Source organism: Entelurus aequoreus, linkage group LG02 (assembly GCF_033978785.1).
Source record: "Entelurus aequoreus isolate RoL-2023_Sb linkage group LG02, RoL_Eaeq_v1.1, whole genome shotgun sequence".
Classification (NCBI taxonomy): domain Eukaryota; kingdom Metazoa; phylum Chordata; class Actinopteri; order Syngnathiformes; family Syngnathidae; genus Entelurus; species Entelurus aequoreus.
In genome coordinates this window covers 57,074,849-57,212,986 of record NC_084732.1, presented here as the reverse complement: position 1 = coordinate 57,212,986, position 138,138 = coordinate 57,074,849, and the positions used below count along the sequence as shown (strand labels likewise).

The following is a 138,138-nucleotide window of genomic DNA, read 5'->3' as shown; positions in this document are numbered from 1 at the left end:
GAGGAAAACATCACGATCTTGCCAGCTGATAAGGGGAGATGCACAGTAATTCTCAACACAACTGACTACCAAAACCAGTTGCTTACACTCCTCAAAGACTTCAAAACATGAATACTCAAAATGGACCCAACAGGTGGGTACAAGAGAAGAATAATTGAATACTTACAAACTCTACAAAAGTCAGAAGCCATCAACCGGGGGTTGTATTACTGATAATACCCACAAGAAACCATCCCTGGCATTTATGGCCTTCCAAAAATACACAAAGATGGGGCTTCCCTTCTTTTTCGCTCTGTGACATAATATTGCTAAGTACAGTAAGTGGCCAACATCTTAGCACCTTTGGTTGGCAAAACTCCACATCATGTCTAAAACTCAATTGACTTTGTAGCAAAGATCAGAGATCTAAACTGGACAAAAATGAAACTATGGTTTCATTTGACGTCACCTCCCTGTTTACCTGTATTCCAACCCAGGATACAGTTTACACAGTGAGGCAACATCTACTATGTTATCGTACCTTACAAGATAGATCCACACTAAACCCAGAACAGATTTGCCTTTTGCTGTAACTTTGCCTTAACACTACATAATTTCAATTAATGGGAACATTTTACCGACAAAAACATGGTTGTGCCATGGGATCACCTGTATCCCCAATAGTAGCAAACATTTACATGGAGAACATGGAAAAGAGAGCTCTGAGCTCTGAAGGGAACAGCACCAAGTCATTGGTACAGATATGTGGATGACACCTTGGTGAAAATCAGAAACCAAGAAGTGCAAACCTTCACCGAGCACATTAAACTCAGTGGACAAAAACATCAAGTTCACATGTGAGGATGTCAAAGTCAGTAAGTTGCCTTTTTGGACTGTGATGTCCACATTGGAGAGAACAGGGGCCTCCATGTTTGGATTTACCGAAAAACCAAACACACCGATCAATACCTACTTTTTGACTTACACCACCCACTGTAACACATACCGGGCATTATCAGAACCCTACAACACAGAGCTGATAATGTTCCTACCGGCCCACAGGCCAAAGAGAAAGAGCATAGGCCAGGGGTGTCCAAACTTTTTCCACTGAGGGCCGCACATTGAAAAATCAAAGCTAGCAGGGGCCATTTTGATATTTTTTATTTTAAAAACCAATACAATATATGTATAAAAAATATACATTTAGACTTCCACTCAGGCTTGATCCCGGGGAACCCAAAGGGTTTTGGTCCAAAAAATATAAAAAATGTGTCATTATTCAGTATTATTATTTGTGTTATTATTCAAGTTTTTAAATCTCTAGATCAACATTAGGTCTATCTGTCAATATAACAATTTTTAAATATTTAAATTGTATGCTCTTTTTGTCAAAGAAAACCCTTTTTTTATGAAAAAAAACACAAAATATGCAATATTTTCACCCAATAAGATTTTTAAGTGGGATATTTGAGATTATATAATAATTGGAGCCTTAAAAAGGTGAATAACTCATAACACCATTGATTTTAATTCATTATTATTTTTTGAGCAATGACACTTAAAAACTAATCACACTAAAATTGTAGGGGATCCAAAAGGGTCCTACTCATTAAAGTGTTAAAAAATATTTTTTTTTTTTTTTTTTTTACTGTTTCAACACAATAATCTCGAGATCAACTTCAGATCTAACTGTCAATTATAAGTTTTATTGTTGTTTATGTTTTTTGTTTGTTTGTTTTAGGCCCTTTTTTAAAAAAAAACAGCTCGTTTTTTTACATGGCAAACACAAAATATGCAACATTTTCCCCAAAAAATATCTCAAAATATTTAATATGACGTAATTGGAGCCTTGAATAGGTCAATAATTCATAATGACATTGATTTTGATTCATTATTATTTTTTAAAGAAAGAAACAGCCTACATGGAAGCTTTGTGTGATTAGAGTAAACATTGCTACATTTTCTTGTTACATTTCACCTGTTTGCTCTTTAAATACCACTTTTAATGTTTTTTATTTTTTTCAATCGTATTTTTAAAATGTGCAGTGGGGCCGTTAAAAAATGACCTGCGGGCCTCAAATGGCCCCCGGGCCGCACTTTGGACACCCCTGGCATAGACATTTTAGGGAAGACCTCAAAACCTGTGGTCACCCCAGCTGGTCGTTCGTGAAACGTGCATCCAGTTCCAGAAATAACAAGAACAGAGTGGAGGAGGAGGAAAAAGGTGGCAGACGCAAACATATTGTCATTCCATATGTATCTGGTCTATCTGAGAAACTCAAAATCATTTTTAACCAACATAACATCCCAGTACACTTCAAACCAGGCAACACCCTGAGACAGAGACTGGTGCATCCTAAAGACCGGACACCCCACACCCACAAAACAATCTGGTGTATGCTATCTAGTGTAATGATGAATACACTGATTCATATATTGGGGAAACAAAACAACCACGAAGCCGGCGCACGCCACAGCATAGATGGGCAAACTCTGCTGTCTACCTGCACCTCAGGGAGAAACGGCACTCCTTTGAGAACACAAATGAACAAGATTCTGGACAGGGAGAAAAAGTGAGGGAAGACATCCCTGTACAGAGGAGGTGGTCTGCGACATCACCTGTCTCCCACACGCAACATTGTCCTTTCATCCATTCCTCAAATACTTTCTGGTCACATTCTGTGACCAGAATACCATTTGTTTAAGTAAAGTGAAGTATATTTATATAGCGCTTTTTCTCTAGTGACTCAAAGCGCTTTACATAGTGAAACCCAATATCTAAGTTACATTTAAACCAGTGTGGGTAGCACTGGGAGCAGGTGGGTAAAGTGTCTTGCCCAAGGACACAACGGCAGTGACTAGGATGGCGGAAGCGGGGATCTAACCTGGAACCCTCAAGTTGCTGGCACGGCCACTCTACCAACCGAGCTATACCGCCCCAACTGAATGGAATGCTTACGTGGGGGATTCTGACTATTTTGGACTGGTAGTAGTCGATCCACAGCGATCATTCTGCCACACAATACCTCAATGCTAAGAAGGGGAAATTACACATCAACGACTGCCCTTGGCTTTGAAAGTAGGATTGCTCGGTTGCATCAAAACTGTTGTTTTTCTCACTGCGATAGGGCAAAACTATCCTTGCCCAGGCACACCCTCCTGGTTTTGAAGTATAAATATTTGGGGTTTAGGCACCAGCCGCTGGACTAGATCTGACCAATCTAAGTCTATGAGCACTAACTGATGAAGCCTACATGGATGAGTGGCGACACGTCTTCTAAGACTACCTTGTGCTTTTATTGAAAGTGCAACACAGTTTTATGTGACTTACTTTACCAGCTCTGAGTGTGGGGGGCGAGTGAGAGAGAGAGCATGTTCAGGCTGAGAGGACAACATTACCAAGCAGACGGTCTGTTGAGAACGTTGCCAGGAATGTTGCTTGATTATAACATCTTGCCGTTTGTTTATACTCTTATTTAGAAACCATATAATTTGAGTAGGGATGTCCGATAATGGCTTTTTGCCGATATTCGATATGCCGATATTGTCCAACTCTTAATTACAGATACCGATATCAACCGATACCGATATCAACCGATATATACAGTCGTGGAATTAACACATTATTATGCCTAATTTGGACAACCAGGTATGATGAAGATAAGGTACTTTTTAAAAAATGAATCAAATAAAATAAGATAAATAAATTAAAAACCTTTTCTTGAATAAAAAAGAAAGTAAAACAATATAAAAACAGTTACATAGAAACTAGTAATTAATGAAAATTTGTAAAATTAACTGTTAAAGGTTAGTATTATTAGTGGACCAGCAGCACGCACAATCATGTGTGCTTACGGACTGTATCCCTTGCAGACTGTATTGATATATATTGATATATAATGTAGGAACCAGAATATAATAACAGAAAGAAACAACCCTTTTGTGTGAATGAGTGTAAATGGGGGAGTGAGGTTTTTTGGGTTGGTGCACTAATTGTAAGTGTATCTTGTGTTTTTTATGTGGATTTAATAAAAAAAAACAACAAAAAAAAACAAAAACGATTCTGATAATAAAAAAACCGATACAGATAATTTCCGATATTACATTTTAACGCATTTATCGGCCGATAATATCGGCAGACCGATATTATCGGACATCTCTAAATTTGAGTTAAGTCATCTTAATTGTGGCATGGTCATTGTCCATTATTTAATTGCTAACTTTGTCAGTGTTTCCAAAAAAATAGCAACATTAGCTAAAATGTCTTGTCATTTCCTTTCAGATAGCAAATGGCCACCGCTAAAAAAAAAGGACAAAAGATTGAAACAGCAGCAGGATTTACGGCTACACTACAACACAATCACAACACTGGATTAGACTTGACCATTCATCAACATGTATACAATTATATCATAATAATAATATATGGCTGCAACTGTTTCTCTCTGCTGAAAGGTCTAATGAAATCCACTGAAATCATCTAAATGCACTGACATCCAACAAGAGTCAAGATTGCTCGAAGAACAATGACTACCAACGCAAAGTTAGCAGCTGAAATGGCGGGAATTAAAGATTCCCTAAACTTTATGTCAAGGGAAATCAGTGAAGTGGTGGAACAACAGAGCAAACTGACAGGCCTCATGGAGGAGATCAGGCAGCTAAAGGCTATCAACCAACACAAGAATGAACGGATTGAGCTCCCAGAACAAAGGGTGGATGACTTGGAACAGTATTCCAGAGCTGATGACCTTGTGGTCACCGGCCTGGAGACCAGGCATCGGAGTTATGCCCGGGTTGCTGGCCCACCTGATGACCAGCATGGTGAGGATGCACCATCTGAGGAGCTTGACACCTTGGAGCAACAAGTGGTACGCTTCATGAAGAGTAAACATATTCCTCTGGAGAGTCAGCACATATCAGCATGTCACATTCTTCCAAATAAGGACAAAAAAAACAACAAGCCTAAAGTCATCATCAAGTTTGCAAATAGAAAGCACAAGGTGGAAATTCTGAAGGCAGCTAAAAAACTTAAAGGCACTGGAGTTTATCTAAATGAGCACCTGACAAAGAAAAATGCTGAAATTGCTTGGACAGGCCGGATCCTCAAAAAGCAAAATAAAATCCAATCGACCTGGACCAGGAATGGAAAAGTTTTCATCCGGACAAACGGACCAAAAGAACAAGCCAAAGTGATTGTGATGAGAACATTGAAAGACCTGGATCAGTACAAATGAAAATAGTGAGTGCATTTTTCCTTTTCTTCTTTTTTGCTTGATTATTGGATCTTCTGTAAGGAACTCATGACTCTTTCTTTCAAGACTGAAGCCCTTTCAAGTGTTGATTATACAGAAAGTGGCACATTTGATTTTGAGAATGAAGTGGATCCAGAGACTCATCTAGACTCATCCAGAGACTCCAGAGGCACAGCTGATTTTGATAATGAAGTGGATCCAGAGACGCATATATTTAAGCATATCAAGGATTCTTGCCAGTATTATACTGAGGAGCAACTTGATGACGTAGGCATCGAAAATAAATTTTCTTTGATTCATTTTAATTGTAGAAGTTTACCAAAACACTTTCTAAAATCAAAAATGTTTTGGAGTCACTTAAAGGTAGATTTAAGGTCATTGCTTTATCTGAAACATGGATAAAGAAAGGCAAGGAGGTTGATCTGAAATTAAAGGACTATGATCTGTATGTCACTAGCAGAGACAATAGGACTGGAGGAGGGGTGGCCCTCTATATATATAATGAACTAAAATGCAGACCAGTTAACTGTATGACAATGGCCATACATTATTTAATGGAGTGTGTAGCTGTTAAGATAGAATTAGAACAAAACAGAAACATTGTTGTTGCATGTGTATATAGAAAACCAGGATCAAAAGTGGAAACCTTCATGGATAAATTAGAGGAAATGATTAATGGTCTAAATAAAAATAGGACTATCGTAATTTGTGGAGATTATAATATTGATCTTCTAAAGGTAGATTCACATAAACAAACATCAGATTTTTTAGAGATATTATATGAAAAAGGGTTGTACCCATTAATTACAAAGCCTAGCACAGGGGTTGGCAACCCACTGCTCCAGAGCTGCATGCGGCTCTTTGACCACTCTGATGCGGCTCAGCTACATACTTGCCGACCCCCCAGATTTTCCCAGGAGACTTATGGATCTCAGTGTCTCTCATAGATAACTCCCAGGGAAGATATAATCCTATTTACTAAATAAAGGGAGTGCCCTAATTGCACTACAGTAATTGTCCTCTATAGCATTTACAAACAGCGTGCCAGCCCGGCCACATGTTGTATGTTGCTTTTACTTGCACCCATAGGAGACAGCAAAGCATACTTACTCATCAGCCACACAGCTTACACTGACGGTAGCCGTATCAAACAACTTTAACATTGTTACGTTACAAATATGCGCCACACTGTGAACCCACACCAAAAAAGAATGAAAAACACATTTCTGGAGAACATCCCACCGTAACACAACATAAACACAACACAACCAATACCCAGAATCCCATGCAGCCCTAACTCTTCCGGTCTACATTATACACCCCCGCTACCACCAAATCCCCCCACACATCAACACCCCCCCCCCCCCCCCTCCCCCTCTCCGTGCGTTGGTTGAGCGGAAGAGTTAGGGCTGCATGGGATTCTGGGTATTGGTACCGTCAGTGTAAGATGTGTGGCTGCTGAGGTAGTACGCCTTGCTGTCACTTACGTGAGCAAGCTGACACTGCATTCTGCATATGGTCGCGCAGGTACACTGTTTGGGCAGGCTGTAGAGGGCGCCAAAAGCATTGTCATCACGCCCTGTTAATCGTGAGTCTCCCGGGAAAAATGAGAGGGTTGGCAAGTATGACGCTATCAAGCGCCATTCATTCAAAACTCGCGGGCTGCACTAACATCAAATTTCCACATTAAAGTGCCGGTGCGTGTGTCGGAGACCCCTGGTTAACATAGCACAAAGCATTTAAGCTTTGTATGCGGTGTTTTTCATTTTAAATTTAAAATTTTTTTTTGTGGCTCCCATTATTTTCTTTAATTTGTGAAACTTGCCAAAATGGCTCTTTGAGTGGTAAAGGTTGCCGACCCCTGGCCTAGCAGAATAACCACAACTAGTGCAACCTTAATAGACAATATCTTTACAAATGTTTTAGGGATTCACATCACTACTGGGTTAGTGATAAATGACATAAGTGATCATCTGCCTATATTTGCAATATTTGACTATCAATTCCCTAAAAGAACATATCATCAAATACCTAAGAGGAAAAGAAGTGTCAATCATATTAACAACTTCAGGAATGACCTATTAAAACAAGAGTGGAAAGAGGTGTACACAGACGATATAAACACTGCCTATGATTCTTTTCTTAAACATTATATTACTCTGTATAACAAGCATTGTCCTGAGGTTCCATGCACATCCAAACAAAGGCAAAATAATGCACCTTGGATGATAAACAGTTTGAAAAATGCATGTAAAAAGAAAAATATACTTTATAAGGAGTTTATCAAATCAAGAACAGAGAATGCTGAAAAACGCTATAAGAACTACAAAAACAAGTTGACCAATATATTGAGACAAGCAAAAAGGGAATATTACAAAAGAATGTTGCATGAAAATAAAAATAATATAAAGGCTACATGGAATATTTTGAATAAAGCAATAGGGATTAGGACAAGGCGAACAGAACTACCTAGATATTTAAAAAAAGATAATATGTTAATTGAAAACAAAGATGAAATTGTCAATGAATTAAATCAATTCTTTGTAAATGTAGGACCTAGCTTAGCAAACAAAATACCAAGAGCTAATGATCAATCGGGGGGTGTCTGGAAAAGGGAAAATAGGGTTTTGCAGTCAATGTTTCTTAGTGAAGTGACTGAAAATGAAATATTATCTGTGGTTTATAAACTAAAAAACAAGACCTCAACAGACAATGAGGGTATTGACATGGAAATAATAAAAAACACAATTGATTGCATCATTAAACCATTACATTAAATAATTAATTGTTCTTTTAAAGTAGGAGTTTTCCCAGCAGTATGAAAACAGCTAAGGTCATACCTTTATTTAAAACTGGAGATAAACATACATTTGGTAATTATAGACCAGTATCTCTCCTATCTCAATTTTCAAAAGTGCTTGAAAAACTGTTTGTTAATAAATTAGACTGCTTTATTGAAAAACATAAATTATTAAATGAAAGTCAGTATGGATTTCGATCAAATAGGTCTACGAGCTTGGCCATCATGAACATTATTGAAGATATTAAAACTGCAATTGATCAAAATAAATACACAATAGGAGTGTTCATTGATTTAAAGAAGGCATTTGACACTATAGATCATCAAATTCTCATTTTTAAATTATATACTTATGGAGTTAGAGGAGTTGCACTGGACTGGTTAACCAGCTATTTACAACAACGACAGCAATATGTTGAGATCGATGATTATAGATCAGAATGTATGAATATTGAATGTGGAATTCCACAAGGTTCGATTTTAGGACCCAAACTTTTTATTTTATACATAAATGATAATTGTGAGGTTTCGAAAATTTTACAGTACGTATTATTCGCAGACGATACAAATTTATACTGTTCAGGAGATGACTTGAAAATCTTAGCCGATAATATTGAAGAGGAAATGGTTAAACTAAAATTGTGGTTTGATGTAAATAAATTATCTTTAAACTTGGTATTCAGTAATAAAAGAAAGATAGAAGTTAGTTTATCCATAAACAATGTGAAAATTGAGAAGGTGTCTGAAATCAGATTTCTTGGGGTCATCTTAGATGAAAAGTTGCCATGGAAAGCTCATATATTGCATGTGAAAAATAAGCTATCTAAAAGTTTATTTATTTTGAACAAGGTTAAATATAGTTTCCCCGTATAATACAATGAGAATGTTATATTGCTCAATTATTCTACCTTATTTCAATTATTGTGTAGAAATATGGGGAAATACATATCACAGCAACATAATGCCTTTATTTCTTTCATAGAAAAGAGCAATTCGTATAATTTTTACAGTAGGATATAGAGACCACACAAATCCACTCTTCATTAGGTCAGGATTATTAAAACTAAAAGACATTGTAGAATTGCATACTCTATTAGTGATGTTCAAAGCTAGAAATAAAGTTCTTCCAAAGGATTTACAAAAGTTATTTGTGTTCACGTCGGAAGATGAGAACCACAGAAGGCCGTATGACTTTAAACATCCAAGAGTGCGAACAAATTTGAAGCAAATGTGCTTGTCTGTTGCTGGTGTGAAAACATGGAATTCTCTAGACAAAGACTTAAAAAGTTGCAAGAATATCTTTGAATTTAAAAAGAGTTACAAAAAGAGACAACTGGAATTATATCAAACTGATTTTTGATTGGAACGTGTCATTTTGAAAATGCTTAAACGAAAATTAAAAGTATGTTGGAATTCGGGTGTTGGTGGAGGGAACAGTGATAAAGTAATCTAAATAATTTGTGTTAAAAAGGGGGCAGATAAATATAAGAATAGTATTCTTCCATCTGCTCCTTTCTGATCATGGAAATGTATAAGAAACAAAAAAACAATGAAAGTGTCAACTGTATATGGCTTGTATATATGCATTTTCATGAAAGGAATAAAAATAAATGATGATGATGATGATATCAGATAAGATGTGCAATGGTACTGTATCTTACAGTAGAATGATATTACATAGAGTAGTGAGGCAGTCAGGGTAATGAAAGGTGGAGAGACTGAGGAAGGTCAGGTGAAGACATGAACCAGTGAAATATATTAGCCTTTTATTACTTTTTAAACAAACAATTTTATTTTAGCATGAGAATAACTAATAAAGTCAGGAGAGAGAAGGGAGTGTCAGGTGGAGTTTCAGGGTGTAAGGAAACATTTCAAAATCATATTATCAATCAATCAATCAATGTTTATTTATATAGCCCTAAATATTATTGATTATAATAGGAAAGGACAACTGATGTGAGGTAGAAGTTTTTTAGGATATATTTATTTTATTATAATAATTATTTAATCATTTCATCCATCCATTTTCTACTGCTTGTCCCTACAGGGTCGCGTTTCTACAGTACAATAGGGTTTGGGTTATGTTTTAAGTCGTATGCTGATACAGTACATTACTCTAGGTAATGTTGTCAAATACATGAATACCATGCAGGAACATCGAGGGCTTGAAGCAGGGAGTCAAAGTCATCTTTAAAGTGCAAACATTAATGGTTGGTTTGACAGCATGCGAGCATAGTGATCACTAACTGCTGTGCTATTGGATCCAGCAGGGGGCGGTAGAGACAGGAAGTTTGTTTTTGCTACCATCAGCATGCTGACACCCTCCAGGTTGCTGCCATGGTAACAATAAAATGTGGTTTAATGATCGTTTCCAGATGTTTCCCACATGAAAATGCTTCCAAAGTGGACTGTTTGAGGTACAGGTGTGAACCTGATGTGATTGGACGTGTTTGCCACTTGTGCTGACCCTCGCCACTAAAAGAGGAGGCTCCTCACGGCTATATTCCGCAGTCATGTGAGACGGAAACATCTGGAAAAGATCAATCAATGAGCTCAGCTGCTGCAGGAGTTCAAAAAAACAACTTGTGCAGCAGTTAGTCCTCACCAGTGGCTGCTTCACCTTTGAAAAATCATTTGTTCTCATTAACTATAATTATTTATAGTTGACCAACTGTGGAACCTGCTCAACCTTTGAGAGAACACAAGAAGCATTCATCAGCGCGTTCTTTCATTCCACAACAATATTTTAATTGGACTGTACAGGGTGATGCTTAGTGTTTGAAAGCAAACTATATAAAGTACATTATACAATTATACAAACATAATTACATTTACAATGTTTAATGTAATATATGTAAGACAAATAAATAATGTAAAGTGTAAATGTGACTCTTAATTTATATTGTCAATATATTTACTAATTTAATGTTAATACATTTGTATCAACTGCATTATTATGGTTTCTCTCAACTAAATGTGGTACATTTTACAATTTTATCATATTTAAAAGGTAATTCTTTGTTTTTCATTTTGTTTGTATTATATATATATATATACACTACCGTTCAAAAGTTTGGGGTCACATTGAAATGTCCTTATTTTTGAAGGAAAAGCACTGTACTTTTCAATGAAGATAACTTTAAACTAGTCTTAACTTTAAAGAAATACACTCTATACATTGCTAATGTGGTAAATGACTATTCTAGCTGCAAATGTCTGTTTTTTTTGTGCAATATCTACATAGGTGTATAGAGGCCCATTCCCAGCAACTATCACTCCAGTGTTCCAATGGTACAATGTGTTTGCTCATTGGCTCAGAAGGCTAATTGATGATTAGAAAATCCTTGTGCAATCATGTTCACACATCTGAAAACAGTTTAGCTCGTTACAGAAGCTACAAAACTGACCTTCCTTTGAGCAGATTGAGTTTCTGTAGCATCACATTTGTGGGGTCAATTAAACGCTCAAAATGGCCAGAAAAAGAGAACTTTCATCTGAAACTCGACAGTCTATTCTTGTTCTTAGAAATGAAGGCTATTCCACAAAATTGTTTGGGTGACCCCAAACTTTTGAACGGTAGTGTATATATACACATTAATTAATTATACATATACATTACACTTTATACATATAATTGGATTAAATAGGTTTGTAATACCAGGATATATGTGTCCAATAAATATATTTTTTTAAACATACACAATACTTTTTGTATTCATTGTATGGTCGGGTGCAATGTGAGCTGGGCGGCAGCCGAAGGCAGGGCACTTGGCGGTCCAATCCTCGGCTACAGAAGCTAGCTCTTGGGACGTGGAACGTCACCTCGCTGGGGGGGGAAGGAGCCTGAGCTAGTGCGCGAGGTGGAGAAGTTCCGGCTAGACATAGTCGGACTCACTTCGACGCACAGCAAGGGCTCTGGAACCAGTTCTCTCGAGAGGGGATGGACTCTCTTCCACTCTGGCGTTGCCGGCAGTGAGAGGCGACGGGCTGGGGTGGCAATTCTTGTTGCCCCCCGGCTCAGAACCTGCATGTTGGAGTTCAACCCGGTGGACGAGAGGGTAGCTTCCCTCCGCCTTCGGGTGGGGGGACGGGTCCTGACTGTTGTTTGCGCTTACGCGCCAAGCAGCAGCTCAGAGTACCCACCCTTTTTGGATTCACTCGAGGGAGTACTTGAGGGTGCTCCCCCGGGTGATTCCCTCGTTCTACTGGGGGACTTCAACGCTCATATTGGCAACGACAGTGAAACCTGGAGAGGCGTGATTGGTAAGAATGGCCGCCCGGATCTGAACCCGAGTGGTGTGTTGTTATTGGACTTTTGTGCCCGTCACGGATTGTCCATAACGAACACCATGTTCAAGCATAAGGGTGTCCATATGTGCACTTGGCACCAGGACACCCTGGGCCGCAGTTCCATGATCGACTTTGTAGTTGTGTCATCGGATTTGCGGCCTCATGTTTTGGACACTCGGGTGAAGAGAGGGGCGGAGCTTTCTACCGATCACCACCTGGTGGTGAGTTGGCTGCGATGGTGGGGGAGGATGCCGGACAGACCTGGCAGGCCCAAACGCATTGTGAGGGTTTGCTGGGAACGTCTGGCAGAGTCTCCTGTCAGAGAGAGTTTCAATTCCCACCTCCGGAAGAACTTTGAACATGTCGCGAGGGAGGTGCTGGACATTGAGTCCGAGTGGACCATGTTCCGCACCTCTATTGTCGAGGCGGCTGATTGGAGCTGTGGCCGCAAAGTAGTTGGTGCCTGTCGTGGCGGTAATCCTAGAACCCGTTGGTGGACACCGGCGGTGAGGGATGCCGTCAAGCTGAAGAAGGAGTCCTATCGGGTTCTTTTGGCTCATAGGACTCCTGAGGCAGCGGACAGGTACCGACAGGCCAAGCGGTGTGCGGCTTCAGCGGTCGCGGAGGCAAAAACTCGGACATGGGAGGAGTTCGGGGAAGCCATGGAAAACGACTTCCGGACGGCTTCGAAGCGATTCTGGACCACCATCCGCCGCCTCAGGAAGGGGAAGCAGTGCACTATCAACACCGTGTATAGTGAGGATGGTGTTCTGCTGACCTCGACTGCGGATGTTGTGGATCGGTGGAGGGAATACTTCGAAGACCTCCTCAATCCCACCAACACGTCTTCCTATGAGGAAGAAGTGCCTGGGGAATCTGTGGTGGGCTCTCCTATTTCTGGGGCTGAGGTTGCTGAGGTAGTTAAAAAGCTCCTCGGTGGCAGGGCCCCGGGGGTGGATGAGATCCGCCCGGAGTTCCTTAAGGCTCTGGATGCTGTGGGGCTGTCTTGGTTGACAAGACTCTGCAGCATCGCATGGACATTGGGGGCGGTACCTCTGGATTGGCAGACCGGGGTGGTGGTTCCTCTCTTTAAAAAGGGGAACCGGAGGGTGTGTTCTATCTATCGGGGGATCACACTCCTCAGCCTTCCCGGTAAGGTCTATTCAGGTGTACTGGAGAGGAGGCTACGCCGGATAGTCGAACCTCGGATTCAGGAGGAACAGTGTGGTTTTCGTCCTGGTCGTGGAACTGTGGACCAGCTTTATACTCTCGGCAGGGTCCTTGAGGGTGCATGGGAGTTTGCCCAACCAGTCTACATGTGCTTTGTGGACTTGGAAAAGGCATTCGACCGTGTCCCTCGGGAAGTCCTTTGGGGAGTGCTCAGAGAGTATGGGGTATCGGACTGTCTGATTGTGGCGGTCCGCTCCCTGTATGATCAGTGTCAGAGCTTGGTCCGCATTGCCGGCAGTAAGTCGGACACGTTTCCAGTGAGGGTTGGACTCCGCCAAGGCTGCCCTTTGTCACCGATTCTGTTCATAACTTTTATGGACAGAATTTCTAGGCGCAGTGAAGGCGTTGAGGGGATCCGGTTTGGTGGCTGCGGGATTAGGTCTCTGCTTTTTGCAGATGATGTGGTCCTGATGGCTTCATCTGGCCAGGATCTTCAGCTCTCACTGGATCGGTTCGCAGCTGAGTGTGAAGCGACTGGGATGAGAATCAGCACCTCCAAGTCCGAGTCCATGGTTCTCGCCCGGAAAAGGGTGGAGTGCCATCTCCGGGTTGGGGAGGAGATCTTGCCCCAAGTGGAGGAGTTCAAGTACCTCGCAGTCTTGTTCACGAGTGAGGGAAGAGTGGTTCGTGAGATCGACAGGCGGATCGGTGCGGCGTCTTCAGTAATGCGGGCGCTGTATCGGTCCGTTGTGGTGAAGAAGGAGCTGAGCCGCAAGGCAAAGCTCTCAATTTACCGGTCGATCTACGTTCCCATCCTCACCTATGGTCATGAGCTTTGGGTTATGACCGAAAGGACAAGATCACGGGTACAAGCGGCCGAAATGAGTTTCCTCCGCCGGGTGGCGGGTCTCTCCCTTAGAGATAGGGTGAGAAGCTCTGTCATCCGGGAGGAGCTCAAAGTAAAGCCACTGCTCCTCCACATCGAGAGGAGCCAGATGAGGTGGTTCGGGCATCTGGTCAGGATGCCACCCGAACGCCTCCCTAGGGAGGTGTTTAGGGCACGTCCGACCGGTAGGAGGCCACGGGGAAGACCCAGGACACGTTGGGAAGACTATGTCTCCCGGCTGGCCTGGGAACGCCTCGGGATCCCCCGGGAAGAGCTAGACGAAGTGGCTGGGGAGAGGGAAGTCTGGGCTTCCCTGCTTAAGCTGCTGCCCCCGCGACCCGACCTCGGATAAGCGGAAGAAGATGGATGGATGGGATGGATGTATGGTTAGTTTGTACAATATAAATACATATTTCCCTTATTTATTTATTTTTATTAAAAAAAATATGAAATATATATTTGTACTTATTACAAGTTGTTAATTAGGTTTGCATTATTTTATTACAATTATTGAGTAAATCATTATTCAATGTATTATTTATGAATTACATATACATTATATTTATTATTTATATTATAATTCACATACTGTATATATATATATATATATGTATATATACATTAATTAATTATACATATACATTACACTTTATACATATAATTGGATTAAATAGGTTTGTAATACCAGGATATATGTGTCCAATAAATATATTTTTTTAAACATACACAATACTTTTTGTATTCCTTGTATGGTTAGTTTGTACAATATAAATACATATTTCCCTTATTTATTTATTTATTTTTATTTAAAAAAATATGAAATATATATTTGTACTTATTACAAGTTGTTAATTAGGTTTGCATTATTTTATTACAATTATTGAGTAAATAATTATTTAATGTATTATTTATGAATTACAAATACATTATATATATTATATATTATATTTTAATTCACATATATACACACACACACACACACACACACACACACACACATATATTCGGGCTGTGAAACGATTAAAATATTTAATTGCGATTAATCACATTTTATTTGTAGTTAACTTAAAATTAATTGTGAGTAATTACAGATATATTTAATATTTCTTCTATAATAAGTGTACCATGCAGATCATTTTCAAGTTTTAACACCATGAATGGACAATTGATTTGCCTTAATGAAATGTGGTTTAAACATGATGCTTTTTTAAACAGCTCAACACAAAAAGAAAAAATATGATTTAATGACAATTTTAAAAAAAAAGAAGCCTTTTGTGTGTTGGTGTCTTGCCAGATTTTGTATTTTGTAGAAATACAGAATTTGTATCCCTGCTTTAGGAGCACTTGCATTCAGAGGAGGAGCAACACAATCAACATTTTGTGTTATTTAGGCATGAAACTGTCATGCCTAAATAACACAAAATGTTGATTGTTAGGATCATGTTTTGATTGTCAAAGATGTTTGGTAAGATCCATCCATTCAAATTCTACCGCTTGTTCCTTTTGGGGTTGCGAGGGGGGGCTGGAGCCTATCCCAGCTGTTATCTGTGATATTTCTACCTCCTGAATAGTTGCTACTGACATTCTGTACATTACATGTTGTACAAGTTAATGGTCTTCACATTGTTGCATGGCAATCTTTGAACCTTCCTTAATAATTAATAAAATGTAATATTCAGCCTGCTAATGATTTTGTAATTGAGGACTCGACCAGAATATGTTATAAAATAATGTACACAATATTTCAGCCAGCCATAAAAATCCCCTTCCCCATATTCATCAACAGATGTACTAGTATTTACAGTTAAAGAAAATAATTACAAAACATCTCTGACAAATAGGAATGGGTACCTGGGAATCGATACTGATACTCAAAGGTACCAATTTTCAGTAATTTTGTGTGTGTTCATGTGGTAAAAAATGTTTATTTGTGTAATATTGAAATGTTAACATGTTTAAATGTAACATTTATTTCTCTTCATTGATCATTCATCAAATATATCAAAACAACATCCTATTATTTGTATAGTAACATGTTTGCAATTATTTTGTAAATTTCTTCAACATAAAAACACTAAACTACAACAATGCAGTGTTATTTTGTTAGTATTGCACAAAATAAAACTCGGTTTCATGTACTCCTTTCTTTTTCCATCTGGAAAATATGTGCTGGGGGTCGATGGAAGCAATTAAGGCAACTAAGTTAAAAACAAATGAGCAAAAGAGGATGGTGTAAAATTAAAGACCATTTTTTCCAAACGTATTAAAGTACAAATGAAAGTGAAGGAAAAACTAATAAAGCTAATGTATTTTATACAGTAGTCTTTTACCTGGAGCATGCGTAGAGTGTCGCTGTTATCGTCACCAAATGTTAACGGCATTTCTTCCCCGTGTTGTTGGCTGCATTTGGCACCTTTAGCGATAAAGGTGCCAAATGCAGAAGTTGCAGCCGTACATCTAACTTGGCTGCACTCTTCAGCCATGAAAAAAAACCTATGTTTAAGCAGGTGCTTTCTCAGATTGGAAGTATTCCCGCCACTTGCCTTGATATTTGCATCACAAATATTGCAGCAGGCGTAACATGGGGAGTTGGCTCGGTTGTTGTAGGGGCCCCAATAGTCCTGTTTCTCCCTGGGCCCTCCTTCTGCGCGCCGCTTGCGCCAGCCACGGTCAGGTGAACGCCCTCTCTGTTCATAGCCACGGTCAGGTGAACGCCCCCCCCCTCAGCGAGATGCTGGTGCCTGTGAGTGTGTCTCCACCTGGGCCCGTTGATCAGCTTCCTAACTTTGTGGGTTACTTATCACCCAACCTTAAAGGCAAAAGTGAGTGTGTCATAGCTCACACGGTGACAACTGTAAAGGACGGGTTACCACAGCCCGTGTGTTAAACCCTACAGATCAGGACATTATACTGAGAGAAGATGTGCACCTTAGGGGAGTTTTTCTCTGTGGATGCGGCCGAGATTGTGACACTTCCTCAGTATCCAACCGAGACTGTCTCTGCCATTTCATCCAGTGAGGTGCCTGTTGTGTCACTGGAGGAGTCTTCTGCTAGTCAGCAACAGAAAGCACAACTGGCTGCACTGCTGGCCGAGCATCAGGGAATACTCAACCCGTCAAAAGGGGGGAATGGCAGATGCACCCTCACCAGAAAAGAAAGAGGAAATAGACAGGCAGATGACCGCCCTGTTGGCGGACGGGGTGATTGAGGAAAGCTGCAGCCCATGGGCCTCGCCTGTGGTCCTTGTAAAGAAGAAGAATGGTGAGTGGAGATTCTGCATTGACTATCGTCGTCTGAACAGTATAACCGTGAAAGATTCTCATCCGCTCCCCAGGGTGGATGAGACCCTGGATACGCTGGCGGGCTCCCTGTGGTTCAGCACGTTGGAATTCACTAACGGATATTGGCAGGTCCAGGTCGCTGAGGGAGACAGGGAGAAAACTGCCTTCACCACGGGTTGGGGCCTCTACCAGTGGCGGTCTATGCCGATGGGCCTTACTAACTCACCTGCAACATTTCAGTGCTCAGAGGGCTCCCATGGCAGCCCCACCTTTGAGGCCCATCTCACCAGTCTGCGTGAAGTTTTCTCCAGGATCCATGCAGCTGGCCTCCGGCTGAATCATAAGAAATGTCATTTGGCTCGAGATCATGTAGTGTTCCTGGGACATGTTGTTTCTCGCCACGGCTTACAGCCCGACCCTCGAAACACGGACAAAGTCAGAACCTGGACCACCCCACAGAACCCAACCGAAGTGAGAGCCTTTGTGGGCCTTTGCTCTTACTAAAGACGCTTTGTTAAAAACTTTGCCCAGTGTGCAGCCCCTCTGCACCGCCTCACCTGCAAAGACACACCTTTTAAATGGACAAGTGAGTGTGACACAGCCTTTAAAGGCCTACTGAAATGAAATTTTTTTAGTTAAACGGGGATAGCAGATCTATTCTATGTGTCATACTTGATCATTTCGCGATATTGCCATATTTTTGCTGAAAGGATTTAGAATAGAAAAACGACGATAAAGATCGCAACTTTTGGTATCTGACAAAAAAAAGCCTTGCCCCTACCGGAAGTAGCGTGACGTAGACAATTGAACATATCCGCAAAGCTCCCTATTGTTTGCAATGATGGCCGCCAGATCTGAGAGCGATTCTGACCGAGATAGCGACGATTTCTCCATTAATTTGAGCGAGGATGAAAGATTTGTGGATGAGGAAAGTGCAAGTGAAGGACTAGTGGGGAGTGGAAGCGATTCAGATAGGGAAGAAGCTGTGAGAGGGATAGAGCCATACCGCTTTGAACCCGACGCTGATGAAGACGGTCAGGAGGACGCTGCTGCTATTGATGCTGGAGGAGCACACGACATAGATCGCCTTGAGAATACAGAATGGTAATATGTTATTTATTTATAGACTAGTTTTAGTTTGTGGCCTAGTCTTGCACTGTTACTGTTAGTGTTACAACTTACACCCCAGGCCTATCTATACACTAAGTATCTATCATTGACACAATGTCAAACCTAATTAATTACCCATTATTTCTATGGGCCACAGCTCCATATACCGGCAATACTAAAAATATGCATGCAGATTAATAAGATCCACAACAAGACAATGATAATATTAATTATTCCACATGTTTGCAGATTGCAGGTGTCAATAATATGAATTGATTTACAAATATTATGAACATTTCTATTTCCAGGTGTACATGTCAAAACTGTGTGAACATGGAGACAGTGGCTGAGTGTGTCTGCTGTAGTGAAATAGAGGCAGTGACCAGAACGATGGAGGAGGAGGGGGTGAAGACGTGCATCATAGACCACCATGGCTTTCCATCTGTGTGTCTGGATGAATGGGTGCTGCAGACAGCGTATAACGCCTACAAACAGCAATATGGCGTGCTGCAGCAACAGCAAAATGAGTGAGGCACTAATAAGTTTAAATAATTCTTTATTCTATCAACCTTTGGAAGATAAGTCAGAATGAGCACTTTCTTATCTTATTCTTATTCTGTGAAATGTACTGTGCTACAATGCACATGACATTATATATCATAGAAGTATTACATAGATGGACCGTAGATGTCAACAATATTTACAATTTACTGCAACAGTAAATGACAAATGAGTAGAATGCATGACAATGTCTTCTGAATCTCAGAGAACAGTGAGTCACTGTGTATCCATGTCCGGATAATAACAGCTGCCATCATTTGCTACTTGCAGGCGGAGACGACACACAGCCTATCGACAGTTTGTCCGCTTCTGCTGGGGATATCTGGGAAAGGACATAAGGGTGGTACTACCAGCTTGTGTAGTACATAAGATTAGGACAACATTCCCATCGATGGACTACACTGGGTTCCAAGACGTGCAGTGACTGCAACAGAATCTACATGGCCACTGTACTTAATCAATAAAATCAATCAATCAATCAATCAGTCAATCAATCAATGTTTATTTATATAGCACTAAATCACAAGTGTCTCAAAGGGCCGCACAAGCCACAACGACATCCTCGGTACAGAGCCCACACACGGGCAAGGAAAACTCACCCCAGTAGGACGTCGATGTGAATGACTATGAGAAACCTTGGAGAGGACCGCATATGTGGGTAACCCCCCCCCCCCCCCCTCTAGGGGAGACCGAAAGCAATGGATGTCGAGTGGGTCTAACATATTAGTGAGGGTCCAGTGGAGCCAGCAGGAGGCCACCCCGAGCGGAGACGGGTCAGCAGCGCAGATGTCCCCAACCGATGCACAGGCGAGCGGTATACCCCGGGTCCCAACTCTGGACAGCCAGCACTTCATCCATGGTCACCGGAATAACCCCTCCACGTGGGGGGGGGGGGGGGGGGGGGGGCAGAGGAGAAAAGAAAAGAAACGGCAGATCAACTGGTCTAAAAAGGGGGTCTATTTAAAGGCTAGAGTATACAAATGAGTTTTAAGATGGGACTTAAATGCTTCTACTGAGGTAGCATCTCTAACTGTTACTGGGAGGGCATTTCACACTTACCGAAGCGACTCCTGTGCTTAGCGATGGCTTCCTCCTTGTCTGGCTTCTCCAGTTCATCGCAGAGGAAGGGAGGCACATCCACAGTGACGCTGAGTGGTGTTCTCTCGTCAGGGGTCCGTCTGCAGCCAGCAACAACCTCCCTGATCAAGTCATCTACGTAGCCTGCAAAATACAATTGTACATGTTCCTGCTCACAACATAATATACTCATGGAGAGTGAAACTTGACAGTATTATTATCATGATACAAAGTGTCAAGTGTTTACATGTTTTGTGTCCTCTACACTTACGGTATGTTGGCTCTGTCGCGATTTTCTTGACCACATGGCCCCCTGCTTTATACTTCGGGTAGCGTACTGCATAGCGCTCAGCACCCGCTTGTGTAGTGGCTATAGGGCGGCTCGAATTTTCGTTCCAGTGCAGCCCAGCAAGCAGGTTCCTAGGTGTGGTAACAGAATAATGTAATAATTAGTACTAAAGTATGGCACACACTAGTGACACTTAGATTAGTGTGGAAACATACCTGCACAGCATTCCGATGTATGAGAAGACATACATTTTCGGTGCGAACTGTATAAGATAAAAGACACTTTATTCAGTCATGCGTCCATACAATGTGTGTGTAAATTTATAAATTGTTTGTAAATTTGAATACAAATGTTTGTGTATCAAACTGTTAATAGTCAGCTATTAAAGCTTGATCTCCTGCAGTAATGAAGCTGTTTTGTTTTCAATGTTAACACCACGCCAGAATTGTTTGCAATCTTTCTCACCAAGATGCCTAGCCACTATGTTGGACCTCCAACATTCTCTTGCTTACACTGACTGTATCAAGGCTTCATTTAGTATGCTCTAGTATTTTGCTCCCTGGCCACCAAAGTCCTAGTGGCAGGTGGTAACCACCGACACCACCTACAGGCGATCAGTCTAATTCTCACCTGTATGATAAGGCTATGGAACGCCTCCACCTTGGAAGTCTGGTGTTCACCCGACAGCATGGCGATATCTTTTAGCAGGGACTTGTTGTTGACCACCTCCTCCAGTTTCACTGCTGAGCGTGAACCTAAACATAAATTTAAAATAGAACAACGTTTCTACAAAAATGTTCCAGTCAACTTAAACTGGTTATTTACTTACAAGTTTATCTGAATTTTTTGACTTTCAAAAGATGTGCAGGAAAATACTGCTAGTCCCTCACTGCTTTCGGGCAACTTATTTGCCTACTCACTTTGTTTGAGCCATTTCTTTTGCCGTTGCAGTTGTCCATGAGTACAAATTGGGAAGAGGTCGCCATGGTCCTTGTGGATGTTCTGAATGTGTCGCTCCACAGACTTCCACTTGGCAACCAGAAGTTCCCCCTCTCCAGGCGGTGTAGACACTGCTGCCCAGTAGAGGTGGTTGATTATACTTTGCACCCAGGGCTTCAGGTCTTCACAGTCCTTATGCTTGGCGATGGCCTTCAGTTTCTTTCCGATGGCTACAAACAGAAAAAAACAGAAATTTGTGGATTAAATACAATATCGCATTCATCTGATCACTGATATGTACACACTACTTCACAACTTGTCATGCATACAAATAATCCAACTAACATTTTGCAACATGCCAGATGTCATAGCAGTGCCTTGTATTGGGCATGTTTTCACGAATCCATTTAGCGATCTGTCTGTGTCTGTCTGTCACCAGCACCCCGACATCCAGGTCCCAGCTGATCAGCAGTTCCACCATCCTCTTCAGTCCTTCCATCTCCATATGGTAGCTGCCAAGACATTCGTTGCTCTGAAATATATATAACAGAAAAGGAATGAGCAAAGAAAAAAATGAAAAAGGGGTTTAGTATACATTGAAATGGTTAATGTTATTAGACAAATTTACTAGGATAATTCTGGAAAATCCCTTATCTGCTTATTGTGTTACTAGTGTTTTAGTGAGATTATATGGTCGTACCTGTACAACCTGAAGGTCGAGAACCACATTGGCCACAAGCTCCATTGTGGTGTAGGTACCGAACTTGGCGCTGTGTCCCGGACTGTCTGCTCGCCCATCACCACCAAGGACGAGGGGTCGGCCTTCCACCTGCAGCATGGTGAGGTGCGTCCGTTGCTGTTCCTCCCACACCTTTTTGATGGCTGGCTGCAGGATGAGCTCCTGGTGGTTGAAAAATGTCCTCTTCACATACGTGACCACTCTGATGCTGTTCAGCACTTGCAACACCTTGCCAGAAGATGCCCCAGCGAAGAGGATGCCAGCAGACAGCAGGATGTTGCCCGCGGCATAAGGGCCAATGTTTGGCTGCTCCAACTACTCCTCTGGTCACATGATGCACATTGAAGAGTCATGGTCAGCTGTGTACCGTTCGAATCCCAAGAAGGGCTTATGTCCTGGCTGCCACAGACTGGACAGTGACACCACTTGACGAGACTCTGGAGGCACGACTCAAAGATGATGTACTTCGGTTCCTTGTGGCAGCCCTCTTCACGCATCTGGTGAGTACATGGGCGATCTGGCGACCCGTCAGATTGACACGGATCCGATGTCGTTGACTCACTCGGCACATAGCTGTCATCGGAAGAACCACTAACAAAAGGCGCAGTGGGACTTGATGCTGGTCCTTCATCAAACAATGCAGGAGGTGGTCGTAGCTTGGCTTGCATTCCAGACGCACCTGGAGCTGCTATGTTAGTCTGCATCTCGGGGCTGTCAGATGGAGCTGCTACACTTGACAATGGGACTTCACTAACCCTGGCCGGCCGAGCTCTAACCCTCTCGAGGATATCTGGGGTCACCTGGTGTCCTAGCAATAAAATCAAGCACAAGTTGTTTTATATAATCTGTTAAAATTAAACTAAAATCACATAATAATTATTGTCTTTGAATCACCTAATTTATCTGTCTACTCTACTCTGCACAGGCAGCGTGCAATGTGTACTGTGATGTGCAGAATCATGTTCGTCACCGAAATAGACATACCCCTTGATCTATGATGTATTTTCCCTGTTTGGGTGCTCTTGCTACTGGTCATTGCTGTTGGTGCTGTCCCAATCGGTACCCAGTCCGTCTGGCATCCTTGTTCTCTTGTATTTCCCTGGAAATGGAGAAACAGCTACATGTAATATGGATACCTCATTTACATTAATTATGAATACTTTTGGATTGGGCTTGAACTGTAATCCATTTGAACATTGATTAGGAAAACAAATCGAACCTGATCTTGATCGCCCTCCTCATCAGGCAAATCTAGTGCCATTGCCATTGGTTCATCCACCGCATCCGCCACTGATGCCGTAGTCGTACTGTCCATGATCTGATCTATTGTCTGTAAATGTACACATGTACAATACTTTATATTATTGTCTATTGTAATCTATTGACAGTATTGACACTATTGACAGTAATGTCAGTAAATGTACGATACTTTATACTGCAGAAGAACTTGACTAGAACTTGAAGCAATAATTATATGTAGACTATTTTATTGTTAATTTATTTCATTGTTCATGGAGTAGTCCAGTGGTTCTCAAATGGGGGTACGCATACCCTTGGGGATACTTGAAGGTATGCCAAGGGGTACGAGAGATTTTTTTTTAAGTATTATAAAAATAGCAACAATTCAAAAATCCTTTATAAATATATTTATTGAATAATACTTCAACAAAATAAATGTTTAGAATTAAGTTCATGAATCCAGATGGATCTCTATTACAATCCCCAAAGAGGGCACTTTAAGTTGATGATTACTTCTATGTGTAGAAAACTTTATTTATAATTGAATCACTTGTTTATTTTTCAACAAGTTTTTAGTTATTTTTATATCTTTTTTTCCAAATAGTTCAAGAAAGACCACTACAAATGAGCAATATCTTGCACTGTTATACAATTTAATAAATCAGAAACTGATGACATAGTGCTGTATTTTTTTTCTTTTTTTCAACCAAAAATGCTTTGCTCTGATTAGGGGGTACTTGAATTAAAAAAATGTTCACAGGGGAAAATCACTGAAAAAAGGTTGAGAACCACTGGAGTAGTCTATGACTGTGTGTGTTAGTTTTGGTTGATTGATTGAGACTTTTATTAGTAGGTTGCACAGTGAAGTACATATTCCGTACAATTGACCACTAAATGGTAACACCCCAATAAGTTTTTCAACTTGTTTAAGTCGGGGTCCACTTAAATTGATTCATGATACAGATATATACTATCATATATATACTATCATCATAATACAGTCATCACACAAGATAATCACATTGAATTATTTACATTATTTACAATCCGGGGTGTGGAGGTGGGGGGGGTTTCAACAATTGAGAACAAAGAAATGGATATTGGAACAGTGTAGTCTGACTATGAAAACTGGATATCAAGATTCTTACCCTCTTCCTTTCCCTTTTGGCAAATGCAGACCTCATGTGCACAGTCTGTCCGCTTGTGGAGGGGGTCGGGTGCTCCGGACTTGTCCGTGGTCTATCGAAAATAGTTGGCTTCGCACCTTTCTTCAGCACGAGTCGACGAGTGCTGATTCCCATTTCTGCCATTCGCAAGGGACCCTCTTCGAAACATGATCTTTCGAAATGTTCGCTGCATACTACACTGTACTTCGTATGTGTCGTCCAATCCAACCGTGTTCGCTTGACTTCTTTGTTCCATAGTAAAGCTTGGCCGCCATCTTTTGGGAAAAGAAACAATGAAATACCGGTTGTGTTTTGGTTTGTGTTGCTACATCCAGCAGCAACACACCGCTTCCCTACAACTCTCTTTTTTGCAGTCTCCATTGTTAATTGAACAAATTTCCAAAAGATTCACCAACACAGATGTCCTGAATACTGTGGAAATTAGCGATTAAAACAGAGCTGTTTAAATTGGGAGGGACCTATTCCAAGATGACGCGTTCAACTGCCTTCGTCACGCGCATACGTCATCATACCGCGACGTTTCAGCCGGATATTTCCCGGGAAATTTTAAATGTCACTTTATAACTTAACCCGGCCGTATTGGCATGTGTTGCAATGTTAAGATTTCATCATTGATATATAAACTATCAGACTGCGTGGTCGGTAGTAGTGGGTTTCAGTAGGCCTTTAAGTACCTGAAGGGGGTGCTTTCATCTGCTCCAGTTGTCACCATGCCTGACTTTAACATCCATTTCAAGGTGTACACAGATGCCTCCTTGGAAGCAGTGGGGGCGGTGTTGGCTCAGTACAAGGACGGACTGGAGCGAGTGGTGTCATATGCTAGCCAAGCACTCAGTTCTCCAGAAAAGCGCTGGTCTACATTCGACAGAGAGCTGTGGGCCGTAGTGTGGGCTACACAGCAATTCAGACATAACATAGGATCAGCTGCCTTTACCATCATAACTGATCACAAGCCGCTGCTGGGCCTGTGTGGCATGTCCATTGACAAGGATCCCACGGGACGCAGAACAAGCTGGATACTGGAACTGGACCCTTATAACTGGAGTATGCAGCACAAGGACGGCAAACGGCATACTAATGCTGATGCACTCTCACGCCGTCCTCAAGACCCTGAGCCTAGTGTGGTAAACACAGGTGAGACAACCACACAAGTGAATGTCATAGGCTCAGATATAGAGCCCAGCGTTCCCCAACCAGTCACTCAACTGCTACAAACACCCACGGGAAACCCCCCGACCTTTGACCTCCATACTGGGGAGCAGCGTGTGGAGAAGAACAGTGGGGCGCAGGACTTCTCGTTCAAACATGCACTTTCACATGATGGAACGGGAATGAGGGGGCTACAACGGGCCGACCCAGATATTAATTAGGTGTTGGACTGGATGGAGAGAAGTGGCTCTCGGCCATCTAAGGGGCAGATGAGAGGTAGCTCCCGGTGGCTTCGAAAATTATGGACTGAATATCCCCGCCTCTCTGTTGTTAATGGACTACTCTGCAGGATGGTGAGCTCTCCCCATCACCGGAGATGCTCTATGTCAGGTTGTCATGCCCTCCTCGCTTATCTCTGATGTGCTGCAGCATCTACATGGGGGCTCTGCATCGGCACATTTCTCCGTGGAACGAGTGTGGGAACGTGCAAGGGAAACTTGCTACTGGCCGTTCATGTTCAAAGATATTCAGCGGTGGTGTGAACAGTGCATCCCATGTCAAACCCGCAAGGCCCCGGTGCCTAAGCATCGGGCACCGATGGGGAGCATCCATGCAACTCGGCCACTCCAGAGAGTGGCAACGGAATCTGTATTCTCTCTCTAACCAACCAGCACAGTCAGTAGCACAGTGTTTGTTCGATGACTATGTGACGGTGCATGGTGTTCCTGAAGTGATTCATAGTGATCAGGGGCGGCAGTTTGAAGCTGAGATTGTTCAGAGACTGTGTCAGCTCCTGGGAATTAAGAAGACACGCACTGCACCTTATAATCCCAAATCGGACGGAATGGTTGAACGCTTTAACCGCACTCTGGTTGACCAGCTGGCCAAATCGTTCCTCGCCTGCGGTGGTGAGTGGGATGATTATCTGAAACAGGTGGCTTTCGCCTATAACACATCTGTGCATGCTTGCACCAACTACAGTCCGTACTATCTACTTCACGGACGGGAGTCTCGTGTTCCAGTGGATGTGTTGGTGCCGTCTCACCTTGCCTCTTTCTCATGCTGACTTTGTGGCCTCTTTAGCAGAGAGGCTGGAGACTGCTTTCGTTGGTGCCAGACACGGTGGCGCCAACGCTCACGAGAAGCAAAAGCTGTACTATGATGGAGCCGTGCGTCACCGGCTGTATGCAGTAGGGGATCTGGTATGGCTCCGTAATCCGACAGAGGACAGGATGACACTTACTCCCCACTGGAAAGGGCCCTACCGGGTCCTGTCTGTGTTGGACTCTCAGGGGGAACCTGTACTCACCTATCATATTGACAACCCTTTGGAGTTTGATGGACGGGGGCAAGTTGTCCATTATGATAGACTGAAACCATACACACTACCGATGGCTGCTGGTTTTTCAAATGGCCTGCCTGCTTCTCCTAGTCAGGCTCCCTCGTTGCTGGACGAGGGGTCGCCAGAGGGTGGTGCTGGGGCTGACGAGCCGCTGATCTCTGGTGACACAGGGACTGTTCAGATTACAGGCACCAGAGAGCCACTACAGACTGTTTCTCGTTCTGGGAGGAATGTGAGACAACCCGTTCGTTTCAAGGACTTTGTCACTTTTGGTTAGCTGTTTAGAAATAGAAGGGAAATTAAACAGCACGAACAGGGGAATGCTACAGTTGGACTTTCAGTTGGAGGTTGTCAAGGTCACTTAACATGTTTCTTACTGTGATGACACAAGTTTCATATGTGTATAGTATGTCTGGATGCTATGGTTTATCAGAACTTTCTGGTGTACGCGGGAATAGTGTGGCATGCGTGATTAGGACTGTGCAGTGGTGTGAGGGGAACAAACATATTTATTTATTTTTGTTGTGGTCTTTGTGTCTGTGAGGCTCTGTATATTTGGGGGGACAGGTTGATATATATTTTTTGGTTTTAACTGCCTGTGTTGTGTTTGCAATTATCCTGTTATTGTGTTGAAACGAGGACGTTTCTTTTTGTAGGAGGGGAAGTATGTGACCTATTTTTGTGGGCTTGCCTCTTTGTGATGTCGGGTTCCTGTTATAAGCTGTTATACAGTATATGCCTTGAGCTCTTATTTTGAAGGCGCTAAAAGCGGAAGTGGTGACGCGTGGTAGTGGAGCGGAGGTTTTGAAAGAAAGGAAATAAAGTGGTCCTCGTGTAAAACTGGAGCCTCCGTGTTTGTTATTTTGTAGTTTTATACAGTATAGGCGACATATATAAACCCTCGGTTACATCTGCATCAGCATCGCATTTGGAAAAGACGAGCCACACTTTAGAGCGTTTTCTATTTGGCATGGTTGGGTTTTTGTCATGAAACATTGATGGGTAGCAAGATTACTAAGAGCATGTCCGCTTCGAAATCGCTTGTCTTCCTCTCGAGTGCTAACCAGTACTCGCCATTCGCAAGTGCTTATTCAAACAGATGTGACGTCACGTGCAACCCAGGTACTGAAACATGGCACTGCTGGATCTTACGTGAATCTGTGCCCGGCAGTACCGGCTGGTTTTAGACGGTACCAAAAAAAGTACCGGATCCGCTGCCCACCCCTATTGACAAGGCATGATCGTAATGTAAGACATTTTCATTTTGTAAATGCAGTTAAACCGAATGTATGGCGTATCACTTTTATTTTGAAGCCGGAAAAGTGTGTGATTGGTTTGAGAAAGTGTCTTGACATGTTTTGGTGTTTAATCGACGGTTTGGAATAACAAACAACTCTCCTTAAGACCGTCTCTCATTTCTGTTGAGCTTTTATGCCATCTTACTTACTAAATCCGTCACAGTAACAATCTAAATGTTATGTTATTACTGCACCTTAACCGTAATCTGAATACACAAGTGAAGCACCACCCACCTTTAGAACGACACGCGCAGCAGGCATTTTCTTCAGGGATGTCGCCTCTTCTCACGGTGAAAAATAGTATTTTCTTGTCGGGAGAACAACTTGTTATGGCTTTGAACCTGATATTTCCATAAGGTAGACTTTCCTTTGTACATTTCTGCTTGCGTGTGGCTCATCAGTAGCAAGTGAACTGCAGCCAAGTTCCCCAGCTACGGCACAGCCCGAGGTTAAAAAAAGACGTGTGTGTTAATCGTCTGTAAAAAAAATTTGTGCCGTTATTGAAATTTATAGTTAACGCGTTATTATCGCGTTGACTTTGACAGCCTAATACAGTATATTTATATATACATATATATATGATGTATGTCTGTATATAGTCACAGTAAATCCAAGCGCTACATCTGCTTCTTCATATTCTACTATATCAAAAAAAGCATCTTCCCCAAGGTGACACACGCCCCCCCAATGGTAACATAATCTAGCCTGTCGTTGTCTCATGTTTTTTGGTGTAGAAATGTAACTTTAAGAAAGTTATAAACAGCCCCATTAATTTTGAAAAACATAGGAGAAACATTGCAAATTTAATAATCAAACACAACGAAATCTATGCATTAAATATTTCATTTTTATTACCTTACATTCATCTTTTGGATAAAACAACACCTAAAAATGAGGACATTTACATTTTTGTAAGACAATATTTCTAATGTGCTCTTCCTACTTTCAGAAATTTTATCAACCAGATATAGACAATATTATTTTATAGAATAATTGTCAATGAAAACAACATGAAGTGGCTTATAGAAACAAACATTGTGCAATTTATGATGAAACATTCAAAAGTGGAACTAGTTGTGTACTGAATGATTCAGAATACACATATGTTTTAAAGGCACATCACAGTGTCAAAGTTAGACCTTGAGATGAGTCCACAAAAGGGTGTCAAATTTAATCGCACAAAATTCAAAGCACATTTCAGACTGTGGACTGAAAAGGACTAATTGACCCCACATTAACACATGTACTTTTTTATCAGAGGGTTTTCCACAGAATCTGGAAGAGTCTGAGCATGCGTCTGAGGAGCAGCGTTTCCCATCATGCTTTGTTGTCGTCACAATTGTCACTTTTGACAACGTTGTCATACATCTCTAATGTGTTATTTTGTACTGCCATGTTTTAATAGTCAAAGTGGTGTCGTTTTTAGTCGTGTACAGTTTTATTATTGCTAGATTTTGTGGTAATCTGTCACCCTTAGTAAGAATGGCTAGTGAAGTACCTCCAATTAATACCACTGTGGCCTCCACCCTCACAGATAAATCATTACCTGTACATGTGAGTTCCAATAGATGAAGTTGATTAAAGTTCTACTTTGCCCACTGCACTTGATTTTTGACACCTGTGTTCTAGATGTTTCGCACAATGCACCACACTTGACATGAAGTCCTTTTTCTACGGTTCACCCTGTTCAGTGTTGCAGAGCTGGAGCCTATACCAGCTTGGCAGACTAATAACCCTGGACTGGTCACCAGTCAATCACAGCACACATGGAGTCAATCACTCACACAGTCACCGAGGAGGAACCCACACAAGTCTGACGTGTCAAGCCCGAGATGTTCAGTTCATGCTGTGTCAAGGTTTCACAATGGTGACTGCATGAACAATGTTTCAGTGTTTGCCTCACAGTTCCAATTGATGTAGCGTTCATATCTTTGTAATGGTCAACTCACAACATCAGAAGGGGATTTACAATCACAAAAACGGCTTTAACGAGTTCCCCTGAACACCTCGGGTGATCCGTTCCGTTATAAAAAAAAAAAATCTGCCCACTTCAGAATAAAGAAGTGATATCAAGGGTTTGGTGCTGCCACATGTGGGCTTGTCTTGATTGATTGTTCCTTGTCAAGTAGTGTCTCGTGTGTTTGGCCAGGAAGTCGTCACATAGCTTCATAGAGCAGCATCCCATTAAAGATGGTCAACGGTTCCACAGAGTGGGCCAACTTGCCCATCACCAAGTCGATGTAGACTGTGTCCCCAGTCTGCAGCGGTAGGATGATGTTAAAGACCGCCAGTGAGCCTGGAGGGGTTTTGGCCTCAGCCATGGGGTTGTTCTCCAAGCCCTCGGGCTGGTAACCCCCAGAGTCCACTCGGGCCATGCCGTAGTTGGATTTGGACAAAACTGCCTCGATCTTCTCGTTCTTGTGGCCTGTCAAGATGGCGCTGAAAAAGTAGCGCCCATCAACGGGGGCTGTGAAGACGCCTGAGAGAAAGAGTCAATACCCTTAGTTCATGCAGAAATGAGTAACTTTCATTTGTATAGGACTCAAAGGGGCACATGATTTCACAATGCATTGTGGGGGTTGGGTAGCCATTGTTGCTGGACAACGTTTTTGTTTACATGGCTGTACTCAACCAGCGGTATTGTGAGAGAGAGCAACAAAGTGGATTAAAATGAATCGTACAAAAGAAAAAAATCAAGGCTCTATGGTGAAACGAACTAGACCCAGTTGCAAAGGCTCGCCACCTTAACAAATAAGTACATATGGTGGAATTGATCTATAAGAGCACGTCCAATAGACCAAGCTGCTGAACGTGTCCTGTATCTGTATTGTCGTCAACGGAGTCAGTTTATATACAGGCCAAACATTTCAGAATGACAAGTCTGTAAAGGCTCACGGACAAACCAACTTTTGGTGTGGCAAGACCTTGGAATTTTACATTAGAAAGAGAAGACTGTTGTCGTTTCTGAGGTAAGTCAACAGAACTTGTCAGTGTGTGGTATCTCCTGGTAAAATTTGTTTCACACTTAGTATATTTAAAGTGTAAGATGCACTGTGCATTTATGTGGGAAATATTTAAAGTCTTCACAGGTTTTGGTCTATGAATAAGGGTATTGCTTTTTTCCCAAAGACCCTACTTTGTTCGTAAACCGCAGATAGCTTAGCTTAGCTTACCTAACGCTAACATCCTACTATATGCTACATGTGCAACAGAATAAAACAGGCTTTGATTCAAACTTAGTGGTGTGAAAACGTCGTGAACACACCAACATGTACCAGGTGATGGCGTTAAAAGTCATGTTTGATTGTCTCACGGCTGCTATCCAGGCTATTCATTGTCTCTTTGTTAGCTCACTAACCTGAGTTCCTTGGCTTTGCTTCTATACTGGAAATGAGACAAATATCACCAAAACTTTTTTTCCCCTGAAGTGATCATGACAACAATTATGGCAGTTAATTATGCCGCACGTTCACGCCATGTTTTGAACTAGTTAAGGAAAGGAACACAACTTTAAGACAAGAGTCATGCATTCAGCCATGTAAATAAGCTATTCAGATACCAGCAAGAACCACAATGCATTGAGTTTCCACGTCAAACTTTCGAGCCCATTTATTTTATATGGTTGTACCTGTTCTGGGGTCATAGAAGTCTCCTTCATTAACAAAGACCTTATCAAAGACAATGGTTCCTGCCCTCTCCATAGGGACAGTCAGTGTAGCAGAGAATGACAGTTTGGGTGAATGAGCATCAACACCCGGCAGTCCTGACAACACAACATATGAATATTCAATTAATCCCACACTAATTTGCAGTGTTATATTAGCTAGGAACACTAATATATATATACAGTTTGTATCTAATATATATATTTTTAAAAGTAATATTATGCACTTCAGTATGCCTCTGAATCAGACTCTTCTGATGGTAGTGCATCAAAGAAAAGGAAAGTGAAACCTCAAATGCGGACTAAGGACCACTGCCAGATCTTTTTTACCCCAGTAAACAAAGTAGTTAAGTACACCCACAAAATGGAACAAAAACATGAATGATGTTATTTACACACCTGTCTCTCCTTTGGAACCTGGAATGAAAACACAACATCTGTTAAATATCTTGCTGATATCTTGTTGCACTTTCATGCATTCACTCTTAGTGCGTAACTAAATCCACTAATGCAGTCAAGACAGACACAATGATGAGTGATGGACACTTACCATCTTCAACAGTTGCCAGGATGGCTACGTAACAAAAGTCCATGTCAGAAAACCAACAAATTTAACTGAACTGCACAAATTTTGTCAAGAACAGTGGTCAAAAATTCAACCAGAAGCTTGTGGATGGCTACCAAAAGTGTCTTATTGCAGTGAAACTTGCCAAGGGACATGTAACCAAATATTAACATTGCTGTATGTATACTTTTGACCCAGCATTGGTCACATTTTCAGTAGACCCATAATAAATTCATAAAAGAACCAAACTTCATGAATGTTTTTTGTGACTATGTGCTCCAATCACTCTATCACAAAAAAGTAAGAGTTGTAGAAATTATTGGAAACTCAAGACAGCCATGACATTATGTTCTTTGCAAGTGTATGTAAACTTTTGACCACATATATATATATATATATATATATATATATACATATATATATATATATATATATATATACATATATATATATATATATATATATATATATATATATATATATATATATATATATATATATATATATATATATATATATATATATATATATATATGTATATATATGTATATATATATATATATATGTATATATATGTATATATATGTATATATATATATATATATATATATATATATGTATATATATATATATATATATATATATATATATATATATATATATATATATATATACACACAGTATATATATAATGTGATCCTAACAATATGTAATTTGTTCAATATTTACCATATTTTGGTCATTTTATGCACAGCCAGAACTTAATCTTCGGCACATTTATTTCCATTTCATTAGCAGCGCCCTTCCGATTTCCTGCAACAAATTTGTTCCTACTCCCTGAATCAAACGCGAGTGTGTTTTCTAATCATGGCAGACTTGTTGACAGAAAACTATTTTTGGACAAATGAGGATTTTCAACAGGGGTCTCAAACTCAATTTACCTGGGGGCCACTGGATGCAGAAACTGGGTGAGGCTGGGCCGCAAGAAAAGATTTCATAAAAAAAATCTAACATGTACTTTTTAATGAATTCACTTTCTTTGAATGGCTTTCCCGTCCTAGCAACCATCTCACTCACCATGTAGCTAGCTTTGACTGCTGCATCGCTCTTTTCGCTTGCTTTTTGACGAAATCTTGTTGCCTCAGTAGACTGGTTTTAAAATTTGCAACCCGGTTCACTCTCTCATCTCCCTGGTATTTTGCATACTCCTCAGCATGTGTAGTTGTATAATGACGTTTCAAATTGTATTCTTTGTGCACCGCAACTTTCTCTGTATCAACTACAGAAAAGAGCTATAAGGATTATTCATAAAGTAGATTACTTAGAACACACTAACATATTATTTATTAATTCGGGTTTATTGAAATTACAGGAGCTAGTAAAGTCACAGACATTATGTGTCATGTTTAAGGCTAAAAGTAAAACATTACCAGCAAATTTACAAAAAATGTTTGTCATCACTTCTGAGAATGAAGAGCATAGAAGAAAAGGTCATTTCCAACATCAGTATTCAAGGACAACTTTAAAACACATGTGCATATCAGTGGTGGGGGTTTAACTATGGAATTCTCTTTACAATGAGATAAAAGATTGTAAAAATATATTCCAATTGAAAAAATATATAAAGACAGAACAATAAGATCATATGGACAGCCATAAGTGTTTACATTTTGCTTTATATTTATTATTTTACTTATTTTTTGCCTGGTTTTGTATTTGTTTTGTATCATCCCGTGAGGTGTATATTACTTCTTTTGTTTTTTTGGTTCGGTTTGTACTTCATGAAGTTTTGCACTTGTTGTGTTTTTTTGTTTGTTTTCGTTATATTTGGATGTAATTGTTGGTTTATATGATATCATTAAGTAAGACTATGTATTATGTTGAAGGGGGCAGGAAAATATAAGATTTTTCTTCATCCTGCTCCTTCTCAGGCATTGGTGTGTAAATGTATAATTGAATAATTGAGGTATAATTGTCTATCGATCAAAGATGCACATCAATGAAGGAGATAAATAAAAATTAAATTAAATTAAATGAAATAAGACACGTCGGGGTGCCCCTGTGCTCAACAAAGAAATATTGCATCAAAAATCGTCTCTGTCTGGAGCCAACAAGAGAGGGGGGGCTCGCCGTGGAGTTTACAGTTACGGTAGCACAATTAGCCCCGAACGGGCTAACATCACCACTAACGTGTTACACGTCTGATTCGTCCAGCGACTCTTTGTCGGAGTATCAGCGCTGGGGTCCAGTGCACCACACTTTTGTATTGTCGCTCGGTCCTTCGGCGGAGTGCTTTGGACTCTACCGGACCGCTTGTCTTCCCCGCCCGGACTGTTTGGCAGGGGGGCGGAAGGAGGGAGGCAGGGAGGGAGGGAGGAAGAGCGTGTGTGGGTGTCGTGGAAAAGCGGCAAAATGTTTCTCTGCTTGCATCACGCAAGTGACGTCAATGCATACTTCCCAACCTTGAGACCTCCGAATTCGGGAGATGGGGGGGTTAGAGGTTTGGGGGGGGGGGAGTTGAGGTGGGCGGGGTTGGGGGTAGCGAGGGTGTTTTTGTAGCCCGGAAGAGTTAGGGATGCAAAGGATTCTGGGTATTTGTTCTGTTGTGTTTATATTGTGTTTAGGTGCGGATGTTCTCCCGAAATATGTTTGTCATTGTTTGTTGTGGGTTCACAGTGTGGTGCATATTTGTGACAGTGTTAAAGTTTTGATACGACCACCCTCAGTGTGACCTGTATGGCTGTTCCTCAAGTAAGTCTTGCAATCACTTGTGCGTGCCTGCAGAAGCCTTATACAACATGTGTCTGGGCCGGAACGCTGTTTGTATGGAGCTAAAGACAGTGCGGTGACATGTTCAAGAGGACACTAAAGGCAGTGCCATCTCAGCACACCCTTAATATTGTCGAGAGCCTTATACCACACCGTGATTGGTAGATTCCTTTAGCTCCGCACACAACGCTGTCAAGCGCCATTCATTTAAAACTCGTGGGCCGCACTAACATTAAACTTTCAAATTAAGGTGGGGGCCGCAATATAACGTCTTGCGGGCCGCATTTGGCCCGCGGGCCGCGTTTTTGACACCCCTGATTTACAACTTTATCTTTATGAAGCTAAATATACGAAGGATGAACTACTGCTTATAGAAGCGAGCACAAACAGAGGGTGAAACGTTGGAGCAGACGGAAGCCGATAGAGTGCAACACGGTCACGCTGAAAATCTGGAACTTTTGTGCCAGCTTTGCCAAATTAATGGAGTGCCCTAATCAACTGGTAACATCCCCGGCCAGCTGGACCAAACGGACAACTGTCCATCGAGTGAATCACTACACTTTTGATCGTGATACATACACTGTTAAGCTTGCTGTGTACAAAAAGAAAACATGAAATGTGGGCTAATGCTTTACAGATACTGTAATATGATTGTTCATTTTGTTCAATCAGTACAGATTGGTGTCTTACAGCTAATACCGTAGCACGCCAATGTGTTAGTACGCTAGAAAAAGAGTTCCTCAGTGTTCGCTCTTACAATAACAATGTTGCTACAGTTTGGTTATTATACAAGTTACTGAACGTAAATGAAGTATTGTTGACGGTTTTTGAATGCATTTTTAAAGTGATTTAGAGGTAGAATTAATTGCTCCCATTAGCTGCATTGCTAACTACTAAGTTGAACGAGCCGATTTTTATGTTAGAAAGCGAAAAAACTAGACTCTGTGAAAGAAACAACGTGAGTATGGCTGTTTGTGCACTGTTCTGATGGATAGGTTGGCCCTACTAGAGCACCGTGTCTGCCAGTTAGAGCAGAGTAATTTTGTAACTCTAGACGTCACAGACATGTTTGCTAGCGTTAGCTGTAGCGAGCTGACTAGCCCAGTTTGTAGCAGCCCTAAGCAAGCCATGGTGAACCCGTTGAGACGCATAATAGATTTAGCCCTTTGCTAGTCCTAGAGAACAGAGACTAACGTTTATTGATAATTGGCTCTCTTTCTGGGGCACACCGGGCTTGCTAAGGAGAGACGGCCTTCACCCTAACCCGGAAGGCGCCATCACTCTTTCCAAAAATGGAGACTACTAGTTGAGTCACACTTGACTAACTACACTAGAGCAAGCTCGGACACAGGCAATTACAGTGTCTGTTATTCCGGGTAAGGAGTCAGTTAAGCTAGAACTAATCAGTGGCAGGCTGAAAATTTCCTGCACACATAGCATTTCTCGTACAATATTACATAAATCACATAATGTTTTTTCTGTCGTGACTATGCCAGAAGTAAACATTCATTCTACTGAGGTGGAACATTTTGACACGTTAAATCTATTGTAGCACAAAGAAAATAATCTCAAGATCCCCATCATATCATTTCTTAGATGTGATCAAACTTATTTAAAGGCCTACTGAAATGCGATTTTCTTATTTAAACGGCAATAGCAGGTCCATTCTATGTGTCATACTTGATCATTTTGCGATATTGCCATATTTTTGCTGAAAGGATTTAGTAAAGAACATTGACGATAAAGTTCGCAACTTTTGGTCGCTGATAAAAAAGCCTTGCCTGTACCGGAAGTAGCATGACGTCACAGGTTGTGGAGCTCCTCACATCTGCACATTGTTTACAATCATGGCCACCAACAGCGAGAGCGATTCGGACAGAGAAAGCAACGATTTCCCCATTAATTTGAGCGAGGATGAAAGATTTGTGGATGAGGAAAGTGAGAGTGAAGGACTAGAGGGCAGTGGAAGCGATTCAGATAGGGAAGATGCTGTGAGAGGCGGGTGGGACCTGATATTCAGCTGGAAATGACTACAACAGTAAATAAACACAAGACATATATATACTCTATTAGCCACAACACAACCAGGCTTATATTTAATATGCCACAAATTAATCCCGCATAACAAACACCTCCCCCCTCCCGTCCATATAACCCGCCAATACAAATCAAACACCCGCACAACACACTCAATCCCACAGCCCAAAGTACCGTTCACCTCCGCAAAGTTCATACAGCACATATATTTCCCCAAAGTCCCCAAAGTTACGTACGTGACATGCACATAGCGGCACGCACGTACGGGCAAGCGATCAAATGTTTGGAAGCCGCAGCTGCGTACGTACTCACGGTATCCAACTCAAAGTCCTCCTGGTAAGAGTCTCTGTTGTCCCAGTTCTCCACAGGCCAATGGTAAAGCTTGACTGTCATCTTTCGGGAATGTAAACAATGAAACACTGGCTATGTGTTGCTGCAGCCGGCCGCTAATACACTGCTTCCCACCTACAGCTTTCTTCTTTGCTGTCTCCATTGTTCATTAAACAAATTGCAAAAGATTCACCAACAAAGATGTCCAGAATACTGTGGAATTTTGCGATGAAAACAGACGACTTAGTAGCTGGCCACAATGGTGTCCCAAAATGTCCTCTACAATCCGTGACGTCACGCGCAAACGTCATCATACCGAGATGTTTTCAGCAGGATATTTCGCGGGAAATTTAAAATTGCACTTTACTAATCTAACCCGGCCGTATTGGCATGTGTTGCAATGTTAAGATTTCATCATTGATATATAAACTATCAGACTGCGTGGTCGGTAGTAGTGGGTTTCAGTAGGCCTTTAAGGCGCACTACACAAAATAAACAAAACTTTATTAATATCAGTACTATGGATACCATTAACAAAAAATCTTCAAAACAGCCCACTACCTATTATATAGGCTTTTTAGACATCAGATCATTGTCTCCCAAAATGTTATTAGGTAATGAGGTCATTAGAGACAACAATCTTATAACGTCATTGGTCTCAGTGAAACTTGGCTGAAACCAGATTAATTTTTCCCACTTAACGAGGCATCTCTTCCTAACTATACGAGTGCACATATTGCCAGTCCCCTAAAAAGGGGTGGAGTGGTCACACTAATATCCAATGAAAAACTTAACCTTAGCCCAAACCTAAGTAATTAATATAAATCATTTGATGGTACTCCCGTACACTAAAGTAATGTCCGATCATTACTTAATAAATTTTGAAGTTCTGACTTATTGTCAACAAGCTACTAATAACCAATGCTTTAGCAGCCTCAACTTAACGCTGTCACAACTACGACTCTTGCTGGCCTATTGCCTTCGGTAATGGCACAATTTCCAAATTATGTGGGCTCTATCAATAACCTCACTAACAACTTTAACGATGCAGATACTAATGTATGTACGACGGATATTGCGCTACAAAATAATCTCTCTCTTTTTGAAGAAATAACATTAGAGGAACTCCTGCAACTCGTAAATGGTACAAAACAAACAACATGTTTACTTGACCCACTTCCTGGGAAACTTATCAAGGAGCTGTTTCTAATATTAGGACCATCAGTGCTAAATATTATAAACTTATCACTTTCCTCTGGTACTGTTCCCTAGCATTCAAAACAGCGGTTATTCATTCTCTGCTCAAAAGACCTAACCTCGATTCTGACCTCATGGTAAACCACCGGCCGGTGTCCCACTTTCCATGTTTCTCGAAAATCCTTGAAAAAATTGTAGCACAGCAGCTACATGAATACTTAGTGTCTAACAATCTATCTTACTGACGGATGCAGTGCGTCTCCGATAACATATTTCCATGCCAGAAATCTGCATTCTAAGAACTCCGGCTTATTAGTGATTCCCAGAGCCCCCAAAAAGTCGGCGGGCTATAGAGCATTTTCTATTCGGGCTCCAGTACTCTGGAATACCCTGCAGCAATAGCAGTTAGAGATGCTACCTCAGTAGAAACATTTAAGTCCCATCTTAAAACTCATTTGTATACTCCAGCCTTTAAATAGACCCATTTTTAGACCAGTTGATTTGCGGTCTCTCTTTTCTGCTCTGCTCCCCTCCCCTGCGTGGAGAGTTTATCAGGTGGCCACGAATCAGTTTCCACGGAGGAATCGCTAGCTGTTCCAAGTCGGGACCGGGGATGGACCACTCCTCTGTGCATCAATTAGTGACGTCTTTGAGCTGCTGACTTGTCTACATACAAGAGGATCCTCTGCTGATCTCACTACGGATTGGACTCTCACGTTATTAATCGTATTCACTCATCATCCATTGGACTGGTCACTCGTGGGGTCACATCTGCGGTCCCTTTCGAGGTTTATCGTTGTTTTTTCTTGCCCTAATGTGGGATCTGAGCCGATGTCGTTGCGGTTTGTGCAGCCCTTTGAGACAACTGTGATTAAGGGCTATATACTGTAAGTAAACTTTGATTGATTGATGGATTGATACACAACATTATGTACAGCATATGCACTATTACTGCATATGCAACATTATGTACTGCATATGCATTATTACTACACTGTACTGCATACGCAATATTACTACACTGTAATGCATATGCAACATTATACACTATACACAGTACTACATAAACAACATTACTACACTGTACTAAAATTCAACAATAATAAACAGTAAAGCATACGCAACATTACTACATACACAGTACTGGATATACAACATTACTACACTGTAATGCATATGCAACATTATACACTATACACAGTACTACATAAACAACATTACTACACTGTACTAAAATTCAACAATAATAAACAGTAAAGCATACGCAACATTACTACATACACAGTACTGGATATACAACATTACTACACTGTACTGCATACGCAACATTACTACACTACACAGTACTTCATATGCAATGTTACAACACTGTACCGCATACATGACATTACCAAGTTTGCTTCTCTGGATTTTCTTCTTGCGGTGAACCAGCTTTTGTCTGAGAGTGTTTGTGGTTTGAAGAAAACTGATATGTTGTGTTTGGAGAAGATGCTTCTGAGTTTGTCTGATAAAGCAGCAACATACGGGATCACCACATTTGGCCTCCTGTTTCTATCCTCAGGGTCGGTGTAGAGGTCCTTCTTTTCCTGGTGGATTTGACAAAGGCCCAGTTAGGGTACCCTCAGTTAGAAAGGGAGTCAAAGAGGAGGTACTGGTCAAGTACTGGGTAGGATTTCTGTAGCACTCAATATTCCATTCTTCACCGTTCGCTTTTCGCAGTCCAAAAACGTCAATGAGTTGTTCCCTGAGTGACTTGAATGTTACTGTCCACAGTAACTTCGCAGGTTTTGCAAAATAACATTTTGGAACTGAAGAACCCTTTAAAGCTTTTTGGACGAAAAGTGAGACATCTTTATTGCTTCCATTCAACTTTAGCGGATCAAGGTGTTTTGACCACTGTCCTGTGTGTCACCCATAACATGCTATGAGGGCATTCAAATACAGCTGTCTTACCTGGTAGACCGCGAGCCCCACTTTCTCCTGGTCTTCCAGGGGATCCAGGTGGCCCTTTGGGACCCGGCAGTCCATTAAAACCTTTTTCTCCTGGGGGTCCTGGAGGTCCTGGCCGCCCTGTACATACAAGATGAGATATAAGCTTGTCTGTACCACCCACCTGTCACTTGAAGTCTTATATTCCAGGAAGAATTTTCCCTACAAATTTGGAGGTGTTCAAATTTCCATTTAAAGGGAATGGCACTTTTTTGAGGGAATCTTGTCTATCGTTCACAATCATTATGAAAGACATGATGACAGATGGGCTTTTTTTTTAATGCAATCTAAATATTAAATAAATTCGATCATAAGTCCGCTTACTGTGGAGCCTATGGGAATCGTTAATTTCTGCCTATAGAGCCCCTAAAAAAACATGCAAGGGGACGGCGTGGCGAAGTTGGTAGAGTGGCCGTGCCAGCAATCGGAGGGTTGCTGGTTACTTGGGTTCAATCTCCACCTTCTACCATCCTAGTCACGGCACTGCCTTTGCGTGCGTGCCGGTCCAGTCACACCGCTTTTCACACACACAAGTGAATGCAAGGCCATTCAACAGCCATACAGGTCACACTGAGGGCGGACGTATAAACAACTTTAACACTGTTACAAATATGCGCCACACTGTCAACCCACACTAAACAAAAATGACAAACACATTTCAGGAGAACATCCGCACCGAAGCACAACATAAACACAACAGAACAAATACCCAGAACCCCTTGCAGCACTAAGTCTTCCGGGACGCTACAATATACACCCCCCCCCCCCACACACACACACACCTCAACCCCGCCCACCTCAACCTCCTCATGCTCTCTCCGGGAGAGCATGTCCCAAATTCCAAGCTGCTGTTTTGAGGCATGTTAAAAAAAATAATGCACTTTGTGACTTCAATAATAAATATAGCAGTGCCATGTTGGCATTTTTTTCCATAACTTGAGTTGATTTATTTTGGAAAACCTTGTTACATTGTTTAATGTATCCAGCGGGGCATCACAACAAAATTAGGCATAATAATGTGTTAATTCCACAACTGTATATATCGGTATCGGTTGATATCGGAATCGGTAATTAAGAGTTGGACAATATCGGGATATCGGCAAAAAAGCCATTATCGGACATCTCTAATATATATATATATATATATATATATTAAGGCTGAAACGACGCGTCGACGTAGTCGACGTCATCGGTTACGTAAATACGTCGACGCCGTTTTTGTGCGTCGACGCGTCGCATAATTACGTCACACTACCGTCATGGCGGAGCGCAAAGCAGACTGCGAGCGAGGGGAAAAACGCACGCCAAAAGTCGTCAAAAGTGTGGGAGTATTTCAATACACAGCCTAATAATGTTGTTGTATGCACACTGTGTCGAGCGGAAATGGCATATCATAGCAGCACAACGGCTATGAACGAACATTTGAAAAGAAAACCATCAACCATCAACTAGTCAATCGTCCGCGTTAGCATACGTTGTCATCATTACACAAATACATGAATGTGTCATTTGTATCTGCTAGGGGTGTAACGGTATGTGTTTTGTATTGAACCGTTTCGGTACGGGGCTTTCGGTTCGGTACGGGGGTGTACCGAACGAGTTTCTAAGCTAAAGCTAACTTTATCTGCTAAAGTCTTAACAAGTTGCTTTGCTTGTCTGCCTCTGTCTCAGCACGCAGCATTGTCCCACCCACACAACCATCTGATTGGTACACACGCAGCATTGTCCCACCCACACAACCATCTGATTGGTACACACGAAGCATTATCAGCCAATCAGCAGTGCGTATTCATAGCGCATGTAGTCAGCGCTTCAGCGTCGAGCAGATAGGTGTTTAGCAGGTGAGCATCAGGCAGCGGACTCTCCCCAAATGATAATAAACACCTCCCAGTCAACTACTAGTAACATCACTATGAGCCCGTTGACCTACTAGAAACTTAAACTGCAGCTCAGCTCACTCGCAGTCCTGGTTTGAGGTGAAGGCTAATTACCTCTCAGTTCCAGCCACATCGACCCCTTCTGAGCGCCTATTTTCAGCTGCTGGGAATATTGTAAACAAGAAAAGAAGCAAAGCACGTAGACATGCTAACCTTTCTTCATTACAACTGTTAGTCACTCACTGGAATGAGTAGAATTGGTTATTGTGTACTGTGTTGGACTGGATGTTTATTTTGCACATTTTAAAAGCAATACTTAATGTTTACAGTGCTCCAGAATATTTAGATTGGCACTTTTTTGTATTGGATGTTTATCTTTATTTTTGCACATTTTAGCAAATAAGCAATACTTTCACTTTTGTTGAAATGTTTACACTGTTGTTACAGAATATTTCGTTTTGCACTTTTTTGTATTGGACGTTTATCTTTATTTTTGCACATTTTAAAGCAAAATAAGCAATACTTTTACTTTTGAAATGCTTATACTATTGCAGAATATTAAGATTTGCACTGGATGTTTACTTTTATATTTGCACATTAAAAAGCAAATAAGCTACTTTTAATTTTGTTAAATGTTAAAAGTTTTAAATGTTTACATTGTTACAGAATATTTTGTCATGTTGTTGTCAATGTTGACTGAGTGGCCATACTTTTTTTTTTTGGAAATAAAAACCATGCCTTTTGAAAAAACTGGCCTACTTTTATTTTTTCATCTTCATTTTAAATAATAAAAAAAAAAAAATCGGTAAAAGGAAAAATAATCTCTAGATGAATCGAAAAAATAATCTATAGATTAACCGATTAATCGAAAAAATAATCTATAGATTAATCGATAGAAAAATAATCGTTAGCTGCAGCCTTAATATATATATATATATATATATATATATATATATATATATATATATATATCTATATATATATATATATATATATCTATATATATATATATATATATCTATCTATATATATATATATATATATATATATATATATATATATATATATATATATATATCTGTATATATATATATATATATATATATATATATATATATATATATATATATATATATATATATATATATATATATATATATATATATATATATGGGGGGGCAGTAAATGTGGGATTTGAGAAAAAAAGACAGGACTTTTTGCAATGTAGAAAATACGTAGCTTGAATGTTTTGAAAAAGCTGACTTTTGTCATATATATATATATATATATATATATATATATATATATATATATATATATATATATATATATATCTGATTATGTCTCCCGGCTGGTTTGGGAACGCCTCGGGATCCCGCGGGAAGAGCTGGACGAAGTGGCTGGGGGGAGGAAAGTCTGGGCTTCTCTGCTTAGGCTGCTGCCCCCGCGACCTGACCTCGGATAAGCGGAAGAAGATGGATGGCTGGATGGATATATATATATATATATATATATATATATATATATATATATATATATATATATATATATATATATATATATATATATATATATATATATATATATATATATATATATATATATATATATATATATATTATTATATAATATATATATATATGGGAGGGGCAGTAAATGCGGGATTTGAGAACAAATGCGTGTGTGTTTGTTTCCTTGGTATTTAGGTCGTATCATAACTTTGTCATTTCTTGTTTTATATAAAGTTTGGTTTGGCTTAGTTCCCTATTATTATAACCTGCATTATGTAACCTATTATTGTAATCTCTCCCGTTATTGAGTCTGTTGTCATATTGCCATATCACATTCAGGATAACAATTTTCCACATTCTAAAAATTCCCACTCTTCCAATAATTTTACGTGTTATGTACAGTATTTCAGTTCAGCTTGAGCCTTCACAAACAATTTAAAGACAAATTACCTTCTAAAGTTGAATATTGATTCAGTACATTTCAAAGGAGGGAACAAATATTCAAATGGCAATATAATGTTTCTAATAATATAATCTCAAATACAAGTGCAAATATAAATATAGAAAAAAATTCATTGAAACTTGATCCACTTTAAGTAAAACGGCGATAAATGGAAATCATTTACATTGTTTTTTGACTTAGTTCGTCCAATTAAATATTTCTGTCATCTTGTGTACATACTGTATATACAAGTTGTTTTTCAATCTGCATTCTAAATGTATCACTATGTGGAATAGTGCAATATATTCCAATGATGATTCGCAATGATGTATTGTATCAGGACTCAGTTATCATGATACGGATCATATCAATAAGTCCTTGCCAATGCCAGCCCTACAACATGTTTATTTTTCCACAATGATGTGGCGACCCTGTAGCACAGAAAGTAGCAAAAATACTACTTGATTACTTTATATTTCTTAAAATGCCTTTCAGATCACACTGCAGCAAAAACTCACCACATACAGTACATTATACTGTAGTGTGCACGTATGTGGCTTATTCCTTTTTAATAGAGCAGTAAACGTGGAAAAGGCTTAGGTCAACAGTGAAAGCGTTGTAAACACCCTCTGAGTTAATTGGAAACAGAACATCTTTAAAGTTAATGAATTTACACACACAAGCTGGCCACACTGAATCTGATATTGGCAGAACAGAAAATGACCTAAAGAAGTTTTTCTGCACACGGTCTACCTTGTATAAGCATCTTCGTTGTCTTTAATCTAGTAGTAAATTATATTTACATTTTCACATCTACACTAACTATCAAAGAATTTACTTTAATACCAACATCAGTTGTACACCTTGTCAAATATTATTTATAGTGCACCTTAGCTTGACAATACCAACAGACCACACATCGCTCTAACCCTGACACAACATTCCCATGTTGGGACGTTGCCAACACTTTCCATCAGGAATGTGCTGAATAACATTTACCTGAGCAGGGCAGACAGAGGAAGGAAATCTGAGCATTTCATGCGTACGTGCAGATTGAGACCTGCCAATACACCTTTCAACTATCCCGAGCATGACGTTCTACCTCAACAATCACACAAAACTTATTGCTTCACCCTTTGGTATCACATTTATTCCCTTTTCTCTCCTGGACCCAGGCAGGGCATGGTTAGGGATAAACCAAATGTCATGAATTACTTGCTAGAGAAGCAGATGTAGTGAACAATTTGGGAGTCGTAGTATTTTTCAATGTGATGGGAGCACAATGTTCCCACTCCACGTTTTTCAGCTGACGTACCACAAATTACAACAATTTAATTTATTATTAAAAGTACGAGGACATCCTAATGTTTGCGTCTTCTAAGGATTCTGGCACACAATCTAAGCTCCAGCGGACACTGCTGAGTATCAGAGAAAAGGTGAACCTCTTCATTGCTTGCTAAATGAGAGTAGCTTAGCTATATGCGACTATTCACTAGCTGCCATTTCAAACTCAATGAATCTTCAGTTTGTTACATTAAGAAGGAGGAAAATAACATAAGGAACAGTGTTTATTAAAAAAGACTGCGCAAGCAACTCTCCACAACTTTGTTCCTAACTCGGAAAAAGACACTTGTGAGTGGCTTTTACACTGGTTGACATGATACCAAGCTCTACCATACAATCTCCACATTTGAGTAAAGTAAATTATATTTTTATAGCACTTTTTCTCCATTGACTCAAAGCGCTTTACATTAAGAAACCTAGGATTTACATTTAAGCTACATTTAAGGCTGGACTATACTCTCGCGTCACATAGCTTGCGTCCCCTCTGACTGCGTCTTGTTTGATTTATAGTTCTTCTATGAGGGGGGACATGCAATTCTCTTCCAAAACACTAAGGGGCAGTGTTTCCTGAAGGAGCAACCACAGCTGTTGTTGACTAGATATTTACCCCCTTGTCGATGTTGTGGTTGTCATCACTCTTTACATCTTTTTCCAAACTGGAACAAATTATTCAGGATCATCAGTTTACTTTTAATGGACGTTTTACTAATAAACCAGAGGAAAATGCCTTTGTGAAGATAGACTGTGCTAACAATTCGCGACAGAGGACTTTATTTGGCCGTTCGAGACAGTGGACAAAAGAGAGCTATCAGGTAATTGAAATAAACTAAACTTAAATAACTATTGTAAATTGTACTTTAATCTTTAATCTTAATGACATGCTGATGTTAATGTGACAAGGGACTGGGTATTTTGTGCCTTACAAGAACGTGGCAGCACCTTGAAGTTCATTCAGCGCTAAATGAGGCTTGCCCCTAGGGTATAATTACCTGAGCAAAACCTTTACAACTGATCGTGGTGGTGGACTCACTGTTTTATACCACAGTGACATTGAATTGAGCCTTCTGTTTACCCCAAATTTCTGTTCTTTTGAAAATCTATTACTCAAATGCAAACACCATCTTAATGTAACAATAATTCTTATTTACTGTCCTCCAAAACCCCATCCAACAGTTATTACAGATATACACAATTTCCTCAATTCACTCTGTTCATCCTAATAAAACATTTTGGTTATTGGTGATTTTAATATTAATATGGACTCTCCCTACAATCGAATAGAATTTAATTTAAAGAAGTATTGGACTACCTCAACCTCACCCAACATGTCAATGTCTCCACACACAATAAAGGACATGACCTGGACCTAGTTATTACCGACTCCCTCACAGTCACTGAGCTCCACGTATATGACACTGGTGTATCTGACCATCAGGCAGTTAGCATGAAACTTCCCCTACCATCTCCCTACACAAAACCAAAACGTACAACAACTTTCAGGAACCTAACTAACATTGATTCCGCCTTTCCAGTCATCATCTCCAGCTTCTTCTCCCACTGACATCCTTCTCAGTCTCCAACTTTGTGGATTTTTACAATAACAGTCAATCCTCTATCCTGGACTTCAATGTACCATTGAAAAAACGGACAGTCTCCTTCTCCTGATCTGCCCCATGGTACACAGAGGAGCTGAGGCAAATAAAAAGGTCAATACTATTATTTCTCAGCTCTAATAAAACACCTGCTTAAAAAAGACAACCTTAGACCCAATCCCTCTGTCAAAAATCTCCCATTCATTTCCAAATTCCGAGGAAATGTTGTTTCCATCCAGCTTCAAAACTACCTCAAATCAAATCACCTCAATCAAACCAATCTGGTTTCCGCCCCTCCCACAGCACAGAAACATTTCTCATCAGATACACCAGTGATCTGCTGATGGCCTCTGACTCTAGTTCCACATCCCTCCTCATTCTTCTCGACCTATCTGCTGAGTTTAAGACCATTGACCACAACATTCTCCTCCACCGTCTCCAGCACTTCATCAGCCACTCTGACATTGCCCTTCACTGGTTCCATTCCTACCTAACTGACAGGACCGAGCACGTGGTCCTGGTGAATGCTAAATCTTGGCCCTACACACGGGGGTCCCCCCACCCTTTTTACCGTCTACATCAGGGGTCCCCAAACTTTTTGACTCGGGGGCCGCATTGGGTTAAAACAATTTGGCCGGGGGCCGGGCTGTATACATATATATATATATATATATATATATATATATATATATATATATATATACATATATATTGTCTAAAAATGCATTTTCCCATCGATAACGTGACATCATCGCACTCGCGCCACAGTGTCGGGCGATATACAGTATATATATATATATATATATATATATGTATATATATATATATATATATACATATATATATATATACATATATATATATATATATATATATACATATATATATATATATATATATATACAAATATATATATATATATTCTTCGCGCTCTAATTGACTGAAAGATCGCGCACTTGCCGCGCGCTCGCTCGACACTGCGGCGCGAGTGCGATGATGTCACGTTATCGATGGGAAAATGCATTTTTAGACAATATGATTTGCCTCAGTAACTTGGAGACACCAAGAGTATCAAGCAGTAGAAAATGGATTAGAAAGGACAGATTTTGAAAAATGATAATTTAAAAAGATAAGCGGGCGCTTGCGGGCCAGATCCGTAGTTTGTGAAGTGTGAATTATATTTATATAGCGCTTTTCTCTAGTGACTTAAAGCGCTTTACATAGTTAAACCCAATATCTAAGTTACATTTAAACCAGTTTGGGGACCCATGACTTAACAGGTTACCCACCAAAAGGGCAGTCGTTGGAGATGGCCTTTCCCCAGAGCACAGCAAATTACAGCTATTTTAGTTCCGTTTGACTTGGCGAGTCAGAACAGCATGACATCCATCACAAGATGACGACGTGAAGTAGCGTGTCACGGATGTTGTTTCCAATTCGCTAAATGATTCATAGCTCTAACAGCTGGCCATCAAATTCCATATGTTTGACACTGGTTAACCAGGGGGCGGCACGGTAGTTGAGTGGTTAGCACAATTGCTTCACAGCAAGATGCTCTCATGGAATGTTTGCATGTTGTCTGTGTACAACTGTTACCACCCCTAATCCAAAAACCCACATGTATGTTAGGTTGCTGGAACACTAAACTGTAAATTTGACTTGAGTGTGATTTATTGTCTGCCTGTGTCAACCCACTGATTGACTGCTCATCTGCTCACAGTCTTTCTATCTTTTCGTACACCTTTGGGATTACTTGGATTTTTGCATAAATTGGACATAAAATGTGTTCTGATCTTCATCAAAGTCACAACAATAAACAAACACAGTCTGCTTGAACTAATACTGCACAAAAAAATTATGTTCTCATTTGTTATTAAACACAACATATAAACATTCACCTTGCAGGGTGGAAAAAGTATGTGAACCTTTGAATTTTATAACTGGTTAACCCAAGCTTGGCAACAATAACCTCAACAAAATGTTTCCTGTAGTTGCAGATTAGACCTGCGCAATGGTCTGCAGGTATTTTGGACCATTCCTATTTACAAAACTGTTTCAGTTCAGCAATATGCTAGGGATGTCTGGTGTGAATTGCTCTTTTGAGGTCATGCCACAGCATCTCAATTGGGTTGAGGCCAGGACTCTGACTGGGCCACTTCAGAAGTTGTATTTTCTTATGTTGAAGCCATTATGTTGTTGATTTACTTTTTACACTTTGGGTCATTGTCCTGTTACATCACCCATCCTCTCTTGAGCTTCAGTTGGCAGACAGATGGTCTTAAGTTTTCCTGTAATATGTTTTGATACAATCGGGAATTTATTTTTCTGTCGATGAAAGCAATACGTCCAGGCCCTGAGACAGCAACGCAACCCCAAACCATGATGCCCTTTCCACCACATTTCACCGTTGGGATGAGGTTTTGATGTTGGTGTGCTGTGCCTTTTTTTACGTCCACGCATAGTGTTGTGTGTTTCTTCCAAACAACTCAATTTTGGTTTCATTTGTCCACAGAATATTTTGCCAGTAGTGTTATAATGATAAATGATAAATGGGTTATACTTGTATAGCGCTTTTCTACCTTCAAGGTACTCAAAGCGCTTTGACAGTATTTCCACATTCACCCATTCACACACACATTCACACACTGATGGCGGGAGCTGCCATGCAAGGCGCTAACCAGCAGCCATCAGGAGCAAGGGTGAAGTGTCTTGCCCAAGGACACAACGGACGTGACTAGGATGGTAGAAGGTGGGGATTGAACCCCAGTAACCAGCAACCCTCCGATTGCTGGCACGGCCACTCTACCAACTTCGCCACGCCGCCCCATGTGGGACATCTAGGTGCTCTTTTGCAAACTTCAAACGTGCTGCAATGTTTTTCTTTGACAGCAGTGGCTTCCTCCATAGTGTCCCTCCATGAACTCCATTCTTGTTTCATGTATTCCTTATTGTTGACTGGTCAACAAAAATGTTAGCATGTGCCAGAAGTCTTTAGCACTCTATGATTATTTTTCTTTTACATTTATCGTCACTTCCTGTCAATGAGAAAGGACGCAAAAGAGAAAGGCTAACGAATAGGAAACAATACGTGAAGCTAGGCGAACACATGTCTACAACGCTAAATATATCCTGTGGTGTACCTCAGGGATCAATATTAGGACCTAAATTATTCAATCTCTATATAAATGACATTTGTAAAGTTACAAAAGATTTAAAGTTAGTATTATTTGCGGATGATACAACAGCGTTTTGTTCAGGAGAGAACACACAGGAGATAATACAAATAATAACAGAAGAAATTAACAAATTAAAAAGATGGTTTGACAAAAACAGACTATCTTTGAATCTTAGTAAAACTAAAATATTGCTATTTGGTAATAGTAGAAGAGAAAGTCAAACACAAATACAAATAGACGGAATAGAAATTGAAAGAGTAAATGAAACCAAATTTCTAGGTATAATGATTGATGATAAATTGAACTGGAAATCTCACGTAAAAATATACAACATAAAGTAGCAAGAAACACGTCAATAATGAATAAAGCAAAACATGTTCTAGACAAAAAATCACTTCATATTCTATACTGCTCACTAGTGTTACCATATCTGAGCTACTGTGTAGAAATATGGGGAAATAATTACAAAAGTACACTTCATTCATTAACGGTGTTACAAAAAAGATCAGTTAGAATAATACATAATGTTGGATATAGAGAACATACAAATCCTTTATTTATTGAATCAAAGATACTGAAATTCCACGACATAGTGAATTTGAAAACATCTAAAATTATGCACAAAGCAAACTATAACCTGCTACCCAAGAATATACAACAATTCTTCTCAACAAAAGAGGAGAAATATAATCTTAGAGAAAAATGTAATTTAAAACATTTGTACGCACATACAACACTTAAGACCTTCAGTATATCAATATGTGGAATTAAATTATGGAATGGATTAAGCAAAGCAATCAAACAATGTACTAATATGATCCACTTCAAGAAACTCTTCAAACTTAAAGTGTTTACAAAGTACAAAGAAGAAGAACCATGACAAACATTCTCAATTTATTTCATCCATCCATTCATTCATTCTTAAAGCAATCTTACTTATCTCATCATATTAAATATGACTTTCTTCACCAATTATTATTATTAAATTCTTACTATTATTTATTTATTTATTTTTATTGTGATTACCTATGGAGTTTATTGTGAATAAATTGAGAACAGGAAGTGAATAAAAAAGTTTCAGCAATTGTTATGTAAAGAAAAGGGGTAGGATTAAATAAGCTCTGCTTCTTCCTACTCCTTTTCGAACATGTTGAAAAGAGAAACTGGAAATTGTGATGTATCCTGTTGTATGCTTGCATGTTCGAAATAAACTCAAACTCTAACTCTAACTCACTTCATTGAGCATTCTGCGCTGTGCTCTTTACAGGTGGACCACGCCGAGGGAGAGTAACAACAGTGCTAAACTTTCTCCGTTTGTAGACAGTCTGTCTTACGGTGGATACATGAACGTCAAAGCTTTTGGAGATACTTTTGTAACTTTTTCCAGCTTCATGTAAGTCAACAATTCTTGATCGTAGGTTTTCAGAGAGCGCTTTTGAGCGACGCAACTGTTAACATCAGGCAATACTTCTTGAGAATAGCAAACTCAAAACTGGTTTGTTTTTATTTGGCAGGGCAGCTTTAACCAACATCTGCAATTTCATCACACTGGTTGGACTCCAAGTTAACTGACTCCTGGCTCCAAATGACTATTAGAGAAGTCATTAGCTTAGGGGTTCACATACTTTTTCCACCCTGAACAATCAATGTTTACATGTTGTGTACAATACAAAATGAGAATGTAACATTTTTGTGCGGTTTTAGTTTAATCAAACTGTGTTTGTTTATTGTTGTGACTTTGATGAAGATCAGAACACATTTTATGCCCAATTTATGCAAAAATCCAAGTAATCCCAAAGGGTTCATATACTTTTTCTTGCAACTATATATATATATATATATATATATATATATATATATATATATATATATATATATATATATATATATATATATATATATATATATATATATATATATATATATATATATATATATATATATATGTATGTATATATATATGTATATATATATATATATATATATATATATATATGTATATATATATATATATACTGTATATATATATATATATATATATATATATATATATTAGGGCTGCGAATCTTTGTGTGTCCCACGATTCGATTCAATATCGATTCTTGGGGTTACATACAATACATAGGATTTCAGCAGGATCTACCTCAGTCTGCTGACATGCAAGCAGAGTAGTAGATTTTTGTAAAAAGCTTTTATAATTGTAAATGACAATGTTTTATCAACTGATTGCAATAATATACATTTGTTTTAACTATTAAATGAACCAAAAATATGACTTATTTTATCTTTGTGAAAATATTGGACACAGTGTGTTGTCAAGCTTATGAGATGCGATGCAAGTGTAAGCCACTGTGACACTATTTTTCATTTATTTTTATTTTTTATAAATGTCTAATGATAATGTCAATGAGGGATTTTTAATCACTGCTATGTTGAAATTGTAACTAATATTGATACTGTTGTTGATAATATTCATTTTTGTTTCACTACTTTTGTTTTGTTCTGTGTCGTGTTTGTGTCTCCTCTCAATTGCTCTGTTTATTGCAGTTCTGAGTGTTGCTGGGTTGGGTTTGGTTTCGGAATTGGATTGCGTTGTTATGGTATTGCTGTGTATTGTTTTGTTGAATTGATTAATTAAAAAATTAAAATAAAATAAATAAATGAAAACATTTTTTTAAAATAAAATAATAATAAAAAATCGATTTTTTAAAAATGAGAATCTATTCTGAATCGCACAACGTGAGAATCGCGATTCGAATTCGAATACATTTTTTCCCACACCCCTAATATATATTTATACATATATAACCCCTTAAATGGAGTTCAGGTCAGGGGAGTTGGCAGGCCAATCGAGGACAGTAATGCCATGGTCAGTACACCAGTTACTGGTGGTTTTGGCACTGTGGGCAGGTGCCAGATCATGCTGGAAAATGAAATCATCATCTCCATGGAGCTTTTCAACAGATAGAAGCATGTAGTGCTCTAAAATTTCTTGGTACACAGCTGCATTGACTCTGGACTTGATGAAACACAGTGGACCAACACCAGCAGCTGACATGGCTCCCAAAACCATTGCTGACTGTGGGAACTTCACACTGGATTTCAAGCAACTTGAATTTTGCTCCTCTCCAGCCTTCCTCCAGACTCAAGCGCCTTGACTTCCAAATGAAATACAAAACTTGCTTTCGTCTGAAAACAGGACTCTGGACCACTCTGCAACTGTCCAGTGCTTCTTTTCCATAGCCCAAGTCAGACGCTTCTAGAGATTTAAGAGCACTACATGCTTCCATCTGTTGAAAAGCTCTATGGAGATGATGATTTCATTTTCCAACATGATCTGGCACCTGCCCACAGTGCCAAAACCACAAGTAACTGGTGTACTGACCATGGCATTACTGTCCTCGATTGGCCTGCCAACTCCCCTGACCTGAACCCTATAGAGAATTTGTGGGGTATTGTGAAGAAGAAGCTGAAAGACACCAGAACCAATAATGCAAATGAGCTAAAGGCCGCTATTGAAACATCCTGGGCATCCATAACACCTCAGCAATGCCACAGGCTGATTGCCTCCATGCCACGCTGCATTGATGCAGTAATCCGTGCAAAAGGATTCCCAACCAAGTACTGAGTGCATTAATTGACATTTTCAAATGTTTGATTTTGTTTTGCTGTTATAAATCTTTTTTTTTTACTTGGTCTGAGGAAATATTCTAATTTTTTGAGATGAGGTTTTTGAGTTTTCTTAAGCTGTATGCCATAATCAGCAATATTTAAAATAATAAAAGGCTTGCAATATTTCAGTTGATGTGTAATGAATCCAGAATGTATGACATTTTTGTTTTTTTAATTGCATTACAGAAAATAAAGAACTTTATCACAATATTCAAATTTGCTGAGACAGTCCTGTATATATATATATATATATATATATATATATATATATATATATATATATATATATATATATATGTATGTACGTTTGTATATATATATATATATATATATATATATATATATATATATATATATATATATATATATATATATATATATATATATATATATATACATATATATATATATATATATATATATATATATATATATATATATATATATATATATATATATATATATATATATATATATATACATATACTACCGTTCAAAAGTTTGGGGTCACCCAAACAATTTTGTGGAATAGCCTTCATTTCTAAGAACAAGAATAGACTGTCGAGTTTCAGATGAAAATTCTCTTTTTCTGGCCATTTTGAGCGTTTAATTGACCTCACAAATGTGATGCTCCAGAAACTCAATCTGCTCAAAGGAAGGTCAGTTTTGTAGCTTCTGTAACGAGCTAAACTGTTTTCAGATGTGTGAACATGATTGCACAAGGGTTTTCTAATCATCAATTAGCCTTCTGAGCCAATGAGCAAACACATTGTACCATTAGAACACTGGAGTGATAGTTTCTGGAAATGGGCCTCTATACACCTATGTAGATATTGCACCAAAAACCAGACATTTGCAGCTAGAATAGTCATTTACCACATAAGCAATGTATAGAGTGTATTTCTTTAAAGTTACGACTAGTTTAAAGTTATCTTCATTGAAAAGTACAGTGCTTTTCCTTCAAAAATAAGGACATTTCAATGTGACCCCAAACTTTTGAACGGTAGTGTATATATATATATATATATATATATATATATATATATATATATATATATATATATATATATATATATATATATGTATATATATATATATATATATATATATATATATATATATATATATATATATATATATATATATACAAACGTACATATATATATATATATATATATATATATATATATATATATATATATATATACAAACGTACATATATATATATATATATATATATATATATATATATATATATATATATATATATATATATATATATATATATATATATATATATATATATAATACTAATATATTATATACATATATGATACAATTTACATACACACAATCAATCAAAGTTTATTTATATAGCCTTTAATCACATGTGCCTCAATCAGTCTGCACTTCCTACTTCTATTGATTGTTTGGTAGACTGTACTTTATTGATCCTTGTTGTACACAGATTGACTTTAAGAAGTAGAAAATAGACTCTTACCTGTGAGTCCATTGTCGGAAAAGCTCTGCAAGTCTTTCAATATGCCATTCAAGCTGAAGTTGAGGTTCTTCATTCGGATCTGGACATCATCCTGGTTCTTCTGAACAAAGTCCAGAATACCTCCGTGTTGGATTATTGAGTTGTTTAGACCCGAAACACAAGTCCATAAACTAGATACATGTTGGTTGAGTCCTGGAAATCACAAAAGAAAAAGAGGACAGTAAGTTGAAAAATCCAAATAAACAAATTTTTTTGGTTAATGTAAATTGTAAAGGTCTACACCAGGCTTATTCAACTGGCGGCCTGCTAAAGCTTTTAATTTGGCCTGCCGAACAACACCCAAATAGGCCTGATGAAACCCTTCGAAACAGGGTTATCATGTATTTAGTACTCCAGCCACCCCGCAGGGGAAACGGTGAAGCATATGTGTCACAATGAAGCAACAGTGGGTGTGTAAAAGAAGATGGCACTATCAACCCCTGAATAAAATCTAAATAAATCGCGAAAATTGGTCTCTTAACAGCGACTGGACAACAAAGTATGAATGTATTAAACTGGCGGACTTTGTGATGTCTTTAGTATTTGTGGTCATGTTGTTTTTGTCTGTTTAACTCTGGCGATCAAAACTGGTTAAATGTATGTAGCACTGCATTTGACCAGCAGAGGGTGATAAAGCTATACCTTAGGCTTAATTGTGTTAAACCACATGTGTGCAATGTTTGCTGTGTGTATTAACACTAAACCTTCTATTTTATTTATGTAACATACACAATGGATGTTATTTATGTAAAATACCCAATAGACGTTTTACTTTTGTAATGTTTATTATTTCAGTCTTACAAACCTAAATAAAGGAAGACGTAAAAAGAAATAAAACTGAGGAAGAAAAGAACAATAATTCAAAAGAAGGAACATCAATCATCAACTAGATTTAGCTTTTGTTTCTTCATGCTGTTAACTATCTGTTTAGCTGCACACGCTGGAAAAGAGTAGCACGGGCAGAATAATGAATAAGTAAACACAGTCTCAAAGGAATATAACCTGTGAAGGCACTTTCTAAAGAAACATCCACATTTTGATGTACGGCCCCTGAGATCTTGGGCTCTTGAAAGTGCGGCCCTCTTCATTATGTAGTGAATAGCCCTGGTCTACATGGAGGCTATTGGTATAAAAATATGAAGTAGATTATAATCAGGATCTCTGCAGGTTTCAACAAGTCAAATTTAAGAAATTTTAAAACCATATACTTTAATATAAGACCATTTCACATCCATTCAGACAAAGAAATACAAGACATCAAGGAAAATCAGAGGGCCAGAATTAATTGTAAGTATAATAATTCATTTACTGCTCTTTTACATTGGGAAACAAAATGGTTTAACAAACTAAATACACCAGAAATGTCTCTATTGTAAACTAAAATACTGAGGTAAAGTCGGACTAAGTAGGACATCACTGAAGGCCTAGGCCATCTTTTTGGCAAGTGGAACCCTAAATGGTGACACAATGAATTTATGAGCCGTGAGTAAATCATCAGTCTGTAAAATAGTGAACAAAGTCTGCAAAGCAATATGTAAACTGAGAAAAGATCACATCAGGTCCCTCAATGTTGTTAATAGACTACGAAAAAAGATCTTTCTGGATTAACCGGCATGGTAAATGGAAGCAGAGTTTGAAACCCTCGACCGCCTGAATGTGCAGCCAACATATTAACCACTCAGCCCATTGAGTTGTACTGATTGAACATTTTCTTCCATGCATCCTTAATTTAATTCGGCTTCCAAAACATGATCTTAGTTGTTGTTGATTCCCTTAGTCTAAATCTCTTTAATTTGGAACTAGTTAATCTGAAATTAAGTGACATTTCAGAAAGTAACTAAATTAGTGTGGATTATTTAAACCAGAATATTTTAGTTGTCGTTTTATTTAGGCTCTTAATGGGAAACCAGGCCTATAGATCTACCATAAGGAAATTGATTGTGGACTTAACATAAAAGCAGAATTAAATTTGTATGAAACAAAATTATGTAGAGAAAACAGCAAAGGTAAGACAAGATTCATCGTCATAAACGCTTGTTTTTGTACTGTTTTGTTTTCATACAGAGAGAGTTTTAGTGGTAGAGGAATAATACTTGCAGCTTTTCCAGTGGCTAATGTTAGCATTAAGCTAGGCGAGGTTTGTTTGTCAATCTTTTAATTTTATTGAATTATTAATTACATACAGTACAGGCCAAATATTTGGACACCTTCTCATTCAATTAATTTTCTTTATTTTCACGACTATTTACATTGTAGATTGTCACTGAAGGCATCAAAATTATGAATGAACACATGTGGAGTTATTTACTTAACAAAAAAAGGTGAAATAACTGAAAACCTGTTTTATATTCTAGTTTCTTCAAAATAGCCACTCTTTGCTTTGATTACTGCACACTCTTGTCATTCTCTCGATGAGCTTCAAGAGGTAGTCATCTGAAATGGTTTTCACTTCACAGGTGTGCCTTATCAGCGTTGATTAGTGGAATTGCTTGCTTTAACAATGGTGGTCTGGATACTGTGTCTCGGTTGTTTGGGCGGTGGTGTGTTTGTGCGGGTTTGGGTTGGGGTGGTGGGGTCTTTTGGTGGGGGGGGGGGTGTTGGTGTCTCTTGTTTGCGTGTTGGCGTTTGGGCTTGCTTGCGGGCTGGCGCTGGCTGGTCTCTGTGATCCTGTTGGCGTGTGGTTGCCGGTCGCGTTTTTTTTTTGATCGCTTTGATTTGATTGGGTGGTGCTGGCTGTCTGGGGGTGTTGTGGCTGCTGTTTCTGCTGCCGTTTGTTTGTGGTGTGGGCGCCCGTGGCTGCTGGGTCTGGTGCAGGGGGGTGGCTGATGTTGTGACTGGTGGCAGCGCGCGCGCGTGGTCGTTGTCGGGGCTGACAAACTGTGTATATGTAGGTGTATGTGTGTGTGTGTATGTATGTATGTATATATATGTGTATGTGTGTGTATGTGTACATGTGTATGTTTATGTGTATGTATATATATATATGTATGTATATTTCTGGGGGTACATTCGGGGCCTGCCTGTCGGGTGGGGGTCGGCGCCTCAGGCTACTGCATCCGGACTGCGTGTCTGGAGCTCCTGGGTCCCACCGTCCATCCCTTCCGGGTGCCCGTCTTGGTTGGGGCCTGCTGGGTCTGGTCCCTGCGTCTACTGTGGTAGCTTGGTGCTGCAGGGTATTCCGAGGTGCTGCGAGTCGGCCAGTTGTTGGGGTAGCGGCTTTGTGTGTCAGCATGTCTGTGATCTTCTTTTAATTCTTTTTTTTTTTAATAAATAGATTTAATTATTTATTTATTCTTATTTTTTTAAATATATTTTATTAATATTATTATTATTATTATTATGTATTTATTTATTTTATTTATTTATTCCCCTACCTCAGGGGGGAACTCTGCGGGGCGGTTGCTGGTTGTTCCATCTCCATCGTTGGGGTCCCTGCGGGTGGGGTGGGTGGTTCCTGTGGCCCCGTGCTGGGTGGTCCTGTGGCGGCCGGCTTGGGTGGGGTTGCCGTGGGCTGGCCTCGCCGCGCTCTCCGGGGGTGGGGGGGGCTCGTGGGGGCCCTGTTGCCGGTGGGGCGGGGGCGGTCTTCCCGTCCGGTTGCGGGGGGTCTCCGGGCCCCTCGGGCGGGGCGTCCCGCCTTTCTGTCCGTGTGGGGTGTGGTCTCTCGCTGGCTTGGGGTCTGGCTGCCCCCTGCTTTTCTCGTGCCTTGTCCTCTGCCGGGTGCGTCTGTCTGCGGCCTGCTGCTGGCCCTTGTGGGCGGCGCGGTGGGCCAGGCTCTGGGGTTCCTGTCGCTGTCCGGCTTGGCTGCGTGGGGGCGGTGGCCCCTGGTTCCCTGGGCACCACACCTACTGTTTGTGGGATGGGCTCTCGGGGAGGCTGGGGCCGTACTCTGGCTCCCGCACACACTGGGAGTCAAATGTATTGTACATGCAAATTCACATATACTCACACACATACATACAGACATACATAGGTACCTACGCTCCCACATACATATACAAATAAATACAGTACATATTTACACACTCAAAGTTCGTACATCCACAGGCACATTCATTATACAAACATACTGTATACACATACTGTACATATACATTCACTGTAAAAACATACATATACACATACTGTACATATACATTCACTGTACAAACACACACATACATATACTGTACATATACATTCACTGTACAAACACACATATACACATACTGTACATATACATTCACTGTTCAAACACACATACTGTATACACGTACTGTACATATACATTCGCTGTACACACATATACACATACTGTACATATACATTCACTGTACAAGCACACATATACACATAATGTACATATACAAGTACATATGCACACATACACTCATGCACATAATCACGTTTCATCAAACATATATTAACGTTGTTGCCCTAGGGTAAACTGGGTATAACACATGGCACACTGACAAAGCTTAACCTATTATACTATAACAATCTACAAGGTTAATGTAGGTTGCTTCTCTTTCTTCCCCTCCATTTTTCTGCATTCTTTCGTATCTCAAGTTATCATTACGTATATGTATTGTTGCATTTGAACAATTGTATTGTTGATAATAAAGGTAAAGTATTGGTATTGTTTATTATCAATAGCACTATTTCTATTGGTATTCATATTGCTCCATTTTTAGTGTAATAATGGTCATTGTCATTTCTGTATTTTTTTTTTACTTTCGCTAACTGCTTATTTGCTATTACTTTTACCATCATATTTATACATGTCGTATTTGCTGATGTTGCTCTGTTGTTGTTGTTGTTGTTGTTGTTTGCTGTTGTTGTTTTTGTCTCTCTGTCTAATCCCCCTCTTGTCCCCACAGTTCCCCCCTCTGTCTTCCTTTTTCTCTCTTTCTATCCCCTCCTGCTCCGGCCCGGCTGCACCAAATGATAATATAAATACATTTAATAAAGTCAAAATACAAGTAAGGCAACAAGAGAAGTATTCTACACTTCTCTTTTGTAAAGTAAATCTGAACAGCCGATATGGGCATCTACATCTGCTATATGATTTGCCCGAGAAGCTGGGCAGGACATTATTAAAAAAAATAAAATAAAATAATAATAATAATAACAATGGGGTTAGGACCATCAGTTGTGTTGTGAATGGGAAGGTCGGTCCAAACTTTTGGCCTTTACCGTACATTATCAATAAACAACCTCAAGTTGGAAGTTTTTCATCTCTAATTTAGAGGACTGTTTACCTAACTGCCAAACTAAATTCCATCATTCAGGGTGGGCAGACAAATAATGTAATTGCATCAGAGATGTAGAAAGTGTATCTTGGGTTACATTGTAGTAATAAAACAAACATACAGTCGTGGTCAAAAGTTTACATACACTTGTGAAGGACATAATGTCATGGCTGTCTTAAGTTTCTAATAATTTCTACAACTCTTATTTTTTGTGATAGAGTGATTGGAGCACATTCTTGTTTGTCACAAAAAAACATTCATGAAGTTTGGTTCTTTTATGAATTTATTATGGGTCTACTGAAAATATGATAAAATTTGCTGGGTCAAACAGCAACATACATTATCAATTTTGGTGATGTAGAAAAGTTACAATCAAATCAAATTAGCTACATGGCACGGCCTCTTAAATTCATGTGAGTGATTATGATTGACGACACCTGTTGACTTCTCTAAACCCATTTAAAGAGGGCTCATGTGATGCAGTCATTACACTCGGTTACAAACGCGACAATGGGAAAGTCAAAGGAACTCAGCACAGATCTGAAAAAACAAATCATTGACTTGAACAAGTCAGGAAAGTCACTTGGAGCCATTTCAAAGCAGCTTAAGGTCCCAAGAGCAACTGTGCAGACAATTGTTCGTAAGTATAAAGTGCATGGCACAGTTTGGTCACTGCCACGATCAGGAAGAAAATGCAAGCTATCACCTGCTGCTGAGAGAAAATTGGTCAGGATGATCAAGAGTCAACCGAGAACCACCAAAAAGCAGGGGCCGTACTTATTAAGCTTCTTAGAATTACTCCTAAGAAGTCTGCTAAGAGTTGACTTAAGAGTAAATAAATTCTTCGCTGAAAGCTGCACTTAAAAGTTAGTTATCAAGCGTCTTACTCACACTTTCAGCGAAGTGTAGGACTGAATCTTAAGTGTCACACTCTGAATTACGACATTACTATGTGCCGTAAACGGAATTTTAGGTGACGTAATTTCTGTGTCCATAGAAATGACCAATCACGGAAGGGAATCCCTTGTCTAAGAATAAAGAAATATCTTAGAAATATTTAGGTGGACAATGGGAGTGTATATTTTGACAATAAACTACAAAATAATACAAAACAAACTAGTCCCCGCCGGCAATCACGCTACCGCTCCCTCTCTTCTCTCGCCCACACACTCACTGACGTCACTCACCTCACGGCCACACACATACGCTACTCTCATAACATTTTCTTTCCAATTCATTAATTAGGCAACTAATTTGAAACTGGTGTGGGTGGCTCTATGTATACTAGCCCACTGCAGCCACATGCAGAAATCAACAAGGAATCGAAAATTATTAAATCTGTGACAAAAATAATACCCGGTCTGTTAACGATACCGTTTGATCAGCTGCTCGTCATCAAACAAATCCAGGACATCCTTAAGGACGTTCGCGCACGTCTCTCTCGCCTCAGTGCCATCCCCTGCTGGCAACTCCTAACCACTTAAGACACCTCTGAAGGTCTCTTAAATATCGTGGAGAGTAGGAGTGATTCTTAGACTTAAGAAAGTTGATAAAAAGCTTTTATTCTTAAGTTTGAGAGTAGGACTAAATTTCGCAAATTCTCAGGACTTAAGTGTAAAATGGCACTCTAAGAAGCTTGATAAGTACGGCCCCAGGTCTGCAATGAATTGGAAGCTGCTGGAACACAGGTGTCAGTGTCCACAGTCAAGCGTGTTTTGCATCGCCATGTACTGAGAGGCTACCATGCAAGAAGGAAGCCCTTGCTCCAGAAGCGACACCTTAAGGCTCGTCTAAAGTTTGCTGCTGATCACATGGACAATGATAATACTTTCTGGAGGAAAGTTCTGTGGTCAGATGAAACAAAAAACGAGCTGTTTGGCCACAATACCCAGCAATATGTTTGGAGGAGAAAAGGTGAGGCCTTTAATCCCAAGCCTACCGTCAAGCATGGTGGTGGTAGTATTATGCTCTGGGCCTGTTTTGCTGCCAATGAAACTGGTGCTTTACAGAGAGTAAATGGGATAATGAAAAAGAAGGATTACCTCCAAATTCTTCAGGACAACCTAAAATCATCAGCCCGGAGGTGGGGTCTTGGGTGCAGTTGGGTGTTCCAACAGGACAATGACCCCAAACACACGTCAAAAGTGGTAAAGGAATGGCTATATGAGGCTAGAATTAAGGTTTTAGAATGAACTTCCCGAAGTCCTGACTTAAACCCCATTGAGAACATGTGGACAATGCTGAAGAAACAAGTCCATGTCAGAAAACCAACAAATTTAGCTGAACGGCACTAATTTTGTCAAGAGGAGTGGTCAAAAATTCAACCAGAATCTTGTGGATGGCTACCAAAAATGCCTTATTGCAGTGAAACTTGCCAAGGGACATGTAACCAAATATTAACATTGTTGTATGTATACTTTTGACTCAGCAGATTTGGTCAAATTTTCAGTAGACCCATAATAAATTCATAAAAGAACCAAACTTCATGAATGTTTTTTGTGACAAAAAAGTATGTGCTCCAATCACTCTATCACAAAAAAAAGTTGTAGAAATGATTGGAAACTCAAGACAACCATGACAATATGTTGGGTTGTTTTGACCACAACTGTATATATATTTTTAGAATAGAGCAAAATTATGTCATGTAACAAAAAAAGATATGTTGAAACAAATAAATAATAATAACAAAACAATTTCTCTTTAAATTTACAGTGGAACCTCGATTTACGAAGCTCCCTATTTGTGAACTTATTGAATTTCCAAACTTGCAAATCGAGCCTAGTATGCCTCTTTGTGCAAACCATGTCTGTGTACGAATGCTCCATTCAGTCATTCATTTTACATGCCTGCCAGGCAAAAATCAGGGCTTGTCATTGTAACAGAGGCACAGCCTTCCACTAACGTTCTACCTTTCTAGTCATGTCTCAGCGCCTCAGTGTGTGTGCCTTTGTTTTTCCCATATTGACACATTGTGTCCATTTTGCTAACTCAATAAGAGTTTGAACAAGCCAACAGACCAGCATGGCAAAAAAGAAAAATTCTTGTGGATTAACAAAAGAGATCATTTGTGAGGAGTACTGTACATCAATGGCACTAACAAGTATGGAAGAATGGCGAGAGAGCAGTGTTAATTTTGACAGCTGTTTTTAATTTAGTTTTAGTTATAGTCTTTTGACGAAAATGTATTTTAGTTTTAGTCATATTTTAGTCTTCTAAATTAATTTAGTTTTAGTCTACGAAATTTCTCAACATTTTAATCGAAAATGTTGTCGACTAAAATTAAAATTATAACCGATAACACATCTTTGAAGTTGTCTTGAAAGCACTTTTATTAATTATCACAACAAGCCCTGCACTCCATCAATATTTTATTATGTACATTTCACACTAAACCTTATTGTGTGTTATTGTTTTAGCTGAAATTTAGCATTTTTTGTTTTCAATATTTCAACTAAATAATAGGTACATGACTAAAATGGTCACATGAAAATGACAAACTTGTTTTATTCTAGATTGGCAGGCACGCTCACTCACCTATGTGTACAACAAAAGTAGTGGTAGAGTAAGCAGTCTTGCTTCTTCTCTACTGTCTTTTATAGTAACAGTAATTAATTACAGTATGAGTCATTTGGAAATAATGGTTAAGGCCTAATTACTATTGTGTAACTTTCCTGATGATTAGCCTGCAGAAGACGCTTCAAAGTGGTTGTATTTTTACCAGACAAAATGGATTTACACACAGGCTTTACATAGTGTCTAGTTGTCTGCCTTGCAAAGTTAAATAGTGTCCATTGAAATGATGTGTGCTACAATACAGAATAGTGATGTAACAATATGTGAATTTTATATCACGATTATTGTGACCAAAATGATCACAGTCATCATCATCATGACAAGTGTTTAGCTAGCATGCTTTGGCTAAAGAGTTAAATGTACAACATTGTTTAACTTTTTTTTTAAATACATGCGTCATAGTTAATAATGGAAATTATACAATTACGCCATTTTTATGTTTCGGGCACACCCCTGCCACCACAAAGGTAAATACATATCGATGATGACTGTTGATTATAATTAATAGAGCAATAAAGCCAGTGCCTTAAGAGGGGAGAGAGAATGGATAGTCACAACTATTTGTACTAGTTAGTTCAGAATGACTATAACACAATGACTATAGCATTGCAGTAAAGTTCATACCTTCCTTGATCTTGTGGATTGAGTCATAGACTCCATCCATCCTTCCACAGACACCCTCAAGTTTGGATAGCCTCTTCTCGAGCCCATCACTTGATCTCTTGCAGTCTCCCATCTCCACTAGCAACGTGCTCTCAAAACGTCGGACATCCCTGTCCATCCCATTCAACCGGTCCCGATTGTCCTCGATGTGTTCCGTCACCTCCTGTTGGATTTTGTCCAGTTCAGAAATAATCTTATCCTTGGTGTTTCCTGTCAGGGGAAAATGATCAAGCTGCATGATTTGGGGAGAAGGAAAACCAGAGATTGAAGACAATGATGAAAATGAGCTCACCCAGGTCGGTGATGACGCTGCCATGTTTGTGAACAGTGTGTTCTAAACCCTTAAGGGTGTCGTTTATGGAACTGAACGTCAGGATGACCTCAGACAGTTCACCCTGCAGCGTCTTCAACTGGTTGTTGTTCATGGAGCCTCCGATCACACTGTGACCATCTAAAGGCCTCTCTGCATCCAAACCATGTCCATCTGCAGCTCCATTTGCACTAGTCGAACCGCTGCTACCAGAACCACCACCTAAACAGTGGAGAAGAAGCTGAATACGCAAACAAGTCACATCAAAAACATTTACCTTCTTATCAACTCTTTTAGGTGCTTTGAACATTTCTTAATTTTTTAATTAAACAGTTAGGCAGGGAATTGCTGACTGCACACTTTCTGTATTGTAAAACAGTGGTCGTTTGATCAAAACTCTCAAAGAAGTCAACTTGATGTCCTCGGCCGACAACCTGACTGTTACTTAGAATGTATTATCCTTTAGCTACTTTGTGCTTCCAATATACATTTATATTCATTCATTTGCGATACCACTTATCTTGTTTAGGGTCATTTGTTGGCTGGAGTCGATCTCAGTCGACTGTAGTGGGTGGTGGTGGTTAACCAATGAGGTACACCCCTGACTGTTCATCAGCCGATTACAGGACATATATTCAAACAGGCGTTTACACTCACATTCATGCCAAAGGACAATTTACATTAGGGGTGCAACAATTCGTCAACAATGTCTGATACAATTTGTTGCAGACAAATTCATTTGTCAATAACAGTCGGTGACGTCATCGTTTGTATTTTTCCGAAACCAAAATGACCAATGAACAGCAGCAAAAATATGACAATTAAGGAAACTTTACCCTAAACACATCACAAACACAAATAACTTGCTCAATTGGCAAGAGTCCTTGCTTTTCATAGCAGTACATCTGTCATGCGGGAACATTTAAAGCGGAGGCATTTATTTCAAAATTATGTTTTACAGGGGAAACGTCAGACCCTTGCACTTTACCGAGGCTGTAGGCCTCTCAAGGCCTCACTGTTGTGTTTTTACATCCACATCTAAACTAAACAAAGTTGATACTAATCACACTGCTTATTATCCTTTTATGAAAGTGAGAATCGGAAAGAGAATTGTTGAGTTACCGAATCGTTAAGTCGAATCAAAAATGCAAACAGAATCGTGAAAATCCTGTCGATTCCCATCCCTACAGATGACACACACATATGCAGCGAGGAGGTGCAACTACGACATTTCCCCAACACCAAAGATACATTAGGGAAACCTGGAAGCGAGGTAAGCATTTGTATCGCAATGTATTGTGACACACGTAGAAATTCCTGATAGTATAAACCCCAAAACCAGTGAAGTTGGCACGTTGTGTAAATGGTAAATAAAAACAGAATACAATGATTTGCAAATCCTTTTCAACCTATATTCAATTGAATAGACTGCAAAGACAATATACTTAATGTTCTAACTGGAAAACGTTGTTATTTTTTGCAAATATTAGCTCATTTGGAATTCGATGCCTACAACATGTTTCAAAAAAGCTGGCGCAAGTGGCAAAAAAGACTGAGAAAGTTGAGAAATGCTCATCAAACACTTATTTGGAACATCCCACAGGTGAACAGGCTAATTGGGAATAGGTGGGTGCCATGATTGGGTATAAAAGCAGCTTCCATGAAATGCTCAGTCATTCACAAACAAGGATGGGGCGAGCATCACCACTTTGTGAACAAATGCCTGAGCAAATTGTCGAACAAATTAAGAACAACATTTCTCAACGAGCTATTGCAAGGAATTTAGGGATTTCACCATCTACGGTCTGTAATATCATCAAAAGGTTCAGAGAATCTGGAGAAATCACAGCACGTAAACGATGATATTACGGACCTTCGATCCCTCAGGCGGTACTGCATCAAAAAGCAACATCAGTGTGTAAAGAATATCACCACATGGGCTCAGGAACACTTCAGAAAACCACTGTCAGTAACTACGGTTTGTTGCTACATCTGTAAGTGCAAGTTAAAACTCTACTATGCAAAGCCAAAGCCATTTATCAACAACACCCAGAAACGCTGCCGGCTTTTCTGGGCCCGAGCTCTTCTAAGATGGACTGATGCAAAGTGGAAAAGTGTTCTGTGGTCTGAGGAGTCCACATTTCAAATTGTTTTTGGAAACTGTGGACGTTGTGTCCTCTGGACCAAGGAGGAAAAGAACCATCCGGATTGTTATAGGCGCAAAGTTCAAAAGCCAGCATCTGTGATGGCATGGAGGTGTATTAGTGCCCAAGGCATGGGTAACTTACACATCTGTGAAGGCACCATTAATGCTGAAAGGTACATACAGGTTTTGGAGCAACATATGTTGCCATACAAGCAACATAATCATGGACGCCCCTGCTTATTTCAGCAAGACAATGCCAAACCACGTGTTACAACAGCGTGGCTTCATAGTAAAAGAGTGCAAGTACTAGACTGGCCTGCCTGTAGTCCAGACCTGTCTCCCATTGAAAATGTGTGGCGCATTATGAAGTCTAAAATACCACAACGGACACTGCAGACTGTTTAACAACTTAAACTGTACATCAAGCAAGAATGGGAAATAATTCCACCTGGAAAGCTTAAAAAATTGGTCTCCTCAGTTCCCAAAGTGTTGCTAAAAGGAAAGGCCATGTAACACAGTGGTAAAAATGCCCATGTAACACAGTGGTAAAAATGCCCCAGTGCCAATTTTTTTGCAATGTGTTGCTGCCATTAAATTCTAAGTTAATGATTATTTGCAACAAAAAAAGTTTCTCATTTCGAACATTAAATATCTTGTCTTTGCAGTCTATTCAATTGAATATAAGTTGAAAAGGATTTGCAAATCATTGTATTCTGTTTTTATTTATGAATTACACAACGTGCCAACTTAACTGGTTTTGGGTTTAGTATTTTTAGTTACCGGTAAGTACATTTTATTTGTGTGACTTAGCACTCTGATGAAAGCCTCTTACATTGACTGGTGCACCGTGCGACATCCTCTCGCAGAAGGCGAACTTCATCCTGTAAGTGGGAGCAGATCTGGTTGCAGGCACCCCCAGAGTCCATACTAAGCTGGAGTCTGTTCAAGTGGTTCTGCAGACGGCCCAGTTCATCCTTGGATTGGTTCTGCAGCTTCCGTAATTCATCTTCCACCGTCCCACAGAGAAAACAGTCTTGCCCGAGCAAATCCACCTCTGTCACGATACGGTTGAAATGTTCACCGTGATCACCAGTCAAAGCCTTAATCTTACGGACGTCATGGCTCAGGTCCACTACCTAAATGATGGAATGAATTCATGTTAATATTCATGTCATCTTTTGTTTGCGAGTTACGTTTATTTGGAGATCTGAGACTAAATCTATTGACACTTATTATTACAATTACATACAGTAACTATCAGGAGTAACTATCAGGGGTAATGACATTTGATTGTGCTTAAATTGGAGCTGAACTCAATTGGGCTAAATGTGTACATCAACATGTTGGCATATATCCATGCTCCAAGTTTAGGTAGCGCAACATGATGACGACCAAAGAGATGCACCGTTTTAACTCAAGACTTTCAGGCGTGTCGAATTCAGTCCGGCACTTTAGGTCGCAGGGCCAAACAATTATTGAACCATATTCGAGTTGATTCTATCTGTACTTAAATATTGAAAATGTCTCAAATCTGTTACAAAATACAAATTGACTTTATTTTTTCTCTTCAACATTAAACATTTTGAAAGTGGAGGTGTATTTCTATTGCAACTCGCAAACTTGAAAATTGCATACATTTTTTTTTAATACTACAAAATAATATCAGTCAATATGTAAGCTATTATTCTAGGACTTTTTTGTTAGCGCAGTCAGACAGGATTTTATGCACAGCAAATTTTATTGTGTACTACTTCAACTTTCATTTATGTCCAGCACTTGAATTTCGCTACGAAGTTTTGCAAACTCTTGAAATCAGGGGTGTCCCGATAAACATTTCTGGCCCCTGATCCCGATCCGATTTAGCTTTAGCGGTTAGTTACTTGTGTCATCCTGCTTGGTTTGTACGCGTGTACCCATTCATTTTCCTCTAGTCCTCCAGTGATAATGGTACATTAAAGAAACTTACGTTTATTTTCCGTCACGGTGTTGAGGATTGGTATATACATGACATGCTTGTTAAGCTTGCTCTGAAATTTGAGCCGGTGTTTTGGCAAAACATGCCTCCGCGCTCCTGGAATTCACGAACCCATCTCCGTCCGGCATGTATATAACAAGGAATATTGAAATGTAATTCTGTCTCCCAGAGCATGCCTCCCTTTTGAAGGAATCTTTCACATGCTCATCTGCAGCTATTTAGCTGATCGCCGAACAGTTAAAAAAAATGCTAAATATCAGCCCCGATCCGATCCACATCTAGTTGAGGGCGATATATGGCTATGATTTTTTTCATCACATGTTCGCATCTCTGTCAATGTAAACAAGAAAGTGAGGATGTCTGTGTGTTGCTAAAGATTTATATAGGCATAGGCGATAAATCAACTTTATCGATGAATTCAAGGTTTTGTTGCAGACAATTTAAAACATAAAAATCAATGTTTTTGTCTTCTTGCTCCGGCATATTTGTGCACCCAGGAGCTTCTACCCTCTTCCTTATTCCCTGAGGGAAATTCACACACACAGCACAACATGGCTAATGCTAACGCATACAAGAGCAAGACGTTTGTTCTAAAAAAAAAAAGAATAGTGTTGTCAGTGGTTTGGTTTTGCGGCAACAGGCATGGAACAAATGACTCCATGCTGCAAACGTGGTTTAAAAAAAGGCTATAGCACAAAAAACTTATTCCAGCATCTGAAACAAGTATTCAACTGAGTGGGGGAAATGCAACTCTTTACATAGCGAACAAGAAGATAACAACAAACAAACTCCCGCTAAAAAGGAGCTTACTGTAGAGACTCATTTACAAAAGGTACCATAAGAAAGAAGCACAGTGGAGAACGATCACTAAAGTGGTCGCTCTGCACGTCGCTAAAGATGTGGTTCCCAACAGTGGAAACGCCTGCACTTATCCACTCACTAAACTATAGAGACCTCCCAATGCTACATTTTTATTTACAGGAGTATTGTATTAAAGACAGAAGAAATAAGTTTGTACTTTATCGATCTCCAATGCTGGACTTAATGTATTATTATTATTAAATTTTTGTTTACATAAAGTATTTTATTCTATCCAGAAGTTTTACTTCCCATGTGAAGCTCCATATTGAATAACTTTATTTGATTAGGACAATGCATATTGATCAACAAATGAGCAAAAGCATCACAGTAAATATGGCAGAATTATCTACAATAGTTAAATATCATCTGTTTCATCTGTTTAGTTTTTTGAAAATGATTTTATACAAAGTCCAATTTATGTCTGTATGTCTAACTTTATAAAGATTATAATTTTGCCAATACTAAAATGCAGTGTATGTCTATGGCGTGTGCATTTGAGTGCTGCTGAGGGACAAATTTGATTGAACAAAATTGTGAGGGGAACTTTCAGGGATTGGACAAAGTTGCAAGGATGCACATAATTTGTGGGGATTTCCTTAACTGGTGTGAATTGGCACCGTCACAACATTGCGAATACCAAGAAAGCTGTTATTTATGCCTGCCTCGCCTGTTCCTCAGTGCTCGAGGGTTGACTATGTTAGGGACCTTACGCTGGATGCATGACTTCTCCTCCTTGTTTGAGTATAATAAAAACTCTTACCTGCACGTCGTTCTCCTGTTTCCTGCATCTTGGGGTCACAACTACCGCAGCCATGCGAGGTCCCGACAGTAATTAGTCAATTGTTACTGCCTAAGGTCTGCCTGACTTTGAAGATACTGTAAATACTTGTATTTTACTACATTAGTTGTTTATTGGGCACACCATTTTGTAATTGTACATTAGATATTTGCATTCTAACTTATAAGAAGAGGAAGATGTGACATTTTGCCGTAAAAAAAATCTTAAATTTGCTTGCCCCAAAAAAAGGTTGCACAAAAATTCAACCAACCAAAGCAACATCAACAGTTTATAAGGCAAAATATAATAGTAAGCACAAAAGTAAGCAAGAGTTGCATAGCTAAACATGAATAGCTAAACATGCTACACTACACACCGTAAAAGGATACAAGAAATCATGCTAACCTCTTAACAAAAGCTCTTGAATGTAGTAATCAGAGATGGGCAAATCGGTACAAATATTGACATCTATGATGCCAAGTATAGTATCAGCATATGGTAAAAACTACAGTGATTAGAATAATATTTTTTACTATGACAAAATATTTGTCTTTTTTTTTTACCTTTTTGTTATTGTTGGACACAGGAGGACTTTGAGGGCAAAAGCAGAGTCAATGTTTTTTCTTTTGTTTAGTTATTTTGCTCAACATATTGTATGTTGTAAGAGAGAATACAGACATAATACTAATATGTGATTGATATTAGTACAATGCAATCCCTTGTTTTGGTCCGTATATGATTGTGATAAAAATGTGATCATTCAATGATCTTGAAAATGTGAAGTATTAGCATTAGCACTGGTATGATCAACACTGGCGCTGCAACTACTTGGTATTGGATCAATTTGTAGTATTGCCCAAAACTAAAGTCTAGAATCCAAACAATAGAAGAACAAGTGCTTATTACTTTTTAACAGATGTGTAGATAGAACCATGTTACAACATAAAGTAACCAACTATTAATTACCAAGTAGATTAATAATAATTTTGAAAAAATTATAAAACCAGAAATGATGCAATATGTTACTGCATACATCCAAATTAGGAGCCTTTCTAAACCGTTTTGAAATGGTTCAAGTATCATTTATATGCTAAATAATAGTTTGTGATATTTATCGTTATCACAATAGGCTGCAAAATATGTCGCAATATAATCTTTTTGCCCATGAAGGAACTAAAAGCAGAAATCCTTTAATGTTCAGTAGTTCAAAATAAAGGTTGTATTTACCTTGTCATTAAGAGTGTCTCCAGACACCGATAGATCTTTGATTCTCGTGTTGAAATGTCTGATCTGATCCTCGTTGGCGACCACTCTCCACTCCAATGATTTCTTTGTGGAATTATCTCTTTCTCCTCCGAGCTCAGATGATACTTCTCCTCCTCCTATTGTCACACCTTCTTTGCCACCTGCACCAGTGCCACCTCTGCCTCCAACTGTGCCACCTCTGCCTCCACCTGTGTCACCTCTGTCTCCACCTGTGTCACCTCTGTCTCCACCTGTGTCACCTCTGTCTCCACCTGTGTCACTTCTGCCACCACCACTGCCACCTCTGCCATCGGCAGTTTCACCTCTGCCACCACCAGTACCACCACCAGTGCCACCTCTGCCACCCCCTGTGTCACCTCTGCCAACACCAGTGTCACCTGTTCCACCATCATTGATGGTATTTCCTCCTCCTTTTCCCACCAATTCTCCACAGCCACACTCCTTCAGCTCCCTGTTCAGGAGGAAGGTAGTGTTTTCCAGCTTTGATAGTGTCTTATCATGCTCGGCCACTCTCTGCTTTACAAGCCCCACGTCCAGCTCCACATCTGCGATCCTGAAGGCCTGATCGTCGAAGCGGTCCAGGAACACAGTCCTGAGGTCAGCGAGGTCTTTATGGAAGTAGTCCTTCAAATCATTTTCCAGGTATTCACAGCTTTGCTCCGTTTGCTCCATAGTGTTATTGACCCGCCGTTCCAAATCCTTCAGTAAGTTATTCAGTTTATCTTGTGTTACAACCACATCCCCTCTGCCACCACCAAGGCTACCCCCGGCACCAATCTCCCCGCCTCTGAAGCCTCCGTCCTTATCACCGCTGCTACTTCCTCCTCTGAGCACATTGTTGAGGCGGTTTTGAAGAATATCAAAGTTCTCGGCCGCTGTGCTGATCTTGCGCTCGGTATCTGTGATGCGGTTTCTGAGGTTGTCGATGCCGTCACAGCATCCCCTTGAAGTTGCCACCTCCCGCCGCAGCCCATCAATGCCCTGCCGATGACGAACATCCATAGCATTGAGCTGCTTCTCCAGGGCCCGGATTCTTTCACGATCTTCCCGCTGCTGCCTTTGTAGGTCCTCCACGCCAGCCTGAACAATTGTCTACAGTGAATTTACGTCTTATTTATGTACCGTATTTTAGGACCGTAGGGCACACCAGATTATAAGGCCCACTGCCGATGAGCGTGTCTTTTCAAGTCTATTTTCATTCAAAAGGCGCACCGCATTATAGACGCATTAGAGGGGATATATTACATATATATTTGTTCTACTTTTAAAACACTTCCTTGTGGTCTACCTAAAATGTAATGATGGTTATTTGGTCAAATATAACATTTTGACCACATAACCATTCAACTTTGACAGCGTCTTGTCCCCGTCATCTTTGTTGTACCGGTAGTTTTTTGCGCTTCCGTTGAGTCTACTGACAGATATAAGTTAGAACTGCACGCTACTTTATGTCAGAAATAGAAAAAAACAGTGGAGGATGAATGCCCCATAACAAGAGGATAGAGAGAGAATAAGCTTATCGACTACTGCACGGACAATGGCGGACGCGTGCAAATTTTGGAGACTTATGCAGATCCCAAATACACATCAGCAGCTACCAATAGGTAAAAAAAGTTGGTAAGATATTGCAAAACAAAACACCAGATAAAATATTTTCTAATAGGTGCCATTTTGGGGTCCTTATACACACACCATAATAATAACCGTATGTTGAAGCACAGTCTGCCTGACTACGGTAGCCGTAATGTTCTGCGTTCCATCAAGCGGTGCGGCTTTGTAGCTTACCAAAGTTGTATCAAAACATTTGTACAGATTGAGTGCAGGTGTCAACTTGCAGTCCACGCGTATCTCTTATGAGTGACTGCCATTTACTAGTCTTACTTATCATTACATCATGTACCAAATAAAATTGTTTCGAGGTCGGTAAGCACAACCAGAATTATTACGTAAATTAGGTGCACCGGGTTATAAGGTGCACTGTTGTTTTTTTAGAAAATGAAAGGATTTTAAGTGCGCCTTATAGTCCAAAAAATACGGTACTTCTAAAAAACAATACATGTGAAGGGTACAAGCAAGAATATAGAGTGCATAATAATAAGAGTAAGAGTAATACCTGACAGGAAGAACATGATAGTGAAACTCTTCTCTCTAGCTCCTTCAGGATCTCTTCTTTCAGCGAGTTTAGGCTTTTTCCACTCACACCTCCTCCAGGAAGACCTCCTTCCAAATCATTCCCCTTTCCATTTACAAGGTGGTTGTTGATACTGACCAGGGTTTTATCGTGAGCCTACACAACAACAATATTAAGTAGACATGTAACTGAAAACTGTTATAATAAAATAATATTGTTACCGGTAATAATAAACAGTACAAATTATGAAGATTGTGTTGGAAACACACACAGAAGTGGGAAGATCAGACAAAAACATAAATTGAGATAAATGCATGATGTTGTTGATAATTTTAAAATGTTGTGTGATTCAGTTTTTCAGCAATTATTTTGCCATAATTTTGCCTGTTTTTTTCAATACGTCTCAAGTTATGTTGTGGCCAAATATTACAGTAGTCATGAAATGGAGTGTCCAGACAAACAATCTCACGCATTAGTGACTTTCTTTTTTATTGAATGCTTCATCATCCTCAGAAAAATAGTTACGGTGTTTGGTCTTCTGATCATGTTGGAAAACTGCTTCAAAATAGCTATCTGTACAAGCGCAAAGTTTCCCCAATCTGATTTAAAACTGGCTTGATCGGAACTCCAATACCACTGTTAACATGGACACTATACTGTTCATGACGTGTGTATTTATGCGTTATTGTACTCGGGTGTGTTAACATGTTCCTCCTCCAAACCAACCTACACGCCATTGAAAGACAAGTTCGACAATGATCGATCTCCTATGAATTCATCCATCAGACGGTAAGACTGAAAGCTGGGGAGGTCAGAACCACCTTTACTGTATAGACCAGTGGTTTTCAAACTTTTTTCACAAAGTACCACCTCAAAAAACACTTGGCTTTCTAACTACCACCATAATGACCAACATTAAATGACAGTAGTGTAGTAGACCTGCATATTCATTAAAAACAAGGCAGAGGTTTTATTTAACAAGCATATTTAATAGTTTTGGCCACTGTAACATTACACACAGTTTAAACAGTAATACTGTGTTTGAATATTTAATTAAGTGATTCTTTGGCATTCCACTAGATGGAGCCTGTGTACCTTTAGTGCTACACCTACTACAGTTTGAAAATCACTGGTTTAGACTTTTACTTTGTAGTAGGAAGCCGAATCCAGGGGTTATTATTTTGGTCGATAGTTTCAGTGAAATAATTCTGCTTCCCTCGCGCCATGTTTGTTGCTCGGAGTAAAACTCTGTCTGTCTCAGAGGCGGAAACATAAAACGCTGACGTTGCACACATGTACAGTGAAAGTAATTTTACCCAAACCACAAAGACAGGTTCAGAATAGGTGTGTATATGGACATTGTTCGGAATAACATTTGACATACACCACCCCACTATTTCAGAATTCATTTTATTTTCGAATGAACCGTATTGGATCAGTATCTTCTCATTGACGTGTTTATACAAAGCATTTTTAATTTGATTGGGCCTTTATTCTGATTATTTGGGTCAATGTAAACAAGACTAATGTTGTAATTCATCTATCCGATTCACCGTAGCTCCCCAGTTCCAGGAGTATTTATGCAGCCCCAGGCCATAACATTACCACCAACATGATTGGCTGTACCTACAATTACCTTTTTACTTACTTGTATGTACAGTCGCGATCAAAAGTTTACATACACTTGTAAAAAACATAATGTCATGGCTGTCTTGAGTTTCCAATACTTTCTACAACTCTTATTTTTTTGTGATAGAGTGATTGGAGCACATACTTGTTGGTCACAAAAAACATTCATGAAGTTTGGTCTTTTATGAATTTATTATGAGTCTACTGAAAATGTGACCAAATCTACTGGGTCAAAAGTATACATACAGCAATGTTAATATTTGGTTACATGTCCCTTGGCAAGTTTCACTGCAATAAGGCACTTTTGGTAGCCATCCACAAGCTTCTGGCAAGCTTCTGGTTGAATTTTTGACCACTCCTCTTGACAAAATTGGTGCAGTTTTCTGACATGGACTTGTTTTTTCAGCATTGTCCACACGTTTAAGTCAGGACTTTGGGAAGGCCATTTTAAAACCTTAATTCTAGCCTGATTTAGCCATTCCTTTACCACTTTTGACATGTGTTTGGGGTCATTGTCCTGTTGGAACACGCTGATGATTTTAGGTTGTCCTGAAGAATTTGGAGGTAAACCTCCTTTTTCATTGTCCCATTTAAAGCCCCAGTTTAATTGGCAGCAAAACAGACCCAGAGCATAATACTACCATCATCATGCTTGCCGGTAGGTATGGTGTTCCTGGGATTAAAGGCCTCACTTTTTCTCCTCCAAACATATTGCTGGGTATTGTGGCCAAACAGTTACATTTTTGTTTCATCTGACATCACATAGACAAAGATAAGGCCTGGAGGAAAGTGCTGTGGTCAGTGGGCGTTTATGCGGAGGTAAGGGTAATTATTAGGGGTGTGGGAAAAAATCGATTTGAATTCGAATCGCGATTCTCACGTTGTGCGATTCAGAATCGATTCTCATTTTTAAAAAAATCGATTTTTTAAATGTATTTATTTATTTAAAAAAAATTAATATTATTTTCAATTAATCAATCCAACAAAACAATACAGAGCAATACCATAAAAATGCAATCCAATTCCAAAACCAAACCTGACCCAGCAACACTCAGAACTGCAATAAACAGAGCAATTGAGAGGAGACACAAACACGACACAGAAAAAAACAAAAGTAGTGAAACAAAAATTAATATTATCAACAACAGTGTCAATATTAGTTACAATTTCAACATAGCAGTGATTAAAAATCCCTCATTGACATTATCATTAGACATTTATAAAAAAGAAAAAAAAAGAACAATAGTGTCACAGTGGCTTACACTTGCATCACATCTCATAATCTTGACAACACAAAGATAAAATACGTCATATTTTTGGTTCATTTAATAGTGAAAACAAATTTACATTATTGCAATCAGTTGATAAAACATTGTCCTTTACAATTATAAAAGCTTTTTACAAAAATCTACTACTCTGCTTGCATGTCAGCAGACTGGGGTAGATCCTGCTGAAATCCTATGTATTGAATGAATAGAGAATCCTTTTCAATTGGGAAAAAATCGTTTTTAAATCCAGAATCGTATTAAATTGAAAAAAAAAAATCGATTTTGAATCGAATCGTGACCCCAAGAATCGATATTGAATCGAATCGTGGGACACCCAAAGATTCACAGCCCTAGTAATTATGTTCCGTAAATTCCGGACTATAAGCCGCTACTTTGCTCCTACGCTTTGAATCCTGTGGCTTATAGAACGGTGTGGCTAATTTCTGGATTTATATTTGCTTACAGCTGTAATGTTTTGTATTCAACAAATAGTTTTGATAAAACAAGAAGAGACATTGAAAAGGTATGTTACTGTTTGTGCTATGGCGCCATCTTTTGGAAGAGTTTGCATATTCGGCGGGTGGAACATAATTTCCCTTTGTTTAGTGCTTTGAACCACAAGTACATGTGCCATTCCGTCTTCTAGACGTCCATAGCATTTCTATCCGTACGTTTTTTTCCATTTGTCATTCCAAAAAGCATTTGTAAGTTTTACAATATGGCTAAAACAATTCATAATTACTAAACCGTCACATGTTTGATAGTAGTGTTTTCATACGTGCAATGGTAATGTATTCAAGCTAACGTCATTCGCATTAGCTAATATGTTAACACATTTACAAGTGTCTTTGTTAGTATTATTGGAATTATTGAGTCTGTTTAGCTGATTGGAGAGCTAGCTTCTGTAGCTAGTGAGTCCATGACAATAACTTTGGTTTTGTTAGATCAGGCGTTATACTGCTGTGTTACAGGCACCGTTTGGAAAAAATTAAGGTACAGTATGTAAATAAACATTTACAAAATTGTTCTGTGTAAGTAACTCATTTCACAATGTATATATCTGCGGCTTATAGTCCTGATAACAATAATAATACATAATAATATATGTAAAAATATTTTTTTGCACCCACAAAAATTTTGTGGGTGCAGTTTGTATACTGGTACGCTCTATAGTCCAGAAAATACAATATGTCCGTGACACTGCTTGTACCACTACTTTTCTCTGCCGGGGAAATATTTGTGGCTGCTATCTGCACGTGGCAGCTAACAAAGGTTTGACTGTAGTTTAAAAGTGGGCATCACCTCACCTGAGTGCGATTGTCGAGCTGATCCAGTTTAGCTTGAATGCTGTGAATAGTTTCTTTGATTTCGGGCTGAGCTGCATCAGCAGGGTTTCTTCCTCCGGAGGAGATACCGCCGCTGCCACTGAAACCAGGTTTGTTGACCCCTCCCTTAAAGTGCTCGTTCATGGAGATCATTGTCGACTGCAGGTCCTCAATAGTTTTGGTCAGAGTATGGATCTTGTCCTCCAACTGCCTCATTTTTTCACTATCCACCCTTCCTAAAAAAGAAAGACAAAGTCAGTGCCAACAATAGTGTCCAAAGTTAGGCTCGCAGCGGACGCACATGTCAGCTCACGCTTCTGGGACGCTCAGTTGCTTCCGATTGGCAACTGGTGTATGGCCAGTGCTGCAGTGTGTGGTGTTTTTTTCTTCACTTCTTGCCTGGTAGGACCGGCTGTCATGTTTAAAGCATTTTTTTCAATAAGGTATTTAGTTTATGAGTTGGTTTCTTTTTCGGATTGTGCAGGTGTAGAGGTAGGGCACAATCCAGTGGTTAGTGCTCATGCCTCACAATACAAAGGTCCTGGGTTCGATTCCCGAGTCGTTCAGTGTGGAGTTTGCATGCTCTCCCAGTTACTGTGTGAGTTCAATTCAGATGCTCTGGCTTCCTCCCACCTCCAAAGACATGCACCTGGGGATAAGTTGATTGGCAACACTCAATTGGCCCTAGTGTGTGAATGTGACTATGAATGTTGTCTGTCTGTCTGTGTTGGCCCTGCCATGAAGTGGCAACTTGTCCAGGGTGTACCCCGCCTTCCGCCAGAGTGCAGCTGGGTTAGGCTCCAGCCCCCCAGCAACCCCAAAAGGGACAAGCGGTGTAATTTGGATTGATGGAAGCCAACCCTGTATAGGCGTCTCAGCGTCTTTTACTCACTTTCTTTTGAGACTTTATGGCATGGGAGAGTTTTTTTCTTTTGTAAATAAATACTCTGAAAAAACAACTTAGAGTATTAAAAACCATAGCCAATGTTAAAAATAAAACCTGTTTACTTAAACCCACTCAAGACACCGCTACCAGCACAATATCTGTCGATAGAATGGAATTACCCTCATTAGAATTATATTCAGTTGTATAAAATGACTGTTTCCATGCACTAAATTAGTCTGATATCTCAAAGTCCGTTTTTTTGTATTTTTATACCAACATGTGAAGTCCCAGTGTCCATGCAAACCCCGCTAAAAGGAAATATGCCCCCACACATATTTCCTTTTAGCGCAGAGAAATGCATTGCTTTTTCGGTGACCTATGACGTCACACTAGGCATTTGCGGCTCCTTACATGTATACAACCTCGCTCTATTGTACCTGATGTCCGTTGTAATATTTGCACAGATTACAAATATTATGTTTCTAAGAGCTATGTTGATGTTAAATAGCAGACAGCATCAAGAAATTATCTTATTTTGTGCTACGAACATGATACTATTACCAAGAATGTATCGGAGACAGGTCTGAAGCAAAGCAAGACTGGCGGGAAAGAGTTTTACGAAGGAATTTTTGGACGGCGAATCATGGAAACAAAACTTTCTCGGAGTTCATTCATAAGGCTCTGTGGATTGATGGAAGGAATTTTAAATCCAAAAGAAAAGACCGGCTGAAACTGTTCCACATGAAGGTTGCATTTGTTCTAGACTATCTTGCCAGTTGTGTGGAATACAGAGTTATTGTTAATCAGTTTGTAGTGCACAAATGCAGCGTGAAGAGGTTTGTGTACGCTTTATAATTCGCCTTTAATATACCTGCTTCATTCTCTTTCATCCCATTTGTATTTCGTTCGGGAATCCGAATTAAGCCGACATTCTACATTTCTTTAGCTACCTTCTTAAATAAATCTCTGTTTCTTTTTTTCTTGCATAGATGCACTTCAAAATGTTCTGTACTTTTAATTTGTGAAGCATATAAACAATCTCCTCATCGTTACAATTGTTGCTTCTTTTTATTTAATGGTATCTGCTTTCACGTTACATCCAGCGCATTGAGACTGGCGCATGCGTGATACGAAGGGCCCCACACCGGCAGCACAGGCCCACTTGAGAGATCTGGTTTCAGATCGCATAATCCAGGTGTGTTAGTCCGACTTTTCAAAAACCGAACACAATCGGATTCAGGTGTTCTATGGGTTATAGGATGTTTATTCATACGTTCTGATTTGCACAAGAAGACACCTGAAACCAAAAAGTGCCTGTTTCCTGTTGTTATTTGTTACAAGGCTTAAGTGCTGAATCCCTTCGGATGGGTTGAAAGGACATACTTGTGTGTGAGCTATAGGTGGTGTGACAGACCACCTCCTCTGATCAGGGATGGCTCCCCTCACCCTCTCTTTGAACCATCAGTTTTCCCTGTCCAGAATATGCAGATTTTTGTCCTCATAAGAGTGTTGTTTCTCTCTGAGGTGCAGGTAGACAGCTGAGTCTTAAACTGAACAGTTTGGCCATCTGTGTTGTTACATGCGCCTGCTTAGTGGTTGTTTTGTTTCACCAAAATAAAATCAGTGCATTTGTCACTGCATGGACAGCATGCTTTTTCCCTGGGTGTAGGATATTTGGTCTTTGGGGTGCAGTAAGTGTTGCCTCAGTGTGTTACCAGGTGGGAGGTGCACTGAAATGTGTTGGTTAAAAAATATTTAGAGTTTCTCAGATAGACCTAATATATGTGGAATGACAATGGTTTTCACCTTTTTCCTTCCTTACCTGCTTTGTTCTGTTTCTTCTACAACCGGGTGCACTTTTTATGAACGACTAGCTGGGGTTTTTTCTCTCTGGCCTGTGGGCTGGTGGGAACGTTATCAGCTGTGTTGTAGGGTTTTGGTAACACCCAGCTTGTGTTCTAGTGAATTGTGTGACTCAAAAAGTAGGTATTGGTCAGTATGTGCGGCTGTTGTCTCCAATGTGGACGTCACAGTCCAAACAAGGCAACTCACTGTCTTTGACAACCTCACATCTGAACTTGATGTTTTTGTCCAATAAGTTTATGTTCAGTAAAGGCGTGCACTTCTTGGCTTCTGATTGTAACCCCTATGTCATCCACAGCCTTGGGGCCTATTCTCCCATGTGTTTAAGTGGAAAAAGCTGCGCAATTGTGCAGATTTTGGCTGTGTAGCGTGTCCCCCTTGACTTAAGTCTGTCACCGCGGCCTTCATTCAAGATGCACGCTTTGGGTGGAGCAACCTTTAAATGTGGGCGTTCCCTGTCAAATCTGGTCTGGCGCGGATTCTCTCATCGACTAAAATACTTTTGCTCTTACACGCTTCTGAGGCTTTAATAAGTCCAGCGGCCTAGGGAAGTGAAACATTATATCGCACAAGAAGTTTGGTTTCAGTCTACACCCCTTTTACAGCAATAAAATGTTAAAAAACAACTTTCAAAAGGATATCAAATCTAGTCTGATTGCTTCAATTGGATACATCTGCAAACATCCATTGATGATTGATTGATGAGTAAGGACCATAACGTAACTCTTTTAACAATCATAAACCCAAATGCACGTGGCTTTGTCTCTTACTAAGTGAAAGAGAAGAAGAGTGCGATTACTGCATAAAACACATGGCGACTGTGCCTATTTCAGACGGGTTTGGACGTCCTGGGACGATCAACGCATAGCCTATAAATACGGCTGGACCGCAAGGTCACCATTGATCTATGCTGCTTTTCAATAGAAAATACAGACATACAGTACTTGTCTATCAGATGCTAAAAAAAGGACGAGGAGGTGATCAACATTTGCTTTATTGAACAGATTGGCAAACATGTAGAAAGCAGAATTACTAACAAACAATTATTAATTGGAATCAAATGATTTGCTAGATTTTTTTGATAGTTAATGTCAAACTGTCAGCTGTCAACTCTTCGACTCGCACATGCATGTACATGCACGCACGCACGCACACACAAATTTCCCTCAGTTTCACAAAAAATTGTACCAAGCAGAACTCTTAACTTCACACATAACAGGAGAGTGGCAACACTAAATAAGTACAACAAAGTTTAATCTATTTTCGACAGATTATTATTCACATCCAGCCAGGAAGAAGAAGCTGTAGTAGAGTACATACACACACAACATCACCATGACGACACACATACATCTATCTGTATGTTGGATGGATACTGTCATGTCTCTGATCATGTTTTGTTTAAGTTATGTCCTGTTTGGTTTTTGGACTCTTTTTGGGGGACTGGGCGACCCACCGCCCAGTCCCCCTCCCACCCTCCCATTAATCTTGATCAATGTTTTTCTGGTATCTGTCCTTAAGGGGGGACCTCTGTCATGTCTGTGATCATGTTTTGTTTAAGTTATGTCCTGTTTGGTTTTTGGACTATTTTTGGTTCCTGTTTTCACTCCATTGTTTTGTCACCATAGCAACCATTAGTTTCACCTGGTTCACATTTTCACTCACATACCTGTTGTCAATCATATCTTTGTTATTTAAGCCGATAGTTGCCAGGAAGTCAGCCTGGCGACATTACCGCTGTTACCCTTGACACCCATGCTATCTGCTATTACCATAGCTCAGTGGTTCTCAAACTTTTTTTGTCATCCCCCACTTTGGACAAGGGGAGTTTTCAAGCCCCACCTGCCCCCATCGCCCCAACAGAACGCTAATGCCAAGCTTAACATTTTCAAATTTATCGAACATCAAGTAACATCAAGTTTTATACATTCAAACTCAATAACATAAAATAAAATCAAGTTCAATAATAAATAAAATAACTGTGCAGCTGTGGTATAACTTGCATCAAGTTCAATATCAAATAAAATAATTGCATCAATTCAATAATAAATAAAACAAAAGTGTTATAACTTGCATCAAGTTCAATAATAAATCAAAAAAAGTGTTATAACTTGCATCAAGTTCAATAATAAATAAATGTACCTCCGCCTTGTGCGCGCTTTTTGTTAACTCTTTTTATTAGAATTAAATCATGTCCTTACCTTCACGCCATGTCCGCTCCAGTTTCTCTTGCATCTCGGGAAAACAAACCCCCCATAGTCCACGTCGTGACAGAATGTCGCCAGCAGTAAAAAGTTTTCCCGCAAAGAACTTGGACGAGTTGGACGAAGGAACGTGGGAGGTCCTGCGCGCCATGGAAGCCAAGACGCTGCGCTTTTCCCCAAGGGAGCGCAGGGGGATGATGTAGGGGCCTGGAGGCAAGCTAGTGCCGATCTGCACGTCGCTCCAGTCCCGGAAACGTCGCCAAGGACGAGGGACGTCAGGAAAGGCTTCCGCGAGTGGACAGGATGCGCCGCTCCCGCGGGCTCCTCCCCCTCCGGGCGGTAATGGACGACAGCCAGCCTGGCAGCTCCAGGAGGACGCCACAGACCTGGAGATTTTTTTTCCAAATTATTTTTCTTGTCAAACCAGGCCATGTCCTAGTTTTCATGCCACCCCCACGCCACAAGATTTTTCTTTTTTTTCACCCACTAAAACAGGTGGGTAAAAATAAAAGGCAATTTGGACAATTTAGAGGGGAGTATTCTCCCCCTCTCCTGACCTCCCTCCACCCACCCCGAAAAACGGTTCCAGACCGCGGGGAGCGCGTGTGGTATCCGCTCCTTGAGGGGGGGGCTAGGGCTGGGAACTGTACTAGTGGGGTGGCTCAGCTGCACCATGCCAAGCCGCAACCTCCAGTCCGACCACCACCACCAGTTCTTCACCATGCCAAGCCACAGCCTCCAGCCCGGACGCCACCACCGGTCTTTCGGCCTGCTAAGCCGCAACCTCTGGCCCGGCCGCCACCACCGGTCTTTCGGCCTGCCAAGCCGCAACCCCCAGCTAGGCCACCTCTGCCGAAGCCAAAGCCACAGCTAGCACCAGTCCCTGCACCACACCAAGTACCAGTCCCTGCACCACGCCAAGTTCCAGTCCCTGCACCACGCCTAGTACCAGTCCCTGCACCATGCCAAGTACCAGTCCCTGCACCATGAGAAGTACCAGTCCCTGAACCACGACAAGTACCAGTCCCTGCGCCACAACAAGTACCAGTCCCTGAACCACGACAAGTACCAGTCCCTGCACCACGCCGCCAAGACTCAAGCCAGGACTCAAGCCAGGACTCAAGCCAGGACCCACCAAGCCAGGACCCACCAAGCCAAGACCCACCAAGCCAAGACCCACCACGCCAAGACCCACCACGCCAAGCTTCGCCGCCTGCCGCACCACGCCAAGCTTCGCCGCCTGCCACGACGAGGACATGCGCATCCACGCCTGTCACGACGACGACGTGCCAACCTTCTCGTCGGCCACGGATGTGGCCTTTTCCTGGGCGTCCGCCACGCCAGGTGCGTCCATCTCCTCGTCGGCCACGGATGTGGCCATTCCCGGGTCGCCCACCTTGTCAGGTGCAGCGGCGTTCTACGCGTCGCCGCCACCTAACTCTGCCCTGGTGGATTCGGGGACACGTGGTCTTGCGACCCACCGCACAGTCCCCCTCCCACCCTCCCATGACTCTTGATCATTGTTTTTTTGGACATCTGGTATCTGTCCTTAAGGGGGGACCTCTGTCATGTCTGTGATCATGTTTTGTTTAAGTTATGTCCTGTTTGGTTTTTGGACTCTTTTTGGTTCCTGTTTTCACTCCATTGTTTTGTCACCATAGCAACCATTAGTTTCACCTGGTTTACATTTTCACTCACGTACCTGTTGTCAATCATATCTTTGTTATTTAAGCCGATAGTTGCCAGGAAGTCAGCCTGGCGACATTACCGCTGTTACCCTTGACACCCATGCTATCTGCTATTACCATAGCTCATGCTTCATGTCACGCCACAGTAAGTCATTTTGTTTCATGTCCATAGCTTTTGCCCAAGTGCTAGTTTTTGTTTTCATTAGCCAAGTTTGTACCTCCGCTTTTTGTTCACTCTTTTTGTTAGAATTAAATCATGTCCTTACCTTCACGCCATGTCCGCTCCAGTTTCTCTTGCATCTCAGGAAAACAAACCCCCCATAGTCCACGTCGTGACGGATACGGGTTTTTTAAATTTTAAGTGTTACATTTTTCATGGATTTCAATGGCATTCACAAGTGTTAGGAAAACTCCTTGTTACATGATTTTCACACAGCCAGAATCCAAAAGCGTCATGGCAAAGTTGACATCATTACTAATAATGAACATGCCTTTATTTACGACTTATGCACTAGTGGTTCACTTTCGTGGGGTGGGTGTGTCCGTAGGCTGAATAGGAAAATACAATTAAGAGAAATGTGCCAAACTTCAAGCGCGTAAAAAAACAATCAAGCACAAATAGGGCTCTTGGTGCTGTTCCCCTGATATATTTCAGAGTTGTCTTTTCCATGTCCACCTTGTAGTGCAACGATTCTCAAACCGTGGTACGCGTACCACTAGTGGTACGCAGGCTCCATCTAGTGGTATGCCAAAGAACCAATTGATTAAAGTACATCTATCCATCCATTAATTTGCTAATAATTAGGTTCAGAAAATGTTGACTCAGATTGCACAAAATCCTTGAAATTGGAAAACATTTGCAAGTACTGAGACCTACCAGAATTTAAGCCACGTTAACTTCCGTAAACACTGCAGCATGTGTGACGTAATGTCTGCATGCGGGTCAGATTGCGTTCACATTAGACATCGCATTTGTTTTGTAATATGAACGACTACAGTATATAAAAACATCGGGTTAAAAAAAGTCTGTGAACATGAACTGATGAGAGGCAAAATGTCTTGATTGAATGCAATGACAATACAATGAGAATATCTATAGGCTTAAAAACTTGAATTTTAACGTTTCATTATAATAATAATAATAATAATGGATTAGATTTATATAGCGCTTTTCTAGACACTCAAAGCACTTCACAGAGAAGTGAGAACCCATCATTCATTTTTACAACTCATTCATTCATCATTCATTCTCCGGTGTGAGCGGCACACGCGTTAGTGTTACTACTAATTGTGAAGCAATTTGAGCAATGGTCCCTCTAATATGCACGTCAGCACAATGCTGCGCTGCAGTCTTTGCGCACGGAAAATCTATACAGTGCACAAAATACAAATACAAAATCCAACCTAAACTCAAAACAAATAAAAAACAAATAACAATTTATTCTGTACTATTTTCAATGCAAGTCCGTGTGACAGGTGACAACAAGTGGTCACAACAGATTAAACAATGACGACGTCTACCAAGACCTTTTATGCAGAACGAGATGGTCTGCATCAACAATCATTTTATTGAGCAAAACTGATTACTGTCGGCGGTAACCACACCAAAACTACTAACTTGCAAAACGGGCCACTTTCTGCCTTAACCACACCAAAACCAACTATACGTCGGATTGACAGCAGCCGGGCTCTTTCATTTGCGCACTCGACTCAGCCAGTGACTACGTTTCCATGCACTAAATTAGTCTGATTTCTCATACAGTTCGACTCTAAATAAGCATTCTACAATCCTTGGAAACACCTTAATTTGTTTGTGTTTGGCTTTTGAAAAATCGGACTAACACACCGAGATTATGCGATTGGAAACCAGATCTTTCAAGTGGGTGTGTGCTGCCGCAGGGGACACTTCTTATCGTGCATGCGCCAGTGTCATAATGCAGGTTATAGCCCAGAGGCGGATCCCGTGTTACGTTTGGGTCGCATGTTTTGCGGTGGTCGTTGCATGATGCAGAAAGGACGTCAGGGTGCTCCCCTGACATCCAGGTAAGAAGAATATTTATTCCAACGATGAAGGCAAAAAATACAAACGATGGCACAACAAGCTAAGGGAAAGCTTAAGAACTTAGCCTGAGGGACCTGTGTAAAGTTGGCCTCACCACCTTGTCCAACTACCCCAACTTGTCTCAAACGTTTATGCTACGTTTGTGCTGGTTGGTGATGCAAACATTGCGTGTCTGCCGTTCCGTTTTTTTGTATTATTCTTAACTACATTTTCTTACAAGTGATGTCATCTAGCGCCCCCACCTTGTCCAAATCTAGCTAAACTTGTCTCAAACGTTTGTGCTACGTTTGTGCTGGTTTGTGATGCAAACATTTCCGTTTCTGCCGCTACAGGTTTTAAATTATTCTAAAATATATTTTCCGACTAATGATGTCATCCAGGCCCCCCACCTTGTCCAAATTACCCCAAACTCTGTCCCATGGGTTGGTGCTATGTTTGTGCTGCAAAAATATATGGGCTAACTATGATAGTTTTTAAGTTATAACATTTCAATATTTATTACCAGCCCCCCCGTCGTGGAGCAGGAGGCTTGAGTGAGCGTGGAGCGGGGAGCGGTCTTAGAAGCCGGATTTGAGCTTTGGGAAGATGGGAAGTGGGTGAGGTTGGCCGAGCTTGCTCTTTAGGGGGCGGAACTTGAGGGTGAATGCTCGGCTGCCGATGGTTTGCTGCCTTCACCATTAAAAACAATTCCTTATTGTCCGCTTGAGGAAACAAGACTGTGTGAAAGCAGGCAAGACAGCAAGAGAGTTTCTTTGCAGCATGACGTCATCGGGGGTTAGCGTTCTTGTTAACGGCCCAAGAAGTGAACAGCTTGGTAAAGTGAGTGATGGGATTACCAAATTGCAGTGGCGAGGAAGGAAAGGCTGTTTGCATTATTCGACCTAGAGGAGTCTGTGGAGTTCGCTTGTCAGAGTGGCGTGTCAAAGCCGCTGAGGACGGCTTCCGCCTATGTCCCCGAGCATGGGATGGCGGCATGTTGTCGTTACCGGACAAGACGGAGTCAATGGGGACGAGTGTGGCATCCAGGCCCCCCATCATTGTCTCCAGAAGCTCTGGGGAATACCGACAGCTCTCTGCTTCTAAAGTTATCCTTGGAGATGCCCTTTGTGGGGAAACTTCCCACTGGCAGTCTTCTGCTGCGTTCGGGTTGCATGTTTTGCGGTGGTCTTTTCCCCAAGCAGGTAAGAAGAATATTTATTCCAATGACGAAGGCAAAAAATACTAAAGATAAACATGCTGATGGCACGAGAAGCTACGGAAAAGTTTAAGAGCTTAGCCTGACAGTCATAGCGCGTAGCTCGAAAAATAAACACATGAAGGAATTGGTGGGCGAAAAACACCAACATAACTGTTGCGTGTAGTGAGCAAGACTGCCGGGCTGAGTAAACGGTGCGGCAGGTATGAGTTGCTTTTGGATTAGCGATCAGGAGCAGGTGAGCGTCCTGACCACTAACCAGAGAATTAGTGTTGATGGCAACAAGGTGGGGCATAAAAACAGAAATAAAACTTAACTAAGAAGATATGACCAAACTAAACATCACAAACACGACGCAAGCAACGGGCCATGACATCCTGTTCAATAAAAACATAAGCAACGACTAGAATGAAGAGGAGACTGTTTATGTGCTTCACAAATAAAAAAGAATGGAACATTTTGAAGTGCATTGATTGGAGAAAAAAAGAAACCGAAATTTATGTACAAAAGTAGCTAAGGAAATGGAGCAATTTAGAAAAATCTGACTAATTTAGTGCACGGAAAGTGCATAGTCACTGATGTGTTCATGGCCACAAAAACCGTCGGACAACTCCAACACCACACATGAAGTGTAACTGCCCGGTTGTTACACTGTGATGCGATTCACGCGCAACCAATCAATGTTGTTAATAGTGTAGCATGTGTACATATTGCTGTTAAATGCTTCATGCTAACTCCTAAAGGGGAAAAGCACTTTTTTTTTTTTTTTCACAATCATTATGAGGAGCAAGATGACAGATGTAATTTTTTTCAATGCACTGGTACTCGTAAATAAACGTAAATAAAAGTCCATTCATAACGAAGTCAATGGGAGGTCCTCTACTCCGCCCATTAAAAAAAAAAAACATCCAAAAAGCGCCAACAATACTTAATTTATATTTTGTGACTTGAATATTACCAAGTATTAGCGATATAACGCAGAGACACTATTTTTAGCGGCGCCGTGATTAGAGGGAGTTAACAGCTTGTGCTGCTGTATTGACATCAGCGGCTGCGATGAGCTGCTTTCATACCTACGAGTTCAAAAGTTCATTCTAGATCATAAATAATGCCTCTAGAATGAAGAAGGATGAAGACATCATCTGACAAGATGTTCAACTTTGGCATCTAATTTACACCCAGAAACGCAAAAGACGCTTGGTCTGAGCTAGGTTGCACCCCCCTTTTTTCTTCGCGAGGATTATGAGTCATAATTCATCTAAATAGGAATATTTAAACATCCCAGCAGTCAGCATCCTAATGACAGCAGACAGTGTACGATAAGGGATGTTTTATTATGTTTGTTGGCTCTCATACGGCAGTGAGTTATAATCAGTGATGAAGAAAATAAAGAGCAAACATCTTGAAGCATTTTTTAAATGAATGCGCCGCCAAATGCTTAAAATGAACAAAATACATTAATATTAAATTTTATTATAAATGTGCCTGTTACTACATTACACATATACTTACATCATGTATATACAACCTTGATGGAGAAGTTTGGGTGTTTTTTAGAGCGCTTTACAAGCAGAATAGAGCGACTCCCTTAGGCTCCATTGTAAGCAGACTTTTGATCGCATTTATTGACTATTTAGAATGCATAAAAAGGGAAAAAACTAATGTATTCTTGTCTTATATAAGAATTGTGAATGATTGCAAAAATTCTGAAAGAAGTGCAGTTCCCCTTTAATTCAGCAAAACAAGTGGGCACTGTAGACCCACACTCCCAAATCGCATTTGCGCTACAGCACACATGGCTATGAATGTTCTCATTCATCCAGGTCATTGTAATCTCAGGGCCTTCAATCGATCGCTACTGGACTGTTTGGTTTGTCTTGGAAGATGTTTCGCCTTTCATCCGACTACGCTTCATCAGTTTGTACTCATACACTTAGATTGTTCAGATCTAGTCTAGTGTGTACTAGATCTAGTCTAGTGTGTATTAGATCTGACCAATCTAAGTCTATGAGCATGAACTGATGAAGCCTAGAGGCGAAACATCTTCCAAGACAAAGCAAACAGTCCAGTAGCGATCGATTGAAGGCCCTGAGATTACAGCACATATCTCATTGTGCAAAATGTGAATGTTTTAAGGTGAATAAAATATGATCTCAACAAGGGGTACATGTCTCATATTCTTCCACCCAAACATACAACATACAGCTCATGGAAAACAAGATGTGTTATTTTCATTGTAAGTGGGCCAAATCATTTATATTATAGAATAATATAATGGAAATAACTGCTGTTATTTGAACATCATAATAAAACCATTACTTGTTATGTCAGCTTTGAGACAGGTGTGATGTTGGTGTGGCGACAGTGTGTATGTCTGGTGTTGATCACATGTGGTCCATTGACTGCTCAGGGGTTTGTGCGTTTACTCAAACACAGGAAAAATTAGAGGGAACTTTGCATTAGACCCATAGTAATGTTAGCTGTTTGCTAACCACAAGTAGTGTTACATTGTCACGCAAGGCAATGGTTAGCCATGTAGCTTGTAGTTTGTTTTGCGCTAATAGTGTTATAAGGTCGCGTTGGGCAACAATTCACAATTTATCTTAATGTATTATATCAAGGATTATGCTCATCTCCTCCATGTAAGTGGAAATGTGATGTTTGTCTCCATGCTGTGGAAACGCAAATCACAACGGAAAACAGCCACAGAAAAAGGGTCTTGATTCTACGTTTTATACAATAATGGATTCGATTTTACAACGCTTTTTTAGACACTCAAACCACTTTACAGTGGGAAGCCATCATTAATTCGCCCTACATTCACACAGTGATGGTGGTAAGCTACATTTGTAGCCACAGCTGCCCCTTGGGTAGACTGAGGGATTTGCGCCTACGGCTTCTCCGACCACCACCAAATAAATATTAATTCACATTCATACACTAGTGTGAATGACACTGGGAGCACGGTGGGTGAATTGTTTTGCTCGAAGACACAATGACCGTGACTAAGATGGCGGAAACTGGATTCAAAACCCTCAAGTTGCTTTATGGCCTCTGTACCATCTGAGCGAGGCCACCTATATAATTGTCTTACTTTTGCGTGTATTGCTGATTCAGGGTCATGCTAAATTGTTGTGCCAAAAGAATACAAGTAATAATCGACTTACCGCCGTGTCCCCCATTCTGTCCCAAGCCAGTGTTAAAGCCTCCTTGTCCGGTGCTCAAACTACTTCCTCCTTGTCCTGGCTGGGACTGAGGCTTGCTGGAGACTCCTGTCCCTCCAACTGGACCATTGTTGCAGTCTTCTCCACTGTAACCCTGGCAACACTTCCACTCCATCTGTGTCACCATTTTATAGGCTACTTTGTACCTGGGCCTCATGTAGGTACGATAGCTGCAAGACAAATCAGAAAAAAACATAAGTCATCAATCAAATTAATTGAAAGGTGTTTTCGCAATTGCATAATGCTGTTCTTTGGCTGGGTTACTATCTATTTACCAGATGTGAGTAGTAATGTGCTACCTTTACTCCATTGCAATACTTCAGCAATGTTTGGATACATTATACTTGTCAGAGTAGTTTAAATGCAACATGCTATGTATATGTTTACTTTTACTTAAAGTTTGTGAAAAAACAACAACATTTTTACTCTTTTGCATTGAATTTGATTCCAACTGCTACATGTATTTAAAGGAGCCATATGGCCGTGATATGTCAAAAAGCATTAATGAAACATGTTTTTTTCGAATACCTCTATAACTGATAACGGTAGTTCAGCCGGGATATACTCTTTTCAAAATTAAATTTACAGCCCCAAAATCTTGTTATTGTGTTCATTTCGATGTCCTCCCCCTACTGTTTGACCAATTAAAAAGTCTGTGAGTGTGTCACATCCAGGTTGCCACTTAAGCACCGCCAGCTTCGTCTAGCTACTGCCACTGGTAAAGTTACTAAACATGTCAGACCTTAGTAAATCTAAAAGGTGTCGTTACGATTCTCAACTTATTCATGACAAAGCCAGGAACAAAACAAGGTTTTGTATCGGGGATGCCTTTGAAAGATGGAGACGATTAAAGGTGGAGAAAATGTTTTCATCTGATGCCAAACTTTCTAGTTTCCTCTTTGATAGGTAAGTAAGGCATTTACGTTTTCTTATTACTTGTAATTAATGGAATAGGACATTTTGTATGTAAACCGTCTATGATCTTGTCTAATAAAGCTAGTATGTTTATGCAACGAATGCTTAGCATGCTTGCGCGGTCAATGACACATCGACATAAAGGCTAACCGGGGAAATATGTGCCCGTTAGCCTGTCATCCAACTGACAGGGAAAAATATATTTTTGACAAGTAATACCTATGTGGATATGGGTAGTGTCAGTGCCTATTTCATTCTCAATATGCTGATAGGCTGAAGAAATGGGTTCCAACATTAGCACGGCTGTCATCATGGCAATGTGAAACGTATGGAAACAGCCAAATCACATGATAAAATAATTCCTCATTCGTGTTTGCATATTGTGGACTATATGTAACGAGTTACATGGCAATCTGAAACGTTTGAAACAGTAACCTATAGGCATACCTTGGTAAAATGTTTCCTCTTTAGTTTTGGGCATACATTAGGCTGCTAAGCATGCTGTACTTATTTTCACCAGTAACTCCATTGCTAGCGTTGGTTGTAGTTCGTTTTAGTCTTTGTTTTCTGATAGTACTGACAATAACCATATGATTGCCATTTGCTGTGATATTGTACGCAGGCATGACATACTTCTTCCTGAAAATAGCCTAATTTCTGTGTAAAATGTGTTGGTTAGAGATTTGTTATTGACACAATCCTTGTCTATTCAGCTATTATGGTCTAAGCACCACAACCCCTAGTAATAGGCAGTGGAAGTTTGAAGTTCCTTGGAGTAGCCCAGTCGATCGAGCTGGATTTGGCTGTGTATCTAGCAACCTCAGTCAGGGAGAGGGCGATGGGACTACAGAATTTTGACTGTGATTGCAGTACCATGTCTGGCCAGATTATTACATATGGGTCCTTTAATCTATTGATTACTGCTTGCAAAGATGCATTGTTTTGGCGTGCAAGAGGGACTACTTCCATCGTTGTCACATGCCGTTGTTTTCACCAAACAAAAGTAGGTATTGGTGACGTTTGACTCCATTTCATCAAACAAACGGAGCCTGGCAGTCACATGGCATTACTCATATTCAAATGTAACTTTGAGCAAGTTAACATGAAAACTTAGTGCACCCTCCCATCTTAATTTCTGACAATGCTGTTTGCAACTTGCTCAGAGTTACATTTTTCAAACAAAAAAATACAAGGACACCACCAGCTACTTTATGTTACCATTAGTGGCTTAACAGAACATATGTATTTTTAAAGTGTCTACATTTTTCACAATTACTATTTATATTGAGTAAAAAAGTCGTAAGAGAGCGATATTTACACATTGGAAAGTTAGTGCCCTTTAAGCATCACCGTAAAAGTTGCAAACACTCCCTCTAGGTTTGTAGTCATTAACTCGCCTGCTGTAAGATGTTACATGATATTGCTGGTGTACCCACATTAGTGATAAAAATATATATATATATCTGTTAACATCTATTCACATCTTTATTCGCACCAAATTACATACAGTACCCACAAAATTACTGATACTATTAGCATAGCACACCTTTTTAATAAGGCTTTTTTACTGATCATGTTAAATTCTTATTTTTTATGATGTAACATCAGTATTGGTATCTGTATTGAAAAAATCCTAATGATATGCATACCTAGTGCCTGGAGACACTCTTCTAAAACTTCACCTTCCCAGTGAAATACATAAAGCAGGGGTGTACAAACTGCAGCCTGGGGGCATTTGTGGATGGCAGTTATTTTTTTTTGTACAAATAAAATAAACAAAAATTAAAGCAAAGAGTGACAATTTAGAACACAAATGCCTACTCCAATGAATGTAAGATGTAAGATTGTTTTCACATAAAGATTTATCTTTTAATTTTAAATATGTAAATAAATGTGACTAAGAAACGTTTTGATATTTTTATGAAAGGGACTAATCCTTCTTTTTTCTTGTTGTCTTAATGAGCAACCTGTATTAACATTATTTAATTTTAAGGGGAAAAACAAAAGTGCCCTGAATCCCATGGGATGCTAATGCTTCATATGATGAAACTTTGTGAAAATGTTACTGTGGAGGAGCGATTGCAACACAGTTGCTGTGTACAAATATATGTGCGCGTGTTTGTGTCACTGATAGTCTGCCCAACACACAGACACAAACAATGTATGTATGCATATGCACCCCAAATGTAACTGTAGAGGAGCGGTTGCATTACAATTGGCTTGAATGTGTGCGTCCATGTGTGTTAATATTCATAAGCCACTTTTTGAAAATCTTCTCCCTGACCGGAGCTTTCATTAAAAAATGCTTTTAGAGTCGAAAAAATATGTTTGCAGGAAGACAGAAGGTCAAAACACAACAAAAACTGCCTTTTTAGAATATTGGTGTTGGTGTGGAACGACATAGCTTTAGATTCTAGAAACCAGGACACAAAATTACACCCATACTTCCACCCCCACCTTGTTCAAGAAACATGTAGAAAAACTCCACAGGGAGCCTTACGTTGGTGTGTGATAGAGACACCAGATACTTCCTTATATCCTCAAACCAACCGACTGTTTCAAAAAGAACGCTTCTTCAAGACTTGAGCGTTTATTTGATTTTCTTTTTTGTCCATCTGCCTTCGGGGCGAGACATGACTGAGACCTCAACATGTGATTCTGCTGTTTTATTTTTACTCAATCTGAGTTGAGAGATGTCACAGTGCACCACAAGTATGTTTGAAACCAGCTCTAAGCCAATCAGGTCATCTGAAAACAGACTGACCCTTGATTGCATCAGTCTGTGAGGCAGCAGAGACAACTCACAAGTACCGGAGAATGACAACAGATAACAGGATTGCAAGAACAACACATGGTAAAGTTATTAAAACTTCTCCTAATGGCAGGAATTTCAGTCTATATGCGAGGAAGACTGCAGTCTGAGTCAGTGTGCATGGTACACATTTTAACACTTGCGCAATGCAGACAGTTCATGCTTACAGGGTAATGACTGAAATAACACTGAAGAAAAACAGTGTGGTTCTAGAAAAAAAGAAGCAAAGGTGTCTTGGTTTTTCATTTCAAAAGATCCCACTATAACCAAATACAATGAAAACTGAAGCAATTTTCCCTATTGGAAATATGAAAATCCAATAATTTTTTCCATACACCCAAAATATGAAGACAAAACAAATGTAATAGATAGTAATAGTATAGGTTTACAAAAAACACAGTGAAATACATATAAATAATGAATGGCATTGACACATGAACTTTTAACATCGCTTTTATTTTTATTGAAAACACTAGGAGCAGGTAAACAGACTACTTTGTTATGCGCAATGTTTGGCTGTACAGTAACCGAAATGGTAACGAAAACCAAGGCTAACTGTCGGTGAAAATGTTGGATGTGTTCTTTTGGGCCTTATAGAAGACCAGAACATTTCCTTGGAGAATCCAGACAATAACAATAAATGTCTCAACAACTGTTAGGAAGAGAAGAGCCAGCAGCTTGGAAGCACTATCTAATCGGCCTAAGTACCCCTGGGTAGAGCTTCGCCCGCTATCAGCAGCCCTCCTCAGCAAAGTCCATTTAGAAGCTAAGGTTCAAGAAACTCATGCAGCTGCAAAGGAGCCCTCTCAAGTCAGCTGAGAGAAGTCAGCGCCAACGTCTGCTGCTGGGCATGGACTGCAAAAGAGCTCTCACGCTGTCTGATCCGGCCTGACTGCTAACACACTCAAGCTTCGTCTTCTTCTGCATGATCGATTTTGGATGCTTCCATTTCGACTAACTCGCTGGCAGACCCAATTGCCAACCGCATAAAGCTCCCAGGTGCACTCCACTGGTCCCTTGTTACCATGCCAATACAGTCACTCTCAGTCTGGTGAACCATTTTTCCGATAGTATCTTCCCAAAACTGGCTGATCTACTGGTAGATTGCGTTCCAACTGCATGGTATTCCCAAGGATGTGGTCTCAGAGAGAGGTTTTCAGATTTCATCTGCTGTTTAGAAGACATTTCTGCAAGTGCCTGGGAGCAGCCCCAATCTTCTCATCAGGCACCTGGGGAACCTCAAGTTTGTGCGACCTATAACACACACGTTTTTTTACAATGAGTTGCCTCGACTTAGGCCAGTGGTTCTTAACCTTGTTGGAGGTACCGAACCCCACCAGTTTCATATGCACATTCACCGAACCCTTCTTTAGTGAAAAATAATTTTTTTTAATTTTAAATCCAGTACAAATGTATATGTTTTTTTTACTGGTGCAGAAAATGAACCGTGCATGAACATCACCTTGTTCAAAGAACAAAATCAAGACAGAGCATGAACTCACAACAAATTACACACCTGCAAATCAGTGTGACTTCTGCTGTTGCCTTTGAGAGACCAGTTTAGATATGCGTGGCTTCACCTTGGCAAGTGCCACTCTCATGTCATTTTCACAGCAAGGTCTGTTCCATTTCTTCGTTTTTATGTCCAACACCCTCGAAAAGGATTGCTCGCAAAGACTGGGGGTATCCATAATTCGCCGATAGGGAGAAGTTTTTATTTACACAATGAGTCGGGTGTGTCTTGACCTTCGCGGCGGAGGCTCCGCCGAACCCCTGAGGCCGACTCACCGAACCCCTAGGGTTTGATCGAACCCAGGTTAAGAACCACTGATTTAGGCGTCCTTGTGGTGCTTTGGACTCTTTTTATTCGGTTCGCATATGGATTAAATGTTGACGGCAGCATGGCGGGCTACATGATCATCTACAGCCTAGGATGGGAAACTAGACAATTCTCGCAACAGACACAACTCGTATTCTCTGACATTCCCACAGTAAATGAAATAGAGTTCCTTCAGCTGCCCGACACTTTATACATAACTTGCTATCTACTGTACCCATTTTAAACAATTGAGAGGGTGTAAAATACAATGTATTCAAGATGTTTAATTGACTTAGCGTATTCTTAATACAGCTAAAGAATGCAAATATAATTCTACGATGTCTTTTTCTTTTTTTAGGGAAGAGTAAATGCAGATGTAAATTCTGCAATATGTAAAGTTTTTTTATAGGTGTATTTACTATATGTACCTTGTATGCGATTTTATTACAAATACTTTGAAAATGTGCTCTTAATTCTTACTATACTTACTATTAAATTAGCCGGAGACTGTTGGCACTGATCACACCATACAGATATCCCGTCACACATCTTAACTAGTCGAACCGTGGTATATAATAAGTACGATGTATTAGCTTGCATTGGATGAGGCTGTGTTTTGCATAAATAAAAGACTTATGAACTCAATTCATAATCTCTGTCCAGCTATCCTCAGATAGGGTCACTCCTAAAACCTCCTCCCAAATTGACTTAATTGAATTTAGAGACTCAGTACATAAAAGAAAAATGTGGTTATACATGCGTGTAATTGATCCATAACAATTTAGAAGTGGTGTGAAAAACCCAACTAAAACTGTGTCAGTCGGTAAGTCTGGAAACCTTGGAAACTGCGGATCTGTAAAGATCTCAAAAAGTGTTGATTATTATCACAAAGCTGCTGGAGACACGCAAACGTGTTGTCAATGTATAAATCTTTAATGTTGTTTATCCTCACACTTGACCATCTTAAAAAGGCACTATCGACAAGAGAGGGAGGAAAAGCAGTGATGGGTGCAAGACTAAAAGTAGTCTGTAAACCAAAATTAGCGCTGAAACTGAACCCAAATTCTGATTGAAGTTTTTACATCTGATTTTTCATAAAACCGGAAGTAGAGGAGTGGATGGGAGAGTGAACCATAGCCCTGAGAGATACTGGTTTAGTTGAGATAGCGTCCATACTCAACCATAACTGAGGAATATCAAATGTTTCATATTGCAGCCAATATTTAGGAATTATAATGTCGGTGGCCCTAGAGTAAAATTTTTAAGTTTGGTAGTGCTAATCCTCCACAGTTTTACCATGAAAAATTCCACATGCCACTGTCCTTGTAAGGAATGAGATGTAGGGGTTCCTCTCACTGAGTCACAATAAACATTGTGTCTGCAGCAAACACATAAATTGAGCTGAACTTCTTTTTGGATGCACAAAAACTGTCCCGAAAATATGTATCATCGAATTCGTTCAGAAGGATATTGCTGTCTCTGAACAATCTTCTCTCTGGTCTTAGTGGCCTTTTAGTATCATTTAGATGGACAAGCAGTAGAAAATGGATGGATAATGGATAGGCAGTAAAAGTAATCTATTTTCAAGGCAAGGCAGGTTTATTTAATATAGAGCACACTTTCTTACTTGAAAGTACTTTAGAGACCCTTAGAAATATGGCATATAAAATCATAAATAAAAATACAATTATCATAAAAATAATCATGAATTAATTACCGTATTTTCCGCACTATAAGGCGCACCTAAAACCCTCCAATTTTGTCAAAAGCTGAAAGTGCGTCTTATAATCCGGTGCGCCTTATATATGGACCAATATTGAGCCACAACAAACCTAAAGTTAATTTTCATAAAGTTTAGGTCTCGCAACTACGGTAAACAGCCGCCAACTTCTTTTTCCCCGTAGAAGAAGAAGCGCTTCTTCTATGGTAAGCAGCCGCCCCTGTAGAAGAAGAAGCGTGCGGTGCATGCTGGGATATATGACGTTTCATTTCCATTTGTGTGTTTATGTAAAGACCCCAAAATGGCTCCTATTAAGAGACACGCTTACGACACAGGGTTTAAACTCAAAGCGATCAGTCACGCAGTAGAACACGGATGACAAAAGGCGAACACACGTTCACCAAGACAGGGAGACAGCGCTGGGCGACATGCGCTACAATCTGCCAGTGGATCGTAAATGCCTGGGCTGATATATCAGTCTCAACTGTGGTCCGAGCTTTCAGGAAGGCAGGAATTGTCACTGAACTGCTAGACAACTGACTCGATTAATGACGACTTCGACGAGATGGAGCCGGGCATGTTGGATGCCGTATTCGCCCAACTGTTTAATTCGGACACTGAAGAAGAAGAATTCGAGCGATTCGTGGATGAGGAATAACTTCATAAAGTGAGTTTACATGTTTATTTTGTGTGTTGTGTTGTGTGACATTAACATTTGAGAAACGTTGAGTTATTGATATTGTTATTGCTCTGCACTATTTCGAGTGTTACTATATTGTGATTGCACTAACGTTTGATTTACCGTGTCACGAGTAAATCAGCTTTTTATTCATTTTGGGAGTGAACAGAGTTGTCAGAACGCTGGTTTGTAATCTATTAATAAAGTTTGACTGACCTATCTGACTGTTTTGTTGACATTCACTTTAGCGCAGCTCCATCTAATGGATGCATAGGTGCGCCTTATAATCCGGTGCGCCTTATATATGAACAAAGTTTTGAAATATGCCATTCATTGAAGGTGCGCCTTATAATCCGGTGCGCCTTATAGTGTGGAAAATAAGGTAAATTAAATGCATCGAGTACAGATGGAAAATCTTCAGTTGTCAAATGTACAGCTAAAAGGAAGTGTTTGCAGCCTTATTTACAATGTACTGTGATGTGTGGAGCCTCAAATCTTGAGCCTGCACTCTTGATTTACACCTGAATTAGCTCTAGGCTGCCTTAAAGAAAATAGATGATGTACTTTAAGAATAGGACAAGAATAAAAACTACTTTAATCCATGTCTGAGTAAGCAATTTCAGTAAATCCTGGTTTACAATGTGGTTTAGTCGAAAACTAAGGCTTAATCCCTGTACGGGAAACCGGAACAAAGTGTCTACAATGACAGTACAAAGATAAATCTTGAAACTTAATAATGAATCCGACATACACAACCATCTACTATAAATGCATTTGTTTATGTGGAGTATAACTCTTTAAAAAACGTTGTATTTATGCGAATGTAGTTATTATTATTTCTTAATGTATTATGTATGTATATATTTATCTTACAGATTAAACACAGGAATTGAACAAACATATTAGTCATAGCTGGGAAATGGAGAAAGGGTAGGATTAAATAAAGTCTGCTTCTTCCTACATCATTTTGGACATGTTGAACTTAGTGGGATCCCATAAATATGTGCTGTATTACTGTGTATTCTTGCTTCCATGTTTTATACAAACAAACAGAAACCCTTTAAGCAATACTTTAATAGCTTAATTGTGATGTTTTTTGTGTGATTGCACAGCAGGAACCCCAGGACTGTCAAATTGTATTTTGTTTTTGGGGGAAACATTGAGTAGAATGAAGGAGATCTCCAGAGTTTGTTTGTGTGTAATTACCAGCTGGAGCTCAGCACTTCACTCGCATTCCACTTGGCTACAGCGACAAAATCATCCAGCAATTTTTTCCAGCACCACTTGTGAGTCAGAGGACAGCATTAAATCATTTTTAAATGTTTATACAAGGTGTTTGTGTGTGTGAGTGTGTGTGTGTACGTGTGTATGTGTGAGTGTGTGTGTGTGTGTGTGTGTGTGTGTGCGTGTGTGTGTGTGTGTGTGCAGTACTTACGCGACCAGTCGACTGCACTGAGCACTACCCCACGCACAAGGATGGTAGTCTGGCTTCACGTACGTCTCCACACCGTCTTCAACAACACAACTCACTGTCTTGGTCACAGCAAACGCACACCAGTTTCTGTTGAAAAAATACATATGAAAAGTACCATTATGTTTCAATAAGCTACCAATATGTATCAATAAGGTAAAGTATGTTTCAATATGTATCAGTAATGTATCACAATATGTATCAATAAGGTTTTAACGTGCATCAGTATATATAAATTAGATATCCGTATGTATCAATAACGTATCACAATATTATCAAAACATTTCAATATTGTTGTAGAATATGTATCAATAATGTATCACAATATGTATGTATCAATAATGTATCACAATATGTATCAATAAGGTTTCACAATATGCATCAATGATGTAATAAAATGAATCAATAATGTATCACAAAATGTGTCATTATGGTAAAAATGTGTATTATTAAAGTATCAATGATAATACAGGAAATAAGGTATTCATGTGTATCAATATGTATCAATAAGGTATCCTTGTGTGTTATTAAGAATACATATGTATCAATGAGGTAACAATGTGTATCAGTAAGAATCAATATGTAGCATTAAAGTATCATTATATAAAACTAAGCTATCAAGGTATCAACACGTATCAGTAAGAATCAAAGTATCAATATGAATTATTAAGCTGAGTTGACTTGAAACCGTTTAATGTTGCACTTTGTATATGTAGAAGAAAAGTTGTGTCATTTTATTTAATCTGAGCAACAACTTCAGGCAGTTTAATGTTGATTAATGTGGACCCCGACTTAAACAAGTTGAAAAACTTATTGGGGTGTTACCATTTAGTGGTGAATTGTACGGAATATGTACTGTACTGTGCAATCTACTAATAAAAGTCTCAATCAATCCAAAAAAGCACTTTATATGTAGAAAGGTTTTTTTAAGAAACCATTCTGAGCCTTATCTTATTTAGTTTTTATTTTATATATGTTGACCACATTAACACTGGCAATGGACCCTTGTGTGTATATGTATGTTATGCCATTGTTTACAAATTTGGTAAATAAATAACCAAAATATTTATATTTTGTTGTTTTCTTACTGTACCGAAAATGAACTGTACCGTGACCTCTAAACCGAGGTACGTACCGAACCGAAATTGTTGTGTACCGTTACACCCCTAATAAATACATTAGATTAATAATTAAATCAAATCAAATCAAACTTTATTTATATAACACCTTTTATACACAGGCAAGTGGCACAAACAAAGTGCTGTGCCAAAAATAGAAGCGAAGAAAACACACACACACACACAATGCCGGACATTTGAGGCATTTAAGAAACTCCGCCCGGACAGCCCCGCAAAAGAGGACATGTCCGGTGAAAAGAGGACGTATGGTCAGTCTATCCTAGCCTGTTAGCTGCTAGCATGCTAGCAAAAGAGGACATGTCCGGTGCTAGCAGCGACCGGGCTAGGATAGACTGACCATACGTCCTCTTTTCACCGGACATGTCCTCTTTTGCGGAGCTGTCCGGGCGGAGTTTCTTAAATGCCTCAAATGGCCGGCATTTTGAGTTATGGTTGCGTGTATTAACAATGTACGTTCAGGATTACCATGAATTGATTTACGTGGACCCCGACATATATATATATATATATATACTGTATATATATATATATATATATATATATATATATATATATATATATATATATATATATATATATATATATATATATATATATATATATATATAGTAGGGCTGCAACAACTAATCGATTAAATTGATTTAAAATCAATTATAAAAATAGTTGGCGATTAATTTAGTAATCGATTCGTTGGATCTGTCCAATATATATATATATATATATATATATATATATATATATATATATATATATATATATATATATATATATATATATATGTATGTACCTATATATGCCTACTCAGTGGCCTAGTGGTTAGAGTGTCCGCCCTGAGATCGTTAGGTTGTGAGTTCAAACCCCAAAGACTATAAAAATGGGACCCATTACCTCACATACATATATATATATATATATATATATATATATATATATATTTTTTTTTTTTTTATAGTCTTTGAACTCACAACCTAACGATCTCAGGGCGGACACTCTAACCACTAGGCCACTGAGTAGGTATATATAGGCACATACCTATATATATATATATATATATATATATATATATATATATATATATATATATATATATATATATATATATATATATATATATATATTTTCATATATATATATTACTTTCATATATATATACATCAATCAATCAATCAATCAATGTTTATTTATATAGCCCTAAATCACAAGTGTCTCAAAGGGCTGTACAAGCCACAACGACATCCTCGGTACAGAGCCCACATACGGGCAAGGAAAAACTCACCCCAGTGGGACGTCGGTGAATGACTATGAGAAACCTTGGAGAGGACCGCATATGTGGGTAACCCCCCCCCCCCTCTAGGGGAGACCGAAAGCAATGGATGTCGAGTGGGTCTGACATAACATTGTGAAAGTCCAGTCCACAGTGGATCCAACACATCAGCGGGAGTCCAGTCCACAGCGGGGCCAACAGGAAACCATCCCGAGCGGAGACGGGTCAGCAGCGCAGAGATGTCCCCAACCGATGCACAGGCTAGTGGTCCATCCGGGGTCCCGACTCTGGACAGCCAGCACTTCATCCATGGCCACCGGACCTATGCAACTCCCCCTCGCAAGGGACAGGGGAGAAGAGGAGAGAAGAAAAGAAACGGCAGATCAACTGGTCTAAAAAAAGGGGGGTCTATTTAAAGGCTAGATTATACAAATGAGTTTTAAGATGGGACTTAAATGCTTCTACTGAGGTAGCATCTCTAACTGTTACCGGGAGGGCATTCCAGAGTACTGGAGCCCGAATAGAAAACGCTCTATAGCCCGCAGACTTTTTTTTGGCTCTGGGAATCACTAATAAGCCGGAGTTCTTTGAACGCAGATTTCTTGTCGGGACATATGGTACAATACAATCGGCGAGATAGGCTGGAGCTAAACCGTGTAGTATTTTATACGTAAGTAGTAAAACCTTAAAGTCGCATCTTAAGTGCACAGGAAGCCAGTGCAAGTGAGCCAGTATAGGCGTAATATGATCAAACTTTCTTGTTTTTGTCAAAAGCCTTGCAGCCGCATTTTGTACCAACTGTAATCTTTTAATGCTAGACATAGGGAGACCCGAAAATAATACGTTACAGTAATCGAGACGAGACGTAACGAACGCATGAATAATGATCTCAGCGTCGCTAGTGGACAAGATGGAACGAATTTTAGCGATATTACGGAGATGAAAGAAGGCCGTTTTAGTAACACTCTTAATGTGTGACTCAAACGAGAGAGTTGGGTCGAAGATAATACCCAGATTCTTTACCGAGTCGCCTTGTTTAATTGTTTGGTTGTCAAATGTTAAGGTGGTATTATTAAATAGATGTTGGTGTCTAGCAGGACCGATAATCAGCATTTCCGTTTTCTTAGCGTTGAGTTGCAAAAAGTTAGCGGACATCCATTGTTTAATTTCATTAAGACACGCCTCCAGCTGACTACAATCCAGCGTGTTGGTCAGCTTTAGGGGCATGTAGAGTTGAGTGTCATCAGCATAACAGTGAAAGCTAACACCGTACTTGCGTATGATGTCACCCAGCGGCAGCATGTAAATACTAAAGAGTGCAGGGCCAAGAACCGAACCCATATATATATATATATATATATATATATATATATATATATATATATATATATATATATATATATATATATACATACATATATATATATATATATATATATATATATATATATATATATATATATATGTATATATATATATATATATATATATATATATATATATATATATATATATATATATATATATATATATATATATATGTATATATATATATATATATATATATATATATATATATATGTATGTACCTATATATACCTACTCAGTGGCCTAGTGGTTAGAGTGTCCGCCCTGAGATCGTTAGGTTGTGAGTTCAAACCCCAAAGACTATAAAAATGGGACCCATTACCTCCCTGCTTGGCACTCAGCTTTAAGGGTTGGAATTGGGGGTTAAATCACCAAAAATAATTCCCGGGCGCGGCCACCACTGCTGCCCACTGCTCACCTCACCTCCCAGGGGGTGAACAAGGGGATGGGTCAAATGCAGAGGACAAATTTCACCACACCTAGTGTGTGTGTGACTATCATTGGTACTTTAACTTTAATTTAACTGTATACATAGTGCGCCTGTGTGTGTATATATTCATATATTTGTGTGTGTGTGTGCGCGTGTGTGTGTGTGGGTGTGTATAAAGAAACAAAAGAGTGATTCTGCTGAGTGTGTTAAAGTCACACTGGAAGTATCTGGCAGCGTCACACAGAAGAATGGCCATGATTGTGGATTATTACCAGGAAATGATGAGCAGATGGTGTTAATAGCATCTGCTGATGTCATGAGGTCTGGCCACATGGGCTGACAAAGCATTAGACTGTGTCTTTAAATTCAATTGACTTGCCAGATTCCAACATACTAAACAAGAATTAACCGGAAATAATCCACAAAATCAAAAGATAATGGATATACCATAGTGTATACACATACACATATAAGACATTGAAATACAGTGTATTTACTGTCCCTTTAAAATAAGTCAACAAACTTTTATTATTGTCTAAATTTCTGCCAAAAGAAGTGAGTACACCCCTCGGTGAAAAAAGACAAACTGTACCCAATCATAATTTTCCCTCTGCGGTGTCATGTGACTTGTTACTCATGTTACAAGGTGTGAACATTATTCAAATGTATTAGTGTCAAAATAATATTTTCAGCTTAATATAGCGTATTTATAGTGTATTAAAATAATGATTGAACTTTTAGCAATAATTTACAGACAAAAATATTTAGATTTGTGTCACTTCACTATTGCAGAAAATGTCTGGTCTCGAAGCATCTTTTTCATCATCTACTGCATTTTTTTAATAAGGAAACATGAATTTCTTAACAATTTTGAGGAAAAACGTATCACCTACAATTTCAAAGTAAATCTTAATTACTTCAAATTTTAGAGGAAAAAATATGTTTTACAAAATTTGTGTTTCATATCTTAACATCTTACCATCATCTTACCATCTTTTTTAACACATTTTAGAGAAAAAAATATTTACTTCATATTTTAGAGAAAATTAATTACTGAACATTTCAGAGGACTATTTTTTTGCTTCAAATTTTTTTCATATCTCAGAAAATAATATTTTAGAAGATAAGTTTATTTACTTCATACTTAAAGAATAAATACAAATTACTTCATAATTTAAAGGAAAATAATCGATGACTTGAGAGAAAATAATTATTCAAGCTTTGAGAAAAAACATCAACTTTTGGAGCAAAATACGGATGACTTATTTACATATTTAAAGGAAAATAATCCATTACTTCAGATAAAAAAATAAATAAAAAATGATACTTCAAATTTTGGATTTAAAAAAATCACCTAATTGTTTTAAGGAAAAAACATTGCTTAAAATTTTACAGGAAATTATTAATTAAATAGAAGTTAACGGTAAAGATGTATTCAAATATTACAGGAAAAATAGTGTAGTTTAAAACATTTATTGACCCATACAATATTTATGTAGTATTTCATTAACTACAAAATGTGTTGATTACTAACAGGGGAAATGCATATTTTTTGTAATTTTGCCAGTCGTTGGCAATCATTATGAAACCCATGACGATGGATTTTTTTTTTTTAATGCATTCTAAATATTAAATAAACGTAAATAAAAGTCCGCTTACGGCAGAGCCAATGGTAGCTCCACTATTCTGCCCATAAAATCTGATAAATAATTATTCAGAAAGCGCCAACAACGCTCAATTAAATTTTTGTGACTTGACTATTAACCAAGTATTAGTGATGTTGTTATTATAAGTGCTAACCAGACAAACTATTTATAGCGGCGAGGTAATCACTTCTGTGTGTCCCTATGTTTACATCATCTAGTGGTCTGCTGCTTTCTCGCTTCCCTGCTCCCAGTAAATGTATTGTAGACACTTCTCATCTAAATGGGAATATATGAACATCCTAGCAGATGGCATCTTAATGACAGCAGACGTTGCACAGTAAGTGATGTTTTATTATGTTTGTTAGCTCTCATGAAGTCTGCAATGAGCAGAAATCATTGATGAAGAAAAAAGCAAACGTGATGTGTTTGTAAAATTACTGTGCCACGTATGCTTAAAATGATCAAAATACATAAATATTGAATGTTATTATAAATGTGCCTGTTACTACATAACATATATACTTACATCATGTATATAAAACCCTAATGGAGGTGTTTGGATGTTTTTTTAGGGGCTCTATAGGCAGAATTGAACGTCTCCCAGAGGCTCCATTGTAAGCAGACTTTTGATCAATTTTATTTAATATTTAGAATGCAATAAAAACAAATCCATCCGTTGTCATGTCTTTTACAATGATTGTGAATGATAAGAAAAATTCCCGAAAAAGTTCAGTTCTCCTTTTAAGGGGTCATATTATGATTTTTTTTCTAGATTTAAAACACTTCATTGTAATCTACATAACATGTAATGGTGGTTATTCTGTCAAAATGTTGCATATATTTTGTTTTACAAACTATCTTCAAACCACTTTCTGACCGTCTCCTCAGGATGCACCGTTTTGTTGGAGGTCTTATTTACGTGCCTTCACTTCGTCAGCGTCTTTTCCCCGCCAGCCATGTTTTAGTTTTTAGCGCTTCCATAGCAAGTCTATTGACAGATTAAGTTTATTTTATACGCTACTTTGTAGTAGAAATGACAACAGCAGAGGATGCGTTTGCATGTACGAGCTCGTCTGCCCCACAACAAGAGGATAGAGAAAAAGAAAGAACTTTTGGACTACAGAGTCAGACTACAATGGCAGACCTGCGAAAAGCTCCTAAGATAAATGTATACCACATATGAATAATCCGCTGATGTCACACTTGGGAAAAATGTCACAAATTGGGCAAAATTCAAATTTCGGGACTTATGCAGATCCCAAATACACAAAAACAGGTACCAATAGGTAAGAAAAGTTGGTTTTGCGTAACAGGGCCGCTTTAAAACCTTAAAGGGAAAAAATTAACATACAAAAATGCATTGACCTAAATATTTGGCCAATATAATATTTATATAGTATTTGAATAATTAAGAAAATAATAATTACTTGATGAGCAAATGTATTGGCTTATATTGTGTGTTTGTTGTCAATTATGTCTAAGTGTTTAGCATATCTTCACCTACATTGGATTGTTTTTAGCATTAAGGGACAAGCGGTAGAAAATGGATGGATGGATGTTTTGTAAACACAAATGTGAAAAACATGTTAATTTTTTTCAGTACAAAAGTACAAAGTAAAAACTGTGGAAATACCTGCTAATATGCTGGCTTTATATTTATACTGCCATGTGATTATTCATTCATGAATAAATGTGACTTTTCTTCAACTGCATTCAAATCAAGTTCAACTATTGTACTTGGCTGAGGTCCTCCTCCGTGTTAGCAATTCAAGTCTTCTGTCCGCCCACATCCTCCTGACTTACAAGTCATCTGAAGAATGGTGACATCATAGAGAACAACTCTTGTATACTTTAATGTTAGGGTTTTCAAATAATTGTCAATGCTCCACAATTCTATTATCTACTCTTTCTTTGTGTGTCTCATTGTTTCCATCCTCAACTACTCTCACATATGAATTCAAAACATTCCAACACTTAAATGTTCTGCTAATTTTTGACACAATGGTTGTCCCAGAAAATTCCTACATTTTCCATTGTTCCACATTTCAGACGACAACATTCCTATTGGAAATGAATGGACATTATTACAAGTTTCATATTTCTCACATTTTTCAAGCCATTTCAACATGAAAACCAACATTCAACTCATTCAGGATATCCTGAAGGTTGTATAGGCCTTTTGGAATGGATTACTCGCAAAAACAAAGGTTCTTCTGTACTCCAACATTTCTTAACCCATGAAAATCATTCTAGCCCTAAAACATAATAATCAGGCTATCGATTGTCCACATTCCAAAATTTCCAGTTTAATTATAACACCACATGTATGCCCAAGCATTACGGTCTAAATGAAATTAATGTTTCCATATTTCTCAACCTATTCCACCATGAAAACATTACGCTAACAATTTCCCACATTCCAAAAATTCCCATCACTTCAAAAATGTCACATTTCGTACACCATACACACAAAATGTCTACACAAATAGTATTGTATAGTTGTGTGTATTTACATTATTGATGTAAAATGTTAAGTGTTTGCAAGCAGCTTCCTCTTTTTGGCACTGAAGGTCTGTGATGTCATTAGAAACAGGCGTGGCGAAGTTGGGAGAGTGGCCGTGCCAGCAATCTGAGGGTTACTGGTTCAATCCCCACCTTCTACCATCCTAGTCTACTTACGTATAAAATACTACACGGTCTAGCTCCATCCTATATTGCTGACTGTATTGTACCATATGTCCCGGCAAGAAATCTGCGTTCAAAGAACTCCGGCTTATTAGTGATTCCCAGAGCCCAAAAAAAGTCTGCGGGCTATAGAGCGTTTTCTGTTCGGGCTCCAGTACTATGGAATGCTCTCCCGGTAAAAGTTAGAGATGCTACCTCAGTAGAAGCATTTAAGTCCCATCTTAAAACTCATTTGTATACTCTAGCCTTTAAATAGACCCCCCTTTTTTAGACCAGTTGATCTGCTGTTTTCTTTTCTCCTTTGCCCCCTCGCCGGGTTATTCCGGTTCCGGTGACCATAGATGAGGTGCTGGCTGTCCAGAGTTGGGACCCGGGGTGGACCGCACGCCTGTGCATCGGTTGGGGACGTCTCTGCGCTACTGACCTGTCTCCGCTCGGGATGGTCTCCTGCTGGCCCCACTATGGACTAGACTCTCACTGTTATGTGGATCCACTAGGGACTGTACTTAGAGGGGGGGTTACCCACATATGCGGTCCTCTCCAAGGTTTCTCATAGTCATTCACATCGACGTCCCTTGTGTGGGCTCTGTGCCGAGGATGTCGTTGTGGCTTGTGCAGCCCTTTGAGACTTTTGTGATTTAGGGCTATATAAATAAACATTGATTGATTGATTGATAGTCACGTCCGTTGTGTCCTTGAGCAAGACACTTCACCCTTGCTCCTGATGGGTCCTGGTTAGCGCCGTGCATGGCAGCTCCCGCCATCAGTGTGTGAATGTGTGTGTGTGAATGAGTGAATGTGGAAATAGTGTCAAAGCGCTTTGAGTTCCTAAGAAAGGTAGAAAAGCACTATACAAGTACAACCCATTTACCATATTGAATGATTTATTCCATAGTCACATCAGAATGTTGAGTCTGTCCGTGTGTTTGTGTGTGTGCTTGCGTGTGTGTGCAAGTGTGTGTGTGGGTGCATTTGTATGCAAGTACAAGGAGTGTAACATTACGGCCTTGTTAAGGTTTTAAGGTCACAATGAAACATCAAAAACTGCAAGCAGGTAAATTCTCAAATAAATCTTGTGAAATGACAATTGTCATTATATTAACATTTACATTGTCTGCACATATACAAGCACATACTGTAAGTTAAAACTTTTCTCAATCCAAGACTCAAAACACACTTTATTCACTTTAATTTTAGCTAAATATTGTTTTTTGTTTCTTATCTATTGTTTTTATTGGTACATTTTTTTGTACAGTGTCCTTAAGTGCCTCGAAAGGCATCTTATAAATTAAATGTATTAATATTATTATCATAATATTACCACATTAACATAAAATGAGAAGTTTTTCTGGTAAAATTCCAACTTTAATTCTGTAAAATACAGTTTTTTCTCATATTCAAAATATATTTTTTTATCTTTCTTTTCTTTTCTTGTCTTTACACAATCTTATTTTTATACCAGGGGTTTCCAAACAAACAAACAAAATATTGTTGATATTGATATACTTTAATCTCTCTTTATTAACCTTTTACAGTAAAAGCGCCGGACCCATGTTTAGGGGGCAGCTTGTTTGCATTTGTGTTTCCATGGGAACTGCTATGCCACACTTTTATCAAAATACACATTCCATACATCCACACAACCGGAAGAACATCAGATTCCAGCTCATCCAAACCAATTTGAAAAAATAAAAAAATAAAAAAAGATAATTCAAAGCAAGAGTACTTTCAGATGGATACCGAATTCAGTATGTTATCGTCCAAAAATCCGTGGGCTGAAAAGTAAGGCTGCACTTTTCAGAATGTGCTAAACAAATGCACATTTATCAACCTGCAAATGTAGAGGAGCAATCACATATGACAGTCCCCAGAACAGTAGACATGGAGTAAAGAAAGGACAGTATAAGAAAACGATCATTTTGTCAGTGCTATCATCATAAATATAACTCATTTGGTTGTTACCGATTTCCCACATATTACACAATAAGGGCCTAACCTATAGGGTGACCCAAAAGAACAGAAAGCATAAACATTGTATCAAATCTTACAAAGGCACATCAAATATCAAGACATTTGCTGAACTGAAACTTCAGTCTGTGTACAATCACTCCCCCCAAAAGTCATGTTCTTTACAAAATATGCTCCAAATGGCATGGCTTTTTCATAATTGATTTTAAAAATCTGTTTGCAGAAAAGCTAAAAATCTGTTTCCAGAAAAGCTAGAAAGAGACTATAAATAGCATCATTGTATCATTTGGCTATAACATTGTTATAAGTAAACCGTTGCCTAATATTGTATCCTTATTAACATTAAGGAAAACAAAAATAAAGAAATATAGATAAACTTACAACAAACTTTATTAGCACTAGTTTGTAACAGAAAAAAACATTCTCCCAAGGTATAAATCCTTATTCAAATTATTAAAACAATTTGACCGACTTTAACCAGTTGATACTGAAAAAATAAAATGATATGCATTTACAAAGAAGACATTGAAATTCCATCCATCCATCCATTTTCTACCGCTTATTCCCTTCGGGGTTGCGGTGGGCGCTGGAGCCTATCTCAGCTACAATCGGGCGGAAGGCGGGGTACACCCTGGACAAGTCGCCACCTCATCGCAGGGCCAACACAGATAGACAGACAACATTCACACTCACATTCACACACTAGGGCAAATTAACTCAGAAACACAATATATAAAACACTTAAACCAACTAAACAAAAATTTATAAAACTGTTTTTTTTTAATCAAAATGAGCAAGTCAGGATTAATGGCCACACTGAGCACGTTTGGCAGAGAACAGCTTTTCAAAGCAGGGTTTGAAGCATATACTGCATGATACTGATAAAGCATGTGCCCTGGAGTCACACCCGAACCCCCTGGCATCGCACCGCGTCCCCCCTAGGTGGGCCCGTCCCACTATTTGAGAAGGAATGTCTTTACCCCAAACAGGAGCCATAATAAGTTTCAATTATTTTGCTATGTGAAAATTATATATGTTTTGAGACAATGGTTGATCACGTGAACAAGTATGTGATCAGTCATGGAGATTACAACAATGACGATCATAAAAAATGATTCCCTCCAGCTAATACTTTATTTTTGTCCCCCGGCTGACAAAGGAGGCTAGCAGCTAATTGTGTTTGTGCATACAGTGTATGTCGAGTCGCTCCCCTAAGTTAATAATCATCACCTCCATATATTGTAAATAACCATTATGAAGTGCCATTATCACTGGAGGACGAGGCCAGACATCTTACAGACAGAGGAGGACTTTGAGTGTAATAACAGAAGGATTTAAAAGAGTAGTAGACGGTAGTTTTGGCATTTATTTAGTTATTGTGTACTATTGACTTTGTCTTGCTCAAACAATTGTACGTAATAAAAGAAAATAAGAAACTAGTTTGAATATTGTGGTGATATTGTTACATTGTTAACAGCCCTCACCATAAATACATTAAAACCTTTACAGTTCCATCCATCCATCCATTTTCTGCAGCTTGGGGGTGCTCGAGCCTATTTTAGAGTGAATAAATGTAATCGATAACAGTATTGTATTGGACGATTTCACTCATGGATGATTAGTATCGAAATCCGCAGCATAAAACCCTAATCCCTAATTCACATTAGTTGTTTTCATATTTGTTGATTCTACAACACAATATGGAGCTATTGTCCACACATTCCCACACAAACACAGATACTTTTGTACTTAAAACACACACATTTGAAAATGTTGGCCAGGTGAAGGGTTTCAAAACTCAGTCCTCAGTGTGCGTGTAGAAAGTAAAGAGTTATGGCTTGTCCTCGTCATTGTCTCCTCGTTTGTGTGGCCACCTTTTGTGTTTTTAATGTTTCTCTCTTGTTTTCATGTGGGGTTTCTTTACCTTTTGGTTTGGGCACTTTTGGGACTGCACAACAAAGGGTGGCACTTTGGTGACTTTTGCTGTGCTTTTTTGTGAACTTTTGGATCTGCCTCGGGGAGCCTTTTGGCCATGGCCGTGTTTTCACCGGACACCAGCGGCTGGCTCTCTGCCACACCAGAGTCCCTGGGAGAGTTCAGAGGAGATGTGGACAAGGAGACAGGGCTGCGGAGCTAGCGTTGTGCCTCAGGATGGACAAGCTTCACAGAGCTGAATGAGCATGTATCGGACACTCCCATCTCCCGAGACAGATTCTCGCTTATCCGCGGACTGGACTGGACATTGGCTGACGGCTAGTGGGCAGCCCAGGACGAAGTCGGCTATTGTTACGATTTAGAAGGCCTTTAAGGATTGTTGAAAGAATATTCATGCATAATGTGAGATTAATTTATGTTGTAAATTATGGCCTGACATTGAATGATGTCTAGTCAGATATCACCAACTTTGAACAGCCTTCAATACAGAATTGGGACATCCTTAGAAAGATTCATCACATGATGTTTGGTGAAAAGACCAAAGCATTGTACAATCTTACATTAAGTTATCTCCAGACTAAAGCATTATACGTTAGGTTTGATTCAAAGAAAAAACATATTACATTAAAGTTTGTTCCTGAACAAAGCAAAGTCCATGCCCACGCGCTTACGCAAGTGCCTCTATAACAGACCTGGGCAAATTACGGCCCACGGGCCGCCGTTAGGATTTTCAATCCGGCCCATTGGACGTTTCCCAAATTTTTTTTTAGACCTTTAACATCGAAACTGTAGCCGCAATTATGATGTGCAGTTTTTTTTTTAAACTTCCGTAAGTCTTGAACTATACAAGTATTTCAGTGGTTGGAATCTGCCTTTTTGAGTGATAGACGAGTTATTATGGTAATCTACATCACATCAACTCAGACTAGGCACCAAACAGTGTGGGAGGGGTTTGTTTCCACAGTGTTTCCAGAGCAGCAAGCCTGAAACGCGGGTGTCAGAGAAAGATGCGCGAGCAGATTTTTACAACAAAGTTCTGCAAAAAATGATATTATATCAGATTGTAGGTGGGGGGTTTTTCCCTTTGTGCTCATATAACGTGTTTGTTACATTTTTGTTGAGTTTCACTTGATTGTAAAAAATGTCGATCGAGGAGGTAGTCTGAGAAGTAAAAGAAGAGTGAAGTTCATATGTTGTTAATATTCAGTGTTCATAGATAATATGGAAAATCCCACATTCTTTATTTTCATGTGCATTCTGGGTGTCTCATTCAGTAAAAAAAAATTCAAATTCCATTTCGTTTTTTGAGGTGGTCTGTCATAACGGTTTTAGCATTCAATCAGACATTATTGTGAGTTTTTGAATTAGTGTTCCTGAAAAAAAGCGACGCAAGCACAAATACTGTACAGCATATTTATATATATATATATATATATATGTATATATATATATATATATATATATATATATATATATATATATATATATATATATATATATATATATATTTATATATATAAAAAACACTTGTATATAAAAATAAACACGGTAAAAATGTAATAGCTTAGTGAGGTCCTCAGATCGGTCCTGCAAAGGTTGGCCTGTGGCCTAGAAAATGATCAAACTGGACTATCTGGAGAAGGGGTGTCAAACTCAATCCTACAGGAGGGCAACATTCACAGCGCACTTTAGATTGCGGGCCAGATAGGATTAATTGACAACAAATTACCCACCCTGCCCCACCCCTACCACCACCTCTGTTACCCGCGTGCATGCAACATATTACTACACAAGCGATCCAAAAAATAATTCATGTTTCCTGGACTCTGTGTAACCCAGGGGTTCTTAACCCAACTTTTCCACTACAGAGGGGCTCAGGACCCACTCAGATATCTGAGTGGTAATATTACCATTGAATTAGTAATCTTACAAATGTGTGAATGTGAGTGTGAATGGTTGTCTATCTGCGTTGGCCCTGCGATGAGAGGGCGACTTGTCCAGGGTGTACCCCGCCTTCCGCCCGAATGCAGCTGAGAGGTAGGATCCAGCCCCCTTCCCCCCGAAAGGGACAAGCAGTAGAATATGGATGGATGGATAGTAATCTTACTTTTGATTTTAATTGTATTCAATAATTATATCTCAGTGTTTCCCATAAACTGCCAAGATACCTGTGGTGGTGGGGGCGTGTCCATGGGCGTGGTCACCATGACATCATCGAGTAATTTGCATAATTTACTACAATGATATGATTATCTCTAAAAAGGCTCAAATAATGTGTACTTACTAATTAATAATAACAGTTTTGTTTTAAACGTCCATCCATCCATTTTACAATATAATTACAACACTTTATGTACATATTTATATACAGATTTAAACAATAAGTTATTCACTGAAATATATTTATTAATGAAGAACGTTTTAAAATATGCCATTCATTGAAGGTGCGCCTTATAATCCGGTGCGCCTTATATTGCGGAAAATACGGTACTTACTGTTTACAACCTTGACATATTATATGAAACCATGTGTTAATCTCAAATATGATTATTTATTTAACTTCAAGCTATTGTCAGAAAAATAAGGAAGGGACTCAAATAACTGATGAAAATTTTGTGTGAATAATGAATATGTTTTTTTTTTTAACTAAACTGTCAATAGGATTAAAGTGCAAATGAAAATACAGCTTAATCACATCAGTCATAATTTTTGCGCTTAAAGGTGCTGTTTGCAACTTCCTCACAGTAACATTTTAAAGAGCAAACAATTTGACAAGAACACCACTGGCTGGTTTAACAGAACACATTTGTTTGACAATTGCCTTTATTTTTCACAATTACAATGCTTATGTAATAACATTTTACCTGCCAAAATATGATGATTGGTGTTTACGGCTGTCACTCACCCGGTCTCGTCAACACGTACGCGCAGAGAGCCCGTGCACATACACAAAAACAGTCCAAAAGAAGCAACAAACAATTTGCAGTCATGTTGTTATGATAGAATATACATTCAATGACAGATAACGCTAGCTATCCAAATTACTTTTATTAGCTAACCACACCCAAAGCTAATGCACATGCATGTGTTACGTACAAACGTAGTTACGTCATTACATACTAGAAGCCGTAAGAGGGTAGGATATACTGTGTAAAATACAGTGGAAAGTTGGCGCACTCTAGGCATCTGTGTAAATGTTGCAAAGAGCCCCTTTAGAAAAATGTTCTCGGAATTGGACATCGCCAGTTGGGAGATGTTTTTGAGCATTTAAATTATTGTAACAGTTTTTAACATTGCATTTGTGCTTACGACTGCATTAATCTCACTAAAATGAAAGTATTGTAACTACAGACATGCTGCCTTCACTCCAGAAAAGCACGAGCTTCCTGCTTACGTCATCACAACATCCGTTTTGGCAGTGTAGTTTTGCTGATAAAAGTATTTCGGCTGAAAACCAAAATACATCTTAGGGCCACTTTTGGCCAAAAATTCTGTGTGTCACTAATATGAATTTAAAGTTAAAGTTAAAGTACCAATGATTGTCACACACACACTAGGTGTGGTGAAATGTGTCTTCTGCATTTGACCCATCCCCTTGTTCACCCCCTGGGAGGTGAGGGGAGCAGTGAGCAACAGCGGTGGCCGCGCCCGGGAATAATTTTTGGTGATTCAACCCTCAATTCCAACCCTTGATGCTGAGTGCCAAGCAGGGAGGTAATGGGTTCAATTTGTATAGTCTTTGGTATGACTCGGCGGGGTTTGAACTCACAACCTACCGATCTCAGGGCGGACACTCTAACCACTAGGCCACTGAGTGGTTTAGAAATTATTACATTTATCTTTTTTCAAAAACATGTAGCCTTCAGGAGTTTATAACACGGCCGTAGTGCAAATGTTTGGATTTCACGCATCCATGATGCAAATAGACAGCCAACATGTAATCTACATTATTTTTATGACCACTCAGATATTTTTACAAAATAAATAACTCTACAAAAACACATTTATTGTGCCAATAAAATATTGAAATTGTCTTGTATCAGGGCCAGTTGGGCACAAGAGCTTTAAATATTGCCCATTAAGACTACTTGTGTCATGAAACAGTATATCTGCTTTGCATTACTTGACAAATAAAGACACGCAAATAATAAATACATTGCTTGGACAAACTCTTGGAACACAGAAGGTAAAACGTGAACAAGTTTTTCTCCATCTTGGCAACATTGGTCAAATATTACCATTCCAGTTCTTATTTTTATTGGATATGACTTTACTAAGCCCTCCAAAGATAATATTGTCATGCGCCCTGACGTATTAAGCACCAGTCTGAAAATCTCTATCTTTCTTTGACAGGTGAACACGTGATCCTTAAACTCACCACCATATTAATGAGCTGCAGTGGTACCTTAACTCATGAGTAATTTGAAATATAAGCTGTCTCTCAGCTTTCTGTTATGCTTTAAATTGCGAGCATGACTTGTTACAGGATTTTCCACCATTGGTGAAAGTTGGTTTGAGAAATATTTGTAATACCAGGTTTCATGACAGAAACGGAAACAAAATTAGCTCTACAAAAACATGTTGCTTATCATAAGCAGCGTAGGCAACACTGGACGGAGAATCTGCCTGTAGGAGACACCGCATTAGTACGGTCCTGAAGGTAAATGGTTTATAATATTATTATATTATTACATAATATAAAAACTGAAGTTGTTTTCACTATATTCTATTGTGATATTTTTCTAACAATATTTGTTGTCTAAAAGTTTGCTTTTAAATTTAAAACACAAGCTGGGGTGGGGCGGAGCAAGCACAGATTAAATAATTTCAATTAATTTCAATGGACGGAGCTGCTTAGAGATATGAGTGTTCTGAGTTACGAATTACGCATTGTGCTCTTAAGTTGAGGTACCACTGTGTTTAGCCTGAACATGTATGGCTGATTTCGGCAGGAAACAAGGAGAAACTGTTATGCACACAATTCTCGGTAGGTGTGATTTACAATGTGAAGAGTGCGTAAAAGTGTGTGCAGCACGCTTTTATAAATTTAAATTTGTTGGCGGACATACTTTCTCAGGTTTGTTTTTACACAATGTTTGGAATCCATGCACAGTTTTATAAATGAGGCCCCTGGTCTGCCAGAGAATAAAAAGACGTAGCAGAAGGGATCAGTGTTGTTAACTTAGTGACTTTCTGGCTATATTTAGCAAGTAATTAGAACCTTCCAGATACTTTTTTTAACAAGTAACAAAACCAGTGGAGAGTCTTTTGCAGATATGAACCCATGTATAGCACTCCTCAATGCGCAGCTGGTGCTTCTGCGGGTCCCTCCATCTAAAAGCACTTACAGGCTGCTCAGTTTTGTTTGTGACATCAAAAAGATGACAAAAAAGCAACATTAAAAAGTAAATTTGTATTTTTAGACATATTTTGCTTTTCATGTTTTTTACCCACTCTAATGCAAAATGATGGTTATATAATAATAACTCTAAATTAAGTTTTTGTTACTTAGAATATGTTCCCCATACTAATGTGTTACCAAAAACATATAACTTTGTCTTGAATTTGAAAAAAAACACAACATTTTATTTTTCACTAAAGAATGCGCATATGAAACCGGTGGGGTTCGGTACCTCCAACAAGGTTAAGAACCACTGATTTAGAGTTTTTTGGACACTAGGGGAACATATTTTAAGTAACAAAGACTTAATTTAGAGTTATTTGGTTAGGGTTAGGGTTAGAGGGTTAGGCTTATAATAAGGCCATGCAGAATAAGGCATTAATAAGTACTTAATAATGACTAGTTAAGAGCCAATATGTTACTAATTTGCATGTTAATAAGCAACTAATTAATGGTGAATATGTTCCCCATACTAAAGTGTTACCATGTTTTTTTTACTGGTGCACAAAATGAACCGTGCATGAACATCACCTTGTTCAAACAACAAAACCAACGCAGTGCATAAACTCACAACAAATTACACACCTGCAAATCAGTCTGACTTCTGCTGTTGCCGTATCCGTAATACGCCGATAGGGAGAAGTTTTTATTTACACGATGAGTCTGGTGTGTCTTGACCTCCGCCGAACCCCTGAGCCCGACTCACCGAACCCCTAGGGTTCGATCGAACCCAGGTTAAGAACCACTGCTCTAGACACAATGGCGTGCGTTTTTTTTACATCCGGTTTTGGTAGCCGGGTTTTCCGTAATCAGAGTATTTTTTCAGTGGTCAAGTTTTTAGTACATCACTTGTCAATAGTGCTGAAGTGATAGGCTATATATATCAATTCATTCTGTAACCCCCAGCTAATGTTAATGTTTTATGTTAGTGTGGTTTGGATTTGATGTCAGTTTTTCCCACATTTGCAAACACAGCGTCCGTGCCTGAATGGTGATTGGCAGAGAATGAGGAAGTGTTGTTGTGTGTCTGGGGAAGTGCAGACTCACGGAGACGAAAGTGTTTTCACGGGAGGTAAAACCTGTTGGAATTGTGCCAATTGTTAACATAATTGTTATCATAAGATTGGTGATAAAATGTAAAAATAGCGTCAGCCTTTGTGTGATTTCTTCTGGGTGCTACAAAATAGTATATTACTTTAATTTGTTTTCAAGAAAAAAATAAAAAATTTCAAGATGTGGCAGTAATAAAAATGCAGTGGCGGCGCGCCACATTCAATTACATTAAGGGAAACCCCTGCATTTATTTATGTCGTCAAGGTTAATTAAATCATTATTTTGTCACTTTTTCAGGTGTGAAAATGTAAATATATAGCTAATTTCATCATTGCACAACGATGCTGTGCACTTGAACTTATGGTTTATCTCTACAGTAGTTTATATGTAACCAATCAAAACTAACATCACAATTTCTAACATGCATTTTAAAAAGTTAGTTCAAGTCTTCTTATTTATTGATACACAATGATATATTCATATTGTGTCATTTGTACTCTGAAGTTTGTGAAGACACACACTTAACATTCCTTTCTGATGACTTCTCTAAATTATCTCATCCAAGTGCGTGTGCGTGTGCGTGTGTATTTACTCACACATTTGGGTTGGACATTATCTTGTCAACCATTTCACAAATCTCATGAAATCCTAAATATTTGTTTTCAGCTTTTCAAGAAGCTGTGTAAACATGCACAGCGTAGCCAAGTATAATGCCCCCGCTTTTCTCCTCACATTAATGCACACATTACAAGTAGATGATACTGCAAAGTTTTTTTTTGATGCGATACCAAGTAAATAGTTCTGTTATTTGTTTCCACAGCAATTAATCTTCATGGACAGTTTTGGCTTATTTTTTTTACACTGGATAGTCTTCCAGATGCAACCCCGGCCAGGAATGGAGCCTGCAGTATGGCTTCTGCCATGAAAGGCAAAAGTGTGTACTATTACACCAACAGGAATACCATTAGAGATAGGTGCCTTCCACAATTGATACGATGCCCAAACTCTGATACTCAACGGTACTTTGTTTGTGTTCATGTGTTAATAATTGTTGATTGTTTAAGAAAAAATCTAAATACACCGTGGCCTGCTGGGGCAGCGGACTGAGAGCGGGGGACGCAATCAGGGTGGACAAGCTGGTAAGGAAGGCCAGTAACGCGGTGGGAGTGGAGCTAGACTCTCTGGCGGTGGTGTCAGAGAGGAGAAGTCTAGCAAAGCTCCTAGCCATTATGGACAACACCTTCCGCCCACTAAACTCGGACCTGGCGGAGAGAATGAGCACGTTCAGTGGAAGTGAAGTGAAGTGAATTATATTTATATAGCGTTTTTCTCTAGTGACTCAAAGTGCTTTTACATAGTGAAACCCAATATCTAAGTTACATTTAAACCAGTGTGGGTGGCACTGGGAGCAGGTGGGTAAAGTGTCTTGCCCAAGGACACAACGGCAGTGACTAGGATGGCGAAAGCGGGGATCGAACCTGGAACCCTCAAGTTGCTGGCACGGCCACTCTACCAACCGAGCTATACCGCCCCAGTGGAAGGCTCAGACTCCCAAAATGCAACACAGAACGACACAGGAAGTCCTTCATACCGACAGCCATCAGACTGTATAATCCATATGTTCCTTTTTGACTGTACTTAAATGTATAATAGACTGTATTTATATTATTCACATGTGAATAATGCTGTATAATAGACTGTATTTATGTTATTCACATGTGAATAATGCTGTATAATAGACTGTATTTATATTATTTAAATGTGAATAATGCTGTATAATAGACTGTATTTATATTATTCACATGTAAAAATACTTAAGTGTTTATTGTCTATTGTGAGCGAACTCTGGTGCTGAATTTCCCCCAGGGATCAATAAAGTACTTTCTATTCTATTATATTCTAAATGTAGATGTATTTTAATTAACTAATTTAAATTCAACATTTAACTAAATTAATAATAATTCTGCTGTCCAGTTGTTATATTTAGTTTTCTTACACATCTGGGTAGAGATTAGGGCTGCAACTAACGATTAATTTGATAATCGATTAATCTGTCGATTATTACTTTGATTAATCGATTAATAATCGGATAAAAGAGACAAACTACATTTCTATCCTTTCCAGTATTTTATTGAAAAAAAACAGCATACTGGCACCATACTTATTTTGATTATTGTTTCTCAGCTGTTTGTACATGTTGCAATTTATAAATAAAGGTTTATAATTTTTTTTTAAAAACATTTAAAAAAAATAAATAAAATTGCCTCTGCACATGCGCATAGCATAGATCCAACAAATCGATGACTAAATTAATCGCCAACTATTTTTATAATCGATTTTAATCGATTTAATCGATTAGTTGTTGCAGCCCTAGTAGAGATGTCCGATAATGGCTTTTTTGCCGATATACGATATTCCGATATTGTCCAACTCTTAATTACCGATTCCGATATCAACCGATACCGATATATACAATCGTGGAATTAGCACATTACTATGCTTAATTTTGTTGTGATGCCTTGCTGGATGCATTAAACAATGTAACAAGGTTTTCCAAAAATAAATCAACTCAAGTTATGGAAAAAAATGCCAACATGGCACTGCCATATTTATTATTGAAGTCACAAAGTGCATTATTTTTTTTAACATGCCTCAAAACAGCAGCTTGGAATTTGGGACATGCTCTCCCTGAGAGAGCATGAGGAGGTTGAGGTGGGGCGGGGTTGAGGTGGGTGGGTGGGGGGTAGCGAGGATGTATATTGTAGCGTCCCGGAAGAGTTAGTGCTGCAAGGGGTTCTGGGTATTTGTTCTGTTGTGTTTATGTTGTGTTACGGTGCGGATGTTCTCCCGAAATGTGTTTGTCATTCTTGTTTGGTGTGGGTTCACAGTGTGGCGCATATTTGTAACAGTGTTTAAGTTGTTTATACGGCTGCCCTCAGTGTGACCTGTATGGCTGTTGACCAAGTATGCGTGGCATTCACTTGTGTGAAAAGCCGTAGATAATATGTGATTTGGCCGGCACGCAAAGGCAGTGCCTTTAAGGCACGCCCCCAATATTGTTGTCTCGGTGGAAATCGGGAGAAATTCGGGAGAATGGTTGCCCCGGGAGATTTTCGGGAGAGGCACTGAAATTCGGAAGTCTCCCGGGAAAATTGGGAGCGTTGGCAAGTATGACTGGGGGACGCAACTGCTCTGTACTTCTCCCTACGTCCGTGTATCACTCTGTACAGCGGTGTTTTAAAAAGTCATACATTTTACTTTTTGAATCCGATACAGATCATTTCCGATATTATATTTTAAAGCATTTACCGGCCGATAATATCGGCAGTCTGATATTAACGGACATCTCTACTTCTGAGTCTCATTTATAAGTATTATGTAGTAGACTTTGCATGCAGTTGCAATACTAAGACGTTAGATAGCAGTAGTCTAAGTCTATAGTGTTTGTTGTCGTATTCAGGAAGTTGTCAGAACACATTTGTTTGACAATTGCCTATATTTTTCACAATTACAAAGTTTATGTAATAACATTTTACCTGCCCAAATATGATGATTGGTGTTTACGGCTGTCACTCACCCGGTCTCGTCAACACGTACGTGCAGAGAGCGTGTGCACACATACAAAAACAGTCCAAAAGAAGCAACAAACAATTTGCAGTCATGTTGTTGTTATGATATAATATACTGTACATTCAATGACAGATAACGCTAGCTATCCAAATTACTTTTATTAGCGAACAACACCCAAAGCTAATGTGCATGCATGTGTTATGTATGTACGTAGTTACATCAATACATACTAGAAGCCGTAAGAGGGTAAAATATACTGTGTAAAATACAGTGGAAAGTTGGCGCATTCTAGGCATCTCTGTAAATGTTGCAAAGAGCCCCTTTAGAAAAATTCTCTGACTTTAGCTCAAGACTTCTCCTTGAAAGTCAAATTTTGTCTGAGATTGTTACTACTGCCACACGTGGTGGTAAAGTGCATTGCAGCACTATGTTTAAGAAATACTGCTCTAATCAATGCTCATTAAGAAGATAACAAGAAAAGATGAGTGTAATGTACTTTCATTATAATGTTGTCATCAAATACCATTTAGGCACATGTGTTTACTTTTTTAAATGTATACTGGAAACATTTGTGGTCTAACTTACTTTATTTTAAAATATGATGACTTTCTGTTTTGTATGAAAGTCCAGTTTGGAAATGTTTTGGAGCTTTTGAGTCTCATTTATAAGTAGACTTTGCATGCAGTTGCAATACTAAGACGTTAGATGGCAGTAGTCTAAGTCTATAGTGTTTGTTGTCGTATTCAGGAAGTTGTCTTGGCCCTAAATCTGGCGCCAGCACTGCAGATACTGACACGTTTTACTCGAAAAGTTTCAAGATCGTTGAATGATTTTGTGATTTTACCTTAATTTGTTGCTCATATGTACAGGCAAAACTTTCATGGCAACCAAAATCATTTATCAAATGAATTTGTGGACAGTTTGACAATATAACAAACTGTCCAATGTCCAACTATTTATTCCCTGACTGTAAACGATTTACTGATAAATTAATATAGATATTTATATATGTGTATCAGACATTTAAATAAAAGAAACATAAAATAGAATAGTATCGAGTATCGATATTGATTCTACCCTTGGCATCGACACCATCACTATGTGTGTGTATCTTTTAGTCAACTGTGTTGTACAAAGTGGTTGCAATTCAGCAACAAAAAAGGAGAGAAGAAGATCAACACTGCCACTCATGAACTAAGTACACAGTGTGCATAGTGTACACAGTGTGCATAAGGTACACAGTGTACTTACTGAAGTACTCACACAGTGAGATGAGGTAAATGCACACCTGTTGAATCTCAGTCAACTGTGCTTGAAGGTGACAATTAAGCAGTACAGTAGATGATGACAATACTACTTCAAGTATACAATGTCAAATGAAAATGGCGTAGACGACGTGTACCTGTGTCTGCTGGCCACTCGGGCACCGTGCGCGTTGTCGCCGGCATAGAGGCTGTAGGAGGTTCTGATCGGGAACGCGCTTTTGGCGTCCCCGCAGGTCCAAAGACAAAGCAGAACCAGGACGAGAGCCGCCATTCCGTGGATCAACACAGGATATCGATAGCGTTCACGCTCCTTCAAGTGGGGATGGACATGTCACCTCCATGGAGACCAGGGTGGAAAAAACTAAAGTTGATGGAATTGGTTTTTAGCGACAACGATCCATGAAGTCCGAACGAGAAGGACAGTTTTACCTCCTCACTTCCGGTCCTAGTCTACTTTTAGTCCTCTTTTAGTCCATTGCGACTTGTTAGTTCAGTAAAAGTGAAATGAAAGAGAGAAAGGAAGAAGAAGAAGAAGCACAAATCCATCTGCTTCTCCTCTGCTCAACTTGTAGGACAACTCCTAACCCCTTAGCCCCTCCCCACCACTACATCTGGAATATTCGAACACCCCCACCCTCACCCAACACACACTTTTCCTTTTTTATATATACTTTTTTAACCACTACTATTACTATTACTATTTTTTATCACTATTGATAATATTTTTCAAATATTATTTACTAACATAAACGTTTGCTATTATCAATATTATTTTGTATTACTAATACTTTACTTTGTAATACTGTTATTTTATGTTTCAATACTGCTTTATTTTGTATTACTACTAGCCCACCCCCGAACACACACACTTTTTACAAATATTTGAACATACTTACTATTTATTACTAGTTTTACTTCTTATCACTATTTTAGTATGTATTACTTTTTATTATAATTACTTTGTTTTATTAATACTACAGCTTATTATTTACTATCTATTACTTATTAAACTTCTATTTTTTTTCTATTGATTCTGATGTAATATTACGTTTAATACTGAATCTATTATATTATCATATATTATTTTTGTATGTATTATTATGAAATGTATGTTATTTGTACTGTTAATAAATGTTGTAACATGTGTAACAAACTGTTCAGGATGTTCCAAGTTACCTGAGTGTGTTAGGTAAGGAGGAGGAGTTTTATCCCTCCAGAGTTGCCGTAGGGCTGTGACGTAGGGTGTGTGTTGTTGTGGAAGGAGGTGTGTGAAGAATAAGATTAAAAGAGGCGGTGGCTACCGAACCTGCTCTTATGTCTCCCGTTTATTATGTTATTATATAAGTACATTGTATAGGCGAACCCAGGACACTCGGCTACATTGGTGTCAGCGGTGGGATTTTAACCGCTGTGTGTGAAAAAAAAGTGTTATACGGGACTCGTGAGTTTTTTCAGTTAAGCTGCACGTGTATAGTTAGCTGCTAAGCTTCCCGTCTATTTTGCGGACATGTGGTGTGGTGACGAAGACCCTTTTAAGCCCGGCAAGGCGCTGTTTGACAGACACTCGCACGGCATGAATGTCAAAGTGGACTTACCCGCGCCCTTCACCGGCGACTGTAGCCAGAGTTTTCTCAGCTGGGCGAGGCAGTTGGAAGTAGCCGTTAGCGCGACGGCGGGAGCCGGCTCCAGCTGCAATGAGGAGCTGGTGAGGATTCTCCCGACTCGTCTCAGTAAGTCAGCTTTTCTGCTGTGGGACAGTCTTCCGGATGGGACTAAATCAGACTATGCTGCTGTTAAAGAGAGACTGGGGGCAGCTTTTGGACAGAGACAATTAATGGACCGCTTCCGGGCCAGCCTATCGGCTCGTGTGCGTGCTCCGGGGGAGAGCTTGGAGGTGTTTGCTGCAGACGTGAGCCGGCTGGTCACGGAGGCGTTCACGGATTATGGAGCCATCGCACAGAGAGAGGAGAAGTTTCGGCGCTTTCTGGCCGGTCTGGACCCGGCGTTGAAAGCCAAGTGTCTCGAGCTGGGAGCGACGGACCTGGAGGAGGCTCTGCAAGTAGCGGAGCGATGTGAGAATGCCAGAGTGGCTCTTCAGAGAGACTGCCTGGGTACCTACACTGCAGTGGGCCCCTCGGTGCAGTCTGTGTCGGCGTCTGACAGCCTCCAGAGAGCCGTTGAGAAATTAACAGAGGAGATGTATACCATGAAAGTGGAAATAAAAGAGATGTATGAGGAAAATCAGAGACTGAAAGCACGCAGCATGGACATGAGGGGACAGAGGCCCCGTTCGTCTTCGGGGGGACACTGTAGCTGTAACTGCGGAGAGAGAGGATGCCAGCTGAGATTCAACAGAGAGGGACACAGTGGCCGCTCCCCCGATCGGGACCAGTTCCCGTCCCACGGGGGCTTCCCGTCACGGGGTTATCGCTCGGACCCCCCGGGAGTCCACCCCGCCACTAGGCTGCCGGGAGGCAGGAGCCCTAGTCCAGGCTGGCGCGCCCGACGTGAAGAGGAGCCCAGGAGACGCGGCGTGCATTTTCTGCCGCAGGAGCGGAACACGGACGTCAACCATCAGGGAAACGGTCAGTAGCTGGTGTTGTGCCCCAAACACCAGCCACTCGGACTGAGGGCCGCTTATGCCAAGACTTTTCCAATGACGCTACTAGCATGGAAGGTAATAACCATCCAACTTCTTTTGTAAGGGGTGTGGTTGAAGGTACAGAGGTTTCCATGTTAGTCGATTCAGGGGCCACTGTGTCACTAATTAGTGCTGATTTCCGCATGTCAGTCCCGGCACTGAGAAACAGACCCCTGAAAAAGAACTATGTTGATACCCGTGCAGTGAATGGACAGATGCTGGATACACTGGGTACTATTGAAGTCACCTTCCGTTTGGGCCCTATATGCTGGCAGCACACCTTCTATGTACTGAGAGAATCCACCCAGTGTGTCCTGCTCGGACTGGATTTTCTAAGCAGGAATCGTGCATTGCTGGACTTAAGAAGGGGTGTTTTACAATTATGGGATGTTACTGTTCCCCTGCTCTGGGATCAGGAATTAATCCCACAATGTTGTAATGTGTCTCTGGCTGATGTCAGGATAATTCCCCCATTAAGCGAGACTTTAGTGCCGGTGGACATTCTCTCGCCTGCGGGGACGGGCCGACTTATCACAAACTTTGAGGGTTATCTGGAGCCTAACATTCCGGAAACAACAGGACTAGTAGTGGCCCATTCAGTGAACACTGTGAGGGGCGGGGTGACTCTGGTCCGCATCCTCAATCCTACAGGCTGTGGAACTTAAGCGGGGGCTGCACCTGGGGGAATTTTACCCGGTGGCAGAAAGTGACATTTTAATACCCCCATGTGCCCCTATCTGTAATACAGCCACCCAGACAGCTCCTGCAGGTCTTATCTCCTTGGAGGAGTCGCCTATCTCCGGGGAGCAAAGAGCTGAGCTGGCTGGACTGCTACAGGAGTTTATGGATGTGTTTAACGTGTCAGGGAAAAACACGGGCAAGTGCACCCAAGTCAAACATCAAATCCGAACTGGAAACCACCACCCCATCAAGCAACGCGCTTACCGTGCATCTCCTGAAAAACGTGCAGAGATTGAACGTCAGGTGGCTGAGTTGCTGGCTGATGGAGTGGTGGAAGAGAGCTGCAGTCCCTGGGCATCCCCTGTGGTGCTGGTGAGGAAGAAAGGGGGACAATGGAGGATCTGCATCGACTATCGTCGGCTCAATGCAGTGACAATTAAAGACTCACACCCCCTCCCCCGAGTTGATGATAGCCTGGACGCACTAGCTGGTTCAGTCTGGTTCAGCACACTTGACTTTTCAAATGGCTACTGGCAGGTCGAGGTAGCTGAGGAGGACAGAGAGAAAACAGCGTTCACTACCGGCAGAGGCTTGTATCAGTGGCGGGCCATGCCTATGGGTCTGACTAACTCTCCGGCCACCTTTCAGCGCATGATGGAGCTCATCTTGAGGGGTCTGCCTTGGCACATTTGTATGGTGTACTTGGACGATATATTAATTTATAGCCGTACATTCGAGGACCACCTCGTACACTTGGAGGAAGTCCTGTCCAGAATTCGGTTAGCGGGTCTAAAGCTAAATCCCCGAAAGTGTCACTTTGCCCGGGACCACGTGGTATTTCTCGGCCATGTAGTCTCTAGATGTGGTCTCCTGCCCGACCCAAGAAACACGGATAAGGTGAGAACATGGCCAACCCCCCGTACCCCCTCAGAGGTCAGGGCCTTTGTGGGCCTGTGCTCCTATTATAGGAGATTTGTGCGTGATTTCTCACAACATGCTGCGCCACTGAATCACCTGGCAGGGAAAAATGTGCCTTTTGAATGGTCAGCTGACTGCGATGCTGCTTTCACTCACCTCAAGCAAGTACTCACTTCATCACCAGTTGTTACACTGCCTAACTTTTCACTTCCTTTTAAAGTGTACACAGACGCTTCTAAAGACGCTGTTGGAGCAGTGCTGGCCCAGGAGGATGGTGGTCTGGAGAGAGTAGTAGCCTACGCCAGCCAGGCCCTCACACACATACAGAAAAGGTGGTCTACGTTTGACAGAGAACTATGGGCTGTAGTGTGGGCGGTGCGTGAGTTCAAGCATTATGTGGGGATGTCGGCGTTCTCCATCATCACTGATCATCGCCCTCTGTTGGGTCTCAGACACATGGCTATTGATAATGACCCCACCGGACGAAGAAGCAGGTGGGTGCTGGAGCTGGATCCGTTCGACTGGACTATGGTGCACAAAGACGGCTCCCGCCATAAAAACGCTGACGCACTGTCCCGTCGGCCGGCGACCCCTGATCCCGTAGAGCTAGGCACTACAACAGCAAGACTGCCCACTGTGGCTTCCGTGGGGGCATTGGATGGCTGTCCGTCCGCTGACGTAGAAGAGGCAGACATGGCCTCTCAATATTCTCTCTGTGGTGCTGAGGGAGAGCTGCAGTCACTACAGCGTCAGGACACAGACATTTGTACAGTGCTGGCTTGGCTGGAACGGGGCGTTCCCCTTCGGCCTCGCGTACTCCCACGCGGGTCTTCCGCCGGTGTAAGGAATTTATGGACTGAGTTTCCCCGACTGTCGGTTAAGGAGGGGCTGTTGTGTCGTATATTACCGCCTGCGACCGTGGGAGAGCCGCAAATTCAAGTTGTGGTTCCCGCCTCCATGGTGCCGGAGCTTCTACAACAGTTACATGGGGGGCCAGCCGCTGCCCATTTTTCCGCGGAACGTGTGTGGGAAAGGGCCCGGCAATCTTACTACTGGCCCTTCATGCTTAGAGACATCAGAGGGTGGTGTGAGCAGTGCAGAGCGTGTCAGACCCGCCGGCGCCCAGTCCCCGGGCCAAGGGCTCCTATGGGGGGTTTCCAGGTTCGTCGCCCCCTCCAAAGGGTGGCCATGGACATTCTGGAGTTGCCCTTAACGTCCCGGGGGAACAGATATGTTCTTGTGGTGGAGGACTATTTCACTAAGTTTGTTACATTGTATGCACTGCCCAACCGAACAGCTCACACTGTCGCTCGCTGCCTGTTTGAGGACTATGTGTTGGTGCATGGTGTCCCCGAGATCCTGCATAGCGATCAGGGTCGCCAGTTCGAAGCGGAAGTCATCCAGAGACTGTGCCAGTTGCTTGGAATAAAAAAAACACGCACCACTGCCTATAACCCCAAGTCTGATGGCATGGTGGAGCGTCATAATCGGACTTTGATTGACCAGTTAGCTAAAATGTTGATTTCTCACGGGGGTGAGTGGGACACGTATATGAGGCAGGTCACCTTTGCATACAACACATCCAAACACGCCAGCACCTGGTTCACTCCCTTTTACCTCATGCACGGGCGTGAGGCCCGGGTTCCTGCAGAGACACTGCTGCCCTCTAGTGTCCTGGACTCCCGGGGCTCTGGCATCCTGACGGACTATGTTTCAGCTACAGCTGAACGGCTGGAGTCGGCCTTCAGTGCAGCCAGGCTTAATTCAGTGGAGGCTCATGAGAGACAGAAAATGTATTATGATGATAAGTGCTGTCATCGGGCCCACAAAGAGGGCGCGTTGGTGTGGCTGAATAACCCCACTGAAAGCCGTACTAAGTTGGCGCCGCACTGGAAGGGCCCGTACCGAGTGATGCAGGTGCTGGTCTCTGGAGGGGAAGCAGGCTTGACATACCGCATCATCGACCCTCTGGACTTGATGGAGCGAGCCCAAGTAGTGCATCATGACAGATTGAAGCCGTGCACGTTGCCTTTGCAGGCGCAGGAGGTGCCTTCCTCTCCCTTCCCACTTGGGAGCTTCCCTACTGTGGAGGCTTCACCACCTCCCCAGGTCCCACAGTGCGGGGAGCTGGACAATGGACTGTGGGGGGATTCTTTGGGGCTTAGGCCCGGATTATCTCGCAGGGGGCGAGTGGTGCGACCTCCTTCGCATCTGCAAGATTTTTGCATGTTTTGAGGGGCCAGTGTTCTAGCCTTTGCAATACTGTTGATCAGATAAAAATATTGTTGATTTGTTATTCGTGCATTTAAGACTGTGAATTTTTTTATTTATTTTCTCTGCTCTATTTCCCCTTGGTTGTTACCTATTTTGTTTGTGTCGAAACGGGGACGTTTCTAATTGAGGGGGGGGACGTATGTAACAAACTGTTCAGGATGTTCCAAGTTACCTGAGTGTGTTAGGTAAGGAGGAGGAGTTTTATCCCTCCAGAGTTGCCGTAGGGCTGTGACGTAGGGTGTGTGTTGTTGTGGAAGGAGGTGTGTGAAGAATAAGATTAAAAGAGGCGGTGGCTACCGAACCTGCTCTTATGTCTCCCGTTTATTATGTTATTATATAAGTACATTGTATAGGCGAACCCAGGACACTCGGCTACACATGTATTAAGTATTACTGATACTATTGTCAACATTTAGTGCTAATACTATTATTGGTATTACTATTTTTTAATATTTTTTACAATGATAGCAATGTATTATATACTATCTTAAAAAAAAATACCATTGTATTATTTATTACCATTTGTATGATATGTATTACTATTTATTTACTATTTATTATGTTTACTATTAAATATATTACAAAATATATGTACTACTATTACTTTACCACTGATATTATTTTACTATTCTAAATATTTATTAATAACAGTATTGATTATTATAACTATATATGAGTATTATTAACATTAGTCTAATAGTCCTTTTTTCGATTCATTACTTATACTATTAACATTTATTTAATTACTTTAATTATCATGTATTACTGTATTACATGCTTATTTTACAACTTGCGTATATTAATATTAACATGTATTACAAATACTATAAATATCTATTAAATATTTATTTAATATTTGTTTAGTGTATTATTGTTTTATTTTTATTTTTTTCATAACAATACTATTACTTAGTATTATTACTATGAATTACTATTATTTACTTTTCTACTATTTGGCTAATTATAATGTTAGTATACAGTACATTACTTTTACATTGAATATCCACTATGACTATTATTGTAATCAAGCACAACCATTTGCTTGATTACTATAAGTATCTACCGCTACTTATAGTACAATTTATGATGTATAATGAACAATTTGTAATATGTAAATATAGTAGTAGTAGAAGCGAATATTTTTAGCACCATTTTACATTTTTAGAGAACTTTCGTCTTTGAAATTGTGCTTAAATATTTACATTTATGGTACATTAGTATTATGTCTATATATATATATATATATATATATATATATATATATATATATATATATATATATATATATATATATATATATATATATATATATATATATATATATATATATATATGTTTGTATATATATATATATATATATATATATATATATATATATATATATATATATATATATATATATATATATATATATATATATATATATATATATATATATATATATATATATATATATATATATATATATATATATATATATATATATATATATATATATATATATATATATATATATATATACGTTTGTATATACACACACAGTAATAGTAGAGTAGGCTGTAAAGTTTCACAATTATAGAGAGCTTTGTTCAATAAACGGTTGAAAGTGTGTTTAAATGTGTACATTTACGGTATATTCAAAGTAGGCGGTGTCTGAATGCTAACATCCTCAGGTGTTTCTTCATGGAGGATCCATAAATCTTTGCAGACAGGTTACAAGATAAATGTGGGGTAGAGGGAATGTTGATGGCTGTCAAAAACCTTCAGGGTTTTAAAACCTCCTTAAACGTTAAGAGCAAGCTCAACTATTTTGATATTCACGACACTTAAGTACAATTTCTAAATACTTAAATATAATTGTGTTGCATAATCACAATTTTTAAGAGAAGTCAAATGATTATCCTGGTTTATTTTCGCGTAACAAAATACACAGTACAACAAAAAGGAGTAGGAAGAAACAGAATTAATGAATACTTCATCTTCTCTATATCGCAACAATTACTGATAATTGATTAATTTAATGTCACGTTTTTTAATATTAAAAGAAAATAAGAACATGTGAAATAACTGATGCAGTACTGAAATAAAAGAAAAATAAAGTGTAGAAATTGTACACAGAAAAATAAATAAACAGAAAGTATGATCAATTCAAATCAGTAAATATGAGTAAAAAATAAATACTGGCTAAACATAATTTGTGCAGTCAAGGAAAAAGAGAAAAATAGATGACAAAAATGGTTAAAAATCAAATGAAATTGAAAAGGATGAAGTGAACAATAGTAAATAAAACAAGAGAAAAAAAATTAGCAAAAAGTGTTTAAAATGTATGAAATTTCAAATTATGAAGTGAAGTAAATAAAATACAAAAATAAATATAAGTACATTTTTATGACCAAAGGCCTGATTTACTAAAGGTTTGCATGCAAACTTGATAGCACACACAACGCTGATCTGCTAAACGTGTGCCAAGTGGATTGTGTCGGTTAAGTAAGCACAATAAGGCGTGCAATCCATTTTGTGTCTTTGGCTCCGTTTACGTTGCACACCAAATCAGATTGTTTTGCCCTCAGTTGACACAGATCTGATTTTTTTTGCCAGTCTAAATGCTCCAAAGTGCTTCAAATCTGATCTTTTGGCATCAGATTCAGGCCACATCAGGAGGTAGTCCTGAATCCAATTATGTTTGGCATCTTGAGCACATACTGTAAGTGCGCCTCTCTCCCATGAGCGCACATTCACACCGCAAAAATTAAAAAGGAAAAAAAGTGGTTTCAATGTAGATGCACTGCTCGAGTCCGACTGCCTGTAAAATGCTACATGTCTCCTGCAACGTAACAAAACGCCACAGATAGGAGCATCATAACATGAATGTGCAGTAAATGATAAGGTGGTGATACCCTGTATAGTACATGCAATATAGCAGTGACGTGCAGTCAGGGGAGGCACGTGAGGCCCTGCCTCACGTGCCATCATGGAAAGAAAAAAAATGTAAAAAGAAAAAAAAAATCATTAAATTGTTATATGTATCCAGTGATTATACTATAAAGTTATTTTCCATTTAACTTCACCAGTTTTAGATTATTTTTATTCAAAATCGCTGAATTTTCACATTTGCCGTTCAAATACTGAGAACAGACTTGCGGTGATAAGCAGCCAGTTGAGGCACATCACTGACTTGAGCCTCACCATTGCGCAATGACTCGGCTAACTGCTGGCCTGCTGTGCAGTGAGACCATATTGCTATATGAACTATATTATACATTTCCATAGTTTAGTTAGCTGAGGTATATAATGTACAGTGTATTTTGTCAACAACTGTATGTGTGTAACGTATTTCTTGTGCTGAGCAATCATAAAACGGCTGCGAAGACGCACTGGCTGAGGCTCGCAGTAATCCCGCCTCCTGGTGGATAATGCACCCCCGCCGTAGAATGCACCCCCTGACGGGAGTGTTGTATCAACTAAAGCCCACACTTAAAGTTTACACGTGCAAGATTGAATCTATTTAAAAAAGTTATTTAATAAGAAGCCAAAAAGTGCAAAAACAATAATGTTCGTGTTGGAGGAGTTGTGAATGACTGAAATATGAAATCTGTGCTGCAGTCTGCAGGTGTACCTAATGTTGTGGCCCAGCAGCGGTGCATGGACTTCATTTATAAGTAAAGGTAACACCATAATAACGTTTTTTTTTTAATTAAATGTGCTTTTTTGTGTGCTACAGTTTGTAAGTGTAAAGTAAAAGTTAAGTTAAAGTACCAATGATTGTCACACACACACTAGGTGTGGTGAAATGTGTCCTCTGCATTTGACCCATCCCCTTGCTCACCCCCTGGGAGGTGAGGGGAGCAGTGGGCAGCAGCGGCGCAGCGCCCGGGAATTATTTTTGGTGATTTAACCCCCAATTCCAACCCTTGATGCTGAGTGCTAAGCAGGGAAGAATGCTGGTATGAGCTTTTAAACATAACCCGTTAACTGCTGCCAATTAAATGGTGCATAAAATACTCTTTAGGGTTCATATGTTTGTAAATCTGACTGTGATGAAGTCAGTGCCTCACCAGCCATGAACCTCACCGCACGTCACTGCAATATAGTATAGTACATTTAAAAAGGCAATCTGCACCAATTTTCAATTGTACATGCACCATCACGCCCACTAATAGTGCACGCTATTTTATTGTTTGCACTAGGATCGATACTGAAATATCGTAATCGCCGATACCAGATCTTTATGCTCTACATTCGATTCTTCAATCAAAATATTGATACTTTTGCTACTTTATACTGAAAAGTCAAAGTATGCGGGAGCCATCTTATAATTTTTTTCCCAAAAAGCTATAAACAGATATTATATATATATATATATATATATATATATATATATATATATATATATATATATATATATATATATATATATATATATATATATATATATATATATATATATATATATATATATATATATATATATATATATATATATATATATATATACAGATATTATATATATATATATATATATATATATATATATATATATATATATATATATATATATATATATATATATATATATATATACCGTATATATATATATATATATATATGTATATATATATTAGGGCTGTGAATCTTTGGGTGTCCCACGATTCGATTCAATATCGATTCTTGGGGTCACGATTCGATTCAATATCGATTCTTGGGGTCACGATTCGATTCAAAATCGATTTTTTTTTTTCCAATTCAACACGATTCTCGATTCAAAAACGATTTTTTCCCGATTCAAAACGATTCTCTATTCATTCAATACATGGGATTTCAGCAGGATCTACCCCAGTCTGCTGACATGCAAGCAGAGTAGTATATTTTTGTAAAAAGCTTTTATAATTGTAAAGGACAATGTTTTATGAACTGATTGCAATAATGTAAATTTGTTTGAACTATTAAATGAACCAAAAATATGACTTATTTTATCTTTGTGAAAATATTGGACACAGTGTGTTGTCAAGCTTATGAGATGCGATGCAAGTGTAAGCCACTGTGACACTATTGTTCATTTATTTTTATTTTTATAAATGTCTAATGATAATGTCAATGAGGGATTTTTAATCACTGCTATGTTGAAATTGTAACTAATATTGATACTGTTGTTGATAATATACATTTTTGTTTCACTGCTTTTGGTTTGTTCTGTGTCGTGTTTGTGTCTCCTCTCAATTGCTCTGTTTATTGCAGTTCTGAGTGTTGCTGGGTCGGGTTTGGTTTTGGAATTGGATTGCACTGTTATGGTATTGCTGTGTATTGTTTTGTTGGATTGATTAATTTAAAAAAAAATTCAATGAAATACCAAAAAAAAAATTTAAAAAAATGGATTTTTTAAAAATGAAAATCGCTTCTGAATCACACAACGTGAGAATTGCGATTCGAATTTGAATCGATTTTCTCCCACACCTCTAATATATATATATATATATATATATATATATATATATATATATATATATATATATATATATATATATATATATATATATATATATATATATATATATATATATATATATATATATATATACACAACATTGTGTTATAGTGTTATTATAATAACACTATAAAATAATAACTCTGGTTATTATATTATTAATATTTTTTTGTTTAAAAATGTCATCTTTTTCTCATTAAAATTTCGAATGTTTGCTGTTTTTACTTGTATTTTTATTGTTGTTTTTTTTAGATGGATATGTTATTATTTGCACACACAAACACAGCATTTTGACAGACACATCAGGCATATTTGCACAAAGTATCGGTGTGGAGGGGAGCGTGGCCTGCGGGCCTGCCGCGGAGCTGGGTGTGCAAGGACCGGCCTCTAAGACAGCGGCAGGTGAGTACATTGCCCGGCTGGGCCTTGTTATC

General features: G+C 39.5%; 2 protein-coding genes across 3 annotated transcripts; both read right to left on the bottom strand.

The window, feature by feature from the left end:
• Positions 1-19,985: 19,985 nt before the first annotated feature.
• Positions 19,986-22,672, bottom strand: LOC133663678 (uncharacterized). The gene is made up of 8 exons (XM_062068366.1): positions 22,602-22,672; positions 22,335-22,535; positions 21,980-22,166; positions 21,616-21,864; positions 21,326-21,450; positions 20,911-20,957; positions 20,678-20,826; positions 19,986-20,550 (listed from the first exon to the last, which is right to left on the bottom strand). The coding sequence occupies exons 2-8, from the start codon at positions 22,470-22,472 to the stop codon at positions 20,363-20,365; spliced, it is 1,083 nt and encodes a 360-aa protein (XP_061924350.1). The 5' UTR covers positions 22,473-22,535; positions 22,602-22,672; the 3' UTR covers positions 19,986-20,362.
• A 7,158-nt stretch (positions 22,673-29,830) lies between these two features.
• LOC133636092 (EMILIN-1-A-like) lies at positions 29,831-126,281 on the bottom strand. 2 transcript variants are annotated; one of them, XM_062029753.1, is made up of 15 exons: positions 126,138-126,281; positions 125,846-126,069; positions 101,949-102,074; positions 92,512-92,738; positions 79,429-79,682; positions 75,207-75,380; positions 73,055-74,173; positions 69,046-69,349; positions 66,050-66,289; positions 65,719-65,967; positions 56,255-56,446; positions 41,104-41,220; positions 32,652-32,669; positions 32,217-32,351; positions 29,831-31,067 (listed from the first exon to the last, which is right to left on the bottom strand). In XM_062029753.1, the coding sequence occupies exons 2-15, from the start codon at positions 125,977-125,979 to the stop codon at positions 30,745-30,747; spliced, it is 3,612 nt and encodes a 1,203-aa protein (XP_061885737.1). In that variant the 5' UTR covers positions 125,980-126,069; positions 126,138-126,281; the 3' UTR covers positions 29,831-30,744. The 2 variants fall into 2 exon arrangements, with proteins under 2 accessions (XP_061885737.1, XP_061885728.1); XM_062029744.1 differs by having other exon boundaries at positions 125,846-126,281.
• Between the last annotated feature and the right edge of the window lie 11,857 nt (positions 126,282-138,138).

What these genes read in the sequence shown, in the direction of transcription:
- LOC133663678 (XM_062068366.1), bottom strand. Translation starts at nt 22,472, where the DNA reads ATGCTGCAGGTGGAAGGCCGACCCCTCGTCCTTGGTGGTGATGGGCGA. An exon ending in AAAGAAATGGCTCAAACAAA is followed by an intron (nt 21,451 to 21,615) that starts GTGAGTAGGCAA and finishes ATTTATGTTTAG; the next exon opens with GTTCACGCTCAGCAGTGAAA. An exon ending in CGCGACAGAGCCAACATACC is followed by an intron (nt 20,551 to 20,677) that starts GTAAGTGTAGAG and finishes TGTATTTTGCAG; the next exon opens with GCTACGTAGATGACTTGATC.
- LOC133636092 (XM_062029744.1), bottom strand. Translation starts at nt 125,979, where the DNA reads ATGGCGGCTCTCGTCCTGGTTCTGCTTTGTCTTTGGACCTGCGGGGAC. An exon ending in GAGACACTCTTAATGACAAG is followed by an intron (nt 69,350 to 73,054) that starts GTAAATACAACC and finishes TCCATCATTTAG; the next exon opens with GTAGTGGACCTGAGCCATGA. An exon ending in AATCCACAAGATCAAGGAAG is followed by an intron (nt 56,447 to 65,718) that starts GTATGAACTTTA and finishes TGTGATTTCCAG; the next exon opens with GACTCAACCAACATGTATCT.